The following is a 144,179-nucleotide window of genomic DNA, read 5'->3' on the forward strand; positions in this document are numbered from 1 at the left end:
GGCGGCACACAAGTTGATTCTTCCCTTCTTTTGTTTGCTAGGGTCGGCGCCCTCTACCCACTCCTCCCCCTCCTTTGTGTGCTTGAGTTTTCTCCTCTTACTCCTTTCTAGGGCCGGCACACAAGGCCCCTAATCCTTGCTAGGGCCGGCGGCCAAGAAGGGAGAAGGAAGAAGAGAAAGAAGGAGAGGAAGAGGAAGAAGAAGAAGCTTCTTCCTTGAGTTCTTGCCATCAGATAGGAAGAGAGAAAAAGAAGGAATTGGGTGGAGACATCTTGGTAGATCGTTGCCCACACAACATCCAAGAAGAAGAGAGGAATACAGCAGAAGATCAAAAGGTTTTCGGGTAAAGTACAACTATCTACACAATCTACAAAGAAGAAAGGTACAACTATTTATTCCGCTGCATAATTATTTTTTTTATGGATCCTGAATATCAACACAAGAGTCTAAGATCATATGCTTTGATCAAGGTGTGCTTTGATTGATCAAGAACTTGCTTGATCAATCAAACACATGTCTGATCGAAGACGTAGGTTGCTTGGAAAGATTCTGTCTCCGAAAAATTTTTGTCTGATAAGAATTTAATAGAACAGAATTTCAGGCACCTATAAGTACATCATCAGTCGACTTCTGGCGAAGTTTGTATAAAAGAAACCCTGCATGGCGGTCAATTGCTAACCCTAGGGTTTAGCCGATCTTGCTGCCTTCTTCTTGCTTTCGTGTCCTCCAGCCATCTAGAGCCATTATTTCCTCTTTTCTTCATCCTTCTCCACACTTTTCCACCTTTTTCATCATTCTCTAGGATTTGAAGTGGTATTTTTAAGCTTAATCTCTATCATGGAATGAAGGTAACCTTACCATCATATTTTCTCTTAATTTCTTCAATCTTATGTCACTATTCTGAACTAACTTGTGTTTTGTTGCATATTTGTGCATCATAAAACCATGCATGTCATTTTCTTAGAGTTAGGCAGAAACACACCACTACTCGCCCTCCTAGGCAAAGAAATCCTCGACGGGGTGAGGGTTCTTCCCAATACCCTGATCCTTCCTTCTTTCGTAGAACACAAGAACCACGATTTTACTCTCAGGTCGCTCAACATCTGTTTGAGACGATCGATTTTCATCTCATGGACTGTAGATACATCAACAAAATCTATTTTCAAATAAAAATCCCTCAGCTATATGATATCATCACCTTGTATCAACTAGAGCCACTACTTACTTTCACAAGTGACATAAATCTTGATCTTTGCAAGGAATTTTATATAAATCTTCATCCTGTTGGCATCAATGAAAATAGATATGTGTCCACCGTAGCAGGTGTTCATATTGAGTTTACTCCTGAAATTCTCCGATCCTTTCTAAGACTACATCCTTCTACAAACCCCTATATTTGTTTTCTTGATGTGGTTGGACCTATCACTGGCTTTTTTGCTCATGTCACTATTAATCAAATTCATGAACATTACTTTGGTGCCCCCAGAAACCCATTTAAAAGAATTTTTCATGCCACCAGTATGTCTGCCATCAATTATGTCCATTATAGGATTATCCTAGATTGCATTCTTCCTATCGTGACCCGAGGTCAGGTAATGATAAGAATCCCACATTTAATTATGATGTATACTTTAGAGCAGCATCTAGACATTGGCATTGCCCTTCATGTCTACTCTTCTGCGTAGGATGTATATATGTATTTATGCTTTATTTGCACATCTTTCTGAGTTTATTGCTTAATTCTTGTGTGCATTGCATCCCTTATTTATGCATTTAGGCACATATCTTGCATTTCCTAGTTCGGAGATCTGCTCGTGTTTTTATATGTTTCAGGGTGGAAAATGGAGCAAAAACGGGCAAAATGGAGTAACCATTGAAGACAAGGCAAGACAGGGTCGTGCCTCATAGGCACGGCCGTGTCTATCAGCTTGTGGCCGTGCTTCACAGGGCACGGGCGTGTGCACAAACAGAAGACCATCAAGCCTGGGTCGTGCCTCACTGGCACGGCCGTGCCAACAATTCCCCCTCAGCAGCAGTCAGAGGCCGTGTCTACCAGACACGGCCGTGCTTTGAAACAGAAGCCAGCCGAGACTTGGCCGTGCCTCACAGGCACGGCCGTGTTTCCATCAAGAACTCAAGCCACTGCTGTTGGCCGTGCCCACCAGGCACGGCCGTGTGCCAAAACAGAAGGGTCCAAGCAGCTGGCCGTGCCTCAAAGACACGGCCGTGTCCAGCAAATGAAGGAGAGTCAGGCTGTGGCCGTGCCTCACAGGCACGGCCGTGCCTTCAAACAGAGAAGAGCCAAGTCTGGACCGTGCCCCAGAGGCACGGCCGTGCCCCCGGACAGAAGCCTCACTGCCTCAGGCCGTGCCCCCAAGGCACGGCCGTGCCTCCTCCAGTGTCCGATGCCCACACGGGGCCGTGCCTCCCAGGCACGGCCGTGTGAGCGGGGCGTGCTGCCTTCGTGACCTGCATATAAATAGGTCCTCTTAGTGACCTAAGAAAGGGGGAGACCTTGGAGAGCCACCGGAGCTGTTCTAGAGCCACCGACGCCTGTTTTGGAGCGAGAATCGACGATCCATCCACCGATCCGACTGCTCCAGTCCATCCTCATCCCATCTACGCCGAGATTGCAGTCCAAGGAAGAAGATAAGTCTCATTTCCTGCATTTCCTTGTTGTATCTTGTGATTGAGATGTATTCTTTCCTTCCTATGGCTTGTAACCTCCACGCTATGGAGTAGATTCCCTAGATTCTAGGATGTAGGATGAATCAGATGTAATGGATGATTGTATTTGGATTTGATTAATCTACCATTTTCTATGATATAACTGTCTATTGCTTTGTGGATTTGTGCTTGTGCTTGATGATAAATTATGTGTGTGTGAATCCATGAGGGTAGGGATTGACTATGAATTGGGGAATCATTAGGCCGTACACCGGGGCGCTTCGTGACAGGGAGAATGCCTTGAACCGGGCGAGTTCCGAGGGGTTTCCTAATGCGTAGTTAATTCTTATGAGGGATAGTTAGCGGTCATTCGTTGTTGGGGAGAGATCCGTAAAAAGATATCCTGTGACAGGGGATAGGGTTCTTTTAGTACTCCGGGGCGCCTGAGTGACACGGGAATGCCTTGAACCGGGCTTCTAGAACCATTTCAAACCGACAACGAGTGACGTAAGAACACCAATGGGAAAACAGGATCCCTCCAGAAGATCCATGCGAAAAACATACTCGTTTGACGATTCTACCTACTAGAATCGAGTTTACCTTCGATGCGTGCCCTCGCAATCCCGGCAGCAACTCTTGCCTTCAAGGTCGTCGGATCTCAGCACGATCAGTGTGTTCGCGCCTCCACGGTATCCACACTCATGGAGAAGAACCAATATTGGTGCTAGCCACCTTTTTGAGCTAGCAACCAACAACCCCTTCATCAAGAGCCTTTCACCCCTTTTTATATCCACATAAGGGTAAAGGATGAAGGTCCCTGTGGATCCACGAAATTAATACTTTTTATTACTCATGCAAGACGACATTCCCCTTTCAATAAAGATCATGCATCTCATGCATGGAATCTTTCTCTTCTATTAAGGAAGATCATTTCTAATATCATGCATCTCATGCATGATAACCATTTAATCAAATTCGAATTTGGCATACGTGACTTAGTTCACCCCCCACACAATCTGAGTTGACTTGAGTCCAACTCGAGTCCTACAGCCGAATTGACACTAAGCTAATTTTAGAGACGAGACAAGGCGAAGTTGCTGCGAGAAGAAGAAAGGCGATCCAAGGCTTCTTCATCCGGAGATTGCAACTCCTTTATTTCTGGAGGTCCGTTGTCCACCCAACGTCCAGGAAGAAGTTAGGAATACAGAAGATGTCTCCTATAGTCTACCTTTCTAATCAAGGTTGATACAAAGTATGATTGTCATTAAGAGTTTCAAAGTTTTTAAAATTTTGTACTAGAACTCAGTTTTAATAGGTAAAATGTTTTAAAATTACCATATTATATGAGTAATGGTGAAATTTCATGATTTTTCAACAAAAATTGAATTACTTATTAATTTTTGAAATTCGGATCTGAAAATTAATTTATCAGCCATCAGTCGACTTTTGATTAATCGACTGATGTGTCAATTGATCCTTTTCTGGCTATTTGTGACTCCTTTGACCACTATTATTTGATGCATGCTCTAGGAGCATATTTTTTGGTCTATAGGAATGTTCAAAACCTAGAACTTAGATGTCCTAATCAAATTGATGGTGCTTGTTTTAAGGGAAATAAGGTTTTAGGGGGAGTCTGTGCCAAAACTACTTAAACTTGACCTCTTAGGCTCCTTCTTGAGATTTTGCCCTATCTATTATTTATATCTATATTCGCCCATTCAATTTTTTGATGATTGTCAAAAAAGGGGGAGAATGAGTTGTTTGTGTGTGTGGATCATTGGATTAGTCACCTCGTAGAGGTGGATACCAAGTAAACAAATCGGGATAAAATTTCTTGTCCTGTGTTTTATCTTTGCTTCTGCTAACAATTTTACAGAAAAGTTTAAAGGAGCGGATAGAATCCGGAGCACGTTGTAGGACGGAAGAGCTACTCTTGCAGGAAATAGTGGGAGCTGGTTATGCTTTTGTGAACAGAGACGACATAAACGAGTATGAACCAGAAAATTGCAGACAATATCTCCCCTGTAACAATTCAAAATCCCTAGATACATTATGATAAAGGCCTACACGACATGAGTAAACTACTGATTATGAAGAAGTTCAACACATGCATATATGGTTTACAACCATGAAGTCGAAAACGTGATGTGCGTAGGATGTATACATGTATTTATGCTTTATTTGCACATCTTTCTGGGTTTATTGCTTAATTCTTGTGTACATTGCATCCCATATTCATGCATTTAGGCACATATCTTACATTTCCTAGTTCGGAGATCTGCTCGTGTTTTTATATGTTTCAGGGTGGAAAATGGAGCAAAAACGGGTAAAAACGGAGTACCCATCGAAGACAAGGCAAGACAGGGCCGTGCCTCATAGGCACGGCCGTGTCTCTCAGCTTCCAGGCCGTGCTTCAAAGGGCACGGGCGTGTGCATCAACAGAATACCATCAAGTCCAGGCCGTGCCTCACAGGCACGGCCGTGCCAACAACTCCCCACAGCAGCAGCCAGAGGCCGTGTCTCACAGACACGGCCATGCTTCAGAACAGAAGCCAGCCAAGTCATGGCCGTGCCTCACAGGCACGGCCGTGTCTCCATCCAGAAGGAAGCCACTGCTGTTGGCCGTGCCCACCAGGCACGGCCGTGTGCCAAAACAGAAGGGTCCAAGCAGCTGGCCGTGTCTCAAACACACGGCCGTGTCCAGCAAATGAAGAGAAGACAGGCTTAGGCCGTGCCTCACAGGCACGGCCGTGCCTTCAAACAGAAGGGAGACAAGTCTGGACCGTGCCCCAGAGGCACGGCCGTGCCCCAGAACAGACGCTTCACTGCTTCAGGCCGTGCCCTCAAAGCACGGCCGTGCCTCCTCCTGTGCCCGACGCCCACACGGGGCCGTGCCTCCCAGGCACGGCCGTGTGCACGGGGGCGTGCTGCTTACGTGACCTGCACTATAAATAGGTCCTTATGGAGACCTAGGAAAGGGGGGAGACCTTGGAGAGCCACCGGAGCTGTTCTAGAGCCACCGACGCCTGTTTCGGAGCGAGATTCGACGATCCATCCACCGATCCGACTGCTCCAGACCATCCTCATTCCATCTACGCCGAGTTTGCAGTCCGAAGGAGGAAGATAAGTCTCATTTCTGCATTTCTTTGTTTTATCCTTGGATTGAGATGTATTCTTTCCTCCCTATGGATTGTAATCTCCACATTATGGAGTAGATTCCCTAGATTCTAGGATGTAGGATGAATCAGATGTAATGGATGATTGTATTTGGATTTGATTAATCTACCATTTTCTATGATTTAACTGTCTATTGCTTTGTGGATTTGTGCTTGTGCTTGATGATAAATTATGTTTGTGTGAATCCATGAGGGTAGGGATTTACTATGAATTGGGGAATCATTAGGCCGTACACCGGGGCGCTCTGTAACAGGGGCAGACCTTGAACCGGGCGAGTTCCGAGGGGTTTCCTAATGCGTAGTTGAATTTCTATGAGGGATAGTTAGCGGTCATTCGTTATTGGGGAGAGATCCGTAAAAAGATATCCTGTGACAGGGGATAGGGTTCTTTTAGTACTCCGGGGCGCCTGAGTGACACGGGCAGACCTTGAACCGGGCTTCTAGAACCATTTCAAACCAATAACGAGTGACGTAAGAACACCAATGCATTATTTCGAGGATACCTGACGAGGTTGAATTGGATAAATTGGTTAACATCCCTACAATTGAACATTTATTGAGGAAAGGTAGAGGATCCAAGTCAATCAATCCATTCTCTGAGGAGTCTGAAATCCTAGGATCGTTTCACCACATAGTGTCACAGTCGATCCCTTTCTCTGAATTCTAGGATAAAGTACTTTAGAACACTCCCATCTCCCCCACACAACTCATGCTCAATATTCTCTCCACCTTTTTGTGCTAGATATAGTAAGTAATTCCACGGTCCCTGTGGATTCGATCTTTTTATTACTTGACGACATTCCGTATACTTGCGGAACGCTATCAGGACATGGGTATGGTTGATTGTTATTAATGTGCCTTTGCCCGAGACGGTCAAAGATTTAAGTGTGGGGGAGGAGGTGTTCTTTATCATGAAAATTTTTGAAAATTTTCAAAAATTGTAGCTAGTTTTCATGGAATTAATGCTAAAAGATTTTGGATGTTCAATTTTTGTGATTCACCTACTGTTTGGACTTCAATTGAAGTGTTTCAAGATGATAAGTTGATCAGATTCAATTGAAAATGAAGAAAAAGAATAGAGGAGAAGAAGAAATTTTTTTTTTAAGAAGGGTGCCAAAACAATGAGTAAAGTGTCAACTTTGATTTTTAAAGTCTCATGTGGATCGGTTTCAAAGGAATTTGATTGAGCTAGATTGTTAGAAATGCATTGATTGAAAAGGCGAAGAATGCAGCATACCAAGTGGTCAGTTTGAAATCAAACAGAGCAAAGAAAAGAAAAGAAGAAAGGAAAAAGAAAGAAAAGAGGAAGCTGTGAAAAACTAAATTGTTCTTGGAAATTCTGAATTTTTAAAAGCCTTGTGGAAATGTTATGATGCCAAGTTACTGAAGCCAACTCGATACAAATCTGTTAAGTGTTGAAAGAAATGTTATTTGGGTGTAATTGAGAGGAATCAGGGGCTGAAACTCATGCTAAAAAAATGAAATGCAGAATTTTTAATGGGCTGTGAAGAATGGTGTGGCTGCTGAGATGAAGCTGATCAGTTTGTCTTCAGGAAATCAATTGTGATTCAATTGAAGAAGTGGGATCGATGTGTGATAATCAGGGGTACAATCTCAGATTCCAAATGCAGCAGAAAACAGAATAGAAAGAAAAGAAAACAGAATTGCTTTAGATGAAGAGTAGTGTATCAAAAGCCTTGATAAGTTGATGAAGTCCAGCAAAGCCTAAATCCATTCACACATTCCCTGAACAATAAACTCAGATTCTACTCAAGAAAACAAAAAAAAAAAAAAAAGAAAAGCAAACAGAATTAAAACAGAGAAAAATTCAGAATTTCAAATAGAGTTTGTATCAAGTGTTCAAGTTGAGTTTCAAGATTCTGATCGGTTGATGAACCGCAACAAAACCTACTTCATTTCAGTCAATTCCCAAACAACAATTTCAGATGTCAAGTTGTTCAAGATGCTGCTGCAACAGAAAAGGAAAAATCGAAGAAAAACAGTAAAGAAAAAGAGAAAAACAGAAATGCAGTTTTAATTTTTCAGCTTGTGTTCTTACAATTTTTGAGCTACTGATATGAGCTCGAATTGCATAGAAATTTGCATGGATAATAGCATCATCAATCAAGCTTCATTGTGCAAAAAGAATGGAAGCAAAAGAGCAAGAAACAAGAGAGAAAAGCAAGATTTCGTTTTGAGAAAAAAACAGTTTTCAGCTTTGATTTTCAGCCATGTTCTCTAATTTTGCTGCTACTAATCCGAATCTGGATTTCACGAAAATTTTGCATGGATATTAGCATTATCAATCAAGCTTCATTATGCAAAAAGAATGGAAGCAAAAGAGCAAGAAACAAGAGAGAACAAGCCAAATTTCAGATTCAATTTCAGTAATTTTCAGATTTAAACGCGCAATGATACATTGAAATTGCGGATTCATGTGAACTGAATTTTGGGTTCTGATGATTGGATGCTATTTCTTATCTCTTGTGTAATCTAGATGTGGAAGAATTGGGCTTGATTCAAAGAAGAAATGCAAAATGACACATTTGGGTGATGAAGAGAAAAGAAGAAGAAGAAAAGAGGAGTTTGTATCAAGAAATGGAACCTCAAGAGTTTTGATCAGAATTGCTTCATGAATCTGAAAAACACACTTAAAGAAATGGTATACAAGAGAAAGAAATCAGAAAAAGGGCAAAGGGTTCATTGATAGCATTTACTTATACCCATGCCTTCCACTTTCATGCACTTTCTTTTCTTGAATTCTTTTCTCTTGAAATTTTACTTCTAAATTCCTATTTCATCCATTTCAGTTCATGATTCCTTTGTGTCTTCAATAAACCTTAATATTTGTGGATTCCAAATCATGAATGGTAGTGGAGAGTAGAAAACAAGCAAGCCTATGGAAATGCATGAAACCTAAGTGCTTGAGTGAGCTCCATCTCCTTTTTGATCATGAATTAGAATTAGGGTGAGAGCCACTGATTTATCTATTGAAAACAACCTCGTGAGATTCAGTGTGATGCATTTTTCTCAATTAGTCAAGAAGGGTGAAACTTACTATGCGGTTAACCAAATACAAGTCTAATCCATGGATTTAAGCTTTTGAGACTTTACAAGCTTAGATAATTTTCTTTTAATTGTTTCTAATCATGATTGAGGATGATCTAGGGGGGTACAATCCTAGTTTATTTTGTTGACTTGAGCGGGACGCTCAAGGGTAAGTGTGGGGGAATTTGATGAATTAGGGTTTTATGCATTTTTAATCGATTCAATTTTGGGCTTTTACATGAAAATAAATTATGAAATGGATCGATTTGATCTTAATTGTCCTATATTGCATAATCTGAGGCTTGATTATAATTTTCATGATTTAATGGCAATTTTTGGCATTAATTTGATTTTAAATTGATTTTAGGGCTAAATCGGATCCGACTCGAGCTCAACCGCGGTCAAATCAAGTCAAATTTGTCAAATTGATCAAGCCAACATGAAGGACATGATCTGGATCGAGCCCGATCAAAATCCCGGAATTTTTTGGAAACCCTAAGAAGCCCTAAAGCCTAGATCAAGTTCTGACCGTGGATTCAAAATCAAAGGCTGAGATTAATTGGTTAATCAGAAGTATAAAACCTTCGTTTTAATCGGGTGAACAGTGGCTCGCCGCACTGTTCATCGTCCCAAAACCGCGACCGCGATTCCCCTGTTCAGCGACGTACCTCCACGGCCAGCCCCGTCCTCCCAAACCGAAGCCATTGCAATCCTTGATCCTTGAGGAGTTAAACGCCGGCCGATTGGGTATTTTCCGGCGGCTGGAAGGGCGCGACGGAGAGGGTTTTCCGGCGGGTCAACCCCTGTTTCCGGCGTTTCCGGCGGTCTGCTGCACAATCCGAGCCCGAGCTTCGAGGAGGGGTTCTCCTGGGATCTCTGAGCTTGCTTGTATCACCAGAAACACCATCGGAGCATCGAGAAGCTGAGGATTTCAGTTTAGCCATCTCAAACGTTGCTGCACGGCCTGATTTCGCGGCGGAGAGGGTTTTTTCGGCGTGTTTTCTGGGTTCGGCTAGCAACCCAACCTACACCACGTGAAGACTCGTGAAGATCAGTGAAGCCGGATTGCGGGTTTTGATTGACGCCCAGCTGAGGAAGAACAAAGGAAAAGGGATGGTTTGGATGTTTCATTTCTGATTTTGCTTCTGATAGTTTCTGTTTCTTTCTGATTTCTGAATGTTTCAGTTAGAATCGAACTCTTAGCAACTTGTGATTTGTGGTTAGCTGTGTTTGAATTCAAATGGCTAGATTGATTCATTATTTTGTGTAATCAAGTTTTCTTAGCTTCAATTCCTGGTTTAAATTCACTTCCGAAACTTGCAATCACTGTTCCGTGCCACTTCTTCTTCCATGTGCCGGTTTGCTAGGGTAGGCTAATTTGAGTGTGGATTTTGTTGTTAACTAAGTTTAGGTGGATAGTTACATAGCACAATTGTTCTACAAATTAGAATTGCAATCGGCCATTACTTTAGCTAGTGTTGTTTTTTTGTTTTTAGCTTCTCTAATTGCATTTTATTTCAATTCAGATTTTTTTTTATTATTTATTTCAATGATTTGATGAGTAGAGTTTAGCATTAGGGTTTATCTTGAATTAGGATTTCATTTGCTTTAGAGTTTCATTTTTAGATTAGTTAATTGTGTTTTTCATTTATTTGCCAATTTTTCATTTACATTTCATTTCAAAAACCACCAAACCCCCATTTTATATGTGAAAACCCCAAAAAGAACGACACCCAAGCTCGAATTAAACCGTTTCTACTAGTCCTTGGAAAAACACGACTCGAGGCCCCTATACTTCATTTATTTGAATTTATTATGGGTTTTCGATAAATTTATAAATTCTAATTTGAAGCCCTATCGTGACACCTAATTTAGGGCTAGAGTTCTTTAGTTTTTGTTTGTAATTTCCTATAATCTGAGGATTGTAACTCTTGCATTTCATAACTAGGAAATGATAAGTTTTAATGTTAGCTAGTTTAGGTTTCATTGCTTGATTTCGAATTGTTTTGCATATTTAGGTTAGATTGGTAATTAGGTTTTATTGCTTGGTTATTGAATTTTGATTACATTTCATTTGAAAAACCAAAACCCCCATTTATATCTGAAAAACCCAAAAAGAACGACATCCTAGCTTGGTTCATACAAACTCTCTGCTAGTCCTTGGAAAATACGACTCGTGGCCCCTATATTGCATTTGTTTTGTGAGCTAGGGTTTTCGATTATAAATTCTAATTTGAGGTTCATTCGTGACACTAGTTATGGTCTTTATCAAATTTTGGCGCCGTTGCCGGGGACCTTTTATAGGGCAGGAGTGACACCTTTTACGTGGCCTACGTGTTCTATATGTCTTTCGAGAGAAATGACTACGTTGCCCATGTCCTTGGAATAAACAACTACGTTCCCTGTATCTTTTTGAGAGAAATGACTGTGTTATCCATGTTCTCTGGAAAAGACAGTACCGTAAGTCATGTAAAATGTAAATCTTAATTCAAGGCCTTTAGGCTAAAAGAAACTGATGAATCAAGTTAAGAGGGGCATATGCCCAAACTATCAAAATCGAGTGAATCAAGTTGTCAAACAATGATCAAGTCGCCAGAGTCTAAGACCTGATTAGGAGGAGTGATTAGGAGTTGGAGCCCACCAGATGGGGAGGTCGAAGATCTGGGCTGAAGGAATTAAGTGACTCGAGTTGCTTAGAGTAGTCGACGAGGTCGAAGACCCGAGCCGAAGGAGTTGAATGGTTTGAGTGGCCTAAAGTAGTCGGAGAAGTTGAAGACTCGAGTTGAAGAAGTCGAGTGGTTCGAGTCTCTTTGAGTTGTCGAAGACTTGAACTAAAGGAGTCGGATGACCGGAGTTGAAGTCAAGTTGCTCGACCTGAAAGGATTTAAGCACGCTGAGTCACCTGAAATCGAGTGGCTACTTTAACCTCTATCTCCGTTTAACTCTTGTTCATATTTTTAACTTGACTCAGTCCGGCATAGATCCCATATCCACATCCACTTTATCACCATTAATTTAGTGAAAGGATTATTTTTTGTAGGACATAATGGTTGGACGACCCCACGAAAAAGTTTAATCACTTTGGAAAAGTACAAACGGACACGTAGACTTGGGAATTTTACAATTCAAAATCTAGCAAAAAAAGATTTTTGAGAAATTTATAAATTAGGTATCTATTTCTTGCTCGAGGGGCCGTGTCAAAGGTTCCCCGTCTCGGTTCGATCCTCTTTGTCGATGGCGGGACTCTCTCTTCGCTGCGGCGATTGCGGCGCCCTCCTCAAGAGCGTGCAGGAGGCGCAGGAGCACGCGGAGCTCACCAAACACTCCAACTTCTCTGAATCTACTGAAGCCGTCCTCAATCTCGTCTGCAAGGCCTGTGGCAAACCCTGCCGCTCCAGAACCGTAAGGATTCCTCGCCCATTTCCCCCTACTTTTTGCTTTTCTTTGCACATCTGTTGAAGTCTGTTAACTTGCGGTGATCTGGGGTGCGAAGGAGTCCGATCTGCACACCAAGCGCACGGGACATGCAGATTTTGAAGACAGAACTTTGGAGGCAGCGAAGCCAATCGAGTTGGCGGCCTCCCACAAAGCTTCTGCTGAATCGGTGGAGAATGCCGGTGAGGAAAGTGTCCAGACTGAAGGTGATTATTGCTTGATTCGTGTTTTATGTGTTGTTTCTTTCTCCGAAGGTTGGATTCTGCGGAATTCTGGTTTCAGATGCAAGCAATAAATCAAGTAAATGATATTCCTCGGTCAGATTTGGAACTTATTCTGGTTGCAATGCTGATTTTGGTTAGGCTCGATTGATTCTCTTGTGTTGCAACAGTATGCGATTTGATAGTTGAGAACCACTTCAAGATCTGGAAGAATAAGACAGTTGTAAAGAGGGATAGTTGGGAGAGTTTGAGGAACAACCCCACTCAAGGATTTACTTCTCTTAAAGCTAACATTTATTAAAGAAGTCAAATTGTTTAATGCGAAAAGGGACAGTTTAGACAGTGTGTGAGAATGGTTTTTATATGGTTTAATTGGGTAAATGCCCACCAATTTGATGAGTATACATAGGTCTATCTATGACTATAGTCAGTAAGTAAGTTGATCTTTTCTTTTGATCAATTGTTTAGTTATGTTGCTTTCCTTCCCACTGCTCATCTCCTTGCTAGTTATCTACCTGAGGAAACCAAACCTACCTCTTCCTGGAATGATCTTGTCCATCTTCCTATCTTCTCTAACCATTTCTTATGATAAATGAAGATATAACTCTTCAAAAGTAAAATATTTTGTCTGTAATTGGGTTTCATATGCGGATATTGAACAAGTTACAATTGTTCAAAATATGACTGATTTTCCCTTGCTACAAATGTTGTGATGACGTTTCCACTTAGAAAAAAGGAACAAGATTGTGCAACAAATATGATATAATGGGCTTACAGTGAGGCACTACCAAAATCTTATGTCATATTATTGTACATGATTTGAATAACAGGCTTTGATGTCATATTATATTGCTTGAAGACTTCATGAGGTTGGATATAGCTAGTTGCTTGATAATTTACTTGGGAAATCATTTTATGTTTCTATTGCTAGAATCCATTTGCATTAAGTAGTCCACGCAGTATTTCCATTTTTATATTGTATTATTCCTTTCTGACTTAATATTTCCTTTTGATGCTGTTCTATTGCAGATATGATTGTTCCAGAAGTTGATAAAAATCTGCTCGAGCAACTTGAATCAATGGGATTTCCAACTGCTCGTGCAACCAGAGCACTTCACTTTTCTGGTATGGTTTTATAACCTAATCAACCTATAAACTTCCTAATTTTGGTTTAAGAGTATGTGGTATTTATTCTTGTATTGTAGTGAAAAATATGTTGCTTCTTGCATGATTTATTCTTAGGTTGTTTCTTGAATTCTAACTATATAGAAAATCATTTTCTTATGCTATTGAAGTTACTTTCTTTTCACTTTTTTAAGTTTCTTTGGGACTCAAAATTTGTACCTTTTGCTTCTGCCACATGTTTCTTTATCTTTTGATTGGTCTCATACAATATACAGAAATATATATATATATATATATATATATATATATATATATATATATATATATATATATATATGATCACGTTAAGATCATTATACTGTGGACTCTGCTTGTGTCGGTGCATGCACTAACTGTTAGTATTTTCTACAAGAAAAATTAGAACATGATTCTGAACTTCAAATGTATGAGACATTGTATTTTTGGCCAACAACATGATTCTACAAGAAAATTAGTATTTTGGTCAAGGCATTAGGAATTGGGACATTGTGTATATTTACTTTATTTAACCTAAGAAACAAGATTCTGTACCTCGAATATCTGAGAATTAAGCTTTTCTGTTTTCCCTGTGATCATAAACACTTCAAGATCTTCTGTTCTAGGTAATAGCAGTATTGAAGCTGCAATAAACTGGGTAGCGGAACATGAAGATGATTCAGATATTGATCAGATGCCTTTGGTATGCTATTTTTTTTTCATGTGTCCATGCTACTATGGTAATTTTTATTTAGATTGATTTACTAGTACATGTTTTTTTAGAATTTCTATGCAGAAACTAAAAATTAAAACATAATCTCCTATTATTTTTTGAATACTCTAGGTTAGGAAAGACTTAGGAGAGACTACGATGTCATCTTATAATTATCAATCTGAATTATGCAACATTTACTTGCTCCTTCTTAATAAATGATTTTCACATTGAAAACCTTTTGTGCATGCAATTTTATATGTGCTATTATGAGATGTCTTGTCATGAGTTTGTCAGCGAATGGGAAAGTTGGTTGTTTTCGTTGCTGGCTGTTCAACCCAAATTCAAAGTTGTATCTATTGCCGGTTCTACAACCCAAACTCAGTTTTATCTATGTTTTAGGTTTTTCACAGTGGCAGATTGTTTCTTGCATAATTCCTCGCATCCTAGCAGATATGATGACAACCTAAAACACCTTTAGTTCAAGGAATCATTAATTGGCTCTTCAGGCAGCAATCAGCAGGGATTTTGGTTGAATGTTTCAGTTGCAAGGTGAATATTGTTTAGGAGTGAGTGTAAAGTATCTTATATAACTAATGATTTCTTTTGTTGCGGCAATAGTCAATGAAGTTCATCAGACACTATTCACGCAGAATGGATGCCCAGAACACAAGATCCTCACGAAAGCTGCACCTGTCTACTCCATTCATTCTGGTTCACAGTGGACATACATTCTGTTGCTTGATTAAATGATCAGTCCACTAGCATAGTAGTTGTAATACATCATAATCGAGAATCTTCATGCTACCCATTACAAGCCCATTTGAAGGTATTCATATTACTCTAAAATAAAAAGGATTAACATATAGCTTTGATAGTTGTACATAGAGTTACAATGCCTACAGAGACTTGCACGATGACTATCCCATCTACGAGCAGTCAGTTTCTAGATAATCACTGCTAGTCCCACGTGTTATAAAATTCAAAATTTCAATTCTTGTTTCAATGCTTTATGGAAAAATGTTGTTTTTTAGGTATCAATGAATATGCACCCCAGCAGTTAGTGAGGTTAAAATCAAGAAAAAGGGGGGTTGGTTGGATATATTCAATTTAACTGATGGCAAGGACTGATCTTGATTCAGCCATGAAACTGAGAAAATGTGGGCACCTCTTCCTACTTCGATCAATTTATGTTGAACTCTATGATTGCATGATACTGTTTAGGCTACTATCTCGTTTAGCCTGAATGGGGTCTGGGGAAAAAAAGTTGATTAGAAGGGATTATAAAAATTGGTTGGATAAGGCACAGATTATGATCCTACTTCATGTTTGAATTTTGTTCCTTCTAATTATACTTTGACAGACACATGCATCAAAATTGCAATGGCTTTAAACAAGGGTTGAAGTGATGGAGATAAGTGACAATTTTCTCTTAAAGTCTATAAAATAGGGATTCCAAAGCCTAATTTTTAATTTGGGATATTGTGGCTGATGACGAACCTATTTGGGAAATAATGTGAAGTCCAATCGATGTTGGAAAGTCAAAGTTATGAGAAGTTGAAGATTTTTAGTCAGAAGAGTCAATATTGCTTGCTAGAAATCCTAAGTGTAGTCAAAGTATAGTTTATTGGGTCATTTATGCTTCCAGATTGTGTAATAATCTACCTATGGTAGTGGTGCCTAAATTTATACATCCTTCAATAGTTTTTAAACTTTTATTTCAGTTCCCTATGCCATATATAGCTTTAACCAGTCAAACCCTTTGCTTATGTTGGATCATGAAGTTTTGGTGCCAGAATCTTTTCCAATCTTACCTTGAGACAAAATTTTACTTGTGTTGAACTATGCCGATACAAGTTATGGGTCTACACTGAACAAGCATACTGATCTGTGCTAGAAGAAGAGGAAGGAGGAGAAGAGGATAACATCATCTTGTTTGGTCACCTAGCATCATCAACAACAATGACAACAATACAATGGACGGTACATACCATAATTGCTAAACTTGGCTGATTTTGATATAGATGGATCAAGCTGGATGATGATTAGCAAGGCGTGACCTGATTTTGAGTGTTTTCTCAGACATGTTTTTGAGAGATGAAAAAATTGAAAATAGAAGTGGAAATTGTAAAGACCTTAGCAATCATTGAATCAAGTCAGATCTGTATTAAATTGTTTAATTCTACAAGAAATTGACAGATTCTGTAGATTGTAGAAATAGGCTGATGTCTTGTTGCTCTCAATTTGATGTATCAAAGAAAGAATATGAACCTTGAAGGATGAGGATGTGTTCTACAGATTTACATATTAAGAAATCTTCTTGTTGTTCTGCTTCTTGCCCTAGTCACTAGATTTTGTGAGAGAAGAGGACTTCAGAAGAGGAGGGAGTGACAGAAAGAGAGAGAAGAGATTAAATAGGTTTTAGAGTTGATGGTTTCCCACTGATAGAAAGATTTAGTTCATGTTTGACACCATGACCCAGATATGAGAAGGATATATAATTTAATTAGTCATATTGATATTATTCTTATTTGATTAATGCAATGCTAATTAAACATCAGTTGATTGATAATTATATAATTAATTTAATTATTTGACAATGATTATATGATCATATCAGTTAAATTTATTTATTATAAATATAAATGATAACAAAAAGTTTTTTTTATCATAATTATAATAAAACAATATCACTGATTGTATAGTATTGTTATCAATTGATATTTGATTCAATTATTAATAGTCAAATAATAATCAAATAATAATTAAAGGGCAGCCCGGTGCACGAAGCTCCCGCCATGCGGGGTCCGGGGAAAGGATCCATTGTACGCAGCCTTACCTTGCCTTTGGCAAGAGGCTGTTTCCAGGATTTGAACCCGTGACCTCTAGGTCACATGGCAGCAACCTTACCGTTGCGCCAAGGCTCCCCTTCAATCAAATAATAATTAAAATTTTAAATTATTAATATCGGAAATTTTAAAGTATTATGTGATTAATATCATAAAAATAATCATTTATGTTGTGGTTAGAGAATTTGTCGCTTGTTGGACCGAATGAAGCTTTCTCCCGTTGTCAGACTTGCGTAAATTAACATGCGTTAAAGGGCATGCTGGGAGTCGTCTCAATGAGGCCCCTTTGATGTTTAAGCCATCATCCCCTCCATGAATAGAACAATTAAGACTGAGTATTCGGTTAAAATCGAATCGAACTAAATAACGAAAATCGAATAAATCAAAATTTTTTTGAATAAACTGAACTGATCGAATTTTTCAATAATAACTGAATAAATTGAATCGATAAAATATCGATTAATTCGGTCAAAACCGAATTAACCAATTTTTTTCAACACATAGATTAATTCAATTAAAATAATGATATCATATCATTTTGGTCTCCGTTCAATCAAATCTAAGTAAGCAATGAAAATGAAATGAAGTGGAAATAAGAATATAGTTCATTGTTTTTATTTTTATTCACTTTGATAATTTGTCTAACCTATGTATACTATTTGTTAAAGAATGAGATTATAGATATATACAATTCCGTAACATAAAGCTGTACGTTAATGATCTAGATGGAGCATATTTATATGTTTTACCGAACTATTCTTAGGCAGGAGTTACTTGGGTAAAAAGTCAGCAAGCAAATACGAAGGAGGGGAAGTGCCCATAAAAATATAAAATGACTTGTATGGGGCATGACAATTTTTTTGACCATTTTCCTCTCCTTTTGCACATAGGTAAATCAAACCTCAACATTATGAAATCAGGTTCTAGTAAATACTCCCACAACAGGGTAAGAAGGACAAGTCCAATACAATTCATTAACTTTCACTCAAGTATCAGGACCCATAATTATATCCTCAAATGGTTTATACTTAGATGGTATGGAGACATCAGTTCGTGTCCAATACAATTCACTGGTAGCTCCTTAGTGACTCAATGCTAGGTAGTTTTTCCATGGTCCGTGGAAATGATTTCTTTGATTTCCAAGTTCAAATAGAATTTTAGACAGAAACATAATTTTGATTATGATCAATATATCTTTCCGATTCAATCACAAAACAATAATTTTCTTCTAAATGTGTAAGCAATCCATCCCGCATCTGATAACATTTGGCGTATAATATAATGCAAAACTCAAATGTAGATGTATGGAAAAAAACTCCCTACTCATAGGATTGAAAGAACGATAAAGAAAGACTATTTATTTGCCCAATAATGTCGGACAAAATTTTAAGTCTCATAAACTTGTATAAAGAACTTGAGTTTAGCAAGATCCCGATTTAGATTTCATATACATGACTCATTCACATAATTGAACAGTCACAAATCACAATCTCACAAGAGAATTTTAGAAAAAACTATGAATTAGAAAATACCATATAATGATTTTGTTTGTCTTAAAAATTGCTAACAATGAGCGTACAAGGTTCTAGACAGAATTATAAATGTTATCTACTTACAGATTACAGATCTACTTGTTTCAGACATACATGAAACTTCACACAATTGTTGGAAAACTTGATAACAATCATTTGGTTAGAAACACCAAGATAAAAAATTAATCATTTGAAGAGCAGCTTTCACGTGTACACTAGAGAGCAGCTTTTTAATCCCAACATAGCCATGTGTGTCCTTAGCAATCCTTTCCAAATCAACCTGCATTATATAAATCAAGCTGTATAAGATCAACAATCACTATCACATGTTTATTGAACAAGATAACATAGATAAATATTGGGAGTTTAGCACCTTCATTTCTAAAATATGAATAGATATTGGGAGGAAAAGATTAAGAAGTGAACTATAATAATATATTTTCTCTTTTTCTTTTCTTAAAAAAAATTTCAGTTAAAAAACTCCATTCAAACTCCATAAACAGATGATAGAAAGTTTCTATTTGTAGATGAAACATATAAGTTAATGTGCTGTTCAGATGAAAAATAGAAGTTGCATATAACATGCCATTCAGATGAAAAATAGAAACATATAACGTGCTCTATTTGAAACATATAGTGTGCTGTTCAGATAGAAATTGCATAATTAGTAGTGCAGAGATCTTGTCTAGTCGTATTTCTATTTGCAGAAAAAGGTTATCAAAATCAACACCCACTCATTATGTTCAAACTAGCTAATGGAGTACACATACACTAGGTATCATAAAATTCAGAGAGATTGGTTTTAAGTTTCACAAGATGTTGGGATTGAGATAAGAATTGACAACTGCTGCTCTAGCTATATTTGTACAATTTCTGTTTGAAAATCAAACACAGGTCAATTGATGTTGAATTTTCAATGTAATAGTCAATTATATCATAAGATAGCTTCATGTTCTTAGTATGGAGGTCAATTTAAATAAAATACAATATTTGAATATACAATTGATTATTATGTCATTCATCCATGCACCGGTGTTATCGAAGAAGATGAGTCCATTATAGTTTTTGAGAATTCTGACAAAAAAATGCAAGTTAAATAAATAAATTATAAATAAAAATCTAATTGTATTTTTCTTAAAAAGAAAAATTTATCGCTTTTAAGTTTTCCTACATACTTCAAAATTTCTTCAATATTGAGTGATTTCAAACTTAATCGAAGTAAATCTTGAGTACAAATAAGATTTTGTACCACCCTAGGGGCCGTTTGATTGGGGGTTATTGTTGATAACCTTGGTTATCAAAGATAACCTTGGTTATCAACGATAACTTTGTTTGATTCAGGTTATGATCGATTCCTAAATAATGCAGCATCACCGCCACGTCAGCAAATGAGCTATAACTTGGGAATGTGATTACCTTGGTAGCCTAAGGTTTTCTACGATTCCGGAGGTTAATTAAATTTTTTTTTATGATTACCCTCCGATTTTAAAATTGAGTTAATTGAAATGTACCATGAAACTTAATTGAAACCGAGTTAATTAATTTAATAAATTTCAATTTAAATACTTATAAATTTAAAAGAGATAGTTTATTTTAAATTTTAAAAAATAAAATTAATGAATTTTTTATTAAAATAATTATTGTAATGAATTATTTTATTAAAATATATATAAATTTATTTTAAATTTAAAAAATAAAATTAACGAATTATATTTATTAATTTAATAAATTATTTTATTAACATAATTATTTTAACGAATTATTTTATTAAAAATAAAATTAACTTAATTATATTTATTAATTTAATGAATTATTTTATAAAATAATTATTGTAACGAACTATTTTATTAAATAATATATAAATTTATTTTAAGTTTTAGAAAATAAAATTAACTAATTGTATTTATTAATTTAACAAATTATTTTATTAAAATAATTATTTTAATGAATTATTTTATTAAAAATATATGAATTTATTTTAAATTTAAAAAATTATAAAAAATTATATTTATTTTTTATATATGATTAATTTATTACCATAATTAATATTAATATTATTAATTTAATTATTTTAAAAATAAATTGAATCAAGGGAAATATAGTAAATGTTAAACTGACTGTGTTTTATTCTTTTCAAATAAATAAGTTCAACCAAACAACATTAGATTATGTTTTATACCCCATAACTTTGGTTATGTGATTACCTGATTATTATATAACCAAGGTTATACATGATAACTTGAATCAAATGCACCCTAGAAGTCAAGGAACTCCTAAAACAATCAAATTCCTGACCACCAGTACTGAAAGCGGATTCTAAAACAACTGTTGATATTGGAATAGCTAATACATCACGAGTAATTTGAGCAAGTATAGAAAATCTGTGGCAATTTTGCTTCCAGCATCCAAAAATGTCAAAAGTATCACAATACTCTTCAACTATTTCATTAAGATATTTGTCTAATTCTGACATATTGCCATCACCAAAAATTTATGTCTTTTTGTTTCTTATACTTTGCAAAGATTGATTGTCTTTTCAAATATATTTGACTCATATTTTTTGAAGCATTGCCATTGTCAATTGATTCTGAAATAGATGGAACTCTTGAAGTATTGCATTGAGATTTCATTTTTTCCTTATAATTCTTGTATAAAGCAAATAAAGTATCCTTTATTATCTTTTCTACTCTTGTACCCTTCTCATCTCCATATGATTCAATGAACATAAATTCTACGAAATCTAATTTATACCTTGGATTAAGCACCACCGCAATATAAAGCAACTTATTCATCTTCTCAAGATTTCTCCAATATTGGTCAAATTTATTTTTCATTTTAATTCCCATCGAATACATATCAAGATCATCACTTTCTTGCCAATTCTTCAAGATAGTATGAATAAAACTAATTTCATATGCAAAAGTATTGGATGTGACATACAAAGATCCTGGAACTTTTAATGTTAGCTTATAAAAATCTTGTAGTAGAGATGCAAAAGTCTAACATTATTTCAATCTGCACTCGTTGGCTTCCCATCAAAAGTTTTCAATTCTCTTGTAGGTTTACCATCTGATTCAAGTGTCATCTCTCCATTTTTATTCAAAACAATATGCCAATTTGTATATTGAAGATCTAATTTAAAACATGGATCTTGTCCATCAACCTATCAAAAGTTCATTCAAATTTTTGAGCTATATTTAACATCAAGAAAGTTGAGTTTCATCTAAATATAATGAGTTGAGAAAGTTGAGTCTCACCCTCTCTTGAACCTAGTTGTAAACTTAACTATGCTTGAGTTGTTTTAACAACATGAGGATGTTTTTTACATAAGGTAATATGAGATTTCAAACTTGTTCCATTCTTATATGTATCACAATTTTTTTTTATCACAATATTTGCATTTGACTGTAATCTCTGATTCATCATTAGTAAACTTTATAAACTGATCCCATACTTCACTTCTTGGTTTCATTGCTTTTCTTTTCACTACCTTTCCTTTAGATTGTATAGTAGCTTTTGTTCCCACTGAAGGATCAATATCAGATTGTGGTATTGAATAACTATTATTAACATTCATATTTGATAAATCTCCTTCCATTGACATCAGACAAATATTGATCACAGATGCACAAACACAGAACACTGTTCAAAAATATTGCAAGGTGTGATAACACTGTTCAAAATATAATTGACTAAAACTAAAAGACATATAAAACTCAACCATGACTCTAAAACTAAAAACATGATGATACTATCAGGATATTTACATAGTTAAATACTTGAATTCAACAAGAAATATCGTGGACAAAGAAAAGATAGCATAGACATCATGGACAAGGTTTAGATTTACTGCAAAAAAAAATAGTTACTGAATCAAAAGTAGGGAGAAAATATATAATTAATCTGACAATTTATATTGGGTGAGTGTTACGAAGAAGAAAGATTTGATGATAATTTGTGATTCAATGTACGAGTGCATATTAATTGAGTGGTGTGCAGTACAAGATAAGATTACAAACTATAAAATATTGAACAAGATAGTATACTTGTAACCTGTGGCCCATGGGCGGTCGCTGGCTACTACGGCTTGAGGAGAGACTCATGCTTGGGGAGAAATGAAAAAGAGGCGGTGAGACGATTGGAGTAAACGGAGCTTAAGCCGATGGCGAGAATGATAGGAGGGCTTGAGCTTATGGCAAGAAGTCACAGACGGGCGTTGTGAGAGCGAAAGGAGGGGAACAGGCGCCGGTGGCAAGAGCAACGAGAGGGGATCGAGGCAGGTGCTGACGACGAGAGAGGGGATCAGGCAACGAGTCTCCGGAGTCGCAGGAGCTGAGGAGTGGGACGCAAATTGTGAGTGAGGACCGAGTAGAGTCGCGGATTTGTGAAGTTAGGGCTCATTTAGGGATTTGCCATGTTTTTTTATCGGTTTATTCGAGTAAACCGAATAAGGAATTTAAAAATCGAAACCGAATCAAATAAATAAAAAAAATTGATTTTTTATTAAAAAATTGAAATTTAGAAATAACCAAATTGAATTTTTAAATTTGATCGGTTTGGTTGGTTTATTCAATTTAATCAAACTTTTACTCAGCCCTAAGAACAGTAGAAGAATGTAGAATTGTCCCCTATGCTTATGCCATTACCAACCTTTTATAGAGGTTTTAAACCTTAATGGGTTATTTGATCTTGAGGGTTGCGGGTTGTGTGTGAGTCATGCTCTTGATATATCTCGCGAGTACTTGAGTTAGATATGCGCCATGTAGTCTAAACTTGCCGAGCTTTAAGGGGATCCTATCCTTTGGTATCACTAGTCCCCCCTCTAAATTGGATTGAGAAGTAGAGTTGAATGAAGTCTCATTTAAATATTGTGGGGTGCTTGGGATCCCGAGCTATAAGACTGACTCGAGAGTCTAAGTCAAGGAGCCAAGTCTGGGGTACCTTGACTGTTGAGTACTCGAGAACGACTTGGGATGCCACACAGTGGGAGTGACTTGGGAGGTCAGGTCGTGTAGATACTGAGTTGTACTAAGGACTCGAGAATTTGAGCTAAGTCATTAGCTAGATGAAACCATGCAGACCGGATGTATTGACGTGGACCAGTGCCACATAGGTTGACCCATTGAGCTTTGCAAGGGATTGCTATCTCGGATATCATGAGTCCTCCCTCCAAGTCGAACTAAGAAGTAGAGTTGAAGGAAGTTCGACTTAGGGAGCATGGGTTGCTTGGGCTATTGAGCTATTAAAGCAACTTGGGAAGCTGAGTTGAGGAGCCAAGTCAGCGAGTTGATTGGGGTACTTGGACCGTTGACTACTCAAGATATCGCATAATGGAAGTGACTCGGGAGGCTGTCACAGGAGCAGCTTCGATGAGTGTCTTTCTTAAAGGTAGTATGAAGGAGACGACTCCAGAGCCGTGGGCTAAGGAAAAATAGCTTGATCCCAAGACTTTAATTAAACCTTTGAAGTTCAGGAGAGAATATAAGAAATCTGATTCGATCCCATTGAGGTTAAGGAAAGTGGAATAAAGAAATCTATCTCAATGTCGAGTAGGTCAGGGAGAAAATATAATAGAGGGAAGTATCTATAACTTGGTTGAGACAACCTCCGACTAGGGGCAGGGGTTGTTACCATAAAAGGGGTAAATACCTCTATCTCGTGACTCCCGAATACCCATGAAGTCAAAGAGAGAATAAGAAGCTTGATCTAGTGATCAAGGGCCGTGGAGAGAATAAGAGACTTGATCTCACACCAACCACAGAGAGAAACTCCATTTCGCTGAGGCCGGAGGAAGAGTATGAGGTGCTCAATCTTGTGATCGACTAGGGAGAGAATAAGGTGCTTGATCCTGCGATTAAGTGTCGGAAAAATACGTTCGATCCTGTGTCTATCAAGGAGAGAAGCTCGATTTTGCTGAGGTTGGGGGATTCAAGGAGAGAATAAGGCGCTCAATCCCATGATCGAGGGAAACTCGATCTCACATTGATCGAGGAGAGAAAATTGATCCGGCTGGGTAGAGAATAAGAAACTGATTGGATAGAGAAGCTCGATCTTGTTGAGGTTTAGGGGAGAGATTAAAGTGCTTGATCCCGTGACCGAGGGCCAAGGAGAGAATAAGATCAAAGGGGCTGAACAAGAATGTTTCTAGGTAGAGAATGCTCCAAGTTAGAGGGGTTGAGTAGGGATGTTTTTGGTGGGGAATGTTCTTATCTAGAGGAGAGATTCTCACTGAGGATGTTCCCAAATGAGAATGTTCCCAAGCACATAGTATGCGAAGCGGGGTTGAGTGTGCTTACCGGGGATGTTCTCAAAGGGAGATGTTCCCATGGTACACAATCGAAGTAGGGGTGTTCCTGATCAGGGATGTTCTCATAATGTGCAGATGAAGTGGGGATGTTCTCGGTCGGGGATCTTCCTATAGAATGCATAAGAAAACTGAGCTCGATTTGTGATCCGAAGAATATGCAAGGTCGGGGAGAGCAATATAAGAATACTGGACTCGATCCCTAGACCTAAATGAAATTGGAGAGGGCGTATTAGGTAAGACACCTCGATCCCTTGGGGGAGAGGATAATCTCTCGGCTTGGAAGATCAACAAAGGTAGTGAAGCCGAGGGAGGATAATAGGGAACGTCGATAGCTTGACCTGAATAGAACTCAAATGTTGGGGAGCAACATTGGAAGAGATCAATATCTGTTGGGCTAATGGACACAAGTGATGGGATGACATAGATCTTAAATGTGCGACTCAGAAACTTCTGTTCATCTCCCAAGGGCAGTGCTAGCCATGGTATTCCCTGTAGAAGTCATGTGCTCGCATCCTGGTTACTCGGCATAAATGAACTCATGGTATCCTTCTCCTTGATCAACAAGTTTAAACTGTGGAACGTTGACACCATCATTTCTAATGACATGATCTTGCTCCTTGGAAACAAGAAATGATAGCAGAGTTTGAAACTCCATCTTTGTCTTCTCTTTTCTGCAATTTTCTTTTACTCAGTGGAGAGTGGAGATGCTTAGCCCCCATGTTCTTCTATAAGTTCCGCTACATTGGAGTGTACTGTCTTCCCATTAGGGCCAACTATAACCAGTGTAGAAATTGTTTCTAGCTCAAAGTAGCAGATTGATCAACAATCCTTCCTTCAAGATTGGAGACAGGTGCTTTATGATTATGCTTTGAGGTGACATAATCATGAGAAGAGGCAACAAGCAAGCCTCAAATAGCTTGATTCTGTTTTGCAGCAAGCTTCCTTCAATTTTTGTATCCTTTCAGCTGTAAAAGGATGAGCCTCAGGTCCATAGTCTTTCCCATCTGAACAACCTCAATATTAAGAACTTTCCCCTCATCACCTAGGACCACTAGATGTGGTATTCCACCAACATCAAACCAAGGCTATCACAGACATCAGATTCTTCAAAGGAAATAGCATGCCATGATATCTCATAGAAGCAATCAGTAAAAGATTCTTATTCTTTACCCTCGTCCGTCATCGGTTGGAATGAAAGCAATCTCAAACCTGCAACATTTTGATGTTAAGTCTCAGTTTTGGGGTAAACCACTGGCAGGATCCACTTCAAGAAGGCCCTTCCTCTAGTGATTCAGGCTTTGGAATTCCATTTCTCATCTGACTGATAGCCCAGCGATCAGATGTGTTTCTTGTGAATATAAAAATCACAACAAGAGGGTCGCAAATTGTTCAATTTCCCCACTGAAAAATCTAACCTCTAGCAGCAAGAGGAACTCAAAAAGCCTAGAGGAAACAATTGGAGAAGCAAGGAAACCTAGGTAAATAAACTAAGAACCATGAGCAGGGACTCTTACACAGGCGATAAATCATTGAGTTTCTCTGATTAGTAATCAAGCATATGTTTAAATGCACGGAATGAAGCATGAATGGGGGTGAAGTTGCGACCATTTGTGGGATCACAGTCCCAAGATTCCGCCCAATGAGGGAGGATGATGATGGAGGTATCTTTGGAGCCAAAAATCTACTTGCGGATGGCTAGGAAAGAGAGATTGCCATTGGAGTCAACATCTAAGGCTTTGCTGGAGGTGAAGCCTTGGTGGGAGGAGAGATTAATGACATTGAGGCGGTTGGACTCATGAGTGTTGAGGCCGTCTATGTAAGTGCACTTGGCTATGATGAGGAGCTACTCAAGCATGTGAGCAGATGATCGATCCTCCATTACGAGGACCATTAGGGCGTGTTCGACCCCCTGACATTGTGCTTCTTCCTCTAATTTTGTGTCCGGTGTTGAGGCAGCTAGTTGTGGAACGAGCGACCAGGTTCCTCAATGAGAAGATAGGGTTACAGAAGGCGAGGTGGGTAATGGAGTCATCTTCCTTTATCATTCCCATTTGAGTTTAGAGAGATTGAGGACTACAAGAGGTGGACGGTGAAATTATTGGTGTAGAGATCAATCTCAAGGACAACGTTGGAGAGGCAAGGGATGGGGAGGCTGGCAATAGAGTGGAAGGAAAAGATAACTCGGGTCGACTTATGAGATACATAGCTGCTACCTCCAAGTCCGGAGAAAGAGGGAGATCTATGTTTTGTGTGGGATGGCGACATCGAGGAGGCGCAATGAGCCTGAGGAGATCTGTAAAGGAGGATTATGCTCTTCTCCTTCCTTCCTGTCTTCCATCACAAATGATGCCCATGTTGCAATTGGGAACATCTATTGCTTACTGGACTTGATGAAGCTATCTCTCGTGGTCGAACTTGCATTGATTAACACACGTTAGAGGTTTCGCAGGGAGTCATTCTACCGAGGCGCCTCCGATGCCCAAGTCATTATTGATATGTGCTAACCGTAAGTGTACGGTGGTCGTTAAGTAATAAAAATATTGTCCTCTGGGATTGTGTTGTTAACTACCGATTTACGTACAAAGTAGGCTATCTAGATGAATTTAAATAAGGAATAGTTGTATGAGAAAATAAAGCGAACTAAGAAAACTAAATGAAAAGTGATGAGGAAACTAAATCGTGAGACAATCCTAGGATTTTGGTTTCACCACGATGACTGTTGACAATTTAATTGTGATTCCCTCTCTTACCTTAATATTAGATTATGCTTGAAGGTGATTTATTCTACGGTAACTGATGTTTCCTCTCAAAATACACCGATGTATCTACCCTAATGTGGCTCCTATTCTTATGGTGATTGAATTAGGATATGCGCTGTGATAACCAATGTTATCCTTGAGAGATCTTGAACTACTTTCGTGATTAAACACTCAACTCTAGTTCTATAGATCCAAGATTAGAGTTCACCTTTCGATCCATCCCCTAATATGTGATAATTGTAAACATACGCTAATACATTTATAATTGTCAACGTTTTGTTAAGTATGAGAATTGAACATATTATTAATAAAAGAGAAATCACAAGTTCAACACAAATATGTTATCGGACTATTCTCTAATCCTTGAATAAAAAAACTACTCCATAAAGTTAGAGATACAAGTTGTAAAAGAATATGAAAACCTTATTTTATTACAAGGAATAAGCCCCTATTTATACACGAACATAGAGACCTATTCTAGGAGAATTATTCTAGAAACCCTAAATATTTTAACACTCCCCCTCAAGCTGGAGAATATAAATCATATGTACCTAACTTGTTACATATGTAGTCAATTCGAGGACCTCTCAGTGACTTGGTGAATATATGTGCTAGTTGATCATGTGAGTTAACAAAACTAGTAGATATTTCACCAGATATGACTTTCTCTCTGACAAAGTGACAGTCGACTTCAATATGCTTTGTCCTTTCATGAAAAATTGGATTCGAGGCAATATGCATGGCGGCTTGATTGTCACATATAAGTGACATTTGTGTAACCTCTCCAAATCTTAACTCTTAAAGCAACTGTTTGAGCCATATAAGCTCTTGACTGGCTATGGCCATAGCTCAATATTCTACCTCTGCACTGGATCTTGCCACAACATTCTGCTTTTTGCTTTTCTAAAAAATAAGGTTATCTCCGATAAATATACAAAAATCAGAAGTAGATTTCCTATCAATCGGAGAACCTGCTCAATCTGCATCAGAATACTTTACGACTCGAGTATGTCCTTTGTCTTCGTACAAAAGACCTTTTCCTGGAGCGCCTTTGATATATCGAATAATGCGAGTCACAGCATCCCAATGTTTCTTGCATGGAGAGTTGAGAAACTGACTTACTATACTTACTGCAAATGAGATATCCGGACGAGTAACAGTAAGGTAGCTTAGTTTCCTTACTAATCGCCTGTATCGTTCAGTATCTGAAAGAGGCTCCCCCTGATTTGGCATGAGCTTAATATTAGGATCCATGGGGGTGTCAACTGTCTTTGGGTTTAACATGCATGTTTCTTTTAGAATATCCATTGCATATTTCCTTTGGGATATGATAATCCCATCTTTGGATTGTGCCACTTCTATCCCCAAAAAATATTTGAGTTTGCCGAGATCTTTTGTCTGGAAATGTTTGAAAAGATGCTGTTTCACCTGTGAAATTCCAAGATGATCACTCCCTGTGATAACAATATCATCGACATAAACTACCAAGTAGATGCAACCAGTAAATGAGTGACGATAAAAGACAGAATGGTCAGCCTCACTACGAGTCATGCCAAATTGTTGAATTACAGTACTAAATCTACTGAACCACGCTCTGGGAGACTGCTTGAGGTCATATAAAGATTTTCGCAGGCGACATACAAGATCAGAAGACTCCCCCTGAGCAACAAAACACAGAGGTTGCTCCATGTAGACTTCCTCAAGCAGGTCACCATGTAAGAAAGCATTTTTGATGCCCAACTGATAAAGAGGCCAATGTCGAATTGCAGCAATGGACAGAAATAAGCGCACAGAGGACAGCTTAGCAACAGGAGAAAAAGTGTCCTCATAATCTAATCCGAAGATTTGAGTATAACCTTTAGCAATGAGGCGAGCCTTAAGCCGGTCAACTTTTCCGTCCGGACTAACCTTCACCGTATATACCCATCGACAACCAATAACTGACTTCCCTGGTGGTAGAGGAACGAGATCCCAAGTCCCACTGCTCTGTAAGGCACACATTTTATCGAGCATAGCTTGTTTCCATCTTGGATGGGCAAAGACATCACCTGCAGTCTTCGGAAGAGAAACAAATGACAAGGAGGAAAGACAAGCAAAATAGCAAGGAGAAACACGATGATAACTCAAAGATACATAATGAGGAGAAGGATTACGAGTGGAACGCATACCTTTTCGAAGTGCAATGGGAATATCAGTCTCAGGAGATGAGACCGGAGGATGAGGTGAAAGACTTGGCTCCAAAGATGTGTCCATGGCAGTGTCAGTGGTGGTCGGCGACAAAGCAGGATGAGGACGACGCTGATAAACCTGCAATAGAGGAGATGTCTTCGGAGGCGACAGAGACTCCGCTGGAGGTTAAAAGATAGCCATTGGTGCAGGCGTAGAAGGAGAAAACTCAGACGGAGATCCGTTAGGCCCAAAAAATGGAACCGAATCAAAGAATGTGACATCAGCAGAGATGAAGTACCGACGGAGAGTAGGAGAATAACACTTGTACTCTTTCTGAGACCGTGGATATCCAAGAAAGACACACTTATGAGACCGGGGAGAGAGTTTGTCAATGCCATGATCGAGAGCATGAGTAAAGCATATAGAACCAAAGACCCAAGATGGTAAAGGGTGAAGAGACTGATGAGGATAAAGAATATGATGAGGTATTTGACCTTGTAGAGTGGAGGAAGGCATGTGATTGATGAGATAACACGCAGTAAGTACAACGTCACCCTAAAACTGAAGAGGAACATGAGAATGGAGAAGAAAAGTCCGGGTGGTCTCAGGAAGATGGCGATTCTTGCGTTCAACAACTCCATTTTGTTGAGGGGTATGAGGACAAGATGTCCGATGCAATACACCATGAGATGCCAAGAAGGTCTGAAATAAAGTAGATAGATACTCACATGCATTATCACTCTGTAAGGTTCGAAGAGAAATACCAAATTGAGTTTTGATTTCATAGAAGAAAGATTGAAAAATAGAAAAAACAACTCCGAACGTTCCTTCATCAGATATAACCAAGTACAACGAGAAAAATCATCTATAAAGGTAACAAAGTATCGTGACCCCAATGTAGAAGAAACACGATTCGGACCCCAAACATCGGAATGAACCAAAGAAAAAGGTGACGTAGCTCGACTCACAGTGCGAGGAGAAAAAGAACTACGAATATGCTTTCTTAATTGACATGATTCACAAGATAAAGAATCTAAGTGAGAAAGATCAGTATGTAATTGTTTCAACTTTTCAAGATCTGGATGTCCCAACTGAGTATGAATAAGAAGGGGAGATGCTGCCGCCGAACCAACAAGAGAGGATTGTTGAAGTCGATATAGGCCATGAGATTCATATCCGACGCCAATCATCTTCCCCGTACTCTGGTCCTGTAAGGAAACAGAAGATTTTGTAAATGAGATGACACAATCAAGAGACTGAGTAAGCTTAATAAATTAAAGGGAGCACCGGGAACATAAAGAACATTATGAATAGAAAGAGATGGAGAAGGATGAATAGTACCGACATTCTGAGACTGAATTTGAGAACCATTTGTTATGGTGACAAAGGGTAAATAACTAGAAGTAGAGAGAGAATAAAAAGTAATATATTACCAGTGATATGATCGGTGGCCCCGGAATCAAGAACCCAAGAACTCGAAGAGGGAGATATGCCAGTAAAGGAATTACCAGTGAGTGCAACGGCAATAGGGGAATCAGAAGTTTTTCGATCCTCATACCATTTCAGAAAGTCGTCATAGGAAGGCGGTGGAGTCAGATCTGGTGGTTTTTTACCACCCTTACGAGGTGACATGATCAATCTTCTCTCCATCAGCACTTACTTTCGGAAAGGTGTTGCTGCTGCTGTTGTTGTTGAGCACCCTTACGGCTGCCGGTGGCCGTAACTTGGAAGACAACAATCGATGTTTCTGCTGTTGGCCTGTTGGAAGAATTGCTGTTGTTTTGTTGCTGTTTGCTGGACACCACTGTTCTCTGTTTGCTAATTTTTTTTTTTTTGCCCTATTCTCCTCTTAGAACAGGGGACGTTGCTACTTGGCGGCTGGTGCTTGGAACAGAGGAACAGGCTTGATCAAGAGGCGCTACTGGAGAGGACGTGACAAAACCAAGTCTCGTGAGCCGTGGGCCGCGAGATCGTCGGTGGCCTACGCGTCTCGATCAGCTGTTCGGACCTTGCGGTGCGCTGATCGCGGCGGATTACCACGACCAGAAGCGACAGCGCCGAGAAGACTCAGGCGGCGTGATTGGGAACAGAGAAGCTAGGGTTCTTTGATTTAATCGCAGAGAAGCTCCTTCGCGAAGGACGCCGCACTGTGGGAGACGCTTCTTCGCGATTGTGCTGCAAGAGAAGTTTCTTCGCGCATTTGAAAGGACGTCGCGTTTCCAGGAAAAGGAAGATGCCGCGCTGGGAAGGCTCCTTGCACGTTGTGGGCTTCGTGATTGAAAGGAAGCAACGTTTCTGGGAAAAGGAAGACGCCGTGCTGGGAAGGCGTACTTGCACGCGCGGCGGCGGTCGAAGGAAATCCTAAAATCCTAACCGGCTCTGATACCATGTAAAAGAATATGAAAACCTTGTTTTATTACAAGTAATAAGTCCCTATTTATACACGAACATAGAGACCTATTGTAGGAGGATTATTCTAGAAACCCTAAATATTCTAACACAAGTCATTGTCGTCGTAGTTCCTTTGATGTCGTGGATGCAACCTCCTCGATCCCCTATTATGGGATCGGGAGATCCCTAGATCTTCGATGCCTTGTAGCCATCCCCCTCTGCTTCCTTTTATAGTTTTAGAATCTTGACAGAGTTTCCAAAAAAGTAAAGCAACCCTAATATAATTTCTTAAAAAGTAGGGGCGGTTAACAGAATTCTCTAAAAATAAAGAGAGTTAATAGAATTTTCTAAAAATAAGACAGCTCGGTCTTTGACACTCCACGACCATGGAACACACCACGAGCATACCGTGGTGCATTCTAGTTTGATCTTTTGTTCTACTCAGTAGGCACTAAGGTCGTGGATCTTGCTGCTTCCTTTGGTTGATGCTCTGTGAGTAATGTGACTTCCTGGATGATCCACGGCTATGGTGGCTACAACGGTCTGGCTGTGGACCATGCTACAATGCTGTTTCATTAATTTTGTGCCTCTAAATACGCGCCAACACTAAGATCTTCACGTTCTATCAATAACATACAAAGAGCAGTCATCCGAACTAAAAGGATGAAGTGAATGCAAAAGCTAGAAGTTAACACAAATTATGTAAATGTATGCTAAATAAGACCGAAAACATATGCATGATTCACACTAATTAATCAACCCCTCCATGAAGTAAAAGGAGAAAAGTAAAGTTAGGGCTTAATACCATAGCCCCTATGCTTTCACAATTACCAACCATTTATAGAGGCCCCAAACTGTAACATGTTATTGGATCTTGAGAGTTATAGGTTGTGTGTGGGTTGTGCCTCTAATATGTCCCGTGAGTACTTGAACTGCATCTGTGTCATGTAGGCTGGACTTGCTAAGCTGGAAGGGGATCCTATCCTCTTGTATTAATTTATTATATCATTTATTTATCAAATAATTTTCCTTAGTATTTATTAGTAATGCAATACTAATATGTACACATATTAATCTGTTACTATCACATATACTAATGTACATATCAGATTAATGAAACCCATCAATCTTATAATCCATATAAGATTATTATCATATAACCAAGGTTTAAAATATTGAAATGTGTCGAGGTTTCAGTCTCGAACCGGAACGATACAGTTTTGATATCGTGTCGTGTCGTTTTGGTATATTTTTGGTATTTTTAAAATATAAAATATATTAACTAAAAATAAAAAATTTAATCTAAATATTTAAAAATAAAAAATAAAATATTTTTTTAAGCTTATTTAAATTTTCTCAATTATAGTTAGGAGTTGATTATTAAATCCTAAGTTAAAAAAAAACATTCATGACCGCGACTGGGTACTCGCGACTGAGGCATGCGTGGCCCTCGCGACGCCTCCGGAGGAGTCGTCGGACCCTAGTGACGCCTACGAACGATATCCCGGTCGGAATGTTGGTGCCGGTGCCAGTGCCAGTTTGTTGGCGGAATAAAAATTTTCGCCGGTATCGAGCAAAACGGCTCGAAATTTCAATCCTTGCATATAACCATATTAATAATAGCCTTTTAATTAATTTGATGTTATTATCAGATTAATATTACAATATATTTACTACGGTTTTAGTGTATTGGTATTGTCATCATGATCTGATCAATAATAAATATGCTTTTTATGATAGCCTTTGTTATTGCATGTGTTACACAAATTTTTTATCATATTTTTTGATTTGATTTTGATTTTTATATTTTATCCATTTCAATCTGACCAATCCTACTGAACTGATATCAGATACTTTTCCCTCTAAATACCAACAACCATTAATTTAATACATATTTAAACCTAAAAGGGAGCCAATTCCAACATAAAATGCCAATACACTTAAAGTGGGGAACCTCTTGGTATTTAAGCATGCTTAATATGTTCCATTTGTAGTATGGGCAAGGGTGGGCTTTCTGCCACCCATTCCTTCCTCCTTTAAAACATGTCACTTTAAAAACCTTGATATGCATATAGCTTTATGTATTTAACATTTCTGATATTATTCAATTTCTATCACATAGAATAATAAAACCTTGTGAGATGTTTGTATCATGAAAAGATGCCTATTGGTGATTCAGTATCAATCGAATAGCTTGTTAGTATGAGATCAATAGTAAAATAAAAGGAAAAGAAAGGAATTTAAGATTATTTAATGTACCAAAAGAATACTATTTGCATTTTGTAAATTTAAAAATTGACATATCAGTCATTTACCAAACAAATCTCATTTTACTTCTTTTTTATATTAAGACCAAAATAAGTGATGAATTTTTAAATCAATTTTTGCTCAACTCTTTTGGTGTCATTCATAAATCATAAAATATATTATTTCATGCAGCAATGTTATTACATACCACATCACCAAACAAGCCTTAATATAAAACTGATAATTGTTCATTATTTTGTTAATGAAAATGAAATTGCAAGAATTTATAAAATCATATCTATTGGGTTGATTAGATTTGTAAAATTATTATCATAGAAACTAATAATAGTTATTATTAGCCTGGTTATATTTATTGTATTAGTGAAGAATAAAAGTATTTATAATTATTTAACAAAATGCTATGTTAAATATTATTCTATTTATATTCTTTAAAATATTTATTAATCAATTGTTAATTCATAATATAACTGATAGTTGATATAATAACATCATAATTTGAGAATGTCTAATTGTCTTTAACTAAAATCTATATTAATAATCAATTAATAGAAGATAAATTTAAGGATTAAGTACTATAACAATAGCAACAGCAATCAAACTTTTATCCCACTAAGTGGGGTCGATTATATGGATCCTTTTATGCCATTTGGTTTGATCTCCTACTATATCATCATTGAAATGAATTTTTACTTGTGTTATCGTTGCTAACTAAGTTTTGTTTGGTTTCTTTCTTCCTCTATTAATATATATATATATTTGTCAATCTCACATCACCTAACATGGCCATTTATTGGATGCTTGAATACATGTCCGTACCATCTTAAATGCTCTCTCAGAGTTTCCTTCAATAGGTTCAATTCCAACTTTCTCTCTAATATTCTATTTTTTTTATTCTGTCTATTCTCGTTTGCCGTACTTCTACTTTAACATCCTTATCTTTGCGATTCTTATCTTTTGCTCGTGTGCTCATTTCATAGCCCAACATTTAACTCTATATAACAAAGCAGGTCTAACATTCAACCCAACATTAAGTACTATTACTAGTATTCAAATTATATTAGTAATAATTAATAAGAAGGATTGCTAATAGGAGTGATCATATAAGATTTATACTATTAATAATATGATTTTATCTAGTATTATATTCTGAGTTATAATTATATTAATATTAAGTTATTTGCTTAAAATTTTAGCTGCATGCCTGGGTACCCATCCTCAACAAGACCTAAATATAATTCTAAAGATGAAGAGGTCCAAAGTGATGAAGAAGAGCTACAGCACCATACCCTGGCAATGTTCATTCAACAGGAACTGCCAGAGCAAGCCATCCATTGCCCTGCATGCAGCCATGCACTATAGAGAATATCTCCTCCCCAATCATGCACACAACCACAACATTTCATTGTTGCTTCCAAGTCAATATCATTGTTGGAATTCCTTCCACGCCATTGAAAGATGGCATTACCTGGACACCTTTGATTTCTGCTGATTTCTATGATTTTTGCTGATTTCTATTGTTTCTTTATCAATATTTGTTAATTTTGGTGGGCTTTTCTCGCTTGTGCCTATTTCTGTACATTTCTTGCCGCACCTCTTGGCAGATCCAAATCTTGATTAGCCAATTTTTCTACCTATGATTTATACTGTGGTGAGCATGTTCAAATTTTGGTCTTATATGCCATGCGCTTTCAGGTTCGTAAGGAAGAAAAGACTGAAGCAAACAAGCTAGCTCTGACTCCTGAAGAAGTTAAGATGAAAGCACAAGAGCTTCGGTGTGTCAACAATTTTTTATTTGCATCATGTTCTATGCAAAAACCTTTTTAATTGATATGATTCTTGTTATTCAAATAGTTTATATAAAGTTGCTATATATTGTTTTATTTTTCTATTAACAGCGTGTTGGTTCTATTCTTTTAGTTAATTCAACCTTTCTCATCCAACATAATATGGCATTAAACCATTGTTTTGTTATCGACAAACACCTATGGAGGTTTCTGATAAAATAGGTAAGATTGTGTAAGCTTAGCTGTGTGATAGTGAATGGACCATATAGCAGATAATTTTTAGAATGATTTTTATTATTGTTGTTTTCACAGAGTATATTCTCGACAACTGACTGTTTGCATTGTTTTAGTTGTTTATAATTGCCACCTTAACACCTTTGTGCAAAAACCTTTTTAATTGATATGATTCTTGTTATTCAAATAGTCTATATAAAGTTGCTATATATTGTTTTATTTTTCTATTAACAGCGTGTTGGTTCTATTCTTTTAGTTAATTCAACCTTTCTCATCCAACATAATATGGCATTAAACCATTGTTTTGTTATCGACAAACACCTATGGAGGTTTCTGATAAAATAGGTAAGATTGTGTAAGCTTAGCTGTGTGATAGTGAATGGACCATATAACAGATAATTTTTAGAATGATTTTTATAATTGTTGTTTTCACAGAGTATATTCTCGACAACTGAACTGTTTGCATTGTTTTAGTTGTTTATAATTGCCACCTTAACACCTTTGTGTAAAAAGTTTAGGAACTGGGCTTAGTATGTGAAACATGGTTCTTCAAAATGGTAAGCTGGGATCTGTATTTGTTCTACTCTCTTGGTGCTCTAAACCTATTGATATTACTAATAGAAACAGAGGAATATGCATTGTGCTGAACAGTTGTGGTTGACATGGAAATAATCCTTGTTAGCTGAGAAATAATAGCTTATGCAACAAATAAATTCATCACATAATAAAGACCCTAAAAAGGTTGGAGTAATCCATAGGCAAAAGAACTTAATGGTAGCTTGCAATCAGAGACAGGTGCTATTATTTATATAGGCCCAGTACTGTAAACCTTACTTGAACTTTGTATTGAGTTGGCTGATATTATTTAATATAGCATGTACCTATTGCTATTAAAAGTCTAACCAAGCTAGCTTAATGGGCCATTATCTTTAGTCCCATATTGGTAAAAAGAGGGAATGCCACTTCCAAAGTGGATGATTTATTATAATGCTGGTAAGTCCCACGTTGGCATGAAGTGGGGCTCTCAAGACATTTTAAGTCAGAGATCTTCACACATCAAGGCATCTAGACAAAAATCAAAACATGGGTCTCTTGTTCCAAAAATTGGGATTACCTTTGCATCCACAATCAAATTTTATGGTCCGTGTTCACAAATAACCTGTTAGTGTTCTTTTATATTCAATGTTGAAAAGCTACCCAGCATGTATGCCATTTGGCACAAAGCTCTTAGGTGTCCTCAAAACCATTCAAAAATATAGTATGTGAAACCTTGATTCGTACATTATGATGGTTGTTATCATAATTTATATTTTTAGCAAAGTCAATAAATCATGCTCATAACTATGAGGATGACAACTAATGTGAAATTGAGTAATCTTAAAATAGAAATGCCAATATCTACAATCTTTTCAATAGTTGATTCCTTGAAATCAGATTGTTCGTCCTCCAAAAAATATAGACATACTTTCTTAATTGTTTAAACCACATCAAGATACAAAATCTCGAGCTGTGCTAGTTCGATCCTTGATCGAAACAATAATGTCTTAAAATATCATGCCAATGTTCTGATATATGGTGTCGGTGGTGAATTGGAGGTGAAAGGAGGAATGAGATAAAGTGTAGCTTGGTGCACGAAGCTTTTGCCAATGTAGGATCATAGAGAAGGATCTATTGTATGCAATCTTACCATGCAATGTAAGAGGCTGTTTTCGTGACTTGAACCCGTGACAACCATGTCACATGACAACTTTACCATTGCGCCAAGGCTTGAAGGAAGAATAGGATGAAGAAGAAAAAGAAGATAATACTTTCTATCTAAAATAATACAAATTTGATATTATTTTGTATGAAGACAACCTAAAAAAAATAACATTATCTCAATTAATCTTTATCCATGCCAAGGGATGTTGAGTGCTAGATGAAATGATATTCATCGACATGATTGACACTAACAACATGGTTGACATTGCTTTCGTGTAGTATCGAGTTTCAGTAATTTATTAGAATGATATATTTTAACCATTTCACCTAGCACAAAATGCCATTTTAAATCATGAACCACGCTACTAAATTAATATGATGTTTTCTCCATTATCCTTTGTACAAATTGAGTCGAAAAATTGTTTATGTTGTAAGAAATGCTTACTTAACATTTATAAGACTCTCAAACAAACCTACACCAACATTCCTTACTAGTTGGATCATAGGTACTCTATACATATCCAATATTTTTACATAACTAGAAAAGCTCTCATAAACATAAAAATGCTAAAATCTAACTAAGAACACATTTCATATAAAAGGCAGCTTAGTGCATGAAACTCTTGCTAATGTAGGATCTTGGGGAAGGATCTATTATACACAGCCTTATTCTGCATTGCAAGAGACTGTTTTCTCAACTTGAACCCGTGACCACTAAGTAACACGACAACAATTTTACGGTTGTGCCAAGGCTTCCCTTTAAGAACATATTTCATATAAGTAAATCTCTGTGAGTTGTTGATGAAGGATACAACTAACTATTTCTCTGACCTTATATCAGCACATCAACAAAAAGACAATGAAGATAGAAAGGATGAAGTGAAATGAGGATAAAAAAAATCATGGTAATTGTTAGAATATTTAAGGATAAATATTCTTTTAATTTGTCTTTTCTTTATAGAATAATTTTTCCTAGAATAGGTCCCTATATTCATATATAAATAGGGATTTATGTCTTGTAATATCTTAATATATTTCATAATATTTTACATAGTATCAGAGCGAACGAATTTAGGTTTATCCGCCTAACCCTAATTTCTTTTCCCTCTCCTCTTTGTTCGCCGCCGCCTCCCGCATCTCGACTCAGAATCCATCCCTGCTCGCGACGTCCACCGCGAACAGAGAGCAATCGCGACGCCATTCTAGCACCGATCGCGTGCATCCTCAGCAACGCCAGCGTCTTCTACTGGCGCTAGAGGAAGGGCCATCAACAGCCTCAAGGTCTTTGGCGATTAAGGAAAGGAACCCTACTGGTGCAACATCCTCAGCACCTACCTTCTGCTTTTCTAGCAACACAGCAGCAACAATTTTTTCCTTCTCCTCTTCCCGTTCTTCCAGGAGCAGGCAGACTCAGCAATGCCACCGCTGCCACCGTCTTCTCGTTCTTCCAGAAACAGGCAGACTCAGCAGTGCGACCTCCTCTTTATTCTGTTTGCTGGACCTGTTACTGGTTCACGTGGGAGGAAACCCAAACAGCAAACAGGTCGCCTCTTCCATTCTGTTTGCTGGACCTGTTACAGGTTCACGTGGGAAGAAACCTGTAACAGCAAACAGCAAACAGGCCGCCTTTCTCTGATTTGAAAACAGCAAACAGCAAATAACTTTGTACCTCAAACAGTAACAGAAAACAACACAAGGATCGGTTTCTTCCCGACGCGTTCCTTTGATTTGAAACCATTGCCTTTCTCTCTCCATGGCTACCTCTAGTGCTTCAAAGTCGGATATCTCTCGTAAGGGTGACAAAGAACCACCAGATCTGACCCCACTACCTTCCTATGATGACTTTCTGAAATGGTATGAGGATCGAAAAACTTCTGATTCCCCTATTGCCGTTGCACTCACTAGTAATTCCTTTGCTGACATATCTCGCTCTTTGAGTTCTTGGGTTCTTGATTCTGGGGCCACCGATCATATCACTGGTAATAGATTACTTTTTTATTCTCTCTCTACTTCTGGTTATTTACCTTTTGTCACCATGGCAAATGGTTCTCAAATTCAATCTCAGGGTGTTGGTACTGTTCATCCTTCCCCATCTCTTTCTATTCATAATGTTCTTTATGTTCCCGGTGTTCCCTTTAATTTATTATCAATTAGCCAGCTTACTCAGTCTCTTGATTGTGTCATCTCGTTTACAAAATCTTCTGTTTCCTTGCAGGATCGGACTACGGGGAAGATGATTGGCTTCGGATATGAGTCTCATGACCTATATCGACTTCAACAATCCTCTCTTGCTGGTTCGGCGACAGCATCTCCCCTTCTTATTCATGCTCAGTTGGGACATTCAGGTCTTGATAAGTTGAAACAATTACATCCTGGTCTTTCTCACTTAGATTCTTTATCTTGTGAATCATGTCAATTAGGAAAGCATATTCGTAGTTTTTTTTCTTCTCGCACTGTGAGTCGGGCTACGTCATCTTTTTCTTTGGTTCATTCCGATGTTTGAGGTCCGACTCATGTTTCTTCTACATTGGGGTCACGATACTTTGTTACCTTTATAGATGATTTTTCTCGTTGTATTTGGTTATATCTGATGAAGGATCGTTCGAAGTTGTTTTCTATTTTTCAATCTTTCTTCTATGAAATCAAGACTCAATTTGGTATTTCTCTTCGAACCTTACAGAGTGATAATGCACGTGAGTATCTATCTACTTCATTTCAGACCTTCTTGGCATCTCATGGTGTATTGCATTGAACATCTTTTCCTCATACTCCTCAACAAAATGGAGTTGCTGAGCGCAAGAATCGCCATCTTCTTGAGACCACCCGGACTCTTCTTCTCCATTCTCATGTTCCTCTTCAGTTTTGGGGTGACACTATACTTACTGCGTGTTATCTCATCAATCGCATGCCTTCCTCCACTCTACAAGGTCAAATACCTTATCATATTCTTTATCCTCATCAGTCTCTTCACTCTTTACCACTTAAGGTCTTTGGTTCTATATGCTTTATTCATGCTCTCGATCCTGGCATTGACAAACTTTCAACCCGGTCTCATAAGTGTCTTTCTTGGGTACCCACGGTCTCAGAAAGGATACAAGTGTTATTTTCCTACTCTCCGTCGGTACTTCATCTCTGCTGATGTCACATTCTTTGATTCGGTTCCATTTTTTGGGCCTAATGGATCTCCGTCTGAGTTTTCTCCTTCTACGTCTGCACCAATGACTATCTTTTATCCTCCGGAGGAGTCTCTGTCGCCTCCGAGGACATCTCCTCCATTGTAGGTTATCAGCGTCGTCCTCATCCTGCTTTGCCGCCGACCACCACTGACACTGCCATGGACACATCTTTGGAGCCAAGTCTTTTACCTCGTCCTCCGGTCTCATCTCCTGAGACTGATATTCCCATTGCACTTCGGAAATGTATGCATTCCACTCGTAATCCTTCTCCTCATTATGTATCTTTGAGTTATCATCGTGTTTCTCTTTGCTATTTTGCTTGTCTTTCCTCCTTGTCATCTGTTTATCTTCCGAAGACTGCAGGTGATGCCTTTGCCCATCCAGGATGGAAACAGGCTATGGTCGATGAAATGTGTGCCTTACAGAGCAGTGGGACTTGGGATCTCGTTCCTCTACCATCAGGGAAGTCAGTTGTCGGTTGTCGATGGATGTATACGGTGAAAGTTGGTCCAGACGGAAAGGTTGACCAGCTTAAGGCTCGCCTCGTTGCTAAAGGTTATACTCAGATCTTTGGATTGAATTATGGGGACACTTTTTCTGCTGTTGCCAAGATGTCTTCTGTGCACCTATTCCTGTCCATTGTTGCGATTCGACATTGGCCTCTTTATTTGTTGGACATCAAAAATGCTTTCTTACATGGTGACCTGCTCAAAGAAGTCTATATGGAGCAACCTCCGTGTTTTGTTGCTCAAAGGGAGTCTTCTGGTCTTGTATATCGACTGCGGAAATCTTTATATGGCCTCAAACAGTCTCCCAGAGCATGATTTGGTAGATTTAGTACTGTAATTCAACAATTTGGCATGACTCAGAGTGAGGTTGACCATTCTGTTTTTTATCGACACTCATCTACTGGTTGCATCTACTTAGTAGTTTATGTCGATGATATTGTTATCACAGGTAGTGATCATCTCGGGAATTCACAGGTGAAACATCTTTTTAAACACTTTCAGACAAAAGATCTCGGCAAACTTAAATATTTTTTAGGGATAGAAGTAGTACAGTCCAAAAATGAGATTATCATATCCCAAAGGAAGTATGCAATGGATATTCTAGAAGAAACATGTATGTTAAACTCAAAGACAGTTGACACCCCCATGGATCCTAATATCAAGCTTATGCCAAATCAGGGGGAGCCTCTTCCAGATCTCGTCAGGGAGACTCAGCTATCTTACTGTTACTCGTCCGAATATCTCATTTGCAGTAAGTGTAGTAAGTCAGTTTTTTAACTCTCCATGCAAGGAACATTAGGATGCTGTGACTCGCATTATTCGATATATCAAAGGTGTTCCAGGAAAGAGTCTTTTGTATAAAGACAAAGGACATACTCGAGTCGTTGGGTATTTTGATGCAGATTGGGCAGGATCTCTCATTGATAGGAAATCTACTTCTGGTTTTTGTATATTTGTCGGAGATAATCTTATTTCTTGGAAAAGCAAAAAGCAAAATATTGTGGCAAGATCCAGTGCGGAGGCAGAATATCGAGCTATGACCATAGTCAGTCAGGAGCTTATATGACTCAAACAGTTGCTTCAAGAGCTAAGATTTGGAGAGGTTACACAAATGTCACTTATATGTGACAATCAAGCCTCTATGCATATCGCCTCGAATCCAGTTTTTAATGAGAGGATAAAACATATTGAAGTCGACTGTCACTTTATCAGAGAAAAAGTCATATCTAGTGAAATATCTACAAGTTTTGTTAACCCACAGGACCAACTAGCAGATATATTCACCAAGTCACTGAGAGGTCTTTGAATTGGCTACATATGTACAAGCTGGGAATATATGATTTATATTCTCCAGCTTGAGGGGGAGTGTTAGAATATTTAGGGATAAATATTCTTTTAATTCGTCTTTTCTTTATAGAATAATTTTTCCTAGGATATTTAGGGATTTATGTCTTGTAATATCCTAAGATATTCCATAATATTTTACAGTAATAAATCTCTTGGGTGGATGTCTTTCTAAAGGGCACATATAGCAATATTCAATAGATCTAGGGAAAAGGAACTCATTCAAGGGAATGGAGGAAAAATGGATGACACAACTTTACCCTTTATTGGACATAGTAAAATGAGAGCATTTTCTCTATTCAATTCTTCCTTTTTGGTGACACATATGCATTGCACAAATAGAATATAGTTGATTTATGATAAAATATGAGCAGAGAAGAAATATATCTGATTGCAGAGAAGATTAGGCTGTTGGATTGTTATGAAAGAGGAAGAAGTGGTAGCTGCTGGGAAGAAGCAAGAAGAATGAGGGAGGAGGATTAAATACTTCTACATGTTAATACGTCTCTATAGAAGCAAGGGTGGACCAAAGCTGTGATGAGTATTGTCTAGCCTCCCTCAATTTCGTAACAAAAGCAAGTAGTAGGGTAGCAGATATTTCACAAGAGAAAGGCACTACTCTCACTTATAATAAGATGGCGAGACCTCATATGAGACAAGTAGAAATGGGAATGAAGCCATGGTTTGGTATGACCGTTCTGTGGAAAATCATCCCTGGAGAAGAAACATTTGTGTTTCATCTGCAGGAAGATGCTTAGTAGGGCTTTTTGTGGGCATATAGATCAGCTGGAAAACAAGCTGAGAATGGATGAATTTGGGAAGTGAATATTTATGCAATCATGTATATAAGTGATTGGCCAAACAAATCCCTAACAATGAGTTCATTATATCTACACATGAGGATGACAGTGGACTGCACGATGCTTGCACTTGTTTGTCCTGCCTCAAAAACTGGAGGTCATTATTGGAGTGAAGTAGGGACACAAGACACTTTAAGATAGGGAGTGGAAGTATGAGTGTCACTTTGTAGTGGCTGCTAGATAGCTGATGATCGGATGATAAAGAGGTCAATCTAGGTTGTGTAGTAGATTGAATGTGGAGGTTGGTGCAACCACACCAAGGTTGTCGTGGATTGTGCCAAGGGATGCTGTTGGATCTTAGGTTGTAGGCAACTGGAATGGCAGGAAGGTGGAGGAGGATGTCGAGAACTGCTCACAATGAAGAAGCTGTGGATTATGTAGCACAAGGAGCATGAGAAGGCAGTGTGGGCATTGCGATGATTCACTGGAAGTTTTTCACCTGATAGAGAAAAGGAAGTAGTAGGTGGAATTGATTAGGAGAAGATAACTGATCCAATTGGAAGATCGAAGAGGTTGAGAAAGAGGAAGATTGTTGCCTATCACATGCTTGCCTCCTCCTTGGGAATAATTTTTCTTCTTTTTTTAAAAGCTAAATCGGTGGCTCTCTGATTCATAAAGAATTTTGGGATAGGAAAATATCATAGTTGTCAAAATTATTGTGTGTTGATAGCAGGATAGAATGATAAAAAATCTAAGAATGATGACGAATCGTTAGGAAAAAAATAAAGAAGTGAAAATCAAATAATTTGACAAAAAGATGACGAATAATGTGATTGCATAATATGGATATCTATTATGTTTCATGAAAATATAGCATAATACAAATTATGAATAGTAGCATTAATTAATTAGATTGGTTAGATTATCAATAATTTCATATTAGTGTTATTATTAGGTTAACAATATTGGATTATTAATGTTATTATTTAAAAATGGTATTATAGAAATATTAAAGAATATTATATTATTAAACTAAATGTATATCTTAGATAATTGGTAAGTGGCAAATTATATTTTATTAATTTAGAACTGACTAATACATTTGAATGGTATTCTAGAAATATTGAAGAACATTATATTATTAAACTAAATGTATATCTTAGATAATTGATAAGTGACAAATCATATTTTATTAATTTAGAACTGACTAATACATTTGTTAATCTAGGGTTATTAAATATATAAATAAAATTTTATTTAACATTCCATGTTATTGAATTTAATTGAGGAGATTTTGTAGCAATATTTATTAAGAGAGGTCTTATATTCTCTCTCAGTCAATAGTATTCTTTATCGATCACATGCAATGGTAGGAAATGATTGATTTCTTAGAGAGATCATATTGCCCTTTGCTGATATCAAGCCAGCCCAGGTGATTCATATCCATATCGACCAATTTAGGCAACCATGATTGTCTTTTTTCCAGAAATTGTTGTCTGCTTATCTCATTAATGCTCTGCCAAAGACATTGTGAACTTCCTCATTTGTCCTCTTTCAAACTCAGTACAACTTGGTCTGCATGTGGACACTCTATCTAAATTAATGTCAAGGTATTGTTGGCCTGTCAAGATAGTCCATTTTGGAGCATTTACTGATAGTGTTATTAGAAAACCTACGATCCTGGCCCCACTAAAACAATCAGGTTTTTTTACTTTTGAATTGCTTAAACTTTTCAACATTTAAAAGTCCAGGTTCTGGTTTCCTTATTTTGGACAGACCCAATGTGACCCATTTACAAAGACATACCTTTGATCTTAAATTGGTTCGACCTGACCAACCTTACTTACATTAGGCTTTGATTGATTTTGTGTAGCCTCTTTGTTTATGCTGGATTAGAAATGGACAAAATTGTCCCATGAACACTCCTACTTATTGATACAATGCAACTGTATTTTATTTGAGGTATAAGGTTCATTTTCTGCTGATTTCAAATGCACAAATAGTTAAGGGAAAGATGCATCATTATCTTACATGCAGGGAACGTGCAAGAAAGAAGAAAGAAGAAGAAGAAAGAAGAATGGAAAGAGAAAGAGAGAAGGTATCATCTGGTTATAGCAACTCTTTTCTTTTAGGACTGATAAACTCACCATGTTAAACTACTTTGAGATGATAAGTAATAACAACTTATTTGGTTGGATGCATTTCTTGTTCAAGTTTTCAGGCATGATGTCATTGCTCTAATATCACCTTAAATTTCTTTCTCATTAATACAGGTGTTCGGCTTTCCATTTGTTTACTTTTTGATGCAAGCATATGTACACCAGAAACAACTTATGGGATCAGTTAGCTATATTTATGCTCTTTGAGTTGCATTGTATGTTCTACCAGGTTTAAACCCTCATCACATTTTTTTGGGTGGTTTCCTTGTAGTGATAGATTTCTGAAAGAAGGAAGCATACATAGCTTTAGAATGTCCAAATATAGAATGGGAGATGGACTATTAAAATAATAAAGGATATTTATTTATTTATTTTTGGAAGGGGGGTGGGGGAGGTAGGGATAAGAGGAGAGGTAGTAGTTTAAGAAGGAACAACTTATTTCAAAGAAAATACAGTTCAAGAAAAAGCTATATATTTTACAATTAGGATTTTGAATTGTCTATTATTATTGGCCAAAGTTCTATGTGCAAAAATGTAAAGGATAAAATACTCATTTGTAATATTTCTTTTGTCATAATACATTATATAAACTGGAATATTATTATAATGGGAGCTGATTCTGGAATAATCTCATTGTCATTTATGTTGTTCCCAATCAACTGCAGGCCTCACATATCTTGGCCGATTGTCCTTGCATATCTTAGTGTCTGCATGATCTCTTGTGTGGCATCTTTCTTTCAATTGTGCAATATATTCCCAATCCCGCTTAGTCACTCATCTACACCTCAACTGTGTGACGGGCACGAGTGTTATTGCCTTCTCCTAGCTGATGCCCTTCATTGTCACCTCGCATCAATGTTGCTTATAGTCTATTATCATGATCTTGGGAACACTAGCCCATCGTCGCGTGTTAGCAACTATCATTGTTGCCATTCATAGTCACATTTAACAACCCTATAGTAGCAACACAAGTTCACCATCCCATTGCCCCTTTAGGCTACTAGAACTTTGTTGTTCACAGTAGGACCCTAATATGCCCACTTGGATTAGTAGTCAGATTCAACCCAAGTGTCTTGGCTAGTATATCCAGCTCACCTCTTTGGGCTGACCCTTTGAGGGATGATTTAATTTGTAGAAAACATAAAATATGCCAAATTCCCAATGGTGAGATCGTGAAGGATTCTTTGCTGAACCATTTGGGCAAGTTAAGATCCCTTTTTATCGTTCATCTCATGTTATATGCCAGTCCAATTCAACTGTTGTTATTTCAACATAATCACAACATCATGGGCTCTAGGCTTTTGTTAGTGCTTATTTTAGTCACTTAATCTGCCTATGGAGGTATTTGTTCTTGTACTTCTCATTGTTGTCTTGGATCCTACACTTAAGTGCCTCTATTAACATGCCATCCTTTTATGGCCTTATACCACGAACATGTCCTCCTAATGTTATAATAGCTAATAATTCTCACACGATGGTTAGAAGCATTAATGCGTTGTCCATTAATAAACTTACGAAATCATTGAATTGTTGTATCACCTTTAATTTTACTTCTTTTTCTTTGAGGATGACAAGGTTATTGGTGTCTGACATGAACTAGATGCTTCTTTATTATTTTCATCCCTTTTACCGACATCTACACCCCTCCAGGTTTACAATTATCTTAGTCATTGCTCCTTTCAAAACTTGAAGCAGATTCTTAATTTATTTGAGCTTTCATGCCACGCTCTTGGTGTCTAATTGTTCTTATCAAGAGGTGCCATATTTGGTGATAATGTGAGGTGCCCCACTTGGTGAGAGTGTGATAAAAAGGAACTAATAGCCACACAACTAATCACTAACTCTAGATAATCAAAAACTTATTTATATTTTTTTTCTAGAAATAAATTAAACAGTATCGTGTAAATCATATGGATAGAATAAAAGAATACAACAAAATAAAAATCAAATTCTGAATTAGTAGGTCGAGATATCTAGATATCTAAGCAACTCTCAGTACTTAGTTAAAACCAATTATAATCTCAAAAAGGTATCTTTACTTGCAAAATTGCATTTGCTTAGTGAGCAATGAGGAAGGATTTGTATAATTTAATCTTGATTAAGAGGTTAATAAAATAAGGTAAATTGCAATTTTATATTACAACTTAAAATTTTCCTTTATATATATATTTATATATTTAACTGATTATTTTTATTTATTTTCTTTTAATTATTTATCAACATTTTGAGTCTATTGTTATTCTACTTATCATTTTTTAAATTTAATATAATGTTAATTATCATAATTTAGTCACCAACTATACATCGATCACCAATAATACATTTTTGGTGAATCCATACCAATAAATCCACAAAGATGTGAACCATGGGAGTTAGTGTCTTTAGAATGTAATAACATCAACTGACGTATGAGATAAAACCCATTATATACAAAAATATAATGCCCTCGTGCAAATGACTATTAACCATGGGCGACTTATCACTAGTACAACCTCATGTGGATACTTTGGTATAAGGCTAGATCCATTTAAAATCTTTATTGTTTTATTTTAATCTTTATATGACAATTATTCTATTCTAGGCTTACACCTTATCTGTTAGCCTAATATAGGTTATCATAATTTACTATATATTAGCGTATGGTCTCCGAGGTATACTATTTAAAGATATTAGTATTAACATCTAAGTCAACAAGTATCATGAAGCTAAAGATCTAATGATAGGTATCAATTGACGAGGAATTTAGAGCATCCATTTTAATTTTTAAAATAACCTTTAATCCCCATATGAGACCTCACATGATAACATGAAAGAATATTAATTATTTGACTCCCAATAGTTTACTTCATTTTAAAACTCAATTTTTCTATTTTATGTATTGTTGTAATCCCCTTTTATAGAAGCATATATAATGCATTTTATTTATTTATGCATAAAGAAATATATATGTGAGTCAAAAGATAGATTTAACCACCTCTATATATAAAAAAAAGCTGAAGGGGAGCCTTGACGCAACGGTAAAGTTACTGCAGAGTGATCTAGAGGTTATGAGTTCGAGTCTTGGAAATAACCTCTTGCATAACAGGGTAAGATTGTGTACAAGACCCTTTCCCAGGATCCTGCATTGGTGGGAGCTTCGTGCATCGGGTTGCCCTTTTATATATAAAAAAAGCTCTTTGAGTGTTTGTAAAACAACATGCTCTACTTATCTACAAATACAATATAAAAAAAACTCAAAAAGCCAAAATGAATCTGTGATCCCCTACCTTGATATAATCTTAACTCTTAAACTAGATTTATACTAAAAAAAATACAGTTTGGTGCATGAAGCTCTTGTAAGTGCAGGGTTTCGGGGAAGGGTCAGACCACATTTGGTTTATCTTGAAATGCTGTTGCATTTTGCATTTTGCAAGAGACTGTTTCTGTAACTCGAACCCTTCAAAGGAGATTTATATTACTATCGAATAATAATTTATTTTCATTCTAAACTAGGCATTCTAAGAAAATAGAAAATGAAATAAAATATTTAGGGGGCGTTTGGTTTGATCATTTTCCGTTTTCATTTTCTTATTTTTTAGAAGTTACTGTTTGCTTTGTGTTTTCCAATCTCATTTTCTAGAAAATGAGAAGTCATTTTCTAAGAAAACAGAAAATGATAAAATATCATTTTTTATAGAGAATGAAAACTATAATTGAAAAATAGAAAATGGGAAAAGGCGGTTACAGTGCCGTACACCTCCTCATCGGGCGATTATTTTAATAAAATAATTTATTGAAATAATAAATATATTTTGATAATTTTATTTTAATAAAATAATTCATTAAAAATAATTATTTTAATAAAATAATTCATTAAATTAATAAATATAATTTATTAATTTTAATTTTTAAAATTTAAAAGAAATTTATATATATTAATAAAATAAATCATTAAAATAATTATTTTAATAAAATAATTCATTAAATTAATAAATATTTAAATTAAAATTTATTGAATTAATTAATTTGATTTCAATTAGATTTTACATTACATTTAAAGTTATTTAATGCTGTATTAGAAGGTCAGGTTTGACCCCTTTCTAATATGGTTGATCCCCTTCTTGTATGATTTTTTTTTCCATGATGAGATGGTATTTTTATTAAAAAAATTATTTTATTTATAATTTTTTATATTAATAAACCAAACACATTTTTAAATTTTATTTTCTAGAAAATAGAAAACAGTATATCATACTAAACGTATTTTTTATTTTCTAAAAATTAGATCAAAAAATAGAAAAACAGAAATAGAAAATAAAAAATAGAAAATAGAAAAATAAATTTCAAACTAAACGCCCCCTTACCTTTTCCCTCGATCCACAAAACAAGATGCATGTTTCATCGATATGAAATGCTAAGCCAATTGAACCTAATTGACATATCATAATCAATCATTTTCTAATATCAACCATACAATCTTAAAGGAGATTCATACTACTATTGAACAATTATTTATTTTTCATTCTAAACTAGGCATTCCAATATAAAATAGAAATAATAAAATAAAATATTTACCTTTTCCCTTAATCGACAAAGCAAGATGTATGTTTCATAGATATGAAATGCTAAGCCAATCGAACCTAATTGACATATTGTAATCAATCATTTTTCAATATCAACCATACAATTTTACCTTTAGCTTACCGATGTATGAATAATCATCTTGTTAAAGGATACCTTGAGACTCATAAAAACAAGAAAGGTCAACAGTCCTTTGCGCCTGAACAAAAATAACCAATTATGGCTTCTCTTTTGCTCTAACTGCAGGGAATCCTATGCGATAAACAACAAATTAGCGACCCATGTGAAAGCAAACTTATACAAGTTTAGATCTACAAAATCCTATCTAATAGAGTATACCTTTGGAGCGTGCCCTTCGCTTATCTTGCTCGTCCAAAGTTTATCGGATTTCTTGCACATTCGTGTCTGTGCGTCTATGCGTATCCACACGAACACTCACTTTTGGAGAAAATTTTGATTGTGCTAGCAACCCTTTGTTGTAAGTTTCGGCCAAGAAGAAGAGAGGGCAAGAAGATGAACATCCAATTAAATTTTTGGAAGAAAACCCCCTTTTATACTCAAGCCATGAATATCAAAGGTTTTTAGGTTTTTGGTATTCCCTCATCAATGCATGATTAATCCTTATTAATCATGCATGATGAATTTAACTTTATTTTCTTCAATGCATGATTAATCCACATTAATCATACATGATGAATCAAATTTTATTCATCAACTTGGTTTAATTTGAATCTAATTCAAATTTAACCAACTTGAGTCTAACTCAAGTCTCGGCCATCCAATGAGCTTAATTGTTGCTTTACTCAAATTAAAATGAATCAATATCCAAAATAAAATGTTATTTGTGTGTGACCCAATAGGTTATCGTAACGTTGACAATGTCTCTAAAATTCATTTTAGAAACATAAGCAATGAGTGACATCTAATAATATATCAGTGCTACCCAAATGACAAGAATGTCGAGATACGACATAACCTTCGTGACTATGATAATGTATGACCGTGTCTTTATATCTTCGATATTTAGATTGATTAATGAGGTATAGACTGTGTCATCCTCTTATCAATCTTTGTGTTTCTTGATCCCCAAGTAGACTCACTCAAGTAAATGAGCTCAATATCTTATATTGACTTATTTGAGCATGACCATGCATTTCGTGGTCCTACTTTATCAAGAGACCTCAAGATATTACTCCCGTCATATTGGAGGGATAAATTCCATTTACATCACATATCCCTCTGTATAATTTATTACATACTTAGTGATCGCCTTTATAATTCACCTTGTTACGGGTGACGTTTAACGACATCAAAGTACATAACTCCTTATGTAGGGAACCGTAGTGACTTCATTTCTAAGGACTATTTATACTAATTGTCACATGAGAAAGTTTACATGGCGGGTCAATTCAGTATACATTCTTTAATGTATACCTATGTATCAACTCAATATTCCATATCTATGATTTGTGAGATCAAGTCATCCAGTTGACCTACATGCTAGTCTCAACGTATTAATATCGTCCCTGAATATTAATGCTTGACTAGAAATGATTAAGAGTAGTGTTTTTTACATCATCTCACTATCGACTCAAACAATCGATATGATGTATATTAGAACTAGCTACTCAAGGACATTATTATACTTAGTTATTTGACACAAACATAAAGTAAGTATAATAACTAAAAATCTTACATTTATTAATAATAGAATATAATTCAAAAGTCCCTAGTCAATCATCACATAATTGACTCTAGGGCTATTACTAACAATCTTTCACTTGCATTAATGCCAATCATTGTAATATCTAATATCCAGTGACCTAGTATGACCATCATGCTTTCTTTATGCCAAAGTCTTGGTTAAAGGATCTACGATGTTAGCATCCGTCGGTATTCTGCATCTCCTCTATCGATGATCACTCGAATGAGATGGAAGCGCCGTAGTATGAGTTTAGTCCGTTGATGAGAGCTAGGTTCCTTAGCCTGTGCAATAGCTCAATTGTTGTCACAATAGAGGTCTATAGGGTCTACTATGTTAGGAATCATCCCAACTTCAGTGAATCCAAACAACCTCCTTTGTTGCATCAGACATAGTAATATACTCGACTTCTGTTGTAGAATCTGCGACTGTATCCTACTTCGAACTGTTTCAGCTCACAGCGCTACCATTAAGACAAAATACATACCTTGATTGTGATATGAAATCATCCCTGTCGGTTTGGAAGCTTGCATCACTGTAACCTTTACAGCTAGCTCCTCATCGCCTTCAAATATCAAGAAATATTCTTTTGTTTTTTGTAAGTACTTAAGAATATTCTTGACCGCTGTCTAATAACTTTCACCTGGATCTGACTAGTATCTGCTCGTCATGCTTAAATCATACAAGATATCAGGGTGAGTACAAAGCATGATGTACATGATAGACCCTATAGCAGATGCATAAGAGATTTGATCCATGCGGTCTTTTTCCTCATTAGAAAAGGGATATTGAGTCTTCGAGAGACACACCATGTGACATTGGTAGGAATTCCTTTTTGGAATTCTACAAAGCAAAACGATTAAGCAATTTGTCGATGTATGTACTCTAACTTAAGCCAAACAATCTCTTAGATCTATCTCTATAGATCTTGATGACTAGAATATAGGATGCTTCATCTAAGTTTTTCATTAAGAAACAATTCCCTAGCTACGTCTTCACATACTGTAGTAAAGGGATATCATTTTCAATGAGGAGTATGTCATTTACATACAAGATTAGAAATATAACTGTGCTCCAACTAACCCTCTTGTAGACACAAGATTCTTCATTCTTGATGAAACCAAACGTTTTGATTGCATCATTAAATCGAAGATTCCAGCTTCGAGAAGTTTGTTTCAACACATAGATGGACCTTTGCAGCTTGCATACCTTTCCAGCATGCTTTGCATCTACAAAATCCTCAGATTGTGTCATGTACATATCTTTGAGTAGATTTCCATTCAGAAACGTAGTTTTGACATCCATCTGCCAGATTTCATAATCATGATAAGCTGCACTAGCAAATATCATCCGAATAGACTTAAGCATCATAACTGGTAAAAAAGTTTCATCATAGTTAATACTATGAATCTGTTTGAAATCTTTAGCTATCAATCACCCTTTATAGATATGCATAAGACCATTCATGCCAGCCTTTCTTTTAAAGACCCACTTACACTCAATGGGTTTGACCCCTTTAAGTGGATCAATCAAAGTCTATACTTGATTAGTGTACATGGATTCCATTTTGAACCTCATGACCTCTAGTCATTTCTCAGAATCTGAGCTCATTATAGCTTCTTGATAGAATGTAAGCTCGTTCAACTCAATAAGCATAACGTCATCATGGTCAGATAAGAGAAATGAATATTTCTTAGGCTAATGACGTATCCTATCAGACCTGCGAAGAGGTTGGTCTACTTGAACAGTTTGTTGCTCCACATCTTCTTGTGCAACAATCTCATCATCTATAATACTTTGTGGTGCCTATTCAATTTCCATCGAGATCTCAGTGTTATCTGCATCTTGAACTTCTTCAAGATGGATTTTACTCCCACTTGTTTTTTTAGAAATGAACTCTCTTTCTAGAAAATGCCATTTCTTACGACAAACACTTTGCCTTATGTGAGATTGTAAAAGTAGTATCCCTTTGATTCATAGCCGTATTTATTGACATCATCAATAAAAGTGATGAAGTACTGATAGCTTTCTCTAGTAGCGACATCGAAAGGGTCACATACATCAGTATGTATGAGTCCTAACAAGTCCGTCGCTCTTTCGACATGTCCACTAAATGGAGTCTTGGTCATCTTGCCTAGAAGACAAGATTCGCATGTCTCATATGATTCAAAATCAAATGAGTCCAGTAATCCATCTTTATAGATCTGGGATATGCGACTCTCATTTATGTGACCCAGGCGGCAATGTGAAAGATATGTTTAGTTCAAATCATTTGATTTGAACCTTTTGACATTTATGTTATAAATTGGATTATCTAAGTCTAGAACATTGAGTCTATTCATAAGTGAGTGATTAAAATAGAACATATTATTTAACATTATAGAATAACATTTATCCTTTATGATAAACTAAAAATCTTTCTTGTTTAAACAAGATACAGAGATTATGTTCTTTGTTAATGCAGGTACATAATAACACTTCTCTAGTTCTAAGACAAACCCTGTGGGCAAAGATAGGGAATATGTTCCTATAGCTATAGCAGCGACTTTTGCGTCATTTTCCACTCGTAAGTTCATTTCATCCTTTGTTAATGCTCTAGTTCTGATGTCGTGCACATTGGTACAAATGTGTGATGCACAAATGGTATCAAATACCCATGAAGAAGAAATAGATAGATTGACTTCTTTAACATATATACCTGAGACAAAAGTCTCACTTCTTTTCTTCTTTACTTCCTCAAGGTAGAGTTTACAGTTCCATTTTCAATGTCCGGTCTCACCGCAGTGGAAGTATTTCCATTCCTTAAACACCCACCTTTGGTCTTCGATGTAGTAGAGTTGACCTTGCCTTTAGCTTGGGTCTTACCCTTGTCTTTGAGCTTCCATTTGCTTTTGTTGTTTTTACTATTAGTACGTTACTAGTTTTGGTCTTCTTGAGATTGGATTCAACATTTCTCAACATGCTGAGCATCTTAGGTAGAGGCTTGCAATTTCATTCATATTATAGTTCATGACAAATTGATTATACTCTTCCGGCAATGATTGCAGGATAAGGTTAGTGGTCAATTTTTGACCCAGTGGAAATCCTAATCTTTCAAGGTTCTCGATATACCCAATCATCTTGAGTACGTGAGTTCCTACAGGAATTCCTTCTTGCATCTTGCATGTAAATATGGCCTTAGACACTTCAAACCGCTCGCGCCTAGCTTACCCTTGATTTAGTTGTTTTAGGTGCTCAACCATATGATGTGCATCCATGTTCTCATGTTGCTTCTGAAACTTAGAGTTCATGGTGGCAAACATTAGGCATGATACATCCAATGCATCATCTTGATGCTTCTTGTAAGCATCTTTCTCCGCATGAGTGGCGGTAGTGGTGGGTGCTTCAGGAAAAGGTTGTTCTAGGACGTAAAATTTTTGTTCTTGTTTGAGGACGATCCTTAAATTTCTGTACTAGTCCAAGAAATTAGCTCCGTTGAACTTGTCTTTCTCAAGGACAGATCGCAGAGAGAGTATTTGACCTTGTAGATGACATGGTGATCTACAACAGTAAAATGCAGAAATAAATATCATATCTAAATTATTTAATTAGACTTTTAATTAAATGATGCTCCCACTGAATCATAGAGCTTTGGTAGTGGCTAGTCATGGATGTAGGCAAATGCATTTTGCCAACACTATTAGCTTCTAACCTAATAGTTACAAATTCATATGGGATAAGATCCACATCATATCTCACCTTGAGTTAGCTTTGGCTAATCACTCAAGACTTAGTATTGTTAGATAGATAATATTTTACCAATTACATCTTATGCAACTCTTGGAAACAAAGGGTCATGATCCACATTACATATCATCTTGAGTTAGTTTTGGCTAATCGCCCAAGATTTAATATAATTGTTCTCTTATCCAACCTTTCTAACTTTTAGGATATGTCTCTAAGTTCTCCTCAATCTAATTGAGATAACTTAGTTAAGTCTCACTCAAAATTCGATGGACACACACACATAGTATATATCAACATGCATCATATACACATACATATATATCAACATGCATCACATACTTAAAATTATTATCTAACATGCATCACATACACACATAGTATATATCAACATATAAGCTTAAATGTGACATGATTATGTCTCATATTCTAGGATCCTCTCAAGCCAATGAGAAGATCGAATGACCAACCTAGGGATAACATCTTCTCCAAGTGTTTCCTTTGGTTAGTATGTGTTGTCGACAACCTTCTTGTAACTTAATCCTCCAATGGACTTTCCACTCCTTATTTTGTATATGATAAAATAAGAATACTCGAGTTATATTCAAGTTTAAATCTATTTTACGACTAGAAAAATAAAGAGAAAGGCACGATACGCAAGCCGTATTATGAATTATAACATGCACATACAACCACAATCATATCGGGGTTAAGGGTCATAACCATGTACCATGGCAACCAACACATAACAAATAAATCTAAGACATCAATATTGTTATGTTTGCAAAAAATTACTCGAGCAGAAACCTCACGGCGGTCCCGCTACAAATTTCATCAACTTTTGACAAAAATCACACAATCTGTTCACAACAAATCGTGAAAAATTTATTAGAATCCGTTCTCAACAGAACGACGCAACTTCATCAACAGAACACTCACTATAGGTTACAAACTTTTGTCAAATATAATCGGACTATAGCACACTGTCATTAGACAAACGTTTGCACATCTGTCAACATGAAGATGTTATATCCTTTTAGTTTAATCAACACAAAGTTTTGTATATAGACAAAATACTCATACAATCAAGCAACTCTTAACAACATGTCCTACTCCTATATCACATATGAAAAAAATTTTGCATGATCTTTCGCAAGTGGCTTTGATACCACTGTAGGGAATTCTATGTGATAAATAACAAATTAGCGATCCATGCGAAAGCAAACTCATACAAGTTTAGATCTACAAAATCCTATCTAATAGGGTATACCTTTGGAGCGTGCCCTTCACTTATCCCACTTGTCCAAAATTTGTCGGATCTCTTGCACGTTCAAGTGTCCATGCCTCTATGCGTATCCATATGAACACTCACTTTTGGAGAAAGTTTTGATTGTGCTAGCAATCCTTTGGTGTAAGTTTCGGCCAAGAAGAAGAGAGGGCAAGAAGCTGAACATCCAACTAAATTTTTAGAAGAAAAAACTCTTTTATACTCAAGTTATGAATATCAAAGGTTTTTAGGCTTTTGGTATTCCCTCATCAATGCATGATTAATCCTTATTAATCATGTATAATGAATTTAACTTTATTTTATTCAATGCATGATTAATCTACATTAATTATGCATGATGAATCAAACTTTATTCATCAACTTGGTTTAATTTGAGTCTAACTCAAATTCAATCAACTTAAGTCTAACTCAAGTCTCGACCATTCAATGAACTTTATTGTTCCTGTACTCAAACTAAAATGAACTCATCTTCAAAATAGAATGTTATTTGTGTCTGATCCAATAGGTTCTCATAATGTTGGCAATGTCTCTAAAATCCATTTTAGAAACATAAGCAATGAGTGAGATCTAGCAATGCATCATTGCTACTCAAGTGACAAGAATATCGAGAGACGACATAACTTTCGTGACTATGATAATGTATGACCATGTCTTTCTATCCTCGATATCTAGATTGATCAATGAGGCATAGACTATGTCATCCTCTTATCAATCTTTGTGTTTCTTGAACTTTAAGTAGACTCAATCAAGCAAATGAGCTCAATATCTCATATCGACTTATTTGAGCATGACCATGCATTTCGTGGTCCTACTCTATTAAGAGGTCTCAAGATATTACTTCCGTCATATTGGAAGGATAGACCCCATCTACATCACTTACATCCCTCCGCATAATTTGTTACATACCCAGTGATCACCTTTATAGTTCACTTTGTTATGGGTGACGTTTGACGATACCAAAGTATATAACTCCTTATGTAAGGAATCGTAATGACTTCAGGTCTAAGGACTATTCATCCCAATAGTCACATGAGAAAGTTTATGACACTCATATAACGATCCTTGAAACTTTCTAATGGCGGGTCAATTCAGTATACATTCTTTAATGTATACTCATGTGTTAATTTGATATCCCATATCCATGACTGTGAGATCAAGTCATCCAGTTAACCTACATGCTAATCTCAACGTATTAATATCGTCTTTGAATATTAATGCTTGACTAAGAATGATTAAGAGTAATGTTCTCTATATCATCTCACTATCGTCTCAAACAATCAATATGATGTAGATTAGAACTAGCTACCCAAGGACATTATTATACTTAGTTATTTGACACAAATATAAAATAAATATAATAACTAAAAATCTTGACTTTATTAATAATAGAATATAATACACAAGTCCCTAGTCAATCATTACATAATTGGTTCTAGGATTATTACTAACACCGACGACGAGTGGCAGTGACAAGAAAGAGAAACAATGAGAGAGGGAGAGAGGAGGGTTGATGGCCCTCTCCCTTAGCTCAACGGTAACTAGTAGTGTTACTACGACATAGGAAAACCAAGAGAGACATTAAAAAAGGGGAGGAAGAGAAGGGATGGTGAGCAGAAGATATTGAGTGTTGATAGTGTTTGAGGAGAGTTGGCTTTTGAGTGAGGGTCTAGGTGGGGGAAATAATGCAAGAGAAAAAATAGGCGAGTTAAACAATTATCTCTAACTCTTTAAAAATTCTCTAATTCGTTCCAATGCGACTCAATTGGTTTCTTCTTATTTAAAATTTAGTTCGTCCATAAATTAGCCAAAACAAATCCAAATCTACTCTAGTTTAAATCCACATAATCCTAATCACCAGGCTTATTTGACGAGTTTGATCTAAACCCAATTTGACTTCAATTTGATGGCCATATTCTATTTTGATGGTGGTCTAATTTATTTTATTGTTTTAAAATTTTAGAATTTTTTTTTAAGATTAAAAAATTATAGATAAGATTTAGTATTTAACATTTAAGTTCTTGAATGCGAATTATAGTTAGGCAAATACACTATGGTTCCTTTCTATAGCAATGGTCATAAATGGTGTTTTTGCACTTTGCTTTAGTTCATTTGAATGTTTTGGTCCAAGTCAAGTTAGCTCTACCTTAAGTTTTTGATTTCTTGTGGCATGCCTGATGACACAATCGTTCCAAATAAAATTTGGCACATGAGACTTGTCATCACAAATAATATACTTTGTGCCTTCCATATGATACCAATGCCATCTTGTGCCAGCACACTTGGAGACTGGAGTCATCGACAAGATTCAATCCCATGACCCTCCAATTCCTGTTGTCAAACACATGGATGACATAGGGAGCAGAAGGGGAGGTGAGGCTAAAAATTGACGTATTGGGGACATACCAATAAGCGATCAAGCAACAGATGAGGAAGCAACATAAGGCAAAATAGATATCTACTCAGCAAAGAAAGTAGGTGGGATCAAAGAGGACATTAGGTGATGAAAATTTTTGTTTCGATGCTTAGAGGGAGTGAGGAGGGAAGTCGACCCTTGTGCCACTAGGTGCGTCTTGATTTTGTGCAGCGAAGGCAAAAAGGATCGGGAGTTATGGATGGATCTCTTAAACATTAGTAATGTAACATAAACTATTTCTTATACAAGATATTCAATGTATGAATTATATATTATATAATATAAGTTACATGAATCGTGTATTATTAAAATATATACATTATATGCTGTATAATTATATCTCATATAATTATAATGTAGATCTTATATTAAATTATAACTTATATAATTATTTCGTATATATAACTTATGTAAATTAAGCAATATAATTATAGCTTATATAAAACTTATACATATAGATTAATTTAATAACTAATTCAAATTAATTTATCTATTAATTATAAAGTACATCTTACATAAATTATATCTTATACGTAATATATCTTTAAAATTAAATTTATAAACAGATTTGATTTATGTAACAATTAATATAAATTAATATATGCAACAATTAATTTAAATCAGTAATTATATAATTACAAGTTACTAATTTATGTAATTATGAGTTCCTTATATAATTTATACCTTTATATGTTTCAAAATTATTTTTTATATAATTATATCATTATATAATCTATCTTATTTATTATTTACAAAATTTTTATCTCTTATAAACTATGTCTATACTCACAATTATTTTTGCAATTAGATTTAATTAAGTATTAAATAATTTATATATTAATTAATTTAAATTTAATTATGTATTAGATTAGATTAAATTTGATTATAAATTATGTTTTAAATCAACTTTTATTTGATTATAAATTTGATTATAAAGTATCTATTATTATTATAATCAAACAAAATTAGATTTGATCTAGTTAATCTAATTAATTGACATAGTCAAAATAAGGCTTTATTAATCATTCAATTAGTCCTTAAAATAGATTAGGTTAATATAATTGATTGTATTAATTAATTTAGTAAAAATCTAAAATCTGATCAATTATTGTTGAACCAATAACATTATCGATTTACTCTAAATGATCATAATTACAATATATCTTGAAAGCATATTGGTAGTACATTACACTATATCAAAACTTTATTATTTTAGTTAAAGATTGGATCAAAATTTCCAACCTTGTTTGAGAGTGCATGGACTTTACTCCTATACATGTATGTCTCCCTTGTTGGAGTGAGATGGTGATGATATGTGGAAGCTAGAGTTGGGATCGTTAGAGGGGGAGGGGTAAATAGCAAACTTGCAATAAAATCTTTTTTCTTTTTCTTTTTGTTAATTACTTAGCAAGGACACACATATTAGAGAAAATAAACATTAATAAAACAACTCACAAGCATACCAAGACAACACCAAGATTTACTTATTTACAACCCTCAGGTTGCTACATTCAAGGCTTATACACAGAGTGCTGCCCATAAATTTTCTCCTCTTCGATTAAGAGAGCACTAAAGTAATGAGGAGGTAGAAATTTAAAGCTTATTTTTGTGTGTTGTATCTTAATGTTGAGCCTTTTATCCTCATTTTATAGTCTCCACCTTGAGCTCATCTCTGTGTTAACATGGCACGTTTGGTCGACTAGAAAATCTTATTCGGGCGATCGAAAACTACTGACTCAGCTTCTTGGCCTCACCTATGAATAGGTTGTCTCTATCTCTTCTACTGACATGATACTTTTCGATCGACTGAATCCTTTTCCGATTGTTTGATTCAGTTAAATTAAATCTCTAAGTTGGATGACGTTCCACGTGGCTTTTCAGTCGACCTGGCCTTTTCCCGTTTGCCTGATCCCCTACTAGATGTGTTTTTTGATCGATCACAAGTTCCAATCGATCAAAACCATGTTTTCGATCGCCTAGAACTCTTGACTCAGGTTACTGCAACCAAATTCCACATACATTGAGTCTATCCTTTGTCCCAATTACAATTTTACTCAACTCGGTTCTCTATAGCTTACCTTGAGCAGTTTTCCTCTTGGCTTCTTTTCTCTCAGATGCATTGACCCTTTGACTCACTCTCCCTCCGTCCTTTTCGCTCCACTGATATACTCTTTCGTTAAGTGTTTCGTCCCTTGGATGCATTGATTCTGTTGGCTCCCTTCTTGTGCCATCTTTCTCGCTTGCTCGCATTATTTGGTCCAAGTTGGGCTATCTCTGATATTCCTCGTGCTTTTGGTCCCTCGAGTGTCCCATTCCACCCTTCATTGTACTCAGATACACATATCAAACACAACACCAAGACCTAACTTAAACTCATTTAACAAAACATCAAAATTGTGGTCCACACTACTTGGGGTATAAATAATCTCTCTCCTTCAAACATTCATGGTACTAAAATCTCTCTTTTTAATGTTTGTAAAAAATAGTTTAAGTTAGGGTAAAAATAACAATTTAAATATGGAAAATGTAGATAAAAATAATTGACCTAATCCTAGGCTCCCTTGCATCCATTCTCCCCTTAGATTTGATTAGGGTTATTGATCTTTTCTCTATTTCTCCATTTCTTTTCATTTCTTTCCCATTCTTTTTCCCCCTTTGACAACATCAAAAATGGGGGTTCAATGATCATGGATGAGTTTTCAAAATTTTAAAGTAAGTTCATTAACTTCGTAATTTTGAAGTTAAAACAGGTTTTCGAAATCATGACATCTTAATCTTAGAAAATTCATTTTAAAATTTATAAGATTCAAAAAATCTTGAAATTTTGAGTCTTGTTAGCATATAATTTTCTTGTAAAATCCAATTTAATTTTTGAGAATTTAAATTAACATGCCTCTTCGTCTTCATCCAGTGATAAGTCTGATTCTAACTCCTTTTAGGTTGCTAGTGCTATACTCCCATTCTTGTGCTCTTCTCCTTTGATTTCTAACCTTGCAACTTGAGATTCATGTAATTCCATCATGGTGAAAAACTCATCTAGTGTACATACTTCAAGATTTTTGGTATATAGAAGCAATCGATGTTAGACACTCATGATATCATTCTGAGGAATGCATTAATTGAGCTCCATAGAATGTAATGATTTGTCATCATTTCTTCGAGATTACTTGAGTCTTGAGTGAAGGTTTGCCATTGATTCCTCTTTTCCTAATCGTAGGTTGTTAAGATGTCTTAGCAAATCTTGTTTAGCCAACTTTGTCTCCGAGGTACCTTCATGAAGTGTAATGAGTTTTTTCCAAAGTTCTTTTGTGTTGTACACACCGATCCTGTTTATTTCCTACATTGATAACACACTTAATAAATGGTATTTAATCTTGTAGCTTTTTAGTCTATTTGTGTTCCTCAACCTCTTCTCCATCATTGTCCCTAGGCATCTCGAAATCATATTTTATAGAAATCATAATATCAAAGTCGGTTAAAAAAATACCTCCATTTTGTGCTTTCAAAGCATGAAGTCTCCTTTAAATTTTGATGGTTGAATGTTGGATTCGGCCATCTCTTTGTGTGCTATTTGGTCTCCTGATTTAGATGTTTAGTCGATGATTAGTCCTAGGTAGTCTTGCTCTAATACCACGTGTTGAAGTGAGATGGTGATGATATGCGGAAGCTAGAGTTGGGATTGCTAGAGGAGGAGGGGGTGAATAGTGAACCTACAATAAACTCATTTTTTTTCTCTTGCTAATTACTTAGCAAGAATATACACACATTAGAGAAAACAAACATTAATAAAGCAAAGCACAAGCATGCAAATATAACATCGAGATTTACTTGGTTCACAACCCCTGGTCGCTATGTCCAAGGCCAATGCACAAATCGTTGTCTATCAATTTTCTCCTCTTCGATAAATGGTCGAAGGTGGAGAAACCTTTATACAATTGAGTATTATAAAAGGATTAAAAGAGCACTAAAGTAAACGAGGAGGTAGAAATTTAGATTTCTGTGAGTTATATCTTGACCTTTAGCCTCTGACCCTCATTTTATAGCCTCCACTTTGAACTCATCTCTATGTTGACGTGACACGTTCGATCGACTGGAAAATCTTATCCAGTTAATTGGAAATTGCTAACTCAGCTTCTCGGCCTCACCCACGAACAAGTAGTCTTTATTGCTTTTGTTAATGTGTCAGCTTTCCAGTTGATCAGATCTCTTTTCGATCACTTGATTCTCGATCAAATTGAATCTCTAAGCTGGATCAAGTTCCACGTGACATTTCAATCGACCGCACACCTTTTTAGGTCGCTTGATCTCTATAAATAACCTATTCAAATAGATAAGAGAAGTTACTATACATTGGTCGATTAGACGTGTTTTTCGGTCAATCGGAACTTCTAGTCGATTAGATGTGTTTTTCGATCAATCGGAAGTTCCAATCGACTTGAACCATGTTTTCGGTAGCTCGAAACTCCTAACTTAAGTTAACTGCAGTTGAGTCCACCAAAGTTGAGTTTATCTTTCGTTCCAATTACAATTTCACTCAACTTGGTTCACTGCGACTTACCTTGAACAGTTTTCCGTCTAGCTTCTCTAGCTTCTCATTCTTCGGATGCACCGAGCCCTCTAACTCACTCCCTGTGTCTTTTTCGTTCCATTGGTATATTCTTCCACTAATCTTTTCGTCCTTCGAATACACAGAACTCGTTGGTTTCCTACCCATGCCATCCTTCTCTCGCTTGCGTCTTCTGCTTTAAGGTGGACTATCTTTGATATTCTTCATCCTTTCGGTTCCTTGGGTGTTTCATACCATCCTTCACCGTACTCCACCGAACCTTGAGTCATTGGGTAGTCCTGTATTTTCTTAAGTCCCTATACACTTAGACACACATATCAAACATAATAACAAGGCCTAACTTAAATTCATTTGACTAAACATTAAAACTGTGGTCTACACCACTTAGGGGTACAAGCAATCTCCCCCTCAAACATTCGAGGTACTAACATCCCTTTCTTTCTTGGGTGATTTTTTTTCACTTCTGTTAGGATTGTGAGGTGCGATAGCCGAATGACTTAACTTGCCCCCTTTCTTACTTGGGTGATGTTATTTTCATTGCTGTTAGATTGTGAGGTGCATTGGTCAGATGACTAAAGGTGGGTGGGTAAGTGAATAGTACTTATCTTGCAAATACAATTCTTGCTCATATTAATGAGGACGGGGGGGGGGGGGGGGGGGGATTTCCTGCCTAGATCAATTTGCAAGCATGGTTGGGCTCCAAACCAATCGTATGAAATCAAGCATCTACATGGCAGAGATTGATGAACAGATTAGGGGTAGCCTTCACTGGATTGGTTTTCAAGAGGGCCATTTCCTGTTCCGATATCTAGGCATTCCACTAACCACTGAGAAACTCTAAGTATCTGACTACAGTGCATTGGTTGATTCTCTCATTCAAAGGATCAACTCATGGCCTAAGTACACCATCTCCTATACAGGGAAGGTGCAGTTCATATCCTCTAAGGGATGGAATGCTTCTGGCTAGTTGCCCTTCCATTGCCATCTGCTATTATAGACAGAATCCATGCTGTCTGCTGCAACTTCACGTGGACATCAAAACACCCACACATATTTTGGGATGAGATATGCAAGCCTAAGGACGAAGATGGATGTGGATTGAGGAATCTCAAAGCTTGGAACAAGGCATTGCTATCCAAGGTTCTTTGGCGCATCTAGGATAAGCAGGACATGCTTTGGATTAGATGGGTACATCACACCTATTTGGCACAAGCAAACATGTCAAGCCTTAAACACAAACTCTTCACTCATAAAGAAGTTGATGCAGATCAGATATGAAATCCAGACATTTGTTAGCTCTCTATCAGAGGTAACCCAATGTTTAGCTAGATGGTTTTTTGATGACATCGGAGTAGCCAAAGCTTATGACATCTTCAAACAACTAGGCTTAAGGAAGGCTTAGGTGACTACGATGTCGAAGCCATACTTATAGCTGAGCTATGCATTTACAGTATGGATGCTTGCCCATGGGAGGCTCTCCACTAGAGATAGATTATCGTATGTGCTGGAAAATACATGTGCATTCTATGGTCTAAGCAGGAAACACATGAACATCTCTTCTTTAAATGTCCAGTGGTTGTTACTCTTTGGATGAGAGTTAGAGGATGGTTTCAAATGCACCATGAGATGCCTACCTGTAGGAGGATGTTTCAAGTCTACAAACAACACTATTGAGGGACTCATGTTTTGGTTAAAGCTTGCTATCTAGCAATGTCAGCCTTGCTTCATCTTGTATGGCAAGCTAGGAACCTCAGCTTGTTTGAGCAAGCGAGAAAGGATTGATGCAGAGCACACTTAGAAGAAAATATAGATACATGTATACAAAATCTTAGACATCTTCTCAGACTGATAATTTGTCAAATATAATAGGTTGCCCAGTGACTATTGTGCATCCTTTTTGGTAATCAATACATATTTATCTTTCATAAAAAAAAAGTAATACAAGAAAGCTTAAGAGAATATTACAATATTTTCTCAAATTTACCGGTCTTCAGGGGCTCTCCCTGGTCTTCTTATATAACCTTCAAGTTGTCTTCGTCCTTTACTTTTCTATTCTATTGTTGATCTATTGATTGGATACCATTCAATTGATTAATTTTGTGACCACATTAGCCTTAGTCTACCAATGAGTCTCTTAATTGACTGTTCTCCTTGGCAACAACTACTTGAATTGATTGATGGCAACCTCAATTGATTATTGGTTAATGTTCTTCTTTCTAAGTTTGTCAAGGGATTAATTAATTGTTTGCCATGCACGCTAACTCAAAATGTTCAATCTTTTGCCCAATCGACTTAATTCCGAATATAAACATTTTATGTGCGAGTCATCAAGCCTGAGTTAACTCTTTAGTCAACTAGAATGTCAACTATGATTGTTCTAATGATCGAGTCCACGTATGACATAATTCCACCAATAAGTGCTATGTCATTAAACGTATGCATTATTTCTCTTCACAGGCAATTTCCCTTGGCTATTTTATTTCTATAAGAAGCTATATATACTATTTTACTACAATTGCATTATTTTAGGTTACGATTGCCTTTAAAATGGTTACTGTTATTATCTTGAAATACATTGTCTTTATTCCTTAGGATGTGATCTTTATCGAGTCTACTTCTTTTCCTCTACACATTCTTCATTTGAGACAGTACTAGAACTTCTTACTTTTCCTACCCCATCTTTGCCCCCCTCTCTATTCACCCACCACTTGTGTATTTGTTGTTGATTCTCCATCTGAAGCATCCCTTGCAGGTGTTCAGTCAACAATCACATCAAGAATTTTTAAGATTTAATTTTAAATTTTTTATGGTTAAATTATTAATTTTAATATTTTTCTTGATGGATTTTGAATTTTTCTCATTATTAGAATTATCTTGATTATTTAATTCTGAGTTATTTATTAAAATTAAATTATTCAATTTATCTTGATAATTATTAATTTTATCTTGTTTGATTGAATTATTATTCTATTGTGTTAATGCTAGGATGTTCCCCGGAAGGAACGCGTTGCAGGGTCCGACTGTAACGTCTCGGCAAGAACCGCTACATCTCCATGAGAACTTGGGTGTAGTGTTAAATGAGCAAAAGTTCTCACACCATAGGTTAGGTAAGAATAAAAATTATAGGAAAATTAATAGTCTAAGATTTGGAACATGGAATATAGGAACCCTTACTGGTAAAACAATGGAGGTAGTAGATACGATGATTAGGAGAAGAATTAGTATTTTGTGTGTACAAGAGACAAAATGGGTAGGCGAAAAGGCAAAGTTGATAGAGAACTCGGGTTATAAGTTATGGTACACAGGGAAGAGTAAAACAAGAAATGGAGTTGGTGTTATTGTAGATAGTTCGTTAAAGGATGAAGTTGTAGGAGTAAATAGAAAGGGAGATAGAATTATAGCTCTCAAAATAGTAGTGGAGAAAGACACTATAAATGTAATTAGTGTATATGCACCTCAAGCAGGATTAGATGAAAATACCAAATCAAGGTTTTGGGATGACCTAGATGAAGTATTACAAAATATTCCATCAAATGAAATGATTTTAATAGGAGGTGATCTAAATGGACATGTTGGAGTGAAAAATGAGGAATATGAGAGGGTGCATGGGGATTATGGGTTTGGAACAAGAAATGAGGAAGGTAAAACTATACTGGATTTTGCGATAGCATATGATCTTATACTAGCTAATACGTTTTTTAAGAAAAGAGAAGAACACTTGATCACATTTAAAAGCGGGAATAATAAATCGCAAATTGACATTCTTATGGTTAGGAAGAGGGATAGAAAGATTTGTAAAGATTGTAAGGTCATTCCTGGAGAAAGTTTAACTACCCAACATAGGTTAGTAGTATTGGATATACGTCTTAAGCATAATATTCATAAAAAGAAAATATCCACTACTCCTAGAATTAAGTGGTGGAAGTTGAAGGATGAGAAACAAAACATATTTAAGGAGAAGGTAGAAGGACAAGTATTAGGTGAAGTATACGGTGACCCTACTACGACATGGGATAAAATGGTATCAAAGTTGAAAATAATAGCCAAGAGTATACTCGGCGAGTCAAAGGGGCATGTACCATCAAGTAAAGAATCTTGGTGGTGGAATGAGAAAGTACAGGAAAAAGTGAAGGAAAAACGAATAGCTTATAAGAAATTATATATTTGCAAGAATGAAGAAAATTTAAAAAAATATATATTAGCTAAGAAAGAGGCTAAAAAAGCAGTGAATGAAGCTAAAAATATAACTTTTGAGCAGTTATATCGAAAATTGAATACAAAAGAAGGAGAAAAAGACATTTATAAAATAGCTAAAGTGAGAGAGAGGAAGACAAAAGATATTAGTCAAATAAGATGTATTAAAGATGAATGCAATAGGATATTAGTAAATGATGGAGAAATAAAAGAGCGGTGGAAGAGGTATTTTCATCAACTTTTTAATGAAGGTGTAGGTGATCAACTTAACTTAGGTAATTTAAGCAGGTCAAATGAGTATAGAAATTTAAATTTTTACCGTTGAATTCAAATTTCAGAAGTAGAACAAGCTTTAAGCGGAATGAAAAATGAAAAAGCCGTTGGACCAGATGATATCCCGATAGAGGTATGGAAGTGCCTAGGGAAATAAGGTATTGAATGACTTACAAAATTATTTAACATGATATTGAAAACAAAGAAAATGTCAGATCAATGGAGAGTAAGTACTTTAATTCCCTTATATAAGAATAAGGGGATGTACAAAATTGTGCAAATTATAGGGGCATTAAATTAATGAGTCATACCATGAAACTTTGGGAAAGAGTAATAGAAAAACGATTAAGGAAAGAGACTATGGTCACCGAAAATCAATTTGGGTTTATGCCTGGTAGGTCGACAATAGAAGCTATACATCTTCTCAGGCAACTAGTTGAAAAGTATCGGGGGCAAAAGCAAGATCTACATATGATATTTGTTGATTTAGAAAAAGCTTATGATAGAGTCCCAAGGGAAATTATATGGAGAATTCTAGAAAAGAGGGGTGTTAGCGTAGTATATATTGACCTAATTAAGGATATGTATGAGGAAGTAACGACTAGAGTGAAGACTTCAGGCGGATTAACTGAAGCATTTTCAATAAAGATAGGGTTACATCAAGGGTCAACTCTAAGTCCTTATCTTTTTACACTAATCATGGATGAACTTACTGGACACATTTAAGATTCCGTACCATGGTGCATGTTGTTTGCAGATGATATTGTATTGGTAGATGAGACACGTGAGAGAGTAAATGCTAAATTAGAATCTTGGTGAAAAACACTAGAAGAGAAAGGTTTTAGGTTTAGTAGAGTAAAGACAGAATATATGGAATTTAAGTTTAGCAATATTGAATGTAATGAGACAAGTATTAAAATAGGAGATGATGAGTTGTCTGGAACTGAGAGTTTTAAATATTTAGGATCATTTTTGCAAGCCGATGGAGGGATTGAGAGAGATGTCTTACATAGAATACAAACAGGATGGTTGAAGTGGAGGAGAGCATCAGGTGTTTTATGTGATCGTAAAGTGCCTCTAAAACTTAAAGGAAAGTTCTATAAAACGGCAGTTAGACCTGCCATGTTATATGACGCTGAATGTTGGGCTATGACTCGAGCACATGAGCAAAAGATGAGAGTTGCGGAGATGAGGATGTTAAGATGGATGTGTGGATATACGAAGATGGACAGAATAAGAAATGAGAGCATTAGAGAGAAAGTTGGAGTTGCATCTATTGAGGAAAAACTCCGTGAGACACGTTTAAGGTGGTACGGACATGTACTTAGACGACCGATAAATGCTCCAGTTATGCGGTGTGAAACTATGACAAATACGCATATCAAACGAGGACGAGGTAGACCAAAAAAGACTTGGTTAGCAACAATAAAACAAGATAAAATTTATTTAAATATAAATGATGATATAATAGGAGATAGAGCTCAATGGCGTAAAAGGATCCATATAGCCGACCCCACTTAGTGGGATAAGGCTTGGTTGTTGTTGTTGTTGGTTGAATTATTATTAATTTTCAGATTTATTAAATTAATTAAATTTAAATTATCCAATTTGTCATTATCTTGATTGAATTTACAGAATTGGTCCAATTTTTCATTATTTCTTCTTGATTAATTAAAATTTTGGAATTAATTAAATTATTAATGTTAGTTAAATTATTTGAATTAATTAAATTTAAATTTGTCAAATGGGATAATTTTAAATTAGTCCAATTAGATAAATTTTCATTATTGATAAAATCTAAATTTAAATTTTTTAAATTAGTGTCTGCGTTTCTGGCACTTGAAGCATGTGATGTGCTTTTTGTTCCTCTAGGCTCCTGGCATCGGTTGCTCCTTTACCGATGGTGGTGCCATTCGAGTCTTACAAGTAGGACACTGATTTTTATAGTGTTATCTTTTCCTGCACTTAAAACATATTATATAAAATTTTGAAACGAATATTAAAAATTTTACCTTTCTCCCCCTCCATCTTTGCTTTCTTGCTCCTGTGGTGGTTAGTCCTATCGAGAGCAGGCCTGCTTTGATACCAATTGTAGGACCGATGTGCACGCTAGAGGAGGTGAATAATGCTCATCGTTCGTTCATTCTATTACAGAGACTAGCAGCAGAATTAGATAAAGAGACAGGGACATGCGAATTTTACTTGGTTTCTAACTCCTCAAGGTTAATACGTCCAAGGCCTATGCATAATAAAGTGTCTGTCTTACAGTCAAAATTGATAACAATGAAATACAAAAGTAAGACTTAAGAAAGATTAACCAAATGTTCGTATAGTGGCCGATCCAGAAGTCCTGAGCACAGCGCACTCTTCCTGGAGTTTCCCCAGTCGCACGATCTTGGCTTCGTTCGCTTTCAGCAGTGCTGCAGGATGAAAACGTGTGAGAGTAGTAGTGATACCTTAGTGCTGGTCGTATAGGCCATATAAAGACATTTCTAGTCGTTTGGAATCGATCTGATCCGATCCGGTTCTGTCAGTCTTTATTGGGGCCAATTCCACATGATCCGGCTGCCTGGACCATCCAAGGGCTCCTGGACTGTCCAGGCGCTTGGAGTAACATCCGGGTGCCCGAATCCAACCAACTCGAGTTTGATTTGAGTTGACCCCGAGTTTGGTTTGGCTGTTTCTGTTTGCTTCTCTTATGCTTTCTCAATCTTGCTTTCAACTCTTGGTCCCTGCAAGATCAACATATAAATAAACAAACAACCTAAGCCTATTTGTAATTCGTCTGACCTACTAGGCTTACCTAAGCTTTATTCTGTAAGTCTAACCTACTGGCTTACCCGTATATAACTTCTAATTAGGATAGTCACTTTCATAGGTAAACTTCTCATCTGCCAAACATCTTGTTTGGACTTGTCCTCACATAATCTCCAATTAGGACTAGTCATTTCCATAGATAGACTTCTCACCTGTCAAACATCTGGTCATCCTTGACCTGTTTGAATTTTTCCTTGTCCAACATCCAGTCAGGACTTTCTTGCCCAATCCTTCAGATCATGACTTCCTTGCCCAGTCCTCCAAACCAGGTCTTCCTTACCCAATCTTCCAGATTAGGACTTCCTTTGCCTAGCCTCCAGTTAGGACTTTTCTTGCCTAGCCTCCAATTAGGACTTTTCTTGCCTAGCCTCAATTAGGACTTCTTGTCTGGTTTAACCGACTAGGACTTCTTGCTAGTCTTTTGGTCAATCTTGACTTGATTAGACTTTACTCACATTCAAACATTAGGTCCTGTTTGGATTAATCCTTGACCAGACCTTTAATCAAACAGACCAGACCTAGGTTTATTAACATCGAAACTCTAGGGACAAATTAGTACTCTTTGCACCAACATACGTGACATCTTGTTTAGTCTCACTTGTAGTGTTGTGATCTAATGAATGGGGTTTATAAGCTTAGATGAGTGAAAAATTCGGGTTTCAACATTTTGTTAGCTAAGAAAGGAGTTTAACTTGGGTTTAGGTATTTTGGGGTGATGGTTGTTCTAGAAAATTAATGGGTCAATAATTACATTTGAGCAAGATGTTGAGAATTAGTGTCCCAAATCTTAAAAATGGAGAAATTTCAAAAAAGATGGCATGGGAGATGGAAAAAGCAACTTTAGGATCTTGCATTCTGTCAAAACAGGAATGATGTTTTAGTTGTTATCTGAAATTTGGAGTTATAAGTGTTAAACTGTGACAATGAAACAGATTGATAAGTTCAAGGTGCACACCATTATTAACTTGAACTGTAGGTGAAATTTGGAGTCATTTTTGACCAATGGTTGAAAATAACAAGTTGATTTGTCTCTTAGCTCATCAGATTGAGTTATATTAGCTTTACTTTGTGTCTCCAGTAGTCTATATTTAATTATTAATTACTAATGAAACTTGCCGTTTTCAGTGTGTTATTAAGATGCATTTTGTGTATATAATTCAACTACAAATGTTACTTTCAGGTTAACCAGTAATATTTGCTCTTTCTGCAGGAAAGGATACGCATTGGTAAAGAGCTCTTAGAAGCCAAACGGATTGAAGAAGAAAATGATAGGAAAAGGTTCATTTATTTAAGTTGGTTTTCCAGTGTTTCTATAATGGAAGCATTAGAAATGTCAGTATGTCATGCACTTCCTGGTAAACTCCAAACTTTGATTACAGAATTCTGGCATTACGCAAGGCTGAGAAAGAGGAAGAGAAAAGAGCAAGAGAAAAGATCCGTCAGAAATTAGAGGAGGATAAGGTCTTCAAAGCCTTATCATACTCTTCCTTGATATTAGTTTATTTTTTCATGTTTCTTTGGGTGTAAATCATGCCATTTATTTATAATCTCTTTGGGAGTTTTAATGTTCTAAAACAATTGAGCTGATTCTTCTGTTGTTTGAATTAAGATTCCTAGCTTATTATCTTAGTTTTATGAAGTATGAAATATTTGAAACCGTCATGAATCAATTACTTTTCATACCAGTGAGATTTTATCATTCTAGTAATACTTAAAACTAGAGCGATACAGCAACTAGTTATATTAATTTCTGATTTCTCTTGTATATATTTTGTTCGATTGATGTGTTTCTTTCTTTTTTTTCTTTTCTTTTGTCTTTGGTTCTTTCATTTTTGCAGTGTGATTATCAATGGTAATGAAACTCAAGTGATTGTTCGTTAATAAGGAGCTAAGACATTTTAAATATATCCTGTATGGTTGCCTTTAACTTGTAACCTAGTAAGACAGAAAACTACAGATTGAAACCGGCCATTCTCTAATGCTTGCATTTGTATAGCTTCTTCAGTAACCAGTGTACTCTCCATGCATATCAGTATGCAGGTGTACCAGTGGCAACATTTATTATTTTGAATCAGGCCTTGGCTCAGTTTAAATCCTGAAAATTGCATTCAGAACAGAAGAAAGTAACATTATGGATGAAGCTAATCTACTACAGTTGATCTGTCAACAATAAGTTCTGTTCTGGTTATAAAAGAATTTGACATTACTGTTGACAATAATTGCAATCACATAATTAGATTTAAGAGGTGGGTTTCAATATTTGATATGGGGATGTAGATGAGCTTGGAACCACATTGTTGTATGATATCATGATTCGTTTTCTTGCTACTGGCATCAAAAACTAGCTTTATGACAAAGCTGGTATGGATTTTCAAATGCAGGCAGAAAGGAGACGGAAACTTGGATTGCCGCCTGAAAACCCTGAGACTGCAAAACCCAGTACAGCTCAAGTTGAGGAAAAGAAGGTATGTTCAAATAAATTATCTTTACCATTTAACGAAATTAATACGTTTGTCATATTTACTGTAGTCAAGAATTTGATATATCAGTGCCTTTTTTCTGTACAATCCAGAGCTCATTACCTGTCAAACCTGCTACTAAGGCTGAATATATGAGAGATTGTTTACGGGCTCTCAAGCAACATCATAAGGTGACTTCTTGAAACTTTGATCATTGTGTTTATTGAAAGAAGATAATGCTGTTGGCTGCTTATAAATTCAACAGTTTTTATGGCATCCGTTGCCATATGATTCCCTCATTTCTCTGTCGTGTAATTTCATAGGATGAGGATGCTAGAGTTAAAAGATCTTTCCAAACACTTCTTACTTATGTGGGCAATATAGCAAAGAATCCTGATGAAGAGAAGTTTCGGAAGATACGATTAAACAATCCTACTTTTCAAGTAAGCATAAACTATGTTATTTTGCAATTTTTCTGTGGAGAAACTGAGAATTGTTTCCTCTCCGTGGAACAGGACAGAGTTGGAAGTCTGCATGGGGGCATAGATTTCCTTGAGCTATGTGGATTTGAAAAGCTGCAGGATGGTGAGTTTTTGTTTCTACCTCGTGATAAAGTTGACATGGCTGTCCTGAACACGGCTGGATCTGAGCTGAACTCTGCCATAGCGAATCCATTTTTTGGAGTTTTATAATTGGTAGAGCCTCCATTTTATTTTGCTTCCTGGTCAACGTGTTTAAAAACTGAATCTTAAAATAATGATCTTTTTCTGTTCACAATGAGGATGTCAACTACCAAACAACTTTTAATGATGTGCTCTGTACTTGAGAAAGCCATGTTTTCTTTTGACTTATTAGTTGTTTAGTCCCATGCCCTTGTTTCATATCTATTTAATAGCTTCAATGAGACATGCTCATTATTGATTTGATACAACTTCAAGCTTCGTTTGTATGACGTTTAATCTATCGCTTTGTCTTCTCGTAGACCTTACATGGCGTATGCTTGTAGGTAGTGGCATGTCTAATATTTTTGCATGGAAAATTACTTTTTTTACTAGGTAGAGAATTATCTAATTATTTGGATATTTTCTTCGTGAATGTGGTAGCTAAAAGACAAACACATATTCATCTTGAATTTTTTTTCTTCATATTTTACATCTTTTTCATCAAAATCTCTAATTTCTCATGCATCCATGTGGAACTAAGTGTAAGCAAAGCATTCCTACAGCCACTTTCTAGCATGCCTCATTTTCTTGAAATCAGCTTGTACAAATTATAGGTATAGATGGAGGGATACTCAACAAATTGACCATTTATTCATTAGTAGCTATACTAATTGGTCCACAATAGTGTCTAATCACCTCTTGATTGGGTTAATCTACTTCCAGCTGGTAGGGACAGAGTCAGAAATTTTATATTAGAGGAGTGAAAGATGTGTGTTTATCTTGAGTAGGAGTGACCGTGTCATTTTCTCCCATTCGTCCTTTATTCGTCCTACTTCTATATTTTTTTAATGTTAAAAAATTAAAGGGGATGGCCGCTGCCATCCTCCCCACCAGCTCTGTCCTGACTCCAAAGCATGCAATAAACATAGTTAGTAGTAAAAAATTCTTCAAAAATTATAATCCCAAAACGGATAAAGGACAAAGAAGCCATCACATGAGTCAGGGTTGGACCATCACGTCAAGCCAGAACTGACTTAATCAATTTTTTAGAACTTGTGATTTAAGTGATGCCTTTTGTTTCAATCCTCACTTTCTAGTGTGTCATCCATCATCTTGTCAAATTAAACTAGACGTATAGTTAAGAGATGGAGACAAAATTGGATTGTGTTCCGGTCAATACATCGTGGATGATTCTAATATCAGTTCAAGGATTGCCGACGTGCATGCTCCTGAAGTGAGGTTGCGGAGAGAGAAGAAGAAACCTGCAAAACACTCAAGAAGAGGGTTAGAATGGTGTTGGGTGGATCCCAGTAAGCCACTCTGACATTCAAATTAAGATTCGACGCGAGGAAAGAGTTTAATGACTTGAAAAAATTAGGGTTGATGTGTGCGTCCTTGTAGCCATGATCATGGGTTACCATTTTATAATAGTCGATCTTCGAAATATTAGCATCTTTTTGAGAAATATTCTGATATACCTGTTCTTGCTTAGAAAGATTTTATTAGTATTTGTATGCTTTGAGAATATACTCCTATTTCTTCGAAAGAAACAACTCTTGGCTCCCTGGATTGGGCAAGATGACCATGTCTCCTGATAAGAATCAAGCGCTAAGGTTACCCATTGAACATTACGGCCTTGGCCCAATACCAACGTGTGAAAGCATATCGAGGCCGGAGCAAGAGGTCGGCCCATGATGTAGGAAGCATGCCAAGATCAGAGCAGGAGGTTGGCACATGCTGCAGGGAGCATACCGGCACATGCTGCTATGAATGCCGAGACCAGAGCAGGAGGTCGGCACATGCAGCAGGAAGCATGCCGAGATCAGAACAAGAGGTTGGCACATGCTATAGGGAATATGCCGAGACCGGAGTAGAAGGTCGGCACATGCTGCATGAAGCATGCCGAGACTGGAGCAAGAGGTTGGCACATGCTGCAAGGAATATGCTGAGACCGGAGCAGGAGGTCGGTATATGCTGTAGAAAACATGCCGAGACCGGAGCAAGAGGTCGACACATATATCACGGAGCATGTCGAGACCGGAGCAGAAGGTCGACACATGCTATAGGAAACATATCGAGATCGGAGCAAGAGGTCAACACATACTGCAGGGAGCATGGTGAGACCGGAGCAAGAGGTCGGCACATGCTACAGGGAGCATGCTGAGACCGGAGTAGGAGGTTGGCACATGCTGCAGGAAACATGCCAAGACCAGAGCAAGAGGTCGACACATGCTACAGGGAGCATGTCGAGATCGGAGCAGAAGGTCAACACATGTTGTAGGAAACATACCAAGGTCGGAGCAAGAGGTGGACACATGCTGTAGGAAACATACCGAGACCGGAGCAAGAGGTCGGCACATGCTGCAGGGAGCATGCTGAGACCGAAGTAGGAGGTCGACATATGATGCAAGAAACATGTCGAGACCCAAGCAAGAGATCGGGTTTTTGAATTCATGAAGAAATCTCAAAAAGCTAATCAATAATTATACTTACCTCATTTTTATGAACCCTCTCTCTACATGCTATCCATGTAATCATCAAATAATTCTACCGGATCAGAAGTCTCCTGAGTTAGTCTAGTCGAAGGAGACAAAGTCCAACTGACTAAACTTGAATTAAATTAAATGCATTATTTTTGACATATTGTACCTAGTGAGAGTTAGTTTTAGCTCTATTTTTGTTTAAGTCAATTAAGGACATTTCTTTATCATCGAACATTTTTGAATCATTTATCTATTCACTTTATCCCTTGATTTTGATTCCAACGGTAGGGATCTTACTGGCATTTAATTAGGTGGGATACCTATCTCCTCCTTTGTCACTTTAATGAAAAAACCCTAACCAACACGATTTCTTACTTGCCTTCATTCCTTCTTCGTCTTCCTTCTCCAGCTTCAAATGCCAAGTTCTAACTTAGTAAGTCTCAGTCGTTTCATTCATATTTCTTTCTATCTCTTGGGTTTTCTTCGTATTCTTTTTACTCCTATTGCGACCCTAGTTCCTTGGTATGAAACTCAGCGAATCTCTCTTACGTCGGAGGATGATTTACTACTTAGAGAACAGTATGGTATCCCTTTAGACCATAAGATTAGAATTCCAACCCATGAGCATCGTCCTAACGAACGTCCACCCGGATACACCACTTTCTTCCAAGGTCAGATGACTACAGGTTTAAGGTTTCCAATCCCTCCTCTGTTTCAAATCATAGCCACCTATTTTCAATGTTCATTGTTTCAGCTTAATCCAAATTCATATCGCTTGATGATGTGAACCGCAAGTATACGGTTATCGTCAAGTAATAAAAAGTATCGAATCTACAGGGACTGTTGTTAACTATAGTGATATCACAGGGTTAGTTACCTAGACTCTTAATGAAGCGAAAAAGTTGAGGATTGTGTGTATGTGGTAGATAGAGAGATTGGCCTGGGGGTTTATGGGTGAGATGGATAAGTTTAGGATTTCGGTTTCACATCAATGCTAGGTGACATCCCTAATTCATGTTGTTCCCTTACTCTCAATGTTTACCATCTTGTGAGGATTTTAACCAAGATACCAACTCGACCTTGTCAGACTTTATTGAAATTAAATCATGATACTCTAACGCTACAATTACTAGTTCAGGACAATACCTAGATAGTCTAGTTCTATAGCTCTCTCGCTATCACCAGGCACCCCAGCAATACTACTGGTATACTACCCTCTGTCACCGAGCACCCGGTTAAGGGATCCTTTCCTAGTCATCAATAGCCGTTAGCTATCCCCTAAGGGAGTTTACTAGGGATGACAACGGGTTCGGGGATTGGCGGGGAAGCCTTCTCCATCCCCGTCCCCGAAACTCAAACCCATATACCATCCTCGTCCCCATCCCCGTCGGGTATCATAATTTAAATACCATCCCCGTCCCCGTCGGGTTTCGGGTATCCAGCGGATTTCGGATATTCCCACAGATTTCGGAGATGGTTTTTCTCGCGGATATTCCATGGGTATCCCCATACCCATACCCATCCCCATCCCTGTCATGACATATTTAAAAAGTATTTTTAAAAATCTATTACTTTTTTATTAATTAAAAAAGAAAATATTATTTGTTTTAGAAATAATGAAACTATAGTATTCAAACAAGTAATTATCAATATGACTTATTTTTTCATTTGATATAAGGATATAATCAAATTAATGAATTTCAATGAATGAAATTATCAAAGTCGGGTTCGGGGATGGGGACGGGGAATTTTTGGAATACCATCCCCGACCCATCCCCGCTTTCCGAGATTCGGGGATTCCCCATCCCCATCCCCGCTTTCTCGGATTCGGGGATTCCCCGGTCAAAATGGGATCGGGGAACGGATTCTCCATCGGGTCCGGGTCTAATTGCCATCCCTAGAGTTTACTACCATATAAAGGTCACCTCGGAAAGTTCGATTAAAGGTTCACATTTTGTCACAAGGTACCCCGGTCATATGATCCTAAGATCCCCCTACACAGTAATCTACTCCTTATAATCATGCATATGCGCTCACACAAGCATTTCATCAAATGCATTCAAGACACACAATACATGAAATAAGTGTAAACTCTTTATAGAATAGGGAAAAATAACATGGACTAGTTCTTACATCACCATCTTTACATTAATGTTCATCCTACATCCTAAACTCAAAGATCTACTCCATTACAAGAAGAACACAAGAAGAATATAAGAAAATAGTCATCCACAAGAGAGGGAAGGACTTATCTTGAAGCTTGGACACCATCTTGAAGATCTTCCCGTTCCGGAGTAGGATGGATCGGTGGAGGAGTCAGAGAGGGCGAATCGACGTAGATGAAGTGTTTAGGGTCTCCCCAAGAGTGGGGAGGCGCTGCCCCCAAGCCAAGAGCCTAGGGTAGCCTAAGATAACCGAAAAGGTTGCAAAAAGAAGTATTTATAGGATCTAGGTGCGACACACCTATGTCCCGTAGGCACGACCATAAGTAGGTGCTATTTTGGAAATGAGGCACGACCGTGCCTCCTAGGCACGACTCCAAGCAGACATTGATCTGGAAAATGGACATGACTGTGCCTCCTAAGCACGACTTCAAGTAGGGGTGGCTCTAGAAGTGAGACACGGTCGTGCCTCCTAAGCATGACCTCGAGCTAGTGTTAATCTAGAAATTGGGCACGACCATGTCCCCTAGGCACGACCATGCCCCCTAGGCACGCCCCAAGCTGGTCTCAAGTGGGCACGACCGTGCCTCCTAGACATGGCCTTAACCTGGTCTGAATTTAGAAGGTGGGCACGGCCGTGCCTTTTATCATTTTCTAGAGATGGAATCACATGGTGCACCCTGAAGCAAAGTTGTAGAGCTTGAAGTTATCTTCATTTTTGTTGGTGGCATGACCTGTGGTTCAATCAGAGCTAAAAGTTATGTCCGTTTTACTTTCAGTCTGCAGAGTAGTCTAGATAGGAGACATAGCCGTGCCTCTTGGCACGACCTGGCCATGTCTGAACCCTGGAAAGGTGAGGCACGATCGTGCCTAGCTTGGCATGGCCGTGTTGGACCTGGCATGGGTGTGCCTTACCCCGGGGCACTCTCTGGAAGCCTAAAAACTGGTCCAGATGATGGGATACGGTCGTGGCACCTTTGGCACGGCCATGTGGGCCTCTGAAGCACTTCAAATGACTTCCAAACTCATCAAAATGTGCTTCAATCTATACTCCTTGCTCCATCGTCAATAATGCATCGTTTTAGCTTCGAATCACATCCTATCAATAAAAAAATATACAAAGAGCAGATTTCCGAGTAAAAGAGTAGAAACAAGTAATAATGAATGAACAAGGTGTGATAAAGTAGATCATATGCAATGAATTACAAGTAGATGAACATTAAATAAGGCTAAAAAAAATCATATATGACGTACGCTCATCACTTGATCTGTAGCGCTTCTATCATATTTCAGGTTTACTAGATTCCCTTCGATTTCCAGACCTTTCACTATTTCTTTTATCCTAATTGAAGAGAGCTCGGGGTTACTTATTTTGCTGCTAGACCGGGATGTAACTTTCTAGATAAATACCCTACCTCTCATAAGGGATGGAAGAACCGGTACTTTTTCATAAAGCCTCCCCAACCCTACACTTGGCTTACCTTCTAGCGTCGTGAACTACCTCCACAACTGGTCTTGGGCCAATATAAGCTAGAATCCTCTTTCCTTATTACCACAGATATCCTTTCAGGCCTAAAATTCAATGTAAATTTTGTGGTGGATAATGAAGTCCTTCTATACCGAGCTGACCTAAGTCCCAATGCTATTCAGATGGAGGCACCACTAAGTAAGCTCTTTTATTCTTATAAAATTTATCTTTATAGTGACTAATTTTTCTTCTTTTGTTTTAGGCCGAATCATGTTGAATGCTTTTGTTAGCAAGTATCTCAAATGGGATCTCACCACATCAGATAGTTGGTCGGTTTTAGAGGACCCAGCCGAGTCCTCAGCAACTGAAGCAAGAGTTGAAATGGAAAAGAAAGGCCCTTCCCTGAACAATGAATCTACAACTCCAGAATCTATAAGCTCCCCTCAGAAGAAGGATTCCGGCGAAGTCATAAAGGCCTCTACCCTTGAGACAGTAGTGCCGAAAATATTACCAAAAACTGTAAGGGAGACTTGATAAAAAAAGAGAAGTCGAGAACAAGGAGAGAGCTCTTTACCAAAGGATACAATTGAATGGGATCAAGAGAGACTAAGGTTAGTGCTCCAGAGACTCATAGGGAGCCATCAAAGGGAGCCCCTTTGGCAATCCTTCCTTTAAAATCTCTTCCTCCGGAGACTCAAACTAAGAACAGACATGATAAAGGGAAATCTCTAGCTACAACTTCTGAGACAGTTTCAGCCCCTCCTTCATCCATGAGGCCAGAATAAGGATCCATACCGGTACCTACTCGCCCTCCTCGAGCTCCTCGTGGTACTCCAGAGGAGAGACACCGAGCTCCTTCTAAAGAAAGGGAAGAGCCACCCCGACAGATGGTGGATGACTTCCGTCATTATGAGACCGAAGTTCTATCGCGTTTAGACACAGAGGCATTAAGCGAACGTCTAAATGGCTCTTTAGTGAAAGTAAGTGTTGCCTTAGGTGTTCTTAGTTTAGCATGGCAAACTCTTATAAATTAACTATCCGGTTGTTATCCTATGATCAGATCTGGAAGGAATATAGGGAGCTAGGTTGGTGTATTCCCCAAATGATATATGGCCGTAAACAACTTGAGGCACAAGTGGCCGAGCTAAAGAATCAACTGAGTAATCCTGCAAAAGAGATTGATGAAGCTTGAGCCCGGGCAGAGATAGAGAAAGCCCGCATGGCCAACGAAGCAACCCGAGCTGAAGTAGATATGATGCGGATGGAGATAGAGAAGCTGAGGAAAGATGCCGACCTACGCACTAGACGACTTCAACAACTAGAACAAGATTTAGTGAAGGCCCAAACTGATCTCAAGCTGTCTCAAGAGGAAGTGATGAAGACCCTGGCAGAGATCGAATCTTCTAGAAAAAACCTGATCCAGGCAGAGGCTGATTTGGCTGCTTGTCGTTTGTAGAAAGGAGAATTATGCAAGGACCTGCGCGAGGTTGTGTTACATTTGAGAGTTGTCCTAAGGCAATCGCCTTACAGTTATACTATTTATTGGATAAATAACAATTCACTATTTGAGTGCACATTCCATATGTGTTTGATTGGATCTTAAACTCAAATACTGAATGCCCGCAATACAATTCATAGCGTGAGAATTTATGATTTCTATCACAACTAGTGAACATATCTACACATGTAATTATGAACGTATTAGAATTATCCATAGTCCAGAAATTGATGAGCACGAACGTCATCGATTTTGTCGAGACTAGCACGTTTGAACTCCTTGGTTAATCAAATAGCTGATCTCACTGCTAGAGACATTGGATGTTGAGAGTTAAACGTGGATGCTGGTTAAAGGTAACCAGTTCATTGGAGTGACCTGCTTTGAGACTTCATATGGTTTGATATATATGTCAATGAAGATATCAGTGCAGCTTAAGTGCGAGTTTCCTTTGACTTATGGTATTCAAGTCACCTTGGTCGCGGAAGCTTAGAATTTGGCATCTTAAGCAAGCATCTCCAAGGAGATGTGAACCTGAAATGATTGGGTATAAGTCGAAGTGTTTGAAGGTGTTTAAATAACCCACAGAGGATTCACCGCTCTTTGAAAAAGGAGACGTATACCTTACTGTTGGGATCGAGGCGTTCGCTAGAGGGGGTGAATAGCATTTTTCGATCTTTCTCTGCGAGATTGTTAGCGGAAGCAAAGTAATAATATAAAGCACAAAGATCAAACGCTAACCCGGTTATTTACTTGGTATCCACCTCAACGAGGTGACTAATCCAAGGATCCACACACGCAGCCGACGATTCCACTATGAAAACAACCTCCTTCTCGAAGCACGCTTCGAAGGCGGAGAAACCTTCACAACAGAGTTTCTTCCTCGTACAAGATTTGTAGTGAAGTTTAGGAGGAAGAGAAAGAGTTTTAACAATGTAAAAGAGCAATCAAGAAGATGAAAGAATCAGGTATTTTTCTCTGCGACGTTGACCGCTCTTTTTATAAAATTCAGTGCACCAGTCGACTGCTCCTAGGGCCAGTCGACTGATGGGCTTCAACGGCTATTTAATACGCATTTAATTGGCCAGCTGTCGCCCAACGGTAGTCTACCAGTCGACTGCTCCAACACCAGTCGACTGGTATCAGTCGACTGTCCTCTCGACTGATCTTTCTGTTTGACCCCAGTCGACTGGAATTCAAACTTCAGTCGACTGATACTTCTGAAACTTGGCTGTGTGTTCTTCGGATCAACCCCAGTCGACTGCTGGCAGGGCCAGTCGACTGACCAAGCTGAAAACTTCCTTTTTCAGCTTCTTCTTCATCCCTTAGCCTTGACACAAGTCTTCAAACGCCTTCCACAAGCCTCGTGCACTTCCTTGCACTCGCTTGAGACGTTTCCCTCGACTTTGTCGTGCTAAGTCTTCTCTTGCCAAGAGGCCTCGCCTCCGGGACTTCGTCCTTTGCCAAGAGGCCGCGCCTCCGGGACTTCACCAAATGCCAAGACTCCATTCCTGGACTTTCCTGTGAACTCAAGTCACACATGTTAGATCAACAAACATTGCCTAACTTAAACTGATTCAGCCAAACATTAAAATCCAAATCGCTTGGGGCAAAATTGCCCCAACAATCTCCCCCTTTTTGATGTTTGACAAAAATCATTTAAGTTAGGTCTTTAATACAGCATGTATAATATCACAATAAATAATCATGCTCTAATCAGAGTTAATCAACATTAATAGCAACATAAATACTAAGCATGAATGAATAACCATGAATAATCATGAAAGCCTAACTTTACCATTTCATTCTCCCCCTTTTTGACATACAGCAAAAAGTAGTAATTATCAGAGTAAATATGAATAAGTAAATAAATTTTCAAGAAGGAGCAAATTATGACAAACGTTGTTACTTTCTCCCCCTTAATCCTTACTTCTCCTTTGTTCAAGCACCAAAAATAAAATTATAAGTTTGAGCATATCATTGAACAAAGAGTAGAGTAAATACCTTCTAATAAGTGGCAAGATGGAATCAAAAATCCATTAAAAATTCAGCATGATTCTGAAAACAGGGGCATCAGTCGACTGCTATCTGCATCAGTCGACTGATGTCTGATAAACTGATTTTCAGTGCCAACTTCAAAAATCCATAACAAATTCAGTTTAATTCAAAAAAATATGAAATTTGACACTATGATATATTGACCCATAAGAATATTGGGAAAAATAGTTTCAAGGTATTTTCAATGTTAAAATACTATTTTGATACCATGTGCCAAGAATTTTAAATTTTAAAAATAATGTATCAATATCAAAGTGTTTTGGGCATTGAAGTGTTATGTTTGGACCAGTCCAATTGACCAGTAATGTAATTCTAGGACATACATCAAGAGTTTGATGTCAAAGGAATGGTCAATTTCCAAGAAAACAGGTCAAAAACACAATAACACAGAGGCATCAGTCGACTGACATTTCTGTCTCAGTCGACTGATGACTGTAAAGTCTGATTTTTCAGCCCAACTTCAGAAATTCATAACTAATTCAATTTTCATCGAAAAATTATGAAACTTGACAATGTAATATCTTAACTCATTTGTTGTGAGAGAAAATTGGTTTCATAAATTTTGCATCATTAAAAAGTCATTTTGATACCATGTATCAAAAACTTGAAACTTTAAGTTTCTAATGAACTAAGTATCATCAATGTAAATGAATAGATAATGTCACTCATTAAAGGGTCTAGGATGTGTGATATCCTATAAGAAATGTCATGAGATCTTAATTCCTTGAAATTTGTGAATTTGTTTTATCTTAGAGAATTATTTTAACCCAAGATGCTCCCCCTAAATCAATAGATTTAAGATTTTCATTTTCAATCTAAAACTCCCCCTTTATCCATGTAATAGTTTCTTTTTCAGTGTAAATGCTCCCCCTTAATTCATCACATTCACATAGAAACTACCTAACAAAAATATGATTAAACATCACAAAAGCATACAACAACTACAATCACATAATGTATCATCATACAAGTAGTGAAAGTTGCTAGAGTTCATGATCATCATACTACCATAGTTTTAGGTTATACATCAAAAGTCACGGAAATCAACAAGTCCCTCAAACTACATATCCGCATCATCATCTGCAGGAGGAGGAGGTGGAGCCTGAAAATGACATGTGCATCCTCTGCATCATGTCAAACATCTGCTGCTGCTGCTGATACATTTCATTCTGTCTTTGTGCAGCAGATGTCCAGTCCTGACGAAGGCCCCGAACCTCCTGATAGTATGAATCAACATGATCATAATACCCCTGGATGCGTCCTTCAAGATCGTTAAATCTCTTGTCCATCCTTTCTTCAAGATGAAGAATCCGCTCATCTAAGCTAGTGGAGGAAGAGGTGGCAGCTGCAGTGCCTGTAGGTGCAGCTTCATCCTCCTCGGACTCAGGAGCCTCAGCTGGCTGTGCAGCACCTGGCTGAATGTCACGAATCCATGCCAGAGTGGCACCATGAGGTTTAATCCTTGCTAGCTTTAAATGTCTTGCTCCCAGCTGATCATAGTCTTTTGAGAGCGGATGAATGGTACCCACTGAGGTGTCAATTCCCTTGGATGCAATGAATTGAGTAATGATGTTTCCAAATGGCATGTACAGCTTGCCTTTTGAAGGGACAGAGTAATGAAGGATGACAGAGAAGATATGAAGAGCAATGTCAATGTCTAGGTGTTGCTCTAATGCATACATCATGACTAGATGGGGAATTCTTATCACTGATCGACCTCTGGTTACAAGGGGAAGAATACAGTCCAGGATTATCCTATACCAGACATAGTGAATTGCTGACATTTGGGTGGCTTGAAAGATTCTTAAAAATGGATTTCTTGCCACACCAAAATAGTGTTCATGAATTTGGTTGATGGTTATATGAGAGAAGGTTCCAGTGATAGGTCCAGGGACATCAGGAAAGCACACAAATGGATTTGCCGATTGGCGAAGTCGTAGAAAAGATCTTATAATCTCAGGATTAAAATCTATTGATGTCCCTGCAACAGTGGTTTTGTAGTTGTTTTCAATTGCATTAATTGGACGAAGGTTCACAAAGAATTCTTTGCACATGTCCAGGTTTATATTGCAATTACATGAAACAAGAGGTTCTAACTGATAGAAGTTGATAAGTTCATATAAGCCCAGGTGCATATGATTGGAAAAGGATTTGTTGAGGAACCGAACGTCCATAAGATTAAAATCAGTGGTTTCAAACATGTTTTGGGCCGCCGGAGAGTAGAATCTAGGTTCAGGAGTGGTCTCAAAATATGATGGGTTAGGATGTATTGTGGTGCATTTTCACTCCTATGAGGAATTGGTCTCCTAGAAGGTTTATGTGCTACATGCTTTTGCCTAACTCTAAGAGTAATGCAATGCATGATGCAAAGACAAGAAAACATAAGCAAATTAGTCCAAAAACCAGTTGTAAGAGAATAGAACCAAAAAGGATTGATTTTTAGAGTTTTACCTCCTTTGACTTGGTTGGTTCTCCATGAAAAACCCTAGTTTTTGCTTAGTAAATGGAGAGTAGAGGTAGTAGGAGATGAAAAATAGGGAGTATTTGGTCTCTAGGAGGCTGGAGGAAGCTTGGAGAGGAAGATCACGGCTGGATCGACGCAACCCTAGGGTTAGCAGTCGACCGCCGTTTAAGATTGCTTATATAGAAATCGCGCCATCAGTCGACTGCTGGGTTGCCAGTCGACTGCTATCAGTCGACTGAGCCATTTGCAGTCGACTGATGCCCTTTGTAAAAACTCACAGAAAGATCAGTCGAGTGAAGCAGTCGACTGCTCAGTCGACTGATTTTTCTGTGCTTGTTTGACGAATAGCATCAGTCGACTGACATTTCTGTCTCAGTCGACTGATGTCCTGAAATCAGCCTTCTGATACGAACTTCAGAAATGCATCAGAAATTTCACAAAATTCAAAAAAATCTAAAATTTTGCAGGCATGTTTGTTTTGACATTCTCTATTAGGGAAAAATATGAATTTGTGAAAAATGTTCTTGTTTCCATGTTTGATACAAACTTTGAAGTTTGGCACAAATACGTGCATTTTGTATCAAGTTTAGGATTTGTTATGAATTGAATTCTGGTCTTTTGTCTCTCTATCCTTAGATAATTGTTGAAATGGTGTGAAATTGTTTAAAATGTCCAACTATGATCTATGAGCAAGATGTCCATTAATTAAACATTTGCCTTCCCCATAGTTGGTCTAAAATGATTGAAAAGATACAATTTACACCACATCAAGATGCTAGAAAGCATTTGTGAGGTATGAGTATCATCCTATCATCTCACATATCATTCAAAACACCAATACACATTCAAAGTCATCCTAATATATTGTGAGATGTAAAAGTTCATGTTGTTGGCTCATACAATGCTAAATACTTTTATTCCACAAGGCACATTCCTAACCCTCTTCTTATTTTTGTGAATTCGGCTTCGGGTAGTGGTTTGGTGAATATATCGGCAAGATTTGACTTTGATTCAATGTAGCTTAGTTCTATATCACCTCTTGCCATGTGTCCCTTATGAAGTGATGTTTTATCTCAATATGTTTAGTTCTTGAATGATGCACTGGATTTTTCGTTAAGTTAATTGTGCTCATGTTGTCACACATGATTTGAACCTTGGAATAATTTAGCTCATAATCCTTAAGTGTATGCATCATCCATAAAAGTTGAGCTACACATCCTCCTAAGGCCACATACTCTGCCTCTGTAGTAGACAAAGCTACACATGGTTGTTTTCTACTACTCCAACTAACTAAGGAGGCTCCAAGAAATTGACATCCACCACTAGTGCTCTTTCTATCTAACTTACATCCTGCATAGTCTGAGTCAGTATACCCAATTAGATCAAAATTTTGGTTTCTTGGGTACCAAAGACCTACATTTAAGGTTCCCTTAATGTATTTTAGAATCCTTTTTACAGCCGCAAGGTGTGATTCTTTTGCGCATGATTGAAACCTTGCACACATCCCAACCGCAAATAAAATGTCCGGTCTACTAGCGGTTAGATAGAGAAGCTACCAATCATGCTCCTATATTGCTTTGAATCTGTACTTTTACCCTCATCATCTTTATCCAATTTTACATTTGTTCCCATTGGAGTTGATATTGTTTTAGCATTTTCCATTCCAAATTTCTTTATCATTTCTTTTGCATATTTTGTTTGAAACACATGAGTTCCCTCACTTGTTTGTTTTACTTGTAGTCCTAAGAAGAAAGTGAGCTCTCCAACTAGACTCATCTCAAACTCATCTTCCATATGTTTGATGAATTCATGTAGGAAGTCATCATTAGTTGACCCAAAAATGATATCATCAACATACACTTGGGCAACAAAAATATCACTTTCTTTTGACTTTATAAACAATGTTGGATCAATAGTCCCTCTCCTAAAGCCTTTTGATATTAGAAAGGTTGATAACCTCTCATACCAAGCTCTTGGAGCTTGCTTTAACCCATATAAGGCTTTCTTAAGCTTATACACATGGTTGGGAAAATCAACACTCTCAAAACCGGGAGGTTGCTCTACATATACTTCTTCCTTAATGAATCCATTTAGAAATGCCGATTTTACATCCATTTGATGGAGTTTAAAACCCATGTATGCGGCATATCCTAGAAGGATTCGAATGGACTCTAATCTAGCTACCGGTGCATAGGTCTCATCATAATCTAGTCCTTCAACTTGATTGAAACCTCTAGCCACCAATCTAGCCTTATTCCTAGTTACAATTCCTTGATCATCTAATTTGTTCCTAAACACCCATTTTGTGGTCACAATTGTCTTGTCATTGGGTCTTGGAACTAGTTCCCATACATTGCTTCTTTCGAATTGGTTTAGTTCTTCTTGCATTGCTAGGATCCAATCCGTATCACTTAGAGCCTCATCGATTGTTTTAGGTTCACATTGGGAGATTAAGGCAATTTGACTTGTTTCATTTCTAAATTGAGACCTAGTTCTCACTCCTAGTTCTATATCCCCTACCACTTGGTCAATAGGGTGATCTTGATGATGCCTAAGAGTCCTAGTCTTAATGGGCTCCTCACACTTGTTATTGTTGCATTTAGGCTCATCCTCAAGTCATTTCTTCCTCCCCCTAGATTGTTGCTCTCTATTTGTAAATTTTTCATTTCTTTGGTTATTTCTTTTGTTTGTGCATTTATATCCTCATCAATTTGCGATTTTCTAGGGTAGGTGTTACTTGACTCGTCAAATTCAACATTTGATGACTCTTCAATGGTTTGAGTTCTTTTATTGTAAACCCTATAGCTTTTACTAGAGGATGAGTAACCCACAAGGATTCCTTCATCCGCCTTGGCCTCAAACTTCTTCAACTCATCCTTAGTGTTTAAGATATAAACCTTACATCCAAACACTCGAAAGTAACTAATCTTTGGAATTTTGCCACTCCACAACTCAAAAGGAGTTTTTCCTAAAAATCTATGAATTGCTACCCTGTTTTGAATGTAGCAAGCGGTGTTAACCGCTTCTGCCCATAGATATGTGGGTAGTGAATATGCATTTAGCATAGTTCTAGCGGCTTCTTGTAAAGCCCTATTTTTCCTCTCAACAACTCCATTTTGTTGAGGGGTCCTTGCACATGAGAACTCATGCTTGTATCCATTTTCTAAGCAATATTTGGAGAATTTTGAATTTTCAAACTCTCCACCATGATCACTCCTAATTCTATTTATTTTTAGTGTTCTTTCATTTTCAACCCTTTTACTAAACCCAATAAAAATGTCTAAGGTATCATCCTTATGTTTCATGAAAAACACCCAAGAATATCTTGAATAGTCATCTACTATAACCAAGCAATATTTATTTCCATTCAATGAGGGAGTACTATGACAATCAAATAAGTCTAAATGCAATAATTCCAAAGGTAATGTAGTACTAGTTAGAGTTTTACCTTTGTGTGATGATTTTGGTTGCTTACCCTCTTGGCATGCATCACACATTTTGTTCTTGACATACTTGAGCTTTGGTAGTCCTTTCACCAACTCCTTGTTTGCCACTTTTGCTATGGTTTTCATGTTGATGTGTCCAAGCCTCCTGTGCCATAGCCATCCTTCTTCTTCTTTTGACATGAAACACTCAACATACGGGTTAGAAGCAAAAGCCAAATTGAGATAATAAAGATTTCGGTTCCTATAGCCTTCTAGTATAACATTTTTCTCACCAATTTGCCTAACCAAATATTTATTTGCATGAAACTCAACTTGATAGCCCGAGTCACATAATTGACTTACACTAAGCAAGTTAAATTCCATGTTTTTGACTAATAAAACTCTATGAATTTTAATTTTGGATGAGACCTCAATGGTACCTCTACCTATGATTTTGAGTTTCCCACTATTCCCAAAAGATACTTCTCCTTTCTTTATGTATTTTATTTTTGTGAATTTACTTACATCTCCGGTCATGTGTCTTGAACATCCACTATCCATAATCCACATGCCCGTATCCTTCTTCTCTCTCACCTAAACAACATAAAATACATCACATTTTGGAACCCAAAAACTTGATTCACTTACATTTTGTAAATACTTTTTAGGAACCCAAGCTTGTCTAACCTTGTCCTTAGGTGATTTGTTTAACACCCTTTGTCTATCTACTAATGAAATGTAAGACACCTCTTTAGGCCTATATCCTAGCCCGCCTTGTTGTATACCGCCCGTTGACTGTTTAGGATCATGTCAAGGTTTCTAGACCCTAAGGTGAATTTCTCTAAGCATTTCTTTAGATCCACAATTTCATTTTTCAATTTTTCATTTTCTTCACATAAGTCATGGTGGTCAAGGTTGGTATTCCTAGTTGTTCTAAGTTCTTCTTTTAATGCTTTGACCTTAGATTTTGATTTAACTAAAGCATTCCTAAGATAAGCCATTGTACGAAAAATAAATTTTTGTTTAGCACTATCCATTACCTCATCCTCACTTGAGGAGGATTCATCTTCGCTTGACTCTTCCTTTTCACTTGATGTGTATTGATCATCCTTTTGTGCCATGAGCGCCATGTGCCGAGTAATGTGGCACACTTCTTCCTCATCATCTGAATGTTGGGATCGAGGCATTTGCTAGAGGGGGGTGAATAGCGTTTTTCGATTTTTCTCTGCGAGTTTGTTAGCGGAAGCAAAGAGATAATGATAAAGCACAAAGAAACAAACGCTAACCCGGTTCGATTTACTTGGTATCCACCTCAATGAGGTGACTAATCCAAGGATCCACACACACAACCAACGATTCCACTATGAAAACAATTTCCTTCTCGAATCGCACTTCGAAGGCGGAGAAATCTTCACAACAGGACGTCTTCCTCATACAAGATTTGTAGTGAAGTATGAGAGGAAGAGAAGAGCTTTTACAGTGTAAAAGAGCAGTAAAGAAGATGAAAGAATCTGATTGATATATTCTGTGATGTTGACCACTCTTTTTATAAATTTCAGTGCACCAGTCGACTGCTCCTAGGGTCAGTCGACTGATGGGCTTCAACGGCAATTAAATATGTATTTAATTTGCCAGTTATCTCCCAACGGTAGTATATCAGTCGACTACTCTAATGCCAGTCGACTGGTCCCAGTCGACTGTCCACTCGATTGATCTTTCTGTTCTTGGCTATGTGTTCTTCGGATCAACCCCAATCGACTACTGTTAGGGCCAGTCGATTGCCTAAGCTGAAAATTCACATTTCCAGCTTCTTCTTTATCCCTTAGCCTTGACACAAGTCTTTAAACGCCTTCCACAAGCCTCGTGCACTTCCTTGCACTTGCTTGACACGTTTCCCTCGACTTTGTCGTGCTAAGACTTCTCTTGCCAAGAGGCCTCACCTCCGGGATTTCGTCCTTTGCCAAGAGGCCGTGCCTCTGGGACTTCACCAAATGCCAAGACTTCATTCCTGGACTTTCCTGTGAACTCAAGTCACACATGTTAGATCAACAAGCATTGTCTAACTTAACCTGATTTAACCAAACATTAAAATCCAAATCGCTTGGGGCAAAATTGCCTCAACAATCTCCCCCTTTTTGATGTTTGACAAAAATCAATTAAGTTAGGTCTTTAATACAGCAAGTATGATATCACCATATATAATTATGCTTTAATCAGAATTAATCAAGTAGGCATAAATACTAAGCATGAATAAGTAACCATGAATAATTATGAAGGCCTAACATTCCATTTCATTCTCCCCCTTTTTGACATACAGCAAAAATCAGTAATTATCAGAGCAAATTATGAATAAGTAGTCAATCGTTTCAAGAGGAAATGAATTATGACTAACATTGTAACTTTCTCCCCTTTAATCCTTACTTCTCCTTTGTTCAAGCACGAAAATAATAAGAGTAGACACTCAAGCGCAGTCAGTGAACAAGGAGTATATTAAATGTGACAAGATGGAATCAAAAATTCATTTAAAAATTTAGCATAATTCGAAAAATAGAGACATCAGTCGACTGCTTATCTGCATCAGTCGACTGATGACTGATAATCTGATTTTTAGTGCCAACTTCGAAAAATCTTAACTAATTCATATTAATTTAGAAAAATATGAAATTTGACATTCTGATTTAATGACCCATAAGCAATTATGGAAAAATGGTTTCAATATATTTTCAATCTTAAAAATACCATTTTGATATTATGTGCCAAGAAATTTAAATTGTTAAGAGATATGCATTAGTATCAAAATATTTTTGGGTATTGAGGTATTGTTTGTACCAGTCCTTTTTACTAGTAGAGCAATTATAGAGCATACATCAAGTATTTGATGTCAAGGAATGGTCAATTTTCAAGAAAACAGGTCAAAATCATAATGTCACAGAGATATCAGTCGATTGGTATCTGTCTCAGTCGACTGATGGTTGAAAGTCTGATTTTTCAGCCCAACTTTAGAAATTCATAACTAATTCAAATTTCGTCCAAAAATTCTAAAATTTTGACAATGTAATTTCTTAATCCATTTTGTGTGAGAGAAAATTGGTTTCAATATTTTTGCATCAATAAAAAGTCATTTTGATACCATGTATCAAAAACTTAAAATTTTGAGTTTTAAAGAACTAAGTATCATCAGTTTGAATGAGTAAATAGTTTCACTCTTTAATGGTTCTAGGATGTTTGATGTCATATAAGAAATGGTATGGGATCTTAATTCCTTGAGATTTATAAATTTGTTTTATATTAAGGAGTTATTTGTAACCCAAGATACTCCCCCTAAATCTATTAGATTTAAAAATTCATTTTCAATCCTAAGCTCCCCCTATATCCATGCAAGATATATGAATCAAACATATCACACAATTATAACAATATAAGCACTACAAACTAAAAGAATTTAAAAGCATCACTTTCAACATCGATTAAAAGCATATCACAGTCAAATAAGACATCCATATCATCACAAGCACAATCAAAGTTTTTAAGTTTTACAAAAATTCATAGAACCATCAAGTATCTCAAACTACATACCAACATCATCATCACCAAGAGGAGGAGGAGCTTGGAATGACATGTGCATCCTCTACATCATGTCAAACATCTGCTACTGTTGCTGATACATTTCATTATGTCTTTGTGCAGCAGATGTCCATTCTTGACGAAGGCTCCGAACCTCCTGATAGTATGAATCAACATGATCATAATACCCCTGAATGCGTCCTTCAAGATCGTCAAATCTCTTGTCCATTCTTTGTTCAAGATGTACTAGCCGCTCATCTAAGCTAGTGGAAGAAGTGGCAGCTGCAGGCTCAGTAGGTGCATCGTCACCCTCCTCTAACTCAGGAGCCTCAGTTGGCTGTGCAACACCTGGCTGAATGTCACGCTTCCATGCCAGAGTTGCACCATGAGGTTGAATCTTTGCTAGCTTTAGATGTTTGGCTCTCAACTGATCATAATCTTTTGAGAGTGGACGAATGATACCTAGTGATATGTCAATACCCTTGGATGCAATGAATTGAGTGATGATATTTCCAAATGGCATATATAGTTTACCTTTTGAAACACCAGAATAATGGAGGATGACTGAGAAGACATGAAGAGCAATGTCGATGTCTAGATGTTGCTCTAATGCATACATCATGATAAGATGAGGAATTTTAACTACTGATCGACCTCGAGTTACAAGTGGAAGGATACAATTCAGAACTATCCTATACCAAACATAATGAATCGCTGACATTTCATTGTCTTGAAAGATTCTTATGAAGAGATTTCTTGGAACACTAAAATATTGTTCATGGATTTGGTTGACTGTGATGTATGAGAAAGTACCAGTGATAGGTCCAGAAACTTCAGGAAAGCACACAAAAGGGTTTGTCGATGGTCGAAGGCGTAGAAAAGATCGTATAACCTCAGGATTAAAATTTAATGATCTCCCTGCAACAGTGGTTTTGTAGTTGTTTTCGTTTGCATCAATAGGACGAAGGTTCACAAAGAATTCCTTATACATGTCTAGGTTTACATTGTAATTGCAGTTAACAAGAGATTCCAACTGATAAAAGGTAATGAGTTCGTACAACCCAGGTGCATATGACTGGAAGAAAGATTTATTTATAAACCTAACATCCATAAGATGAAAATCAGTTGTTTCAAAGATGTTTTGGGCCGCCAGAGAATAGAATCTAGGTTCAGGAGTGTTCTCAAAGTAAGATGGATTTGGATATTGTGGTGCATTTTCAGTTCTTTGAGGAAGTTATCTCTTAGAAGGTCTATGTGCTACATGTTTTATCCTAACTCTAATAGTAATGCAATGCATGATGCGAGGATACAAAACATAAGAGAATTAATCCAATAAAAAAAAAGTTTTAAAGAATAGAACTAAAAAGATTGATTTTAGAGATTTATCTCCTTTGGCTTGGTTGGTCTGCCATGAAAACCCTAGTTCTTACTCCTAGTTCTATATCCCCTACAACTTGGTCAATAGGATGATCTTGATGATGCCTAAGAGTCCTAGTCTTAATGGGCTTCTCACACTCATTATTGTTGCATTTAGGCTTATCCTCAAGGTCATTTCTTCCTCTCCCTAGATTGTTGCTTTCTATTTGTAGATTTTTCATTTTTTTGGTTATTTCTTTTGTTTGTGCAATTATGTCCTCATCGATTTACGATCTTCTAGGGTAGGTGTTACTTGACTCGTCAAATTCAACATTTGACGATTCTTCAATGATTTAAGTTCTTTTATTGTAAATCCAATAGCTTTTACTAGAGGATGAATAACCCACAAGGATTCCTTCATTCGCCTTGGCCTTAAATTTCTTCTGTTGGGTTGGAAGGGTGCAAACATAGTCCCACATCTAAAACACATGGGAAAGATCATGGGTTTAAAAGGATGGAAAGTATCTCCATTGGCATGAGACCTTTTGGGGAGAGCCCAAGAACAAAACCATGAGGGCTTAGGCCCAAAGTGGACAATATCATACCATTGGGGAGATGTGGACATTCTTTAGACCCAACAATTGGTTTCAGAGCGAGGCCGCTCTTCACCGGACTAACCACCGGATGAGCCATGATCGAGATCTAATCATGTGGGGGCCCTCGGGAAAAAATAAAGGAAGTAGGGGAGGCTCGGACCATGAGGGACATGGCAGACGGACCATGAGGGACATGACAGCCAGACCATGAGGACATGGCAGCCAGACCATGAGAAATGGCAGCCAGACCATGAGAAATGGCAGTCGGACCATGAGAAATGGTAACGGAGCTTCCAGTGGTCTTTTGTTTGAGGGGGGGTGGATTATTGGGTTGCAAGGGTGCAAACATAGTCCCACATCTAAAACACATGGGAAAGATCATGAGTTTAAAAGGATGGAAAGTATCTCCATTGGCATGAGACCTTTTGGGGAGAGCCCAAGAACAAAACCATGAGGGCTTAGGCCCAAAGTGGACAATATCATGCCATTGTGGAGATGTGTGTTAGGATCGGTTGGTTCGCTAGAGGGGGTGAATAGCGTTTTTCGAATCTTCTTCGATTGTTTCTCTGCAAGAGTGTTAGCGGAAGCAAAATATAATAGAGAAAATAATAAATCAACGCTAACCCGGTTTGTTTACTTGGTATCCACCTCCGCAGAGATGACTAATCCAAGGATCCACACGCACGCACACACCCGCTGCACTATGAATCGTCTCCTTCTCGAAAACCTCAAAGGCGGAGAAACCTTTACAACCTTTTTGATCTCCTCAAAATGATATGAAAGAATGTTCAGGAGGAGAGGAAGAAAGCAAAGAATCAGAGAACAACACGTTCTCAAAAGAAGCGCGAAAGAATAAAAGAATGGCAGAATTCTTGAGTTGATCTCGAGCAGACTTCTTTTATAATTCTTCGACATCAGTCGACTGCTGGCAGGGCCAGTCGACTGATGACTTCAATCGACAACAAAATCTTGGATTAAAGTACATTAAATGCTTGCCTTCTTTCTGCAACGTTCAAATATCAGTCGATTGATCAAGAAGTCGACTGGCATAGTCGACTGCTGGCAGGGCCAGTCGACTGCCCAGTCGACTCCTGTCTTCCTCTGGCTCGACTGATTTTTCTGTGTGCGTCTGATTTATGAGCAGTCGACTGCTGGCAGGACCAGTCGACTGGTGAAGTTGAAAAATCCCATTCCAACTTCTCTTGACCTAGACCTCGACCTTCAAACACCTCCTATAACCTTATGCCTTCAATATTATTTGAAATTCTAAAGATTTTGACCAAATATGCAATTCTTAGGATTTCATTATGACTTTCAACCCACTTGTATTATTCTAAAAGAAAACAAAATTACTAGTCCTAATTGTATTGATTGGAAACGGAACTTGGACATTGTCTTAACTGCTGAGGAGTACAAATTCGTATTTTTCAAGGTCTGTCCTAGTGTGCCTGATAATTCTAGTAAAGAGGAGATAGAGAGACATATGAAATAGGTTAAGGCAGATGAGATGGTGCGGTGTTATATTTTATCTTTTATGTCAAATGTACTGCAATATTAGTATCAGGCCATGCCTACTCCCTATGACATAATGCTCAATCTCAAAGAACTCTTCGGATACCAGAATTGGGCTACCAAGCAGGAAGCCAAGCAGTTTGGACATTGGAAGGTGGACTATCCTCTTAGAAAAGAGAACAATAGAGGTATATCTTATTCATTAGTAGTTGAAACATGTTTAGTGGTGTTATCTACCGCTACTTGATGTGTAGATACGAAAGCCACTGATCATGCCTGCAATTCTTTGCAGGGGTAACTACGTGAAGGGGAGATTACCGTCTACATAGGCAATGCTACGAAAGTGGCTGCTATTGCAGTGGGAGATGTTTATTTACATTTTGAGATAAATAAAATTTTGATTTTGAGTAATTGTCTTTACGTACCATATTTTAGAAAGAATTTAATTTCAGTTTCTAAATTATTCATGGATAGATATTCTATTTTTTTATAATAAAGTTGTTATCAAGAAAAATAGGGTTAATATCTGTTCTAGTACGTTGATTGACAATACTCTTAATCAAATAAATCCCATGATGCAATAAATGAAAATTAATAACACATCTTCTAATTTTAATAAGAGAAAAGAACCTTCGCAAATGAACTAAACATATCTTTGGCATCTAAGGAAAGGTCATATTAACTTAAGTAGAATTCAAAGGTTAATAGCTAATGGACCTTTAAGGTTCACTGGTGGTGGAAAATTTTTCAACCTGTGAATCCTACTTGGAAGGTAAAATGACCAAGAGGTTTTTTAATGCAAAGGGGTATAGAGCCAAAGAAGTGTTGGAATTGGTTCATTCTGATTTGTGTGATCCCATGACTATCCAAGAAAGAGGTAGTTTTGAATATTTCATCTCTTTTATAGATGACTATTCGAAATAAGGATACATTTACTTGATGCACCACAAGTCTGAGTGCTTTGATAAGTTCAAAGAATATAAGGCTGATGCGGAGAAACATCAATGTAAAAGTATCAGGGCACTACGATCTAATCGTGGTGGAAAGTACCTCTTAGGAGAGTTTAAGAGTTACTTATCAGAGGTTGAAATTCAATCCCAATTGTTTGCACCTGGTACACCACAACAGAATGGTGTGGTGGTACGAAGGAATAGGACTCTTATGGAAATGATTAGATCGATGATGAGTTATTCAGAATTACTAACTTCGTTTTAGGGATATGCTCTAGAAACAGCGGCATACATTTTGAACTTGGAACCTTCTAAATCAGTACCTTCTACTCCCACCGAATTGTGGACTGAGCGTAAGCCTAGTTTGAAACACGTTCGAATTTGGGGTAGTCCAGCACATGTGCTGAAAGGAGATGCTGATAAAGTTGGAACCTCGTACGGAAGTTCACTTGTTTATGGGTTATCCTAGAGAAACGAAGGGTGGTTTATTTTACAGTTCTAAAGATCAGAAGGTCATTGTTAGCACCAATGTCTGATTTTTNNATGGGATTAAGTTATATTAAAGAAAATTATATCGTAACCGTTAGATGAGATTAAGTTGCATCCGACGGATGAGATCTCTCGGTTCAGTTTTATTTTCTTCTTTAATGTAAAGTTAGTTCACGGATTGAACCAAACCCATCCATAAGTGGCCGGCCACATCTAGATAAGGTTGGAATTATTTTTTAAATAATTCTGAAAAGATCTAACGGCTAGAAACCAAGCAAGCCAATCTAAAGGCCCGGATTTAAGAGGTTTCTATAATTTAGAATTGGTTCGCGGAATCAATCAAAATTTAAAAAAAATTTTGAATGGGTAGCCATGACTTGGTTTGGGCGTGAGGCTATAAAAGGAGACAAAGGGGAAAAAGAAAGTGAGCTCCTCTCTTCTTTGGTGCCACCGCCCCCTTCCTCTTCCCCTCCTTCTTTTCCTTTTTCTTCTTCTTCCTCCGCCCCTTTCCTTTCTCTCTTGTGGTGGTCGAAACCTGTCCAAGGTGTGAAGGGCCGGATCCAAGGTGGGAGACAAGAAGAGGCGAAGCTGCTGCGAGAAGAAGCAAGGCGATCCAAGGCTTCATCATCCGGAGGTTGCAGTTCCTTTGTTTCTGGAGGTATGTTGTCCACCCAACGTCCAGGAAGAAGTTAGGAATACAGCGGAAGGCTTTGAAGTTATCTACAAAGTTCTGGTATGATTTAGTTTCCTCATTTTAAATCGTAGTAGAATTGTTAGATTAAAACCGTAGTTAGTAATTTAGGAATCGGCAATCCTGAGGATCGATTAACTTAGTCTTTTGTAGACTTTGTCAATTGATCCAGGCGGGATAAAATTTTTGTCCTGTGGAGTTCTACGCTTCTCGGAGCGGGTAGAATTCGGAACATATGATGGAGATCCAGAATGCCAACAAACAACACACCATGTACATAATACTACTTCCCAACTCATCAGACCTATTGATCTATCGATCTAAATCTCACCCTTTGATGAATTAAAGAAGTACATACTAAGCACATGTGTTTGTTATTATATCGGGATTAAGAGCATATACAACTATAGTAACAGAGGTTTAGTTCGATTATATAGTCAGTATAAATCGAACAATCCTCAGATGGTCCAGCTTAATACACACTTAGTGTATTAGTGTAATTCTATAGTCAAGACAGACTAAGACCAAATTACACTACAACCACTCTAATGGTTTGTCCAGTCCATCTTGGTTGTGAGCACTATTTATAATCTATAAGGAACTGATAACATGGTCTTCTGTGTGTGACTCCGCATACCATGTTTATCTACAATATAGATTAAATGGACACTTGCATAAAAACTAAATGTAAATATTGACCAAATGTGATTCTTATTTCATAATATTTATTTACATAGCTAGGATTCTAGTATACATCCCAACAGGCTGTGTGTTCTTCGGATCAACCCCAGTCGACTGCTGGCAGGGCCAGTCGACTGTCTAAGCTAAAAATTCACTTTTCCTGCTTCTTTTTATCCCTTAGCCTTGACACAAGTCTTCAAACACCTTCCACAAGCCTCGTGCACTTCCTTGCACTTGCTTGATACGTTTTCTTCGACTTTGTCGTGCTAAGACTTCTTTTGCCAAGATGCCTCACCTCCGGAACTTCGTCCTTTGCCAAGAGGTCGTGCCTCCGGGACTTTACCAAATGCCAAGACTTCATTCCTGGACTTTCCTATGAACTCAAGTCACACATGTTAGATCAATAAGCATTGCCTAACTTAACCTGATTTAGCCAAACATTAAAATCTAAATCGCTTGGGGCAAAATTGCCTCAACACTGAGGACTCACTACTTGAGGTGTCCCATGTGGCTTGTGCAACCATCACCTTCTTCTTCTTCTTCTTTTCTTTTGAGTTTTCTTTCTTCTTTTTATCCGGGCAATTTGGCTTGATGTGTCCCCTTTTGTTGTATCCATAGCAAGTCACGTTAGAATTATAATTTGAACTTTGATTTTTACCTTGGAGAGGTATGAACATCTTCTTGAGGTTTCTTTTAGTGAGCCTCCTTGACTTTCCTATCATCCTTTTGATATAGTGTGTCGTTTCTTTGGGTGTCATCTCTTCATCACTATCAGAGAACTCTTGCTCGGATTCGGATGATTCTTCTTTTCTTCTTTTTCTTCTTGTCCTTCTTATCTACAAGTAAAACAATACCTTTCTCTTTTGTGGACAAGTTAGCTTGCTCATGTAGCTTAAACTCATAAAATAATTCAGCTAGTTTTACGATAGACAAGTCCCTTGATACTTTATAAGCATCGACCATTGATGCCCATAGAGTAGTTCGGGGGAAGGCTTGTAGCACATATCTTACTAGATCTTGACATTCAATCTTTTCACCAATGACATGGAGACCATTTACGATCTCCTTGAACCGCCCGTGTATTTGACTCACATTTTCGTTGGTCCTCATTGAAAATGATTGAAGTTGACCCACCAATAGATCTCTTTTGGCTCGCCTTGTTTCGCTTGAACCCTCATTGAGTTCAATGAGCTTTTTCATAGTTCTTTGGCCGAGTCGAAAGGGCCAACCTTGCTCAATTGTTCTTTGGAGAGTCCGCATTGCAAGGTTGTTGTGGCTTTCGCATTCGCTTGTGCCTTTTTGCATATATCCTTTGACCAATATCCTTTGTGGGAAGAGGTTTTCCAGAAGCATCCTTTGGCTTTTCGAATCCATCTATGATGCTAAACCAATTATCAATATCATTCATTAAATAATACTCCATCCTACCTCTCCAATATGCGAAGTCGTTGCCATCGAAGTAGGGTGGTCGTGCGGTGCTGTATCCCTCTTGAAACGCCATTAGAATTCTTTCGGTTGAATGTTACTTCGCGTGAAAGGGACCAGGCTCTGATACCACTTATTGGGATCGAGGCGTTCGCTAGAGGGGGTGAATAGCATTTTTTGATCTTTCTCTGCGAGATTGTTAGCGGAAGCAAAGTAATAATAGTAAAATACAAAGATCAAACGCTAACCCGGTTAAGGCTCTGGTAAGGGCGGGCGTTACAATTTACTTGGTGTCCACCTCAACGAGGTGACTAATCCAAGGATCCACACACGCAGTTGACGATTCCACTATGAAAACAACCTCCTTCTCGAAGCACGCTTCGAAGGCGGAGAAACCTTCACAACAGAGTGTCTTCCTCGTACAAGATTTGTAGTGAAGTATGGGAGGAAGAGAAAAGGTTTCAACAATGTAAAAGAGCTTTCAAGAAGACAAAAAGAATCAGATCTATCTCTCTGCGACGTTGACCGCTCTTTTTATAAATTTCAGTGCACCAGTCGACTACTCCTAGGTCCAGTCGACTGATGGGCTTCAACGGCTATTTAATACACATTTAATTGGTCAGTTGTCGCCCAACGGTAGTCTACCAGTCGACTGTTCACTCGACCAGTCGACTGCTCACTCGACTGATTTTTCAGTTTGACGCCAGTCGACTAGAATTCAAACTTCAGTCGACTGATACTTCTGAACTTGGCTGTGTGTTCTTCGGATCAACCCCAATCGACTGCTGGCAGGGCCAGTCGACTAACCAAGCTGAAAACTCCCTTTTTCAGCTTCTTCTTCATCCCTTAGCCTTGACACAAGTCTTCAAACGTCTTCCACAAGCCTTGTGCACTTCCTTACACTATCTTGAGACGTTTCCCTCAACTTTGTCATGCTAAGTCTACTTTTGCCAAGAGGCCTCGCCTCCTGGACTTCGTCCTTTGCCAAGAGGCCGCACCTCCAGGACTTCACCAAATGCCAAGACTCCATTCCTGGACTTTCCTGTGAACTCAAGTCACACATGTTAGATCAACAAATATTGTCTAACTTAATCTGATTCAGCCAAACATTAAAATCCAAATCGCTTGGGACAAAATTGCCCCAACAATAGACACATATACCATGTCCTGAACCAAGCGTGTATAAGACGGTGAAAGGAACGATGCACGATTCAATGTAGCTACTGAAAGGTTTAGAAGATGTTCTTGAATCAATCATTGATTTTCTAATCAATTGGGGATCATAAAATACTACTAGGTGTTACTCATGATCATTCCATAATTAATAGTTAATTACGGACGACTAATATAATCAAAAACCTATTGGGTCACACGCACAATAAGTTATTCGAATGACTTAAAATGAGTTTGAGAATTGAATTCTCAGAATGAGAGATAAAATCTGGTTGGACCAGAAAAAGGACAAAATGATGGAACTCATCTTGCAAAGACGAAATAAACGAAATTGATTTTGTTTAAATCGGAGTTCGTTTGGTTAGTGAACCAAATATTTCGGTTTTGAACTGAATTGAACCAACTTAGTTTGGTTTGTGATGGAAGAGATTTTGGCAGAATGGAAGTGATGAGAAGTTTTGTCATGTGAAGACAAAACGAACAAAATTGTTTTGGATCAAATTATAGATCATTTGGTTAGTGAACCAAGCGAACCAAGTTTGAACCAGGTTCGTTACAGTATTAGGGTTAACATTTGGTTCAGCCCGTTTAGCCTGGTTTAGCCCAAATAACCTATTTAAGTACTGTAGCTTCTAAAACCTAATCACGATTTTTCCTCTGCCGATCCTCTTCTCCCACGTCGCGGTGCTGTAACTTCCTCTTTGCCGGTCGCGATCCAACTTCTCCCCAACCGCGATCCAGCCTCCCGGCAGGATGCAACCAAGAACCCGAAGGGAGATTATTGCTTGTCGCCGACCATCATGAGCTTGTCTCGTTGCCAGCTGTCACGGCACCATCTGCCGCTTCACGTCCGTAAGCGTCGTCGACCGCGAGGAGGAGAAGCTTGAGCATAGATGCGACGCTGTGGTCGACCGTCGGCCGTCGCATGCAACCAACCACGTTGCCCTGTTCTTCTCCGAGAGCAGAGCAGAGCATCGCCATCCTGTGTGAGGAGAAGCCACGAAGTTCACCATCCCGATCTCTTCCTCTCTTCTTTGTTCGGAACACCCCCTGATCAAGGGTTGCCGATCGTCGTAGTCGGAGCTCTCTACTCAGTCGGAGCTCTCTGTTCCACCGAAGAAGCTTGCTGTTGAAGACCAATGATCGGAGAAGCTTACTACCGGAGACCAGTGACCAGAGAAGCTTGCTGCCGGAGACCAATGGATGGAGGAAACTTGCTGCCGGAAGATGGAGGAACCTTGCTGCCAGAAATAAGTGGCTGGAGGAATTTTGTTGCCGGAGCTTGTTGTTTGCCGGAGAATGCTTACTGTAGAATAAGATGCTGTTTGTGTTTTCTGATTGTGTGGGAGAGAAGAAATCTCGTTTTGTTCGGCCATGTAACGAACGTCGTTCGCGAAAACTTGTGAAGTTTTTGGAGAACGTTCCATCATCGTCGGAAAGGTTTCGACCGATTTGTCTTAAATCATTAATTTTATTATTTAATTTTAAATTTTTATTTATTAAATTATTAATTTTAGGATTTATCTTGTTGAAATTTGAATTTGTCTTATTATTAGGATTATCTTAAATTTGAATTTTTATTTCAAATTATTAATTAAATTTGAATTATTTAACTTTTTATAATTTTTATTAATTTTATCTTGTTGGGTTGAATTATTAATAATTTTTGGAAATTTTAAATTAATTAAAGTTGATTTATCAATTTTATCATTATCTTGGTTGGATGAGTTAAAGACTTGGTCTAATTTTTTATTTATTTGAGATAAATCTAAATTAATTAAATTTGAATTATTAATAAGTGAATTAGTTAAATTTGAATTAGTTAAATTATTATTTAATTTGGATTTATTATTTATTTTATCTAAATTAGATAAGGTTTCTTTATCTTTAGGATTTAAGATTGAATTTTCTAATTTATTTAATTTAGAATTATTTAAATTTAAATTATTTAAATTGTTATCTAATAATTCTAGATCTGACTTTTTCAAATTTGAATTACCCAAATTTGATTTAGTCAAATTTTTATCTAATTTTAAATTTTCTGGATTTGAATTATTCAAGATAACATTTTCTAATTTTTTAAGTTTTTCAGGAAAATTATCTAAATTTGCAGGAATAGAAAATCTAGCATGGTCATGCATCCTAGGGGTAATTTTGTAAATTGACTGACTTATCGGAATCGCTTCTCCCAATTCTGATTTTTTCACCGTCTTCCTCTCCGGGCACTGATTTTTGTAGTGGCCACGTTTTCAACACTTGAAGCATTGGATGTGCTCTTTGTTCCTCCGGGTTCCTGCCATCGGTTGCTCCTTTACCGCCGATGATGTCGTCCGAATCTTTCGAGTAGGACCCTTATTTTTAAAGTGCCCTCTCTCCCTGCACTTAAAATATATTATAAAATTTTTAAAACAAACTTTTAAACACATACCTTTCTCCCCCTCTATCTTTGTCGTCTTGCTCCCTTGGCAGTTAGTCCAATCAAGAGCGCACCGGCTCTGATACCAATTGTAGGATCGAAAGAACGCGCTAGAGGGGGGTGAATAGCGCGTGTCGCTTTTTCTTTTCGTTCGTTTTACTAACAAAAACTAAGCAGCGGAATTAGAAACAAAACACAAAGACCCACGGATTTACTTGGTTCCTAACCCCCCAGGGTTAGTACGTCCAAGGCCTACTTCGGGAGGCGCCCGTCCCGAAGTGGTCTCCTTTCCGAACGGTGTTCGGAGGCGGAGAAACTCGTCTTACAGTCTTTAAAGAATGACAATAATAATAAAACTAGAAAGAACAAGTAAGAAGGATTAAACCAAACAAGTAGCTGCCGATCTGGAAGTCCGAGCACCACGTATTCCTCCTGGATCTTCCCCGGTAGCACGTGCCTGACCTCGTTTGCGTTCAAGAGCACCACTAATTGAGCAACAACCTTTTCTCGCTTGAATTGCTTGTTTCTGCACGCTCACGGCCTTTTATAATGCTCCTAAGTCGACTCAGATGCCCATCTGGGTCGACTCCAGCTGACGTGGCAGATAAAATTTTATCCTGCTCGATTTTGCTCGTTATCTGCCTGATGAGCGTAGATCATATATAGTATTTTAGCTTTGTTTTAACGCTCATCTACTTGTGATTTATTGCATATGCTACACTTTGTCACACCTTATTCTTTTATATTGCATATTTTACTCTTTTGCTCGGAGATCTGCTCTTTGTATATTTTGCTTGACAGGATGTGATTTAGAGCCAAAACGATGCATTATTGATGGTGGAGAGAAACAAGAAGAAATGGAGAAGAAGAGCAAGCAACCGTGAAGAACACGGCCGTGCCTCTACCCGTGCCCACTTCCAGAGCAGGACCGTGTTTGGGCCGTGCCTATTAGGCACGGCCGTGCCCCAGTTTTTGCTAGATCCAGCTAGGGGTCGTGCCTCAAAGGCACGGCCGTGCTTCATTCCAGAGTCGCGCCAGGTGTAGGCCGTGCTTCTCAGGCACGGGCGTGCTTTCCAACAGAGATGCGACCTTGTGAGACCGTGCCTCACAGGCACGGGCGTGCCTGGCAACAGAGCAGCGACTGCACATGGCCGTGCCTCCTAGGCACGGCCGTGTGACGGAACGTACACGGGCGTGTCTACCTATCATCCTGGACTGCTCTGCAGACTTAAAGTAAAACGGGCATATCTTTCAGCTCCGATTGAACCACGGGCCGTGCCACCCCTCAAAATGAAGCTAACTTCAAGATCTACAACTTTGCTTCAGGGTGTACAGAACGATGACAGCTCTAGGCCGTGCTAAATGGCACGGCCGTGCCTCCAAACAGCGGCCGCGCTGGGTGCTCTGCCCAAACTGCAGACCAAACTTCGAACCAACATAACTTTCGGCTCAGATGGAGTTATGGGTCGGTCCACCACCCAAATTGAAGATAATTCAATGCTCTACAACTTTGGTTCAGGGTCCAATTGAAGAAAACCGGGTTTACTAGGTGAAAAACCCATTGAGGCGGAGCCTTGTAAACCAGGGACAATCTGGGCAGTTTTGGGTGAGTATAAAAGGTGGAAACAAACCCAATCTTGGGTTATCTTGGGTCATTCTCCAAAACCCTTGGTCTTGGCTTGGCGGCGGCGCCTCCCCCTCTCTAGGGGAGGCCCTAAACGCTCCATCCTTCGCCGGTCCACCTCGACATTCATCTCCACCGATCCATCCTACACCGGAGCAAGAAGATCTTCAAGGGATGCCCACGCTTCAAAGATAAGTCTTCCCCTTTCTTGTGGATGACTATTTTCATGTATTCTTCTTGTAATCTTCTTGTAATGGAGTAGATCCTTGAGTTTAGGATGTAGGATGAACATCTATGTAATGATGGTGATGTATGAACTTGTTTATGACATTTTCCCTATTCAATGAAATGTTTACCTTTGTTTCATGTGTATTGTGCCTTGAACGTGTTTGATGAAATGTTTGTGTGAGCAAATATGCATGATTATGAGGGGTAGATTACTTTGTAGGGAGATCCTAGGCCGTACACCGGGGCGCCTGAGTGACACGGGAATGCCTTGAACCGGGCGAGTCCGAAGTGATTCCTACATAGTGGTAAACCCCCATAAGGGATATCTAATGGTTGATGGCCACTAGGACAAGGTCCTTAACAAGATATCCTGTGACAGGGGATAGGGTTCTTTTAGCACTCCGGGGCGCCTGAGTGACACAGGAATGCCTTAAACCGGGCTATCTAGAATCACCTTTACTAGAGGGCCACAACATAGGACTTCAAGGTCAATTGCCAACAAAGCCTGACGAGGTAGAGTTGGTATTTTGGTTAGAATCCCTACAAGGTGGTAAACATTGAGAGTTAGGGAATGAACATGAATTAGGGATATCACCTAGCATTGATGTGAAACCGAAGTCCTAAACTTATCCATCTCACCCATAAACCCCAAGCCAATCTCTCCTTCTCTACCACATCCAAACACACAACCCTCAACTTTTCCACTTCACTAGAGTCTAGATAACTATCTTAGTGACATCACTATAGTTAATACACAGTCCCTGTGGTTCGATATCTTTTTATTACTTGACGACATTCCGTATACTTGCGGAACGCTATCAAAATCAGGACTTCCCTTTACCTAGCCTACAACGAGGACTTTGCCTTGCCCAGCTTCACTCACTAGGACTTCCCTTGCCCAATCTTCAGATTAGGACTTCCACTGCCTTGTCTAACCGACTAGGACTTCTCGCTCACTTCCACACATCCAAAGATCAAGTCCTGTTTGGATCAACCCTTGGTCAAACTGACCGACTTAGGTGTATTGTCAAACATCGAAACTCTAGGCAAGATCTTAGTGCATCTTGCACCAACAATTTAGAATTGGTTCGCGGAATCAATCAAAATTAAAGTAAAATTTTGAATGGGTAGCCATGACTTGGTTTGGCCTTGAGGCTATAAAATGAGACAAAAGGGAAAAAGAAAGGGAGCTCCTCTCTTCTTTGGTGCCGCCGCCCCCTTCCTCTTCCCCTCCTTCTTTTCCTTTTCTTCTTCTTCCTCCACCTCTTTCCTTTCTCTCTTATGGTGGACGAAACTTGTCCAAGGTGTGAAGGGCCAGATCCAAGGTGGGAGACAAGCAAGAAGAAGCAAAGATCCAAGGCGAAGCTGCTGCAAGAAGAAGCAAGGCGATCCAAGGCTTCATCTAAATTACTAACTACGGTGGTTGCAGTTCCTTTGTTTCTCATCTTCCTGGAGGTCTGTTGTCCATCAAATTTATAGAAATATCTTTAATCAGTCTTTAGATTTAACTGTTGGCGACCGTCGGATCTTTTAATTCAGTTTTTCCTTTCTAAAAAAAACCAAATCAATCTTATCCATATCTAAAGTCAGATTAATTTAATGGAACCAATTTTATATTAAGATAGAAAATAAAATCGAACCGAAGAGATCTCATCCGTCGGATGCAACTTAATCTCATCTAACGGTTCTAATATAATCTTCTTTAATATAACTTAATTGATTCGATCCAACGGCCCTGATCTAATCCCTTGGGCCGTCCTGCGCATCCTTTTGAAGATGTCTTTAGGCTACAGTAGGGACCTCGAGGAGGTATTGGATCTTCCAGATTACGTTATGTGTTCCTTCCACATGTTTAAGATATCGTATGTCTGTCAATTATCTGAGTTCACTAACAACTCAATAATCGACATCTAAGATCTTGAATAGTACCACTCAACCTTATTGTCAGCCGAACCAAGTCCACTTGCAAGATTTGACTTGACAATCCTTATGAGTTAGGGGACATCATCAGCCCTACTTACACGAATTCCTTCTATAATTAATGGCACACAGTATAGATAGCTTTGACGGAAAGAGATAAATCAAAGTTATCTACAAGGTTCTGTCTTGTATGATTTAGTTTCCAAAGTGTACTAGTGTAATTCTACAGTCAAGACAGAATCACCGAATTACACTAGTATGGTTTGTCCAAATCCATCTTGGTTGTGAGCCTTGTTAGATAATCATGGTCTTCTGTGTCTTAAAACCGTAGTTAGTAATTTAGATACTCTATTTCATAAATGTTTAATACAAAAGAGCTAGTCTTTTCAATATACTTTCTAACACCAACGTCCAAGAAGAAGAGGAATACGAAGGCTTTGAGGTTATCTACAAGGTTCTGGTATGATTTAGTTTCCGCATTTTAAATCGTTTTGTTAGATTAAAACCTTTGTCAATTGATCTTAGTCACTTTGTCAATTGATCCAGGCGGGATAAAATTTTTATCCTGTGGAGTTCTACGCTTCTCGGAGCGGGTAGAATTCAGAACATAGGACGGAGATCCAGAACGCCAACAGAACCTCCTCAAGACAAGTCATGACATGGCCACCAACGTCATGCACCATCCCCTCCAGATGAGTGAATCGCTCCTCAAAGTCATGTGTGGAGGGTGCACTAGCCGCAGGAGGAGGAGCAGCAACAGGTGTTGCAGGTGCATCCTTATCCTCCTTAGACTCGGAAGACTCATTCGTACCTCTGCCCTCAATGTCACGAATCCAAACTATAGCGCCACCATGGTATGTGATCTTTGCCAGCTTCAAATACCGCAGGGCTATTTGGTCGTAATCCTTTAATAAGTGACGAATGTTACCTACTGAAATATCAATGCCCCTAGATGCAAGAAAATGAGTAATGATGTGGCAAAATGACATATAGAGCTTGCCATTTGTAGGACCCGAGTAATAAAGGATGGAAGAGTAGACATGACGGGCAATGTTAATGTCAAGATGTTACTCTAAAGAATACATCATAATCAAGTGGGGAATTCGGATCATTGCCCGCCCTTGGGTCACAATTTGAAGAATACAATCTAGTATAATTCTATACTAGACATAATTTATAGCAGATATATCGGTGGCATGAAAGATATTTTTAAATGGATTTCTGGGGGTACCAAAATAGTGTTCATGAATTTGGTTCACGGTGACATGGGCAAAAGAGCTAGTGATAGGACCAACAACATCTGGAAAACAAATGAACGGGTTCTCTGAAGGTCGTAGACCTAGGAAAGATCAGAGAATTTCAGTGTTAAACTGAACTGAAATTCCTGCTACTGTGGACACATATCGGTTGTAATTAATTCTAACCAGATGAAGATTGACATAAAACTCCTTGCAGAGGTCAATATTGATGTCACTTGTATAGGTAAATAATGACTCTAGTTGGTAGAAAGTGATGATCTCATACAATTGAGGTGTTTTTGTTTGAAAGAATGATTTGTTAATATAACGACAGTCCATGACATGGAATTCGGTCATTTCAAAGTATACTGAAAAGACTAGGTCTTTTGTATATAAACATTTATGAAATAAAGAAATCATGTTTTGGTCAAATGATTGCAATAGTATATTTTGCAATAAAGTCCTCTTAATTCACATTGTAGATAACTTGGTGTCTGTGAGACACAGAAGACCATGATTATCAGTCCCTTGTGAATTATAAACTAAGGCTCACAACCAAGATGACTTTGGATAAACCATCGGGAACGGTTGTAGTGTAATTCGGTGACTGTCTGTCTTGACTGTAGAATTACACTAGTGCACTTTGTGTGTATTGAGTAGGACCATTGAGGTTGTTCGATTTACTCTGACTTACAAATTGAACAAGACCTCTGTTATTATAATTATGCACTCTTAATCCCGATGTAATAAATGGGCACCTATAGTTAGTAATTATTGCTTTGATTTACCAAAGGGTGAGATCTTTCCGTCAGATCAATTATTCTCGGTAAGTTGGGTGATGTTACTATCTATACGGTGTGCCATTAATTATAGAAGGAATCCGTGTCCCAGTAGGGCTGATGATGTCCCCTTGGAGAGCTCATAAGGATTGTCAAGTCAAATCTTGCAAGTGGACTTTGGTCCGACTGACAATAAGGTTGAGTGGTACTATTCAAGGTCTTAGATGTCGATTATTGAGTTGTCAGTGAACTCAGATAATTGACGGACATACGATATCTTAAACACGGGGAGCAATGCATAAAATAATAAGAAGGAACCCATAACGTAATTTGGGGATTAGATTGGTAGTGCAATAATGATCCTCTAGTGGAATGGATCGTTATTGATGGATGTAGGTGTGTATTCGGGGTTGAATACGGGATCCGAAACCCATCAGAAGGCCAGATCTAATACCTCCTCGAGGTCCCCACTGTAGCCTAAAGACATCTTCAAAAGGATGCAATTAAACGGATGAGATTAGTTCTCAGCCGTCGGATGAGATTTAGATCTCAACCGTTGGATGAGATTAGTTCTCGACCGTAGGATGAGTTTATGGATGAGATCAACTTGTATCCGTGGGATTAGATCAAGTTGCATCCATTGGATCGAAATAAATAAAGAAGATTGAAAGAGAATAGATTAGAACCGTTGGATGAGATCTAGATGCATCCGATGGATGAGATCTCTCCGGTTCGGTTTTAATTCTCTTTGGAAGGAAGAACCGGTTCACGAGGTGAACCAGAGTTGGTTCATTGAACCACACGCCCAAGAGAAAGGATCAGGTCCGTTGGATCGAATCAATTAAGTTATATTAAAGAAGATTATATTAGAACCGTTAGATGAGATTAAGTTGCATCCAACGGATGAGATCTCTTCGGTTCGGTTTTATTCAAAGAGAAGGAGGATGAGAACGGAGGTGAGGGGATTCTTTGGCTTAATCGCTACGATACTCAAGTCAGGCCGCGAATCGGAGATGGAGAAGAAGAAGAACTAGAAATGTTAGAGAAGGAGAGTGTTGATTATGCATACGTGTACCTATGCTTGCGAGAAGCGAAGTCATTATATGGAGTCATTGGGGGAGATGTTCCATCACTGGTAAGGAGAATATCTCATTGTCGTGGTAGTTAAGGGTATTATCATTCATACTTAGTATGGTCTAGGACTATGCTATGTTAATCATATTGTACTGATGAGGTAGGTGAGCTACCATCAAATATTATATCATTGTACGTGTCCTAGTGCCGGTCTAGGTAGAAGTGATGGGAATGTCTTGAAAATCAATTCCGGTGAATTCTTGCAGAACAAAAATTTTCCAGAAACGATTTCAAGTTTGCCCTCATAGTTAATCAAACCAAGGTTTGATCAACGCATTTAGATCATTGGGCTCTTGTGTTTAGTTTACAGGATCTAAGATAAAAAAAGGATAATTTAATTAATACGGAAACATTAAATTATACCTTTTCTTCGAACTATTGTGAAGGATGTGGATGACCCCTCAATCTTCTGCTGTATTCCTCTCCTCTTCTCGAACGTTGTGTAGGCAATGATCCTTCGAGAATTTCTCCGCTAGAATTCTATTCTCCGATAGCTAGCAAACTTTCCTTCCTTCTCTTTATCTGGAGAAAAGAGAAGAGGAAGAGGAGATGGTGGCTGTCGACCAATGAGAGTTTCGGCCACCAAAAAAGGTTTTTGTTTCGTGTGTTTCAAACCCTTTGCAAGCCTCCTCTTTTATAGCCTAGCCATCTCATAAACTTGGTATGATTTGAATCATAAACTTGGTATGATTTCAATCAATCAGATCTGAGAATTTGGTATGATTTCGGAAGTAACCAATTCGAACCCCAGAGGCTTAATCGATCAAGGAATCGATTAATACTCGTAACTTTTTCTCATTAAGCCTGGTAATCGATCAGGTGATCAATTACCAGCCTTCGTAATGGATCAGCTAATTGATTACGGAGCTTTGGTAATCGATTAGATGATCGATTACCAAGGTGTGTAATCGATCAGTTGATCGATTACACTGCTTTGTATGGGTTCGAATGCTTAGTTTCTTCACGAATTCTTCCAAGGCAGATTAGAGGATTTCCAGAGGCTACAGTAGGGACCTAGAGGAGGAATTGGTTTTGGTCTCCCGATGGGCTTAAGCTTCCCATGCTCTTCACCGAACACACAGCTTAAGTCCATCAATAATAACTCATTCCACTAGAGAGTTATTATTGCATTACCGTACCAATCCCATATTATAATATGGGCTCCTTCTTACTATTAGTACATTAGTCTCCCTGTGTTTAAGATATCGTATGTCTGTTAATTAAATGAGTTACTGACAACTCAAATTTAATTAACTTCTAATCCAAGAGTAGTACCACTCAACCTTATTATCATGCGGACAAGGTCCACCTGCAGGGTTTACATGACAATCCTTATGAGCTCTTCATGGGGACATCATCAGCCTAGATTATAGGACACAGTTTTCTTCTATAATCAACAATACACCATGTATATAATACTATTTCCCAACTCATCGGACCTTTTGATCTATCGCTCTAAATTTCACCCTTTGATGAATCAAAGAAGTACATACTAAGTACATGTGTTTGTTATTATATCGAGATTAAGAGCATTTACATCTATAGTAACAGAAGTTTAGTTCGATTATATAGTCAGTATAAATCGAACAATCCTCAGATGGTTCTACTCAATACACACTGAGTGTACTAGTGTAATTCTATAGTCAAGACAGAACAACAACAACAACAACAACAACAACCAAGCCTTATCCCACTAAGTGGGGTCGGCTATATGGATCCTTTTACGCCATTGAGCTCTATCTCTTATTATATCATCATTTATATTTATATAAATTTTATCTTGTTTTATTGTTGCTAACCAAGTCTTTTTTGGTCTACCTCGCCCTCGTTTGATATGCATATTTGTCGTAGTTTCACGCCGCCTAACTGGAGCATTTATCGGTCGTCTAAGTACATGTCCGTACCACCTTAAACGTGTCTCATGGAGTTTTTCCTCAATAGATGCAACTCCAACTTTCTCTCTAATGCTCTCATTTCTTATTCTGTCCATCTTCGTATGTCCACACATCCATCTTAACATCCTCATCTCCGCAACTCTCATCTTTTGCTCATGTGCTCGAGTCATAGCCCAACATTCAACGCCATATAACAAATTGATTTTTCCTTTATAGTTTTCATCCGTGGTAAAGTAAACCTCTTGAGCTCACAGATATCTCCATGGGATATTTGGGGTATATTGGATCCCTAATGTTCATAAAGTCAAGCCAACCTATGTTATCCAACATCCACTCTATATCATCCTTAAGCCCTAATATATCCATAGTATAGCAATCAATACAGCGAGAGCAAACTAATTTTTTTGAAACAAGACAATTATAGCTGGCCTTTTGATCATCATTTCAAAAGATGATGTCATGAATGTTGTCGGAACCTTCTTTAGTGGCCTTTTTTTCCCTTTATTTTTAGTTTTGCTCTTCTCCTTCACTGGAGCTTTCTCCTTTGCCGGTTCCTTTCCTTTGTGTCACTCCGGCTTTTTCCTCCTACTTGATCCTCAAGATCTGTGAAATTTCTTTCTAGATCTGAGAAAAAGAAGCAAAGACAGAGCAAAATCTGGGGTTTTTCAATTATATCTGAGTGGTGAGAAGAATAAGTGTTGGGATCGTCCCGGTGCAATGCGCGTGTCTACACGTTTCGTAAACGTGTGCAGCGGAAATAAACAGATAATTAACCTAATTATTATCATACAACACACGCATGCATAAGTGGAAACAACATGTACAAGGCATGGCAAGAAATTAAAATTTTACAGAATAAAATTTATTCTACTTGCATAATTAAAATTTGCAGAATAAAATTATTCTAAACGTGTACCTCGTGATGACAATGTTGAGCCGTGTTGAATCAATCGAGCGATCCTCGTCCGAGTTCCGTCTCTACTGGTGATCCACGCCAAACTCCTGTCTGGACGGCTTCGTAAGCCACGAGTCGTGTCATCATCTTCGGTACTAGCCGATGATCGAGGACGATCGAATCGAGAGAACCCTTATTCCAGAACTACGCAACAACGGTTGTCGCGATCATTCCGAGGCTTTCTAACTATCATCAAGAATCCATATTCTCGATGTAGTTTATAATGATCAACTATTGACCGTTAATTTAAGACAAAATCGAAATACTATTTTTGATCATGATGGAATAATTTCCAGAAACTTCACAAGCTTCCGGAACTAACCCTAACAACAAACCATGACCTTTTCGGTGGTTGAAACATATTTTCAACAAACCATGATCATGTGGTCTTCCCACGGAAACAACCAAAATTGGGTCTCTGTTCTTTTGTTATCAACAACACAAAGCACAAGACATCTCTTTGGCTTGCGGTCGGCAGCACAGAAAACGCACAGTGTCTCTCCTCCCTCTCTCGTGTTCAACCCCAAAGCACAGGATGCTCGGCTGGGCTGAAACATGGATGCTGGGGTCCTAATTTCCGGCGGAGAGGGAAGACGGCAACCTTGGGTTCCTCCGGTCGCTTAGCCTTCGAAAGCTCCCTCTAGAAGAAGGCCAGGGCAATTCCTCTGGTTTCAGCAGCTTGCGGCCGGCGCATCTTCGGGCGGAGAAGGCAGGGCAAGCTCGGCGCATCTTCGGGAGGAAGAAGCAGGGCAAGCTCGCGTGTCCTCGGGAGGAAGAAGCAGGGCAGCAGCTAGAGTTCTTCACTCCTCCAGCTGCCTTGAGCAGCGACGCCGGCAGAGGGCGGCGCGTCCAAAGGGCGGAGCATCGCGGGAAGTTTCAGATCAGCGGCAATCCCTCTTTGCTCACGAAGAGGGAGAGGGCGAGGGCGGCGCCGTTCAGCTCGCGAAGAGAGAGAGAGGCCGGCGCCGTTCAGCTCGCGAAGTGGGATAGGGCGACGCCTTCTGCTCGCGTGGAGAGAGAGGGCCGGCGCCGTTCTGCTCGCGAAGAAGAAGATCTCCCAGAGTTGGCGCCGCGCGGTTGAGAACGAGGAGGAACAGGGAAAAATCGCTATCTCTATTCTGATGAGAAAGCTACAGTATTTTAAACCCCTTTTTCTCAATCGGCTAGGGTTTATTAGACCGGGTATGCAATCAAACCCAACCTAACCAGGTTTTCCTGTTTGAACCAAAGCCAACACTGTAGCGAACCAGACCGGATTCAATTTGATTCGTTCGGTTCATTAACCAAACGAACTCCGATTTAAGTCAAACCAATTTTGTTCGATTCGTCTTCAGAAGACAAAGCTTCTCATCTCTTCCATTTTGCCAAAACCTCTTCCATCATGAACCAAATCAAGTTGGTTCAATTCAGTTCAAATCTGAATTATTTGATTCAGTAACCAAACGGTCTCTGATTTATACGAAATCAGTTTCGTTCGTTTCGTCTTCATAAGACGAGTTCCATCATTTTGTCCATTGTCTGATTCAACCAGATTTTATTTCTCTCATTCTGAGAATCTAATTCTCAAATTCGTTTTAAGTCCTTCGGAGAACTTGTAGTGCGTGTAACCCAATAGGTTCCCGGCTATGTTGGTCGTCCTTAATTAACCATTAATTACAGAACGATCATGAGTAACACCTAGTAGTATGTCATGATCCCCAATTGACCGAAAAATCAATGATTGATTCCAGAACAGTTCTAAACCCTTCAGCAGCTACACTGAATCGTGCCTCGTTCCTTTCACCGTCTTATACCCGCTTGGTTCAGGACATGGTCTATGTGTCGGTCCCCACTAGGCTGACTACGTCACACCTAGCCCAAGCTGCTTTCTTGTCCTGTGGATTCAAGTTACTTGTACATGTGTCCAAGAGTCTCGTACTCTTAACATGTAATGCTTTGGCCAAAGACTTTTAGTAACAATCCTGACAAGCGGCCGCAAGGTATACGTCTCCTTTTCTAAAGAGCGGTGAATCCTCTGTTGGCTATTCAAACACCTTCGGACACTTCGACTTATACCCAATCATCTCGGGTCCACACCTCCTTGGAGATGCTTACTTAAGATGTCAAAGTATAAGCCTCTATGACCAAGGTGACTTGAATGCCGCAAGTCAAAGGAAACTCGCACTTAAGCTACATTGAGATCTTCATTGACATATATATATATAACCATATGAAGTCTCAAGACAGGTCACTCCAATGAACTGGTTACCTTTAACCAGCATCCACGTTTAACTCTCAACATCTAATGTCGACAGCAGTGAGATCAGCTGCTTGGCTAACCAAGGAGTTCAAAACGTGCTAGTCTCGACAGAATCGATGACGTCCGTGCTCATCAATCCTCGACTAGGGATAATTCCAATACATTCATAATTACACGTGTAGAGATGCTCACTAATTGTGATCCAATCACAAATTCTCTCACGCTATGAATCGTATTGCGGACATTCAGTATTTGAGTTTAAGATCCAATCAAACACAAATGGAATGTGAACTCAAATAGTGAATTGCTATTTATCCAATAAATAGTATAACCGTAAGGCGATTGCCTTAGGACACCTCTCAAATCTAACATAAAGGAGCAAGTCGGTTCACCGAACCAACTTCGAGTCTTAACTTCGGATCTCCAGTGAGATCCTAGGTTAGACCGGCGCCTACTGTTCCTCGTAGGAACGCGTCCTCACCCACTCCCCTCGGGAGAATTTATCTGATGCCAACCAAGTCCTCCTGACCCATTGGACTTTTGCTCGGCTCTGTCGTTGCCCCCCAGGACTTGAACGCAACTGATCCTCCTGATCAGTCCATTCTTCTACTGCAACTTGGTCCTCCTGACCAAGTCCAGTCCTTCTGTAACTTGGTCCTCCTGACCAAGTCCAATCTTTTGCCTAGTGCACTTTGACTCTGCCAAGTCTTCATACCTAGCAGCACTAGGACTTAACCTGTTTTCTGCATACTCAATTTAGCTTGGTTAGCCAAACCACATACTTAACTTGATCCTAGTTCCATAATCAAAACTCAGGTTTGATCTGCTAGTGCTTCCTGCACTAACACTATGTAATGTAGATAAGGAAACAAATATATAAAAAAATAATTTAAAAAAAAATTGAAGATAAATTTCATATTCGCTCATTTAGAATAAAAGAAAAAATTAAAAATATTCAAGATTGACACAATAAATAAAAAATAAATTTAAAATTATTTAACATTAGTACATTTGTAATAAATTAGAGATTTAATATTTTTTATTTGATAATTAATAATTTTATTTTAATAATAAATAGAAAATGATTCTTATTCTCGTTAAGAGTAGTTTATTTTTATTTAGAATATTTATTTTTATATCTTCTGTTGAATCAATCGATAAAAGAAGTGCATAGTCTTCTATTTTAATTATTTTTTAATTGATATAATTTTTTATTTAACTTCTCTGTACAAGAGTTTTTGCTTTGGATGAGATTTCACTTCATTAATTTTATCACAAGTTTTTCTTGAGTATGAGAGTACTTCCACTTTCTTTTGTAACCACTTTTAATTACCCTTCTCTATCATTCATTATCCTTGAACAACTTGACCGAACCTCCCAAATGACTCCGACACATCTTAGTCCTTCCTTTGGCCTCGCCCAATCTGATTCCAAGTCTGATGACTGATGAACCCATTTCACCCAACTTAAACTCAATAAAACTCCATCCACTTTCGCAGACTTTGTTTCCTATTCAGATGCTAATACATTTGTAACCATTGACAGATCAATTACAATACATTCTAAAAATTCTCCAATAACCTGAGATATTCATATTGTGTTTGGAACTGGAAGACCTTCTTATCCACCACCGAATCCAATTGCCATAAAACAACGTAACATCCACATAGGCACACCCAAGGAGCAACCTCTCGGATAAGGATAAGATTGAGAGCATCGCAGCCACCCAATTAGAACTACAGACCTCGACACCTCATCCCAAACTAGATTCTACTTTCGTGCCATGTAGATACATGTTTCAGATATAGCAAGCAAACTTCTCGCTAATTTCCGCTCTTGTACTTGGGAAGAAGAAGAAGAAGACGACGACGACAATGGCAATAGCCTCAGCCCCCTCCATGGCCAGCCAACTGAAGACGAACCTTCTCTGTTCCAGCCGTAGCAGACCCCTCGTGAACCCCAAGGGCATCTCAGGACCATCACTCACCAGGAAGAGGCTTTGCCTCACTGTTAGAGCCATCCAGGCAGAGAAGGTAGCAAGCAAATTGATGACCTTTTCCTCCATCTAAATTGTAGTATAATTTATAATTGGCATTTGGCATTTGTATAGCCAACATACCAAGTGATTCAACCCATCAACGGCGACCCGTTCATCGGCAGCCTGGAGACGCCGATTACTTCCAGTCCACTCATTGCCTGGTACCTCTCCAACCTGCCGGCCTACCGCACCGCCGTCAGCCCGCTCCTCCGGGGCATCGAGGTCGGCCTCGCGCATGGGTACCTCCTAGTCGGGCCCTTCGTGAAGACGGGCCCGCTCCGTAACACCGAGGTGGCGGGCGCCGCCGGATCCCTGGCCGCCGCCGGTCTCGTCGTCATCCTCAGCGTCTGCCTCACCATGTACGGGGCGGCGTCGTTCAAGGAGGGGGAGCCATCGACGGCGCCGACGTTGACGCTGACGGGGCGGAAGAAGGAAGCGGACAAGCTGCAGACGGCGGAGGGCTGGTCGCAGTTCTCGGGTGGGTTTTTCTTCGGGGGAATCTCCGGCGTACTCTGGGCTTACTTCCTCCTCTACGTCCTCGACCTCCCTTACTACATCAAATAGATCATGCGTCTTGTTTACTCTATCTGGTTAATTGGGAAAGTGAGAGGGGGCTTCGATTGTATATTTGACTTCGTATCAGTAATTTAATTGTCACGTTGAAAATGCAATTTTTTTTGCCAAAATGTTTCCAATTAAATTTTCGAATCGATAAAATGTTTTTCAGAATTGTAAAATTTAATCATTTTAACCCACACTTTGACTGCGGTTTCTAAAGTATGGAAAATAATTAACAAATGGAAGAGATATTTGAGGCCTGTATTTCGATACAGTTATAGATTATATACTTGTTACGGTTGAGAACTGCTTCGGGACACGTCACCGGACCTACTCGCTGCTGACTTTGAACAGTGGATGGCACTGAGGACGATGACAACTTCGAGGTCGCCTGAAACCTCGCTGGAGCAGACGATGAGCAGTAATAGCTTCAGGGACGGCCTGCGATCACCGGAGACGTCAGTAGGAAGGCCAGGGGGGTGCCCTGGCACAACCACTCCGACGATCAAGTCAGGGGCGGAGGAAGAAGATGATGAACAGCAGAAAATAGAGAGTGGTTGAGAGAAGGAGAGTTCGAGAGCCATACCTGTGGAGCGGAGTGGTCTTTTTGAAGGAGGGATGAGCATGTATACCTGTCACGTCATCATTTAAGGAACGTCCCATCATGATTAATGAAGTGGCAAGAATAATCGAGTTCCTTATCCCATCGCAAGTAAATCGTTATGTTGTCACTATTCCTGCAGACGATGGAGAGATAGCATTAATTATTGGGGGTGTAGGTTTGTCAGACATCATGATGAGGTGGGCCAGGACACTATGAGGAGTGTAATCAAACCAAGGTGCTGGCATACGTGAGTAGAAGTTAGGTGAGGTGATTCAGCGATTCGGCGGGTGCATGGTAGAAGGAGGGATTCGGTTAGTGATCGGCCGATTGGAGGAATTCGGCTCGTGGGAGGCCAAATGGAGGGATTCGGCTAGAGTATAGCCGAATGATAGAACTCAGTTAGTGTATAGCCGCATGGAAGGATTCGGCGAGGCTTCTGCCGAATAGAGGGATTCGGCAAGGCTCCTGCCGAATGGAAGGAAGCGGCGAGGCTCCTGCCGAATGGAGGGATTCGACGAGGCTGTTAGGAAGTATACTGAAAAGACTAGCTCTTTTGTATATAAGCATTTATGAAATAAAGTATCATATTTTGGTCAAATGATTGCAATAGTGTATTTTGCAATAAAGTCCTCTTAATTTACATTGTAGATAACTTGGTGTCTGTGAGACACAGAAGACCATGATTATCGGTCCCTTGTGAATTATAAACTAAGGCTCACAATCAAGATGACTTTGGACTGAAAGATAACATATTTTAAGTTTTAAGAGTTTCAAAGCATGAAAACTATTTCAATGAGCATGAAAAGTTTCTTATTATGAACATGCAGTTTTAGAATTTTTGTATATATGCACATCTCAGTTTTGTGAGTTAGATAGTACTTACTAAGCATCCGCTTATAGTTGCATTTCCTCTTACTACAGACAAAGGAAAAGAAAAGCAAATTGAAGGAAGGCGACAAGGGGATGCGTGATGGTGTGTGTGATGCCTGGACTATGGAAAGCCTTGGGAATTTGCTAAGAGCATATTAAGATGTTTTTAAATTTCTAAGAAAATTTAGAGATTTTACTTTCTATTCATTGTTAAGAAAATTTCATAAAATGTTAGTTTTGCATATGTTGGGTATCATCTAGTATTTCTGTTGCTAATGATTAAATAGATTAGTTTTGGTTAATGTTTGTTAGATATTATGATTACATGTCTTTTTAATGAATATGCATGAAATTCTAAAATAATAAAATGAACTAATGCTTAATTAGTTTTTGGAGATTGATACTTTTGGCACATGATGTATACTATTGATATATTGTATGTACATTAATTTTAAAGAGTGTAGGAAGTTCATTTATGATCCTTTGCATGCAAATATAATTAGAAATGCTTTAGTTTGCTTTAAAATTATTAGTTGAGTGTTTAAATGGAGTGTAGAAGAAAGGCTGAAAGGAAGAAAATTGAGCATGATAGAAAAGATTTTCGCACAAGTTAAAAATTTTTAAATTATTGCTAATTAGAGTAGCACTTTAAGTAATACAAGAAATAAAGTAAAAGAAAGTAACCCGGCTCATAGAAAGCATGAAGGGCGGGCGTTACAAACACATCTTCTAATTTTAATAAGATAAAAGAGCCTTCGCAAGTGAACCAAATATATTTTTGGCATCTAAGGTTAGGTCATATTAACTTAAGTAGAATTCAAAGGTTAATAGCCGATGGACCTTTAGGTTCACTGGTGATGGAAAATATTCCAACCTGCGAATTCTACTTAGAAGAAAAAATGACCAATAGGCCTTTTAAGGCAGAAGGGGTATAGAGCCAAAGATGTGTTGGAACTGGTTCATTATGATTTGTGCGGTCCTATGTCTATCCAGGTAAGAGGTGGTTTCGAATATTTCATCTCTTTTATAGACAACTATTTGAAATAGAGATACATTTACTTGATGCACCATAAGTCTGATTCATTTGATGAGTTCAAAGAATACAAGACTGATATGGAGAAATATCAAGATAAAAGTATCAAAACACTACGGTTTGATTGTGGTGGAGAATACCTCTTAGGAGAGTTTAGGAGTTACTTATCAAAGGCTGGGATTCAATCCCAATTGTCTGTACCGGGTACACCCTAATAGAATGGTGTGGTAGAGTGAAGGAATAGGACTCTTATAGAAATAATTAGATCAATGATGAGTTATTAAGAATTACCAACTTCATTTTAGGGACATGCTCTGGAAACAACGGCGTACATTCTAAACTTGGTAACTTCTAAATCAGTACCTTCTACTTCCATAGAATTGTTGATTGGGCATAAGCCTAGTACACATTCAAATTTGGGATAGTTCAGCACATGTGCTGAAAGGACACACTGATAAGTTGGAAGCACGTTCAGAAGTTTGCTTGTTTGTGAGCTATCCTAAAGAAACGAAAGGTGGTTTGTTCTATAGTCCTAAAGATCAGAAGGTCATCGTTAGCACGAATGTCCAATTTTAGAAGAGGACTATGTAATGAACCACAAATCCACAAGTAGAATTGTTCTTGAGGAAGTTAGAGGAGATACATCCACTTCAGTACCAATAGTGCAAGATGAGATACCACAAGTAACTACACCGCGTGTTACAAAGAATGCATAAGAACAGGTGGTGTCTTGTCGTAGTGGGAGGGTTGTTAAACAACCTGATAGATTCATGGTTTTGGGAGAATCCTCGGACTTGGTCCCTGGTGAATATGAAGCTGATCCCTAGAATTATGACAAAGCACTCCATGATAAATGTAGGATCGATGTACACGCTAAAGGGGGGGTGAATAGTACGTGTCACCTTTTTTCTTTTCGTTCATTTTCTAACAAAGCACTTTCAGCGAAATTAGTAAATAACAAAGAAGGACCCGCAGGATTTACTTGGTTCCTAACCCCCCAGGGTTAGTACGTCCAAGGCCTAATTTGGGAGGCGCCCGTCCACTAGTGGTCTCCTTTCCGAAGTTGTTCGGAGGAGGAGAAACTCGTCTTATAGTCCGTGTAAGTAATACAAATAATAGAAAGAATTAAGACAACAATAATAAAAGCAAACACTTATGTAGAGCTGATCCAGAAGTCCTGAGCGTCGCGCACTCCTCCTGGAACTTCCCCGGTTGCAAGCGTTTGGCCTTAGTTACGTTCAACGGCACCCCTAGTTGAGCAGGGAAGTTTTTAGCTTGAATGAATTGTTTCTGCACGCTGACGCTAAATTAATTAAATTTGAATTATTAACAATTGAATTGGTAACATTTGAATTAGTTAAATTATTATTTAATTCAGATTTATTAATTATTTTATTAAATTAGATAAGGTTTCTTTATCTTTAGGATTTAAGATTGAATTTTTTAATTTATTTAATTTAGAATTATTCAAATTTAAATTATTTAAATTATTATCTAATATTTTTAAATTTGAATTATTCAAATTTGATTTAGTCAAATTATTTAAATTTTCTAATAATTATTCAAATTTGATTTAGTCAAATTTTTATCTAAATTTAAATTTTCTGATTTATCCAAGTTTGACTTTTTCAAATTTGAATGGTTCAAATTTGAATTTGTCAAATTTAAATTTTCTAAATTTTTCTAAATTATCTAAATTTTTAAATTTATCTAAATTTAATTTGTTCAAATTAATTTTTTCTAAATTTTCTAAATTTCTAGAAAAATTATCTAAATTTGTAGAAATAGTAAATCTAGCATGGTCATGCATCCTAGGGGTATTTTCGTAAATTAACTACTTACCGGAATCGCTTCCCCTAATTCTGATTTTTTCGTCGTCTTCCTCTCCGGGCACCGGTTCTTGTAGTGGCCGCGTTTTTGGCACTTGAAGCATTGGATGTGGTCCTTGTTTCTCCGGGCTCCTGGCATCGGTTGCTCCTTTGCCGCCGGTGGTGCCGTCCGAATCTTTCGAGTAGGACACTTATTTTTGTAGTGCCCTCTCTCCCTGCACTTAAAACATATAATATGAAATTTAAATTTAAAATTTAAATTGTTACCTTTTTCCCCCTCCATCTTTGCCGTCTTGCTCCCTTGGCGGTTAGTCCAATCAAGAGCACACCGGCTCTGATACCAATTGTAGGATCGATGTACGCGCTAGAGGGGGGGTGAATAGCGCGTGTCAGCTTTTTCAAATTCGTTCATTTTCTAACAAAGCACTAAGCAGCGGAATTAGTAAATAACAAGAAGGACCCGCGGGATTTACTTGGTTCCTAACCCCCCAGGGTTAGTACGTCCAAGGCCTAATTCGGGAGGCGCCCGTCCACTAGTGGTCTCCTTTCCGAAGTTGTTCGGAGGCGGAGAAACCCGTCTTACAGTCCGTGTAAGCAATACAAATAATAGAAAGAATTAAGACAACAATAATAAAAGCAAACACTTATGTAGAGCCGATCTGGAAGTCCTGAGCGTCGCGCACTCCTCCTGGAACTTCCCCGGTTGCAAGCGTTTGGCTCGTTTGCGTTCAACGGCACCCCTAGTTGAGCAGGGAGGTTAATGGCTTGAATGAATTGTTTCTGCACGTTGATGTCCTTTTATACTGCTCCTGAGTCGACTCAGATGCCTATCTGGGTCGACTCCAGCTTGCGTGGCAGATAGAACTTCATCCTGCTCGTTATCTGCTGTCCGAGTCGACTCAAATGCCCTTCTGAGTCGACTCAAGTGCCCTTCTGAGTTGACTCCAGCTAGAATCTGAGTCGACTCCAGAAACCTTTTTTGTAGATCTCTGAAAGGGCTTCGCAACGCATCTGACCGTGCCTCGTTTCGAGTCCCGAGTCAAAAGTTATGACCCGTTGAAGTTGACCCTGCATTATGGTTCCTGCAAAACAAGCATGAAAACAACCAAGCCAACCTAGCTTTACCTTGTGGGTCTAACTTCGGATTTCTACCGAAATCCTGGGTTAGTCTGACGCCTCCTGTTCCACTCCAGGAACGCGCCCCTACCCACTCCACTCAGGAGAATTTATGCCAACCAAGTCCTCCAGACTTGTTGGACTTGTGCTCGGCTCTGTCCTAGCCCCCCAGGATTTTTGCTGCGGTTCGGTTCTCTCTAACCAACCCAGACTTCTGCTGCGACTCGGTCACCCAGACCAGCCCAGACTTCTGCTGCGACTCGGTCACCTAGACCAGCCCAGACTTCTGCTGCGACTCGGTCACCTAGACCAGCCCAGACTTCACCTGGTGCACTTGACTCTGCCAAGACTTCCGCCTGATCCTCCAAATCAGGACTTCCCTTTGCCTAGCCTACAACTAGGACTTTCCCTTGCCCAGCTTCACTCACCAGGACTTCCCTTGCCCGATCGTCCAGATCAGGACTTCCACTGCCTAGTCTAACCGACTAGGTCTTCTCGCTCACTTCCACACATCCAAACATCAAGTCCTGTTTGGATCACCCCTTGGTCAAACTGACTAGACTTAGGTGTATTGTCAAACATCGAAACTCTAGGCAAGATCTTAGTGCACCTTGCACCAACAATTCTTTTCAGTATACTTCCTAACAGCTAGCGCGTTAACCACTTGGGAAAGTCCCGACCCTATGGTACAGGAGCAACTGATAGCTCAGCAGATAGCTTAGTAAGTACTTTCTAACTCACAAAAACACAAAGAAGTGCACATGTAATCTCTTTAAAACTTTCATGCCCTTGTAAAAGAAAATCACATGCTTTCTACATTCATAATGGCTTGTACTTAAACTCATGAAACATATTAACATTGAACTTGCTTATACTTATACTCATGAAACATTGAACTTGCTTATACTTAAGCTTATGAAACATGTAAACATTGAACTTGCTTATTACTTGTACTTATGAAACATGTAACCATTGAACTTGCTTATACTTATACTTTGAAACATGTAAACATTGAACTTGCTTATACTTATACTTATGAAACATGTAAACATTGAACTTGCTTATACTTGTACTTCATAAATTTATAAATATTGAAAACTTACTTATACTTATAACTTTACTTTAAAATAGATATTCAAACTTCTTTTAAGCCCAGACATAGTACCAAAGCGCGCTCCCTAATAGAAATTGGGGTAGCGAGCCACTAGCCCTACGAGAGCAAAGACCTTGGTCTTACCAGGGCCAAGACCTTGGAATTGGTAACCTGGATTTATTTTACGACAACTTTGGAAGTCGGGTACTAGCCTCTTCAAAGTAACAAAACTTATTATCTTTAGTACTCATATAATAGAATGTCTTGATATTTCTTCAAACACTTGATATGTTTTGATTCTCAAATTCTTGAATTAGGGATCCTTTCAAGACCTTGGTCTTCCCTTGCTTATAAACTTCTCATCAACTTTAAAAAGGACTTAGAATGATAAAAAAAAATACTTTTTTTCACATGCATATGAACTTTTAAATAAAACTAAAGTTTCATATGCAAAGCGAAAATAACCATGTGAAGTGAAAATAACCATTCAACATTCTACATATTATTTTGATAAAATAAATAATTCTACAATAGTAAGGAAAAATGATGGGCTCCCGCAAGTATACGGGTGTCGTCAAGTAATAAAAGATATCGAACCACAGGGACTGTGTATTAGCTATAGTGATGTCACTGTAATAGTTATCTAGACTCGGAGGGAAATGGTTGAGTTGAGAATCGTGGTTGTGTGTGTGACAGTAGAAGAGAAAGATTGGCTTGGGATTTATAGATGATATGGATGAGTCTAGGATTTCGGTTTCACATTCATGCTAGGTGAAGTCCCTAATTAATGTTCATTCCCTAACTCTCAATGTTTACCACCTTGTAGGGATTCTAACCAATATATCCAATTGACCTCGTCAGACTTCCTTGGAATAAATCATTGGTGTTCTTACGTCATCGTTGTCGGTTTGAGATGGTTCTAGAAGCCCGGTTCAAGGCATTCCTGTGTCACTCAGGTGCCCCGGAATACTAAAAGAACCATATCCCCTGTCACAGTATATCTTTTTACGGACCTCTCCCCAACAACGAATGACCGCTAGCTATCCCTTATGGGGGTATACCACTATGTAGGAATCACTTCGGACTCGCCCGGTTCAAGGCATTCTTCCTATCACGAAGCACCCCGGTGTACGGCCTAGGATCTCCCTACTAAGTAATCTACCCCTCATAATCATGTATATTTGCTCACACAAACATTTCATCAAACATGTTCAAGGCACAATACACATGAAACAAAGGTAAATATTTCATTGAATAGGGAAAATGATATAGACTAGTTCATACATCACCATCATCACATAAATGTTCATCCTACATCCTAAACTCAAAGATCTACTCCATTACAAGAAGATTACAAGAAGAATACATAAAAATAGTCATCCACAAGAAAGGGGAAGACTTATCTTTGAAGCGTGGGCATCCCTTGAAGATCTTCTCGCTCCGGTGTAGGATGGATCGGTGGAGATGAAGTGTAGGACCTCCCCAAGAGTGGGGAGGCACCTTCCCCTAAGCTAAGACCTAGGGTTCTGGAGAATGACCCAAGATAACCCAAGATTGAGTTTGTTTTCACCTTTTATACTCACCCAAAACTGCCCAGATTGTCCCTTGTTTACAAGGCTCCGCCTCAATGGGTTTTTCACCTAGTAAACCCGGTTTTCTTCAATTGGACCCTCAACAAAAGTTGTAGAGCATTGAATTATCTTCAATTTGGGTGGTGGACCGACCCATAACTCCATCTGACCCGAAAGCTATGTTGGTTCGAAGTTTGGTCTGCAGTTTGGGCAGAGCACCCAGCGCGGCCGCTGTTCGGAGGCATGACCGTGCCATTTAGCATGGCCTAGAGCTATCATCGTTCTGTACACCCTGAAGCAAAGTTGTATATCTTGAAGTTAGCTTCATTTTGAGGGGTGGCACGGCTTACTTTAAGTCTGTAGAGCAGTCCAGAAGGATAGGTAGACACGCCCCAGCACTTTCCGTCACACGGCCGTGCTTAGTGGGCACGGCCTCGGGCAGGCGTGCCTCGGGAAATAAGCACGTCCGTGCCTGTGAGGCACGGCTTGGCATGGTCGCACCTCTGGAAATAGGCACGGCCGTGCATAAGAAGCACGACTTACACTTGGCGCGACTCTGGAATGAAGCACGGCCGTGCCTTTGAGGCACTACCCCTAGCTGGATCTGGCAAAAACTGGGGTACGACTGTGCCTAATAGGCACGGCCCAAACACGGTCCTGCTCTGGAAGTGGGCACGGGTAGAGGCACGGCCGTGTTCTTCTTTGTTGCTCCTTCTTCTCCATTTCTTCTTGTTTCTCTCCACCATCAATAATGCATCGTTTTGGCTCTAAATCACATCCTGTCAAATAAAATATACAAAGAGCAGATCTCCGAGCAAAAGAATAAAATATGCAATATAAATGAATAAGGTGTGACAAAGTGTAGCATATGCAATAAATCGCGAGTAGATGAGCGTTAAAACAAAGCTAAAATACTATATATGATCTACGCTCATCAAAAAACATCGAGAACAACCCTTACTGCAGGTGAGGAGTACATCTTTCTTTCTTGTACTTACTAACAAAAAATCCTATGGTTGAGGACTCCAAAACTCTTGCATACTTAGAATCTTTTGTGTATGCCCGAATCTTACGAATAAGACTCTTGTTTCCTTCTTTTGGCTGACCACCACAAGGAAGAAGAGGAAGGAGAGGAAGGAGAGGAAAGAGAGGAAGGAAGATACAAATAAGACCCTTGCTCCCTTCTCTTGGCCGGCCATCCTCTTCTGTTTTCGCCCAAAAGAATACGATAGCAAAATCCTAAATTTTCTCACTAACTTCCCCTTTTTATACTAATCTAATGGAGTATCTCTTCGTGTCTAACTTGTATAATTATAATGTTTCCCCATTTTATAATAGGAAATTTTTGTGGGACTAATGACTATTACTATCCTTTCCCTAACTCTATTATTTAGAAGTTCAAGGTTCGAACCTCAGCCATTATAAGTTTTTTTTTAGAAAACTTTATGAAAAATATATGAGAAAATTTACGGGCGTTACAGTCACTAAGTTAGCGATCGATTTATATTATTGGTCACTAATTTAGCAACAAAATTATAATATCGGTCGCTATAAGTCGGTCGCTAAACATAACCATCGAAATATTATTCGATTGCTATATCTCGCGACCAAATCATATGTTTGTCACTATTATAAATGACCAAAATATAATTCAGTCATTGTTTAGCAACCGAAATTATATAATTCGGACACTATTTACTGACCGAATTATAATTTCGATCACTAATCAATTTGCAATGGAAAAATTTATGACTTTATTTTTTTTGTCATAAATCAATCGCTAAATGGGATTAGCGACGGAATTATCCATTACTAAACGTGGATATTTTTGTTGTATGAGCACCTCATGTTATCTACATATTTCTCGAACACTTCATGGTTCTATGTTTGACACCCAAGCACTTTCGGATTCTGAATTTAATTTTCGAACACCTTTGAATATAATTCTAAATTCGATTCCTGATCACATTTTGACTCCAACTCCAACTCCAACTCCAACTTCGCTTCCCGAGCGTCTTATAACTCTGACTCCGCTTCCCGAGCATCTTATAACTCCGAACTTGATTTCTCAAATATTATATGATTCCAACTCCGCTTCCTGAATACTACCTTGTATGATTTTAACATCAAATTCAATCTCCTTCCTTATAAGCTTAAATCTGTTGGTCCATCTTTAATAATCGTAGATTATTACATAGTATCAGTTGTCTATGATGAACATCGACTGTCTAAACGATGTGAGGTTCATTATTTCTGTTCTTGTAATTAACGTTGCACTCTTAAGGTAGACGACTCCATATGCCACCAACTTTATTGGTGTGGAAATATACTCTAAGGACAAATTAGAAAAAAGTATAACCAACATTGAGTGTTTTTTTTAATTGCATTCTCCTCATTAATGTGAAAATGAGAGAGGATGAGAGTGACATGGGGAGGAGAAAGAAGAAATGGTTGAAAAATAACAACGATCGATAACATTGAGGTCTTCATAGGTGTGTGCGACAACCAACAACGTTATTCGAGTCATATAGTTGGGGTAAGTGAGTGTGCAATGCTTGCAAGTGCAAGAGAAAGAGAAGGAAACCAATAAAGAACGATGTGGCGTGTGCACCGACTTAGGGTTCCTAATAATCTAATTATTTTTATTTAAAAAATGCTTTCACCCGTCTCGTATTACGTGTAGGGTATTTTTGATTGGCTCAATTTAATTTTTCCTAGTTTAATTAGATCCATTTCTAATCCCGTACAAAACCAAACTAGGCGAGAACCAAGTCCAATTTTTTCTGGTTGGATAAGTTAATCTAGTTCTATTTTCGTAACCTTGCATGGAAGCATTATAAATGAAATGCTACTTTTATATTAATCATCAAAATGTTTGGTCAAAACATCTCGATGATCTTTCTTATGGTCAAAATACCTTGATCATCAATATGAACTGATCAATGGTGATTTTATATTGCCGATTTGTTGATGTTGTCAGGAGGTGTCGATGACGGTGGAGTTGGATTCTGCTCATCTTGTAGAAGAAAGTGTCGTGTGCCAAGTATGGTGGTAGTGTTGTAAATTTAGGGTTTAGATTAAGGTGGTTACCTTTTTATATTTAGAAAGATGATACGAAGAGAAAAATGGTTAAGGTGTGAGAATCCATTTCATTATGTCGGTGGTCACGCTAATTAATCTTGAATCACCATAAGAATTAGAAGCGATCTCATTTTCCGATTTAGATTTCTTAAAGCGTTCACTTGGCAATTTTCGTATAAAAACAGTGTCCAAGTGCATGTAGAATGAGAAGGAAAATAAACATAACTGGAAATTTGTCGAAATAAAAAAAATAAAAATAAAAAAAGGAAAACACTTCGAAAATTGACGTCCTAGTCCTTGTATTTCATTGTGGTCATTCGAAAGCCGGGCATGTCGAATGATGCAGCAAACTTCTCAACGGCCGCTTTCAGCTCCTCTATGTCTTTGTTGTTCACCAGGCCTTTGTTGAAATCTTTCAGCAGCTTTCCATGTTCCTTCTGAATGCTCAAGCAAAGGGTGACAGCCTGGTGAAGGAACTCTGCAATCTGCTCAAAGTCCTTCTCAATCAGACCCCGTGATGTCATCGCTGGAGTTCCTGAGAAATAAAACCAAGGAATTACTTGTGTGACAGCAGTGGATGTTGGCGTCATAACTATGGTTGAGTTGCTCGGAGAATAATGCAAAAAGAAGTAACTGATATAGCAAAGTTTTCATCAAATAATGAACAGAGGAAGTTTGAATATTTCAAAAGTCAATGATCGTACCCATGGATTCAAACCAGAAGCAATTAAATTATGCTGTAGAGAAAATGTTTCTTACCAATACGAACACCACCAGGAGCTAATGCACTACTGTCACCAAAAACTGCATTCTTGTTGACAGTAATGTTGCAAAGATCACAAAGTTTCTCAACCTTGTTCCCTGCAATTTTCAAAGGGAAAAGTGAACTTGACTAGAAATGAGCAAGAGAAGGCTGTCTGAAAAAAAATGGAATTGGTTGTACCAGTCAAGCCAAGAGGTCGAAGGTCCCATAGAACAAGATGATTCTCAGTGCCATCAGTGACAAGCTTGTAGCCCTTGCTCATCAGATAATTCCCAAGAGCAACAGCATTGGCCCTAACCTGCTTGGCATAGGCCTTGAAACCAGGTGTCATTGCTTGCTTCAAGGCCACAGCCAAAGCAGCAATTTGATGATTGTGAGGGCCACCTTGGAGAGCTGGAAACACTGCAAAGTTGATTTTGTCTTCAAAATCATAAACAGCATCTTCCGGTTGTCCCTTCTTTGGAGGCTTTGGGCCTTTCTTGAAGAAGATCATACCAGACCGAGGTCCTCTAAGACTCTTGTGTGTGGTGGTGGTTACAACATCACAAAAGTCGAAAGGGTTTGCGGCTTCCTACATCACAGGGAATAGTCATCCTAATTAGAGGGTACTCATAAGACCAAGCTTTGCTACTAAAGTCAAAGCATTCCTAATCAGTGTATGCAGGCATCAAGAAAATGAGAAATGGGACACACTAATCTTAGTTTGTTATCAAGCAGAAACCAAAAGAATAATTAGTGTTGTTTCTTTTGGAGAAGAAAAAGGATTGTGAATGAATCCGAATCAGATCTAATAGTTGATACTTTAAATATGTATACATCCAATAGAATGAATGGAATCGAGCTTGCAGGTCTATTATCACAAGCGCAAGCAATGTATCAAATCTAGCCTTTCAAACCAAATCAAGACAAACATTTGATACTGATTTAAAAATACTGATTCTGGGACAACACAGTCGTTAAAATAACTAGGTTCGAGGATTAAAACTATAACCATTTACCTGAGCAGCGACAAGGCCACTGATATGAGCCATATCACAGAGCAACAAGGCCCCGCATTTGTCAGCAATGGATCTGAATCTACCGTAGTCCCAATCTCTTGGGTAGGCACTTCCACCGCAGATAATGAGCTTGGGGCGGAAGTCAAGGGCTTTCTCCTCAAGCTTATCGTAGTCGATATATCCGGTCGTGGGGCTGACCTTGTAAGGGAGACTCTCGAAATAAATGGAGGTGGCAGAAATCTTCTTACCCCCGGAGGTATAGTAGCCGTGGGTGAGGTGCCCACCGGAAGGGAGATCGAGGCCCATAATGCGATCGTGGGGGTTGAGCAGAGCAGTGTAGGCGGCGAAATTGGCAGGGCTACCGGAGTAGGGCTGGACGTTGACGCCCCACTTGGAGGGATCGAGGCGGTAGGCAGCGATGGCGCGGGAGCGGCAAAGATTCTCGATGGCGTCGATGTGCTCGTTCCCTCCGTAGTAGCGGTTTCCGGGCATGCCCTCGGAGTACTTATTGGTGAGGGCGCTACCAAGGGCCTCGATGACGGCGAAGGAGGTGAAATTTTCGGAGGCGATGAGCTCGATGCCATGGGACTGACGGCGCTTCTCGTGCTCGATGAGCTCGTAGATCTCGGGGTCGACGTTGGAGAGCGGTGAGAGGCCCCAGTCACCGACGGGTTCCATGGCGCCGGTGCTAGCGCCGACGGAAAGAAGGGAGCGGTGGTGGAGAAATAGAGGGGAAGGATGAAGAAGCCGCCGGAAGGGAATCGGAGGAAGGGTGAGATGGCTGCGAAGCAAGCGTGGAGGATGGTTCAGATTTATAGAGGAGGAAGGAGTGAGGGTTTGCGATGACATGATCGCAGTTGGTGGGGGTGATAGTCGAAGGAGTGAAGATATATCATTTTATTAATTTAGGTAAAAAAATAACAATTTAGCTCGTTGATTTCCTGATTGTAACGGTCTCTCCTTTTGGGCAATGGGCCCAAATTTATTAAATATGAACCCATGGAACATGCGACTCTTCAGCCGTCTTTCAGTATTTTTTATAATTAAACATAATGCTTCCGCCTTATTTACTAGGAGTGGAAAGAGGAGGAATGGGGATTTTCTTCGAATTTGTTTACTACTGAATGGAGGATGGCTATTCATCGCCTTTTCTTCGCTTACTTGTCAAGAACAGGAAGAGAATTAAGGTACTGGTACATGTATAAAATATCACATGTTGGCATTTTATAAATCCCAACTCTCGGAAGCTGTTCCTTTCAGTGGAAGTTGATCCTCATGGCACTTGAAGTTATTCTAAATAGTTGCCTCAAAATAATTTGGTAAGATACTTAAGTTTGGGTAAAAAAAAAAATTAAAGGTTAGGTGTAAAGATTCCTTTAATCTGTGGATTGATTTGACATTACTTGAGGGTGGCAACGAGATGGTCAATTTAGTTGTCATAGTTAGAGCCGGATGTTTCGTAAGGCTGTCTTAAGTTCTAATCCAATCAAAAAAAAAATTATTAACTATGTAAACTTTTTAGTTAACCTACTAAAATTCATTCTTTCAAATCTAAAGTCCAACCCACTTCATTAAGTTAAAGTCCCTCTCGACTCTAATTCATTGATCCGTATCTACCCACATTCATAATGTAATTCGCTCAACTATCTTGAAAGTATCATTGTAGGTATTGGGCACCGTGGCAACGCGTAGACGAAAAAGCTATTGTTTTTTTTAATGAAGGAGGATTAAAAAGTCAACAACGGATTAAAATCCTATTCAATTAGTTCAAATTCTTAGGGCATCTGCAACGCAGCGTTCATCGCGCGTTAATAACGTACGTGGAGGAGCGAGAGAGCGACGTGGAGGAATGAGATATTGAACGCGTTCAGAGTTCTAAACGCGTTAATCTGTGGGCCCATATTTTTTTTATTTTTTTAATGTTAACGCGTTCGCCGCGAACCCCACCTAAGTGGTGGTCGATCACTGGTCGACCACCACTGTCGACCATGTGACAGTGGACCCTAGTAGACCCCTGTTAAAAACGTTATAACGTCACGAGCGTTGCGAATGCTCTTAGAAGTTTTTATAAGTTACTGGGTGAAATGCAAGGGATGGGGCGTCGGCAATGGGTTGTTGGAGACGAAATCTTGGGTTGTTCAGTCTTTGAAAAGAGAAAAAAAAATGATTTGGATGTTTGAATCTAATCAAAGTTATAAAAACAGAGGAGAAGAGGGTAGGCAGAGAAGTAGGTTTATGTTAACATCAACACCAACTTCTACTCTTTTTTTTTTTTTTTTTATTCCTAGCCACAACTCACAAGATACATTTTGGTACTGAATACATTAATTACAATTGCCGTTTCATTTTTCCAACCTTACCAACGCACCGACCGCAAGAGGATCGTGCTGCTTATTGAGCATTCGGACAGGTTTTAATGTAATTATCCGTCCAAGGTAGTTTCTTTATATAATTTTTAATGAACACATTTAAGAGTGTGTTTTTTGCATAATTTATCATTGGGCACACCCTTGTTAGCACCTAAAAATATGAGAAATAATAACTTACATGGCCGATGTGCAATTTCCACAAATGCATCATCATCATCATCATCAAATAATAAAATATCATCCAATGAAACTGTGAAGTCAAGTACTAAAAAAAAATAGCTATTAGCGATGGAATATTCCGTCACTAATCGATTGTTAATACGTAATAACGATCGATTAGTGATGAAATAATACTGTCACTTTTTTTTAGTCGGTGACGTCAGCTTAACAACAAAATTTAGGTTCCGTCGCTATATATTGCGACGGACATATATTTCTGTTGCTACTATATAGCGACGGAAAATTATGATTCCGTTGCTATTTAGCAATGAAAAAATAAATATCCGTTGCTAAAATCCATTCAGGTTACACTGTTTATTCAACCGTGTTGCGATGAAAATTTATAATTTCCATCGCTATGTTGTGACGAAAATTTATAATTCCGTCGCTAATTAGTGACAGAATTATAAATTTTCGTCATTAGTTTTTTAAAAAAATTGCAATAAATTTCATCGCTAATAATTTTTTTTAAAAAAATATTTTTTATATTTTTCTGAATTTCCTGTTTACATTTGAATTAATAAGATACAATACAATTTGAATACAAACACACAAGCAAAAATATATCATTCAACTACACTACTACAATATTTGAATATAAAATATCTGAATACACTGCAATCCAGTCTGAGTATAATAACCCTAATATAAATATCTAAATACACTGATATTGTATCAAATATTTAAATACAATAGCTGATCAGAAAAATATCTAAACTAACTGAGCCAAAATATCCAATCCTATAAAAAAGACAATAAGATAGGTTATTAATAAATTAATGATAACAAGCAAGGTATTTGGAAAGTGCATGTTTACAAGTCATAACTAAAAATCAATTAGAAGCAATAGAAATATTGTTAACATACGTCGTAGGCACTCATCACGGGCATTAGGGTCCTGAGTCTCCGCATCTTGAGTCCAACCATGTGGGCGCTGCGGCGTCGGACCCATGGCATCCATGAAGTCCTTCATTTGTCGCGCCAACTGCTGGTATTTGATCTGTGAAACCTCTAATGCGGAGAGTCGATTATTTAATTCTTAATTTTCTTATTGTAGGGCTTCTATCGCAGCAGATGATCCGTTGGGATAACCCCTGACTCTAGGGGTCATCATACGATTATATATGACTCTCGCCTGGGACCCTAGACCGTAGAGGGTGGAGCTCTTCTTTCTCCTACCGACTACATCATAGTATATCTCATTCAATTGGTTGGTTGAGAGATCTTACCTCTCACCTCCCTCAATAGCAGGTGCAAACGCTTGTGCAACTCTAGTAGACATTTCAGCCTACTTAAAAATAAATCAATATAAAATTTAGGATTATAAAAAATAATTACAATACTGAAATGTTAAATAAATTTAAAATTTATTATCTTATGTCTAATGCCTACGAGCGAGGATCGATACATGTGTCATCCTTAGACTTATGTGTCTTCGTAAAAATCTCCCAACAAGTAGAAGGGCGTTGTAACTCGTGCTCCTGAAAATTTAAAAATATAATTAAATCAAAATTAAATTATTACTAATTAAATAATTCTAATACAAATATATTAATTATAAACTTACCAAGTCCAAGGTATGCTCTACAATGGAACGGGATCCAGCTGTATGCTTTGTGGATCTGGTGCTAAGGCCAGCCAACTCGGTGTTTCTATTGGATCGAGCTGTCGCTGAATTTGCTTGCCATCTTTCTGCAGCCTAGATGGCTTGTCATGCATCCCAAATGTCAACTGGAATGAAAGATGGTCTGGTGCCTTTGTTTTGCATTTATAAAGAAGATCTTTGTACAATTTGGCACAAGCAGCATTCCAAGTTTCTTTAAATGTTTGCTCGTGCTCTGGTTCACAAGTATACTTTTTCTGCAAGAAAAAAAATCAATTAGTAGAAATAAAAATAACTTCATTATTGATTAAAATGACTTATCAAAAACTCATCGTAGTAAAAGCTTCACATGTCTTCGTCGACATGCCTCTAAGTATGCCCTGAACGATATACACTCTTGTAAAACTTACTAGATATATTGGCTGCAACTCTGTGATCATATGGCGTAAAACTGCATTATAAAATATATAAATGTTAGACATATAACATATAATTATTTATGAATTAAAAAGTACTAATAACATCAATACTTACTACTCTCCAACAACTCTCAAAACAGTCCGACCACCGGGTGCTGCTGCCTGATCAGACATATCTGTATCTGTAAATAACATTATAACACACTTCGAAATAAAAATAAAATTGTGCCAAACTTTTGTCCCTATTTGCCCATCAAGCAAGACTTGTAATTTACCAATAAAGGTTGGTTTCATTAGAACTTCTTACTGCTATGAAGCCCAGAGCATTTACTATATGTTAATTTCATTTGAACAGTTCATCTTTCATGCACATCCATGGTAGTAAATTATAAGGTGTTAATATAATAGGCCAAGATAAATATTGCTATCCTGACTGACCAAATGGTTGAAATCCATCCGTAAAAAGTCCCAATCTCACATTACGTGGTTCCATCGTAAATGTAGAAAATATTGTATCAAGATGTTTCCATGCAAGGGAATCACAAGGATGATACATTATACCTCCTTCGTGCATATGCTGATTATGCCACCTCATATGAGAAGTGTTGAGATATATACTATAAGCCTAGCTTTTGTATGAACATCTATTTTAAAATAATTAGTACGTGGGCCCTTGACGGACGCTACAGTTTCTTTACTTTCATTCATTTCATTCATTCAACTACTATCATATATAACACCAAGCTAAACTAAACTAAACATGCAGCGGAAACATAATTCTATTTATAACATGTATGCATATATGACAGCAATTTAAATAAAATAAACATGGCAGATAACAAATACTGATAATAAACTAACCTAGGTTACATGGCAATCCTAGGTTATATAATCCTACACATGATAATTAAACAGGATAATTAAACATTGTTCAACATAACATGCAAATATACAAAGGTTTGCATGGCCAAGGCTTTATCAAGTCACTACTACACACATCTTCACCAGCCCTGTCCTGCTGCCTCCCATTTGCTCAGTACCTGCTAACGGGATCTGCAAGATAAGGAAAGTATCTATAAGCATAAAGCTTAGTAAGTCCCTTTCCTACTCACAAAATCCATTCGTTACATACATCATACATTAAGCATAAAAAGCATATCATTCTTTCCTAACATGCATAAGCAAACATTGAACATTCACATTTCATATATAAGCAACATAGAAAACGTTTTGCCTTTTTGAAAACTATTATCTTAATAGTTAAACATAATCATCAACATCTTTGGGGATCCCTGGCTTGTACCCATTCATTTCTTTTGCGCGCACATACCAAGTAGTACGAGGTAGCTAATCCCGACTACACGGTTTACTAGGTCTTCTCAGATGTCCTTCAACCTAGGGGCAACTTTTGGAGCCCATCCCTGGAATCCCTTTCGGGTTCCGGTACAAGCCATTCATTCAAAGTAAAATACTTTTATACATTTCTTTTCATCATAGTATGAATGTTCCATTCATCTTTCTTTTCTTCATAATGAACATTCACATTCCATCCATTACATGAATTGACATAGAGTGTAGTAGCAATCATATGTCTAATAGCATTTAAACCTTAACTTAGGTTTGGTTGTACTTCCTTCATTCAGTTTCATTCATCATAATTGACCAACCCAGAGGACGTATATCCCTGTAATCAATCATATGATCGATTGCTAGGCTTTAAATTGGTCCACGGGTCCATTCTGTTCAAATTTATCGTCACAGAAGCCTCTGTAATCGATCAACCGATCGATTACAGTGCTTAATCGATCAGGAGATCGATTACTTCATTAACGCGTCCACAGTAGGCTTGGTAATCGATCAACCGATCGATTACAGCCTCGTAATCGATCAGCTGATCGATTACGGCCTCTTAATCGATCGGGTGATCGATTAAGAGTCGCGGTTTTGTATTCCTCTTTAAAGCGTGTAATCGATCCAGTGATCGATTACACTCTGGTAATCGACCCCCGGATCGATTACCCAAGCCGCTGTTCATCCCGATTTAACTTAAACCTCTATGTTTTAACAGGATAAGCATGTAAGACATCTATGTTTTAAATAGGATAGTTAACAGCATGTAGATCTCGTGTTTAACATGATTATAGCAATATTTGCCAAGCATTTAACAGCATGTGAATCTAGTGTTTAACCTTCATTTTTGACTAACTTATCAGCATGTGGATCTTAACATGATCATAACAATACTCGACTAATCTAACCGAACAGATAAATCTAATTGCATCATCTATCATATATCAAACAGATTCATTTAAACCAATTCTAAACATGATATTAGGAAGCCTACCCCAATCGAAGACAGGCATATCTAAACTTTTAAACGAATCATATCATCATATCATAAGTTAATACTACAGTTCATGGAAACATTAACATACTAGTAGAATACTCACAAACGTAACAATTATCCAGCAGGTGAGGGGAACTTACCTTTCTCGCGATTCCTAACTCTTATACCGCCTCCTAGGTCTCCTTCTTTGGTCGAGGGAGAAGTCCTCCAATCCTCTGGATCTCTCGGCAGAGAAGTAGCAGAGAAGAGAAGGCAGAGGCAGAGGAAGAAAACAACGAAGCGAAAAAAAGAAAAGCTCGTTGAGGAGGGTTTATAAAGAGGAGGGGGCGGTTACAAGCCACGACTCCCCACTCCTTCCTCGTCCTAAACCCACTCCTTTTCCTCCGTTTCATTTAATGGAATTTCCATGAACCTTTACCTTTAACAAGCATTGCCCTCCTTCATTTTACAAGAGTTAATTGCTATCACATATGGTTAATCATGGCTTGCTTCATATTGGAGGTCCAAGGATCAATCCCTGGCACCTCCACATTTCTTTTTCTTTTTCTTTTCTTTCTTTGCATAGCCAAGCCTTTAACCCATCAAAGCAACATTCTTAACGCATAATTATTCATTTCTTTTTATCATAATAAATTTATCATTTACATAACTATTTATCCAGAAATTATTGAAGGAAAATTCGGGTATTACATAGGTCCCTATTGTAGCCTCTAGGTAAAGTCTCATATCCACCTAACAGAATTTCTGTTAATTCTGTTATCAATAGAATTATGTTAATTTTGTTATCCAACAAAATTCTGTTAATTCTGTTATCCAATAGAATTATGTTAATTTTGTTATCTAATAAAATTTTGTTAATTCAGTAATTTTTTTTCCAAACTTCATAAGGCGGCAAAGCTATAAAAGGAGAGGAGAGGGGGGGGGGGGGGGGGCTCAAGGAGATAATTAATTGCCTCTTGTCTTGCCACCTAGGGCCGGCGCCCAACCCTTTAGTTTTCTCCCTTCTCCTTTGCTTAGGGCCGGCACCCAACCTCCCTTCTCCTTGCTAGGGCCGGCGCCCTTCATCTTTCCCCTTGGTTCTCTTCAAGCTAGGGTCGGCGCCCACACCTCCTTGTCTTCAACCTAGGGCCGACGCCCATCACAAGTCTTTCTCTTCTCCTTAGGGTCGGTGCCTCCTCTAGATCTTTCTTCTCCTTGATTAGGGTTGGCACCCTTCATAGCTTTTCTTCTTCTTGGTTCTCCCTTATGGTCGGCTCCCTTTTGTTCTCTTTAGGGCCGGCGCCCAAAGAAGGAAGAAGAGGAGAGGAAGTGGCAACAAGAAGAGGAAAGGAAGAGAGGAAGAAAGGAAAGCAAAGTTGGGTGGTTGTTTGCTTGGTAGATCATCGCCTACACAACGTCCAAGAAGAAGAGAGGAATACAACAGAAGATTAAGAGGTCTTTGGGTACAAACATCTTCTATACAATCTACAAAGGAAAGGTACAACTAATTTTTTTATTGCATTGCGTAAGTTATTTTTCTTTGTATAGATCCTGAAAACCAACACAAGAGTCCCAGCGATCTTATGCTTCGATCAAGGTGTGCTTCGATTGGTCAAGAACTTGCTTCATCAATCAAGCACATGTCTGATCGAACATGTGGGTTGCTTGGAAAAGTTCCGTCCCTGTAAAATTTTTGTCTGGCAGAAATTGAATAGGACAGAATTTCAGGCACCTTCAATTGGTATCAAAGCATAGGTTCTGGCTCTGTGTGATTGGTTTCAGTTAATTTATGCACTTTTCATATATAAACTTAGGCAGGATAATAGTAGGATGTGCAAATAGATTAACTCTGTGATTGCAAGATTCCTAGTTCCAATTATTATAGCCTAATGTATGTTATGTATGATTGGAACCCTCGGGCATGTCAAGGTTGTGTTGTGCATGTGTGTAATTTTAATTTACTGTTCGATTTAGATTATATGTAAACTCCTTTGTGGAGTATAGGATCAATAGAATGTAAATTGTTCTTTTGTTAGTGCACTTGTATCCTTACTATGTGTGGTGTTATTTTGATAACCAGAGGTGCGGCTGAGAAGGAAACAAGATAGACATGACTACATGATCCATTGGAGGTATATTGAAGAATGACGGATATTTGATGAGACCATAATAGTTAGAAATTCATTTTTTCATATTTATTGCCTGCTGTTTTGATATGCTATTATGTTAATGCATGCTTAAAATTTCTCATATTAAATAACTAAGTGGGGGAGAGATTATTAGAATAAATTCCATGGTCTCCATTACTGGTTTGTAAGTGATGCATTCAAACTTGCGCGTTGGCTTTAAGTGCCTTCCTCCATATTGGATGAGTTTGTTTGTGGATCACTAGATCAAACTTTCTTTATGGATGATTATAGGAAATTATTTAGGTACATGTGATCTTCTTCATCTGAAGGGGCACAATACTAAATAATGGACTTAGTATAAAGTAATGGTTTACACTAAGGTATATTTAATAGTATCCTTCCCATCAGAGTCACTGCTATTATTTGTGTAACTGAAGATAAACCAACTATTAATTTTATTTGTCATAAAGTTAGGTTGACAAGATAGTAAAATTAATGGGTAAAACCTCCTCTTGCAAATACTTGAATTAGTATACGTCCACACTATCGTGGCATACGAAATTTTTTGTGTTTGAGATGTTGTGTTGGTGCAGGGAGCACCAACAGATCGAACCTTGATTTTGATGATGGAACTAGGTTTAAGTTAAGTGTGTGTTGGACTGATAATGTTCATCTAAGTGTGCAGGGAGCATAGGTTTGACCTAAGTTATAGTGGAAGCTAGGCAATTGGAAAAGCCCTGATCTAGAGGATTAGGCAGAAGTCTTGGCATAGTCAAAAGCACCAAGTGAAGTCTGGCCTGGTCAGGAGGACCATGCTGCAGTAGAAGTCTGTGTTGGTTAGGAGGACCAAGCCGTAGTAGAAGACTAGACTGATCAGGGAGGATCGAATCGTAGCAGAAGACTGGGCTGGTCAGAGAGGACCAAGTCGCAGCGCAAATCTTGGGGCCGAAGACAGAGCCGAGCAAAAGTTTAACAAGTCAGGAGTACTTGGTTGGCAAAGGTAAATTCTCCTGAGAAGAGTGGGTGAGGACACATTCCCAAGGGAAATAGTAGGCATCGATCTAACCGAGGGTCTCACTAGAGACCTGAAGTTAAGACCTAGAGGAGGTTCAAGGAACTAACTCAAACAATTTACTTTGCATGTTATTTAATAACATTTATGCAAGGTTAGAAAAATTAATTAACATAAACTCCGGGCAAAACTGGCTAAGTTTTGCTGTTGGAGTTGACTCAGGCACAGTGTCGAGTCGACTCAAGCTTAGTCAGCCAGCTTTTGGAAGTCAGCGCCTTCAGATTTCTGCCAAGTGGACCTGAGTCGATTCAAGATGACTCACAAGTCGACTCAGAGTCAAAACTGATCCAAAAAACTCCACATCAGACTGGAGTCGACTCAGATGGCGACCCGAGTCAACTCAGACAGCAGATAACGAGCGGAAAGGAAAAATTATCTGGCATGTCAACTTGAGTCGACTCAAGATCTGGGTTGAGTCGACTCAAGCACAATATAAAAGAAGTGCGCGAGCAGTAACCCGAGAATAGCAATTCTTCTGATCCTTTCGCGCTACTCTCATGACAACAACGCCCTAAACGATCCCGTTTATCCCTGGAGCCATTGTTACGCCGAGTACGCCCTAAATGCAACATCCAGCACGACCCGACTTTAGATTTAGTAACTTGTATTTAATTGCATTTAATTTCCAAGTGTTACCGAGTTCTTCTGTATTTTTGTAATCGTGAATTTATTGCCATAAGGGGCAAATTGATTAGTGGATTGCCCGCAGTAAACGGTCAAGGATCGTAGGCCTTGGAGTAGCAGCCTTGGGCTGTGAACCAAGTAAAATAAAGTGTGTTCATTTCTTTCCTGTTATCTACTTTATCGCTTCCGTGTTTTGCTTCCACGACTCTAAAAAAAAATCGGTAAAAATCGTAAACACGCTATTCACCCCCCCTCTAGCGTATTTCCTTCGATCCTACAAGTGGTATCAGAGCAGGTGTTGGGATGTATACTAAAAGCCTAGCTTTTGTATAAACATCCGTTATGCAATATTCTGAAAATAAAATCATATTTGGTCAATGTTTGCATTTAGTTTTTATGCAAATG

General features: G+C 38.1%; 3 protein-coding genes and 1 pseudogene across 3 annotated transcripts; 2 read left to right on the forward strand and 2 right to left on the reverse strand.

The window, feature by feature from the left end:
- The first annotated feature begins 12,093 nt into the window (after positions 1-12,093).
- LOC141813359 (uncharacterized) lies at positions 12,094-75,245 on the forward strand. The gene is made up of 12 exons (XM_074701313.1): positions 12,094-12,293; positions 12,385-12,532; positions 13,577-13,672; positions 14,314-14,390; positions 36,367-36,446; positions 46,260-46,320; positions 73,129-73,196; positions 73,298-73,379; positions 74,300-74,383; positions 74,491-74,568; positions 74,701-74,820; positions 74,893-75,245. Exons 1-12 carry the CDS (start codon positions 12,126-12,128, stop codon positions 75,067-75,069), a joined length of 1,239 nt encoding a protein of 412 aa, XP_074557414.1. The 5' UTR covers positions 12,094-12,125; the 3' UTR covers positions 75,070-75,245.
- Positions 75,246-119,278: 44,033 nt separating this feature from the next.
- LOC141813389 (photosystem I reaction center subunit XI, chloroplastic-like) lies at positions 119,279-120,168 on the forward strand. Its single transcript, XM_074701349.1, has 2 exons — positions 119,279-119,492; positions 119,570-120,168. The coding sequence occupies exons 1-2, from the start codon at positions 119,334-119,336 to the stop codon at positions 120,059-120,061; spliced, it is 651 nt and encodes a 216-aa protein (XP_074557450.1). The 5' UTR covers positions 119,279-119,333; the 3' UTR covers positions 120,062-120,168.
- Positions 120,169-131,367: 11,199 nt separating this feature from the next.
- On the reverse strand, positions 131,368-133,862 carry LOC141813170 (serine hydroxymethyltransferase 4-like). The gene is made up of 4 exons (XM_074701087.1): positions 133,014-133,862; positions 132,196-132,586; positions 132,012-132,113; positions 131,368-131,787 (listed from the first exon to the last, which is right to left on the reverse strand). The coding sequence occupies exons 1-4, from the start codon at positions 133,860-133,862 to the stop codon at positions 131,543-131,545; spliced, it is 1,587 nt and encodes a 528-aa protein (XP_074557188.1). The 3' UTR covers positions 131,368-131,542.
- A 2,787-nt stretch (positions 133,863-136,649) lies between these two features.
- LOC141813065 (uncharacterized) overlaps positions 136,650-144,179 on the reverse strand; it is a 10,780-nt pseudogene continuing 3,250 nt past the window's right edge.

This window comes from Curcuma longa, chromosome 20 (genome assembly GCF_044706935.1).
Source record: "Curcuma longa cultivar G26 ecotype Majalengka, Jawa Barat chromosome 20, ITB_CL_G26_1.1, whole genome shotgun sequence".
In the NCBI taxonomy this organism is placed as follows: domain Eukaryota; kingdom Viridiplantae; phylum Streptophyta; class Magnoliopsida; order Zingiberales; family Zingiberaceae; genus Curcuma; species Curcuma longa.

Excerpts from the sequence above, each read along its gene's own strand:
- LOC141813170 (XM_074701087.1), bottom strand. The coding sequence starts at position 133,862 with ATGTCATCGCAAACCCTCACTCCTTCCTCCTCTATAAATCTGAACCAT. Across the intron at positions 132,114-132,195 it reads TCGACCTCTTGGCTTGACTG|GGAACAAGGTTGAGAAACTT; the intron begins GTACAACCAATT and ends TGAAAATTGCAG. Across the intron at positions 131,788-132,011 it reads TCCTGGTGGTGTTCGTATTG|GAACTCCAGCGATGACATCA; the intron begins GTAAGAAACATT and ends TTTATTTCTCAG.
- LOC141813359 (XM_074701313.1), top strand. The coding sequence starts at position 12,126 with ATGGCGGGACTCTCTCTTCGCTGCGGCGATTGCGGCGCCCTCCTCAAG. Across the intron at positions 73,197-73,297 it reads GAAGAAAATGATAGGAAAAG|AATTCTGGCATTACGCAAGG; the intron begins GTTCATTTATTT and ends CTTTGATTACAG. Across the intron at positions 74,821-74,892 it reads TAAACAATCCTACTTTTCAA|GACAGAGTTGGAAGTCTGCA; the intron begins GTAAGCATAAAC and ends TCCGTGGAACAG.
- LOC141813389 (XM_074701349.1), top strand. The coding sequence starts at position 119,334 with ATGGCAATAGCCTCAGCCCCCTCCATGGCCAGCCAACTGAAGACGAAC. Across the intron at positions 119,493-119,569 it reads GAGCCATCCAGGCAGAGAAG|CCAACATACCAAGTGATTCA; the intron begins GTAGCAAGCAAA and ends GCATTTGTATAG.